This window comes from Chelonoidis abingdonii, chromosome 3 (assembly GCF_003597395.2).
Source record: "Chelonoidis abingdonii isolate Lonesome George chromosome 3, CheloAbing_2.0, whole genome shotgun sequence".
In the NCBI taxonomy this organism is placed as follows: Eukaryota; Metazoa; Chordata; order Testudines; family Testudinidae; genus Chelonoidis; species Chelonoidis abingdonii.
Window position 1 is genome coordinate 108736553 of NC_133771.1, and position 144179 is coordinate 108880731.

A 144179-nucleotide genomic window follows, 5' to 3' on the forward strand; every position below is an offset into this window, starting at 1 on the left:
TCTTTGCTTCTCCACAGAAAACGATGGGGAAGCAGAGGGAAGCCTCAAGAGCAGTTGTTTCGGGCACCCAGAGCAGCTCGCAGAGATGTAAATCACTGTGGGGGAGGGGGCCTGGCTGGTGGCTCCTACCCGGCACTGGGCTCACATGATGGTCCCAGCTAAGCTAGGGCTGGGGGAGGATAGAACTTCCTCTTCTCCTGCAAGAAACAGCCAGGGCAGGGTCAAACCCACCCCCAGATACCTCTCCTGGCTGCAGGAAGCTCCACCCCCCCCCACCCCGCCCCACACATACACAAACACACTTCCTGATCTCATTGCTCCTCAGCCGCAGGGGCAGCAGTCACTATGCGGAGAGCTGCTCCCCCTTCCGTCCAACACTCATGCATCCGGGCACCCCTATACCCAGACCCCCACCCCAAGCCTCACCCCCCACCAAGTCCCCTGGAGAGCCTCCCACCCAGATCTGGAGCCCCCCGGAACCCAGACACCCCCCCACACTCAGCCCCAACCACCTTCACCTGGACCCCTCTGCACAATCCCATTCCTCCTGCACCCAGAACCCACCCAACAAGCCCCTGTGAATCCAGATCCTTCCACACCTGGACACCTCCCCCAGCTGCCCATACCCAGCCTGCCCCACACAGAACTGTCTCACCCCACACCTGGATCGCCCCACACTCAACCCCTCTACACTTGGATCCTGCTGGGCTGAACCTGCTTGCCCCACACCTGGATTGGGGCCAAGGCTGGGCATATGTGTGAGACTCTGTCCCCCTCACTTGGTGTACCTGGCATGGAGGAGCAGAGCCCAGGGATGTTTCTGGGGCAGGCCTACCCCTTGCTCTGTGTAAGGGACTGGTGCAGCCTCACCACCGAGTCCATGTCCCGGGGGAGGGCTGCAGGGTGATCTCCCACCTCCGTGCAGCAAGGGGCCTGTGTTTCCCCATGCCATGCTGGAGCCTCCACATTTATTTATCGACAAATAAAATATGCAGAACTTTAAAATATTGTACGCACAGAATTTTTTACTTGTTGGCACAGAATTCCCTCCGGAGCAATATTTTATAGTGTATATACATCCATTTTCCCTTGTTGTCATCTCCCCTCTGATTTGTGATCAGAAATTCTTAAACTGTAATGCTCCCTTTTTCAAAGTCAAAACAAGTTCAGACAGCAATGATGAAATGGAAGCAACCAACCACTCACCTTTCAGGCTACCTGGTCTTAAAAAAACAACACCAACACAGCTTTCTGTTCCTGCATTCATGAATGTACTCTTGTGACAGGCTACTGTTGAAGTGAAAGCCTTTTACAATCACGTCAACCCCTTACAGAGATGTGTCCTCCCATTGCAAGACATTAATGCAGCCTTGCAATATTCTATCATCACACAAGTACATATTTTTTGAACAGGTATGTTTTTTCTTTAGTTCTTTCTTCATCATCATCATAAGGCTAGAAAAGCAGGTTTTGTTCTGAGGGTAGTAATTTTCATTATGCAAAGTAATTTTCATTTTTGCAAAGCTACTGTAAAGGCTTTAAATAAAATGGATGTTACAAGATTAGCTCTCCAAATACCAGATTAAATATTAGTAGTAGTGAAGCACCAAAGTGTTTGTTTTCATGAGATCCACTGTATTTTTTGCTTTGTTCAGAACCAGATATGTAAACTTTAAAGAAGTTATCAGTGTAAATAATCCAGATAAACATAACAGCCATTTATTTTTACCCAGTGTGATCAATAAAGCCTCATTAATTCTTTTGTGACTGCACTTCACACAAGGATTCAAATGCAAAGTCTTCCTTATGACGCTTGAACCTGACCAAAGGCTATTCCTAGGGAGGCCTGGAGAGTTTCCCAGCCCTTTGTTCCCAGTATCTGGCAAACACTTATTAGTTCCAACTGTGGATTGGCTAAGAGTCAATGCAGCAAGCAGCTTCTGGTCTTCTCCCTGGATGCCAAGCATGCCACCTCCGCAAACTGCATGAGCTCCAAGGAGCAAGAGACCAAAGGCTGCTGTTGGTAATGGAGATCCAGGTTGCAATACATAAAATGCCAAGTCATTGGGCCCACTCCTGCATGCCATTTACTATCAGTCTACATGTGTCTAGGTTAAAACTAATCCAGATACATTTGCACAGTTCCCATGTATGTTGCTAGGACTTTTGGGGGCTTAGCCCTTACCTCTGTGTGCTGAAGTGAGCTGAGCTGCTCCATGATTCCACTCCATTGAATTGTAGGGGATTTGTCTGTCCTTCTGGGCACAAAGGAGGAATTATCAATGCTCAAATAATTTACCCTGAGCCTTCACTGCAAAATGGGCAGATTACCAGCCCAAGTGAATGTCTCACTCAGGCTTTAGCCTAAGCCTGAGACGAGCCAGAAAGCCAATGATGAAAGCACCACTAAACTTGTGTGAATGGGCTTTGTGTGTGTGGACAGGACCCAGGATATGGGGGCAATGCCCAATAAGCATCCTGGTTAACTCTGCAGTGAAGAAATACCCAACTGCTCACGCAACCAGAACACATCATCTTCAAGAGCCATCAGCTAGTTCAGTCCTAATAAGATTCCAGAGTGACTCCCAGAATGGGTTTGGGACCAGATTTTTTTAAAAGGTATTTAGGCACCAAAAGATACTGATCAAATGGCACTAAGTACCTAGCCGTATATTTTGGTGCCTAAATATCTTTTAAAAAATTGTCCATTGCTTTTTAAAGGGATGGTTTGAAGGGTCGGAAGGGTGCAATTCTGGCATATAGCTCTGCATCTGCTAATAATAAGCAGCTCTTATTGACTTAAATAAGAGCTACACTTGCCTGTATCAAGGGATGAACTTGTTTTTAGAAGTACTTGTTCTTTGTGCCCTTAATGTCTACAGAAGAACAAATGAAGATACTGTGATGTAAATGACCAATGTGTATCTCTAGTCGAGCTTTGTCTGCAGTTCAACACAAATTATTATGGACTTGTGACAGGTAGGTGCTTACTGATCTGTTGGCTCATGGAAACATTCCCAGCCATGGAACTGAACTCTTCTTGTCATCTTTATTGTCATCCTCTGATTCTTTACACTAAGACGACACTTCACACTGTTGTTTCAATGGTGCAGACAGAAAGAACAAGTACTTCTAAAAACAAAGGAATTGTTCCGAGTGGTTGAAGGAACTACCACCAAGAGAAATTAAATGAAACTAAGCAAATAAAATGAGCTCACACTGTAGGATAATATTCCATGAATGTATGCCATAGCTTTACTCTCTGAAACAGAACAGTGCACTGGAGAACTCCTTGCAGAGAACACTCATGCACTGGCCGGGATAAGGATGCTAAAAGATCTAGTAGGTCTTTTCACTCTCTTATTTGCTCCTTTTAGATCTACATAGGAATACACCACCCTCCTCTTCTAATAGAATTTTTGTATTCTGTTTTACTTTCATTCGTTACAGTTATTCAGGCTCCTTTTGTATTGTGCTTTTATATTTCATAAACATATTTAAACTTATTAAAAAATGACATAAACATCTCAGTATGACGGTAGTAAGGTCAGGAATCATTTCCATCTGCCACACACCCTTGTCAGTCACAGCTAGAGAAGTGGCAACAGCAGAATGTCAAAATCATTGGGGGGCAGGGTGGGAGAAAGGAGTATGTTTATTTTATGTTACTCCTGAAAGTAAAAATTACTGTTGCAACTAGCTTTGCCCAGTTTTCTGGGAAGTACATTTTAGGGACTCATGCTGATAATTTGATGGCTATACTATACTTTAAGAGGCAGCAATAGTTCCATGGACCAGCACTTCTCTTGGCATTTTAGTATGTAACAATGTATTAATAAAAGGGAGGGAAATATTTCATACACCATGCTCAAATGCCAACTCTATTATGCTATTGCACTTTATGTGCTCACTGAGATTTGGCCTTTTCTATCTCCAACTTCTATGATCCAATTAGAGTCTGACTCTATACATTTTACTCAATAATCTCAGTTGTATCCACAGGAGATTTGATTGACTAAGGACTGCATGAACAGGCTTTTACTGACTCATCTTTATGATTATTAGAATAGTGCCTGGAGACCCCAACCAAGATCAAGGTCCTTTTGTGCTAGCTGGTACAGTGCACACACACAGTAAGAAACAGTCTCTGCACTGGAAAGTTTACAGTCTAAACAAAGGGATGAGGTGAGGGAAACAGAAGCATGAAGAGGCAAGTGACTTGCCCAAGGTCACACAACAGGCTAGTGGCAAAGCAGGAACATTCTTCATCTGATTGTTAACAATTAGAGCTGGTCAAACAATGGCAGATTTATTTGTAAATAACTAGTTAATTTCTGAAAATCCCAAATTTTGTAATATTTTTCACACGTTACCTGACAAACTCTCACAGTGAGCAGGCAAATTAAACTGTGGACCTACAGTATTTTTAGATCCATCTTTGTAACAGACTGAGCTAAACCCAAACAAGTACCCCTTTTCCAGAAGTATGTGGCATTCTGTTCTGAAGCACTTGGACAATATCTATATTTTATGATATAGGATGTATCCTAAACTGTCCACAGATTGGTTTTAAGATTTAGACTGGAATTTGCAAAGGGGCCTTATGGAGTCTGGAGTTGGCCACACAACTGCCTTAACCCTCTCTGCAAGGTCAGCTCCAGGCACCAGCGAAGGAAGTAGGTGCCTGGGGCAGCCAATAGAAAGGGGCGGCAGACTGTCCGTTGTTAGGGCGGCACGTTCGGGTTGGCGGCGGCAGTTCGGTGGTAGCTGAATCGGTCCCCTTCAGTCTTCGATGGCAGGTCCTTCACTCCGTGTCTTCGGTGGCACTTCGGAGACAGCTCAATCAGATTTTTCTTTGCTTTTTTTTCGCCGCTTGGGGCAGCAAAAAATCTGGAGTCAGCCCTGCCTCTCTGGAAATCCCAGTCTAAAATGTTATCCATCTTCATCTCTCAGACTCACAGTTCAACGCACAGTGGTTCAGTGGCTTTTACAACTGAGAGCTGATTTCTCCCAGAATTGATTCTTCAGATCTCCATTCCACCTTAACCAGACCACTTAGTTAGGCAAGTAATCGGCCTGTACCCATGACACCTAGCAGCAGCAATAGTAATGTTTTGTGGGGATATGACCTGAGTTATCAGATCTACTCTCCACAGCAACGGTGTTATTAGTTATTTCAGTCACTCAGCATCTCTTGGTCCTAACCCCCTGCAGCAGCACAGTGTGTTTTAGTGTGACCTGTCTCAACATTAGTCCCACTGTTACTGGGGAGTGGGAAAGGGTTGATGGTAGGTTGCCAACCCTCCAGGATTGGCCTGGAGTCTCCAGGAATTAAAGCTTAATCTTTAATTAAAGATTATGTCATGTGATTCAACCTCCAGGAATAAGTCCAACCAAAACTGGCCACCCTAGATGGGGGATGGTTTATGGCAGCCCTTCTCAGTCCTGAAAATTAACAAAAATAATAATAATTCAGGATAGCTCTTTCTGCCACAGACCCTGCAATCGGAGCTGTTATTTTAGCATGGCCTGTCTCAGCATGACTCCACAGAGCACTGGCAGTGGTTCAGCCCCCTCCCCCTTTTTCCATCTGCTGCAGAAAAGACCATACTAAAATACAGCAATGTAAACAAATGCTTCATAATCACAGGTGGAGAGTCAGCATTTCAAAGGTCTGAAACTTTGCATCAGTAAAATAAAATCAGGAAGTAGAGAGAATTAAACGGTGAGAGGAGTAACTGCTCACTTCCATTCCATGCTGCCTCACTTTGAGAGCTGGTAGTAATTACAACTCCCATGCTTTTTTACTGCTACTATAAATAGCCAATACTGTGGGAAGCATGTATTTTTATGCTGAGAAAAACAGTAAGTCAACTGCTAGGAATTAAGAACATTAGTTCTTTGGATTCCAAGGACAGAAAGTGAGAACTGGTCTGTCATTAAGTGACAGAATTCCAGGAAAGCTTAAAGTCAGATACAAATCATTTATTGGCCAACTTTCTGGATAAGCTCTAGTGTCAGTAGTATGCCAAAGAAGGAACCACTGGAATTTAGTGTCTCCTAAGGTAAACAAAATATTATCAGAAAATCAGCCCAGGAATTTAGATCAGCACTGATTTTCTTCACTCTGGAGTCCTTGTAAAGACTTGCACTGTGTAATCATAGCAAGCTATGCAAGGTATAGAGGAAATGTTGCACAGATGTTGTTATACATCTTCCAAGCAAATTCTGCTTTACCACATGACTGTACTGAGTCTCTGAAGATTTGCTCCTTTATGCCAAATTTCCCCAAGTATATTCCAGTACTGCTTTTAAGCCATGGAGTTGATACCAAGTTTCCAGCCAAAATCTGTTGTGACAAAGTTCCTCCTCTACCTTGGTGGGTCCTGCGCTTCTTGGCAGATTTGCTCACCTCAGTGATCTTCCCCACAGTCTGGGTCAACTCCTCCTGTGTCTGATCAGGAGTTGGGAGGTTTCGGGGGAACCCAAGGCGTCCTCTACTCCAGTTCCAGCCCAGGCCCTGTGGATTGCAGCTGTCTATATACCTCCTGTAACAGCTGCATGACAGCTACAACTCCCTGGGCTACTCCCCATGCCTCCTCCAAACACCTCTTTTATCCTACCACGATCTTCCTCCTGATGTTGATAATGCTTGTCTCCTAATCCTCCAGCAGTACACACTCTCACTCTCAGCTCCTTGCTTCTTGCTCCCAGCTCCTCACTCACATCCTTCTCCTCTAGCTCCTCCGCTGACTGGGGTGAGCCTTTTAAACGCAGGTGCCTGATTAGCCTGCCCTGATGGTGTGTTCTAATTAAAGTAGCTTATCCACTGCCTTTAGAAAGGTCTTAATTGGTCCGGTGCCTTGATTAACCTGGAGCAACTGCCATTTGGTTACCATGGTCCTAGGGATTTGTTTAGCCTGGGGCTAACATACCTGTTTCTCAGTACTTTACTGTAGCCATCTGGCCTTGCCCCATCACACTGTAAAAGCTACAAGACCACTGCTACTAGACTAACTCAATTTTACTTTTCTAGCTGTTAGTGAAGTCAACTTGCTTTATTCATTAGTTGCCATTATGGGGAATTCCTTCCCTGACCCTCGCTCAATACTGGTATGCAGGGCAGTCTCTACCTATGGTGGTGCCCTACACAGCCTGAGCACCTGCACCCCCCCCTGTGGGGGAAGCAGGCGCTCCACAGGGTGGGGGCTAAGCGCAAGGGCTGCAGGGCCACAAGGGCAGGAGCTATGGGGGGCAGCAGCAAGGCAGGGAGGCCCAGGGCAGCGTGGGTGATTAGTGGTGGAAGGAGTGGAATAGGGATGGAGCAGGGGCAGGAAGAGGTGGGGCAGAGCAGAGCAGGGGCACAGGTCGAATGGGGCCAGGGTGGGGGCAGAGCAGGGGGGCTTGGTGGGGGATGGGGCTGGCCACTGGAGCCAGCGCTGCATACGCAGCATGCAGCTGCCTAGGGCATCACAAAATTTGGTGCCTCAAATTATGTGATGTCCTATGCAGCTGCGTATTCTGCGTATGCCTAAGGACAGCTCTGCTGGTATGTCTCATTAGATTAGCTTGCACTGGAAATATACATATTTAATTAACTCGTGGAACTCACTACTGCAGAATATTATTGAGCCACACAATTTACTAGGATTAAAAGGAGGACTATAGATCCAAAAACAAGAACTAGTATTTGCAATTACATTAAAAGTTTAAAAAATAAGGAGCTGAAGCCAGAAAAAAATTCCAGAGCAATACACTCACAAGGTCACAATGAGATACTTGCATGGTACAAAATACACATCAGTCACGTTGTTTAGTCTGCGGACTTTTTTAAAGTAAATGACTCTGTATAGATTGAATCCCCCTGAGTTAGTCATTATATAATTTATCTCCATATTTTCCACCCATTTTTCTGCAACATTGAGTGTAAAGAAGAAATCTAGATATTAAATTTCCTATGTAAAAACATTAAACTTTTTTTAGTGAATGGTAAGGTAGTCAGAAAACATTGCATGGTGAAAAGAAATAGGAACACGGGATTTGCCTTACTGTATTAGGCCAGTGATCCAGCTAGCCTGATTCTGTAAGAAACCAGTACTAATTCTTTCAGAGGAAAATACAAGAAACCTCATCTCTCAGAGTAAGCGCAGTGTGCCCAGCCATTTGATAGCATCGTCATAAGCCAGGTGAAGAGCTGGAAGCCTGCTGTCGAAGTAAGTCAGCGGGCATTTGTGAAAGACAGGCAACATAGTCTGAAGTGGACCGCATCCACACTGCAGTTCATTAGAGAAACCCCATTTGAAGAAACCCCATCAGGACCATAATGGAAAAACCTGTCCCTCAGGGAAGTTTCTTCCTAACCCTCTTCAGTTTGTTTTTGGCTTGTGCCCTGAAGCATAAGGCCCTCTAAGACTTCTCACCATCCCAATCCAAGGACAGTACATAGGACTTATTTTTAGAGTATAAAGTATTTTTATAAAAGCATTTTTGAAAGACCTTTCCCACCCCCACTCCCCCAATAATAACAAAACCAAATTGCTTTCAGCACATCTACCCAACTTATTTTGCTAATCAAGTGAATATTTAGCCCTACTCTGCAGTGATTTTAAAATACAAATATAGGAAATTGTCCCATCAATGTAAAGGAAACTGCATTAGGCAAAGCACATTTCCTCACCTGGGTTTCTAATAATGGGCCTGATAGTGCAAGCACTCTGCACTGACCTCACCTCAACTTTGAGGACTTTCATTCATGGAGAGCATGCAGGAGCAAGTCTGATACCTTAGATTACTGAATTTTATCTGTTTTCCTTTGTATGCTCTTTGTTTACATTTTGCTCTTCATTCAGCTAGACTGTGAGGCGTTTGTTCTTATGCAGCATGTGTAATAATAAGTGACTGTGTAAAGAGCTCCACAGCCAACAATCAATCCTAATTTTCAGTCTTCTAAAATAAATATGTAAGCAAGACTAAATGAGTCATTCACATGAGCAACCGTGGCTGGTCTACTCACTTAGGGTACGTCCACACTACGGGATTATTCCGATTTTACATAAACCGGTTTTGTAAAACAGATTGTATAAAGTCGAGTGCACGCAGCCACACTAAGCACATTAATTCGGCAGTGTGCGTCCATGTACTGAGGCTAGCGTCGATTTCCAGAGCGCTGCACTGTGGGTAGCTATCCGTAGCTATCCCATAGTTCCTGCAGTCTCCCCCGCCCATTGGAATTCTGGGTTGAGATCCCAATGCATGATGGTGCAAAAACAGTGTCGCGGGTGATTCTGGGTAAATGTCGTCACTCATTCCTTCCTCCACGACCCGCCACGGAGACCATATCAATTACTCACAGCCCTTTGTCGTGGATTGCCCGCTGGCAGATGCCCCTCGCGCGGCACATGGAGCCCGTGTTGCCTATATTCTACCATGGTTGGACGTCCTCGCTGTACCTTGAGCCTCGCCGCATGACAGAGGCGAAAGCGGTGCTCCTGCTCACAGCAAGCATTCATTTGCCATTGCAATCGGTGCGCCAATGATGATGCGCATAGACGCGATGTCTTCTTTTTTACTGTTCTGACATAGCTCTGGTTCATGGGTGCTCCTGTGCGCCTTAGCTGAGGTCGGCTGGGGGCGCAGAAAACACCAAATGAATGCACTCCCGCGGCCGCTAATCCCTCCTTATAGTTTTATCTAAAATATGACGCTCAGTCTCAGCGCCTAGAATAGTGGCGACAAGCCAGGTTCTAGACGGGAACCAGTGTTCAGAAGAAGCCAGAGCGCACAGCCGCCTCTGTGATCACGATCGCCAGCCAGCAATGCCTCGACGCTGCTGGTCCTCACTTCACCGGGGGGTGCCCCTCGCCACAACACCCCGACCGTTGTTCCCGGCTCCGCCCACCCCTTATCTGGAGTCTCCATGGCAGCTGTCTCCATTTGTGTGATGAAGTAATAAGAATGCAGGAATAAGACACATACTAGGACTTTTTTGTGAGATAAATGAGCGCAGGAGAGACTCCAGCTGCTATGTAGTCCAGGCCAGGATCCAGCTTTTCTTTAGATGAAAGTGGGGGGGGCGGCTGATGGAACTCAGCCCCCCGTTGCTACGATGAGGATGGTACCAGCTGTTCTGTACCATTTACCGGGAATGACCGGGAGTCATTCTCTTTATTACCCAGCGCCCCCAGGCGACCTCACCTGAGGCCAGCCAGGAGCACTCACGAGGCATGACTGACGCGACGGATTCAGTCATATTTGTACGTCTGCCCCGGGAGGGCAAGGGAGAGTGCTGCTATTCATTTGCGCAGCACCGCGTTCTACCACAGCATGCAGTAGACATACGGTGACATCTGAAAAAAAGTCAAAAACGATTTTTTCCCTTTCTTTCACGGGGGGGAGGGAGGGTAATATGATGACATATACCCTGACACACCCCAGACAATGTGTTTGACTACAGGCACTGGGAGCTCAGCCAGAATGCAAATGCTTTTCGGGACTGGGGACTTTGGGATAGCTGGAGTCTCAGTACCCCTCCCCTCCTCCGATGCGTCCATTTGCATTTTGGCTTCCCGTTACGCTTGTCACACAGCCCTGTGCTGTGGCCGTTAATCTCAGAGATTTTTCAATGCTTTCTCATTTCCGTCTTGCTGTAACGGAGCTGTGATAAACACATTCGTCTCCCCTACAGCGATCAGATTCTAGTGGATCTCCCGTACAGTCCATGCTGGAGCTCTTTTTGGATTTGGGACTGCATCGCCACCCATGTTGATCAGAGCTCCACGCTGGGCAAACAGGAAATGAAATTCAAAAGTTCGCGGGGCTTTTCCTGTTTACCTGGCCAGTGCATCCAAGTTCGGATTTCTGTCCAGAGCAGTCACAATGGTGCACTGTGGGATACCACCCGGAGGCCAATACTGTCGATTTGCAGCCACACTAACCCTAATTCGATATGGTAATACCGATTTCAGCGCTACTCCTCTCGTCGGGGAGGAGTACAGAAACCTGTTTAAAGAGCCCTTTATATCGATATAAAGGGCCTCATTGTGTGGACGGGTGCAGCGTTAAATCAGTTTAACACTGCTAAAATCGGTTTAAACGCGTAGTGTAGACCAGGCCTTACTGACCGATTTTCAGAAATGCACTGAGCACTCATATACCCCATTGTAGTCAACGGGACCTCTAGGTGCTGAGATCTGGCCGTTATAATGCATAATTATTTCATTTTCTCCAAATTTCCTTTTCAGTTTAAAAAGGATCATTTGGAACACCTATGCTGGTATACTGCATTTTTGGTTTATATATTGATATTTCTCCATCTTATTGTTTGCTAATTTTACCCATATTTGTATATGCCTTCATCTTTTAATTCGTGAAGTACTTCTGAACTGCTTTGCAATTAAGCTGAATGAAGAGAACTTGGTGTAACTCAACTACAGTAATGCAACACTGCTTTAATCTAGTTTGAATGTGGTCTTTCTAGGCAACCTGAATCCACAATTCAGCTACTCACTCCCAGGTATTAGTCCAAATACACACCGTAATATGTCTGTGTTTTGTCAGAGATCAGACTAGATTATAATAATGTCCCTTCTGATTTCAAAATCTGATTTTTTTGGGTGGTGGTGGCGGTGAGGAAAATGGTAACCTCAATACTACGTACTGTTCCCAAATACTCATTTTACAGCTATTAAGGCTGATTTGGCACTCATTACTCAAGCAAAGCTTCTGCTAAAATAAAAAGGAACTTAGCCTGAGTAAGGAGGAATGCTGAAGCTGCTTGAATGCTTCAGGTATATGCAATTAAAACTCACTTGTTGGGTGTAGACAGTGCTAGCGTCCCAGCACTTACCACCTTCAGTGGAATGCTAGACAAGGATGGCAGAACAAGACTGAGTAAAAGGGCTATTGTACATGTAGTGCTGATGATTGGTGTTTACTTCTGACACTGGATGCCACTTAATATTCCTCCAGGTTCTCAGTGGGGGTGATAAGTGACAGTGCAGAAGTGAAACTACATCAGAGATCATCTAAAATTCAAGCTATTCTAAGAGGCCGAGATAAGCCATTAAGAAAAAGAAACAGTGTTACCCTAAATAAAATCTCCTGCTTAAAATTACAGTTGATTTGGATGTAGCACATTATTTGTGAGGAATATTACCCCCAAAATGATCAGAGGCCTGACCTTCCAAATCTCTGCTCAGAGAATTAGCCAAAAATCCTCAAAGGTATTCAGGTATTAACTCTCATTGGGTGTTAGGAACTTAAATACCTTTGCAGATCAGGATCTTAGTCCTTACTGACACAGGTGACTTCTTCTTTATTCACATAACTGGCCCGTTGACTCCAATAGGTTGTTTTCTGTGCAGTCCTTTCTGTCAGATTGCACCATTTTCTTACATTATATATTTTAAAAGGAATCTCTCAAAATTAAAAATCATGATGTAACCAAGTAAGTTTCTTTACCTACATTATATAACCAAACTAAGGAAACACAACCTAGATGGAGCTACTATAAGGTGGGTGCATAAATGGTTGGAAAACAGTTCCCTGAGAGCACTTATCAGTGGTTTACAGTCAATCTGGACAGGTATATCGAATGGGGTTCCACAGGGATCAGTTATGAGTCTGGTTCTGTTTAATATCTTCATCAGTGATTTAGATAATGGCATAAAGAGTACACATATTAGTTTGCAGATGATATGAAGATGGGAGGGGTTGCAAGTGCTTTGGAGGATAGCATTAAATTTCAAAAGTAGCTACACAAACTGGAGAAATGGTCTGAAGTAAATACGGTGAAATTCAACATGGACAAATACATTTACTCCACTTAGGAAGGATCAATCACTAGCACACAAACAAAATGGGAAATGACTGCCTAGGAAGGAGTACTACAGAAAGGGACCTGAGGGTCATAGTGGATCCCAAGCTAAATATGAGTCAGCAGTGTAACGCTGTTTTGTTTTGTTTTTTTAAAACAGAGGAGAGCGCGAACGCAGTCCCCCACTACCACAAATTATGCAGTCGAGTTTCCTGCATTTGGGGAAATCGCAGGGGTCAGCACACGCGCAGTGCAATGGATGAGCCTCACCCTGGGAAAACCACCTTCTTGATCACGGTATCTCCCCTGCCGGGTAAGCTGCGAGAAAAGCAAACATAATTCTGGGATGTATCAGCAGAAGCATTTAAGCGAGACACAAGAAGTAATTCTTCTCTCTACTCCAAGCTGATTAGGCTTCAACTGGAGTATTGTATCCTGTTCTGGGCACCACATTTCAGGAAAGATGTGGATAAATTGGAGGCAGTCCAGAGAAGAGCAACAAAAATAATTAAAGGTCTAGAAAACATGACCTATGAGGGAAGATTGAAAAAACTGGGTTTGTTTAGTCTAGAGATGAGAAAAAACTGAGAGGGGACATAACACAGGGGTAGGCAACCTGTGGCATGTGTGCTGAAGGCGGCACGTGAGCTGATTTTCAGTGGCACTCACACTGCCCAGGTCCTGGCCTGCATTTTAATTTAATTTTAAATGAAACTTCTTAAACACTTTAAAAACCTTATTTACTTTACATACAATAGTTTAGTTACATAGTATAGCATAGACTTATAGAAAGAGACCTTCTAAAAACGTTAAAATGTATTATTAGCATGCAAAACCTTAAATTAGAGTGAATAAATGAAGACTCGGCACACCACTTCTGAAAGACTGCTGACCCCTGTGATAACAGTTTTCAAATAAATAAAAAATTGTTATGAGGAGGAGGGCAAAAAATTGTTCGCCTTAACCTCTAAGGATAGGACAAAAAGCTTAAATTACAGCAAGGGCTGTTTAGGTTGGACATTAGGAAAAAGTTCCTAACTGTCAAGGGAGTTAAGCTCTGGAATAAATTGCCTAGGGAGGTTGTGGAAACTCCAGCACTGGAGATTTTTAAGAGCAGGTTAGACAAACACCTGTCAGGTACTACTTAGTCCTGCCATGAGTGCAGGAGATTGGACTAGATGACTTCCCAAGGTCTCTTCCAGTCCTACAAGTCTATGATTACAATAGCACCTTATATTATGAAAAAGTGGAGGGGGGGAGGTAAATTGAAAACATCTTACTTGTCACAATGTACGTATGCTCTTTGCCCCTTTCTCAGTTTGAGCAATGAAAAAAAATCAGTTAAAATAGTTTCATTTTCAAATTCTTAGTGGTGCAAGGTGTAGGTTTCAAGCACTACTATATTTTAGGCCAAATTTAAGTTGATAGTATCCCTTTAAATACAAAGAACACAGTCGCTTATGAAAATCATATCATTTTAAGTCTAATTCATTTTTGTCCTGAGTCCTCCTGCCTTTCATTCCCCCTATTTACATTGCTTCCTGCCATTTTTATTTCTTTCTTTCAGACAATGAAGATAGTCTGATTATGTTCTCATGCACATCAGCTCAGTGCTGCTGTCACTGGGTTTAACACAGTGAATGGGAATGTTTAATTCTCCATAACATATCATTTAAATTGGAAGCAGGAGAAGAATGAAAAAAAATTGTATTTGTATCAGGCCAAATCCTAGCCCCACTGAAGTCAATAACAAAACTCCTGTTCACTTCAGTGAAATCAGGATTTGACCAACTATAATTAATAAAAAATCTTTTACACTAAACCTAAATTTCATGCCTGAATTGTTCAACCAGCTTCTTTTCGTTACTTCTTCATTTTAATTCTGACAGAATTTTAGGCCCATTCAGTAATTGCAATAAATTAAGCTTCATTAATTGTTGACTAGTTAGATAACACCAACAATGTACAAGGCAATCACATTGCTACCCTTTATTGTTGCAAAGATAATGTTTCAAGTCAAAGTGTTGACATCTTCTCTTCCTGTCCCCAGACAGAATGCTTCTGTGCCTTTGCTGGTTTTGCCAAAAGGTAGCAGAGTGAAATTAACAAATCTAGTCAATTTCATGGCTGCTATTCTAACCCATGTAGAGGTCATTGAAATTGTCAATAATCCTGTCAATTTCATGCTAATTGGAAAAACTGTAAGAGCAGCAAGCTGCAGCTGGAATTCTTCGGGAAGAAAGGAAGTCTCATAGTAGTAGGGCTAGATAAGGACAAGAAAAATAAAGCCACCTCCCTTGGCAGTAACCCAGAGGCTCTGAAGGAGGCATACAATGGCAGAAACATTTCCTTCCCTTGGCAGCAGCTAGGAGATTTTCAGTGAGAAAAGTAAAAACCCCAAGAGCCTTCTCAAAAATTACTGATTGTTGCGGCTTCAAATTATTAGACATCTTGCATCCAGAGGCTCATACATAAGACGGTGTACTCCAGTAAAGTTCAGAGACCGCATTCCATAAAGATGGAGGGATGGGCATCTGAGCGGAGCATTAAGCAGGGCCTCATTTGTGGGGTCTCCCATTCCTATCTTTCATAAGTGCGTCTAGATAGCAGACACCTACTAACTGAATTAGTTAGTAAACTTAAGATTTTTTGAGCTATTTTTTAAAAATAAATTAAGTTAGAGAGGGCCATATCTGGGTGGAGAAATTGTATGCAGGGCTGGGGCAAGGGGTTGGGGTGTGAGAGGGAGCACGGGGTGCAGGAGGGAGTGCGGTGTGCAGGAAGGGCTCAGGGCAAGGGACTGGGGCAGAGAAGGGTTGCAGGGTGTATAAAGGGGCTCAGGGAAGGGGGTGGGGGTGCAGGAGGGGTGTGGAATGCAGGAGGGAGCTCAGGACAGGGGTACAGGAGGAGTGTGAACTGCAGGTGGGGGCTCAGGGCAGGGGATTGGGGTGCAAGAGGGGTGTGGCAGGGGGCTCAGGGCAGGGCGTTGGGGGTCAGGCGGGGTGTGGGATGTATGAGGGGGCTCAGGGCAGAGAGTTAGATGCAGGAGAGGTGCAAGGTGCAGGCAGAGGGCTTAGGGCAGGGAGTTGGGGGGCAGGGTGTAGGCAGGGTTTGGGCTCAGGCCTGGCGTTGCTTACCTGAAGCAGCTCCGGGATGGCAGCGGCATGCAGCGGGGCTAGGGCAGGCTCCATGCATGCACTGCCCTTGCCATGCCTCCAGGTACCTCCTCCAAACATCCCACTGGCTGTGGTTCCCCATTCCCGGCCAATGGGAGCTGTGGGGGGCAGTGCCTGGAGGCAAGGACAACATACAGAGCCCTCTGCCCCCCCAGCCCAGAGGCCGGAGTTGTGCTGGCTGCTTCTGAGAGTGGTGCAGGGCCCACGGTGCCACGAGGGGCAATCCCACAGGCTGGATCCAAAGCCCTGAGGGGCCAGATTCAGCCCGCGGGCCATAGTTTGCCCACCCCGATACAGAGGCAGAATGACATGGTATATTTCACGGTACTTTGATTAAATTCATATAAATTATGGCAATGAAAGAAAAGCAAGGTTTTTACATTTACATATCTTTTGTTCAAAAGCCATTGAAATAAGCAAGCAAAAGATGCATTACCTAAGTGTGCAATTATGCTATTATATGCCAGAGTTCCAACTGCCAGAACTAAAGGCGCTCACTTTCAAGTCTGATCTCTCATCACAAGAGTTTCTATCCTGAAATTCTGATGCCAAACCTAACATAATCTGAATTTGAAAACCTGATGCAGGCACATGAGGCTGAAGGGAAAGTGAAATTATCATTCTATAATCATAAATAATGGAATCTCTTCATAGTCCTACAAGGGAATAAGCTGAGCAATTGAGTGGCAACTCCAAGGTTTCACCCACTCCAGTGCAGCAGGTTGTTTTGATACCCAAACCCTATAGTGCCTCTTTATGAGCACATGGAGACAAAAGGGGTCTACGTGGAACCTTTTTGCCTCCCTACTGCCATTTGATACCACAACTCCTCTGGCAGCCAACTACCACTGTCTCTGAGCTCCCTTCAAGTTCAGGTTCCATAGGATGGAGTGGAGGCCACACAAGTTACTGCAGGCCCTGCCACCACCCACCAAAGTCTGTGTGGCGGGGCTTGCAAAGAAATGATGTGTGTGCATGTGCACATACATGTATGTATAAGACACTATGCAGTGGAAGTGGCACACCATCCAGCCAGAATATGCAGGTATCATCTTATCTCTACTTGCAGAAGCAGAGGTGATTACTGATACCTGCTGTTACTGCATTGGTTAAAAAGAAAGAAAGAAGAAGAAGAAGAAGAAGAAGGAAGTTATTGCAAACGTTTTAGCTAACATGTTCCAAACATACACAGACGTGGTCAAAACTCAGCTCCAAATTCTCTCACAGTCAGACTGCTCCCTCCTTTTGTAAAATAAGAGGAAAAGAGCATTTAACATGATCATTCTGGTTCTATAAAGTCTTTATGACTCTGATAGGCTGCTGCTATTCCCCCCCATTTACCTTACCCATTTGATAACAAGAAGCTCCGGATGCCCTTGAACATGCAAACCAGACTGATTGTAGCAGATAGATAGTTTACTGTACACACTGCCAGCAGTCAAATAGTTTCAAATTTGCTACTGCAACTGTAGGTAAATCATGGTAGAGCACACAGTTCAGGGACTTTCTTGGCAACTGTTTTACTCTATATACATAGTTCTGTTTAATCCCATCTGTCATGAATGTTTTATGCAATTAATATATAATGTATACACTTCCAAGCATACAAATATAAAAACTATCCCAAATTTTGGTTCAGCACAAAGGAATTGTTGAAATATTCACACTGGACCTGATTTTCAAAAGTTCTGAGTTCCAGTTGAAGTAAATGGGAACTGCAGGAGCTCAGCACCTTTGAAAGTCAGGCCCAGTGTGCCCTGGTACAGTAGCAGAGGCAATAGGCAAAACACACTATATGGATATTTTAAATTGTGCTCTGTAAACAACCAGTGCTCCAAAGAGCACTGCCTGGTGGTTCTCAAGAGCTGGCTTAATATTATTAGTTCCTCCTTCTTTTCCCCCAAATCACATTAAAGGAAACTTTTAATGTATTTTAGCTATTATTTTTTTCCAAATAAACAATGTGTTGGCCTGAGAGATATTATTTCAGCACCAGCGAAAGAGATGGTGGTCCAAGAAATAAGCTCTCTATCAAGACATGGAACAAACCACAAGCATGTCCAAGAATCTGTTTTAAACTATACTGCCAAGTGATAGCTCAATAAAAGAATAAAAACACCAAGAAAGAAAAGCTTTGTAAAAATTAAACTACTACATAAGGCCCTGATCATATAGTTACATCGGGTGGACCCTGATTCCCATCCAGACCCCTATTGACTCCACCCCAGCGGAATATGCAAAACTCAGGCAGGCGCTCACCTAATTCAGAATCAATGACTAGAGGAGAAAATTGGGGGGTACTGACTAAAAGGAGAGGAGCCACTAACCAGCTAATGTGTCAGGGTGAGACAGTGACACACTTTCTACTCCAATGTCCTAACTACCAGGAAGTGTGAGAAAGGTATTTCCTCAAACTGTCAAGAATCAAAGAAAACATCTGATAGGAAAAACTGGGCCTGACCCTATAAGAAAAGGGAAGAGATGGCATTGCACTGCATAGCAACCTGCCACCAGTTCAGGAATGGTCAGGGATGACGGATGGTCCAGGGAATGGAACCTCAAACACAGTGTGTAACCCCTGTCTGAGTGGGATGCACCTACCCCTATAAATCACTTGTGGGGAGTCTGTCTTTTGCCCACACTGTGGTAAGGTTTGTATAGCATGCCATCCCAATGAAGTGCCATTGAACCGAGTTGACGCCACTGAAGAAAACGTGAAATGAGTGCTAGAGGTAGTAACTGACATACGACACCATTTGGGTCAGACTTATGTCCGATATGGACCGCATGTGGTATGTTAGTTAAAAACTCCGGTCAGCCCCAGCACAGGGGTGGCACAGCCCCTCACCGGTTTGGATTGCACCCCAGAATGTCACACTCAGGAAAACAGGTAATCGAGTAGGTGATAGAAACATCCCACCACTCTTTGAAAGCGCGAAGCAGAGCCCTGGCAGTGGCTCCCACGGGCAGCAGAGAACTAGGGCCCACGCGACACTGGGGCGCCCACTGGGGCTGAGGGGCGAGAGCCGCGGCTCCCCGAGCGGGCTGCTGCCCAGGGGAAGGCGAGCGAGAGAAGGGGGATCTAGGCAGGGGCAGGAAGCAGCGCGAGAGGCGATGGGCAGGGTCCGGGTTCGCCGCCGCTCACCTGCGTTGTAGAAGCGGTCCAGCACCGTGGTCTCCCCGAAGTCCAGCTTGGCAAAGTGCAAGGTCTCCAGGGAGGCCCCGACCGCCTCGCACGCCTCCCGCAGGCTCTGCAGGGCCCCGCTCTCCGCCGCCACCAGAAGCCCCTGGCTCTCCTCGTTGATCACGTAGGACACCGTGGTCCTCCTGGTGCAGCCGCCCTTGGCCCGGGCTCCGGTCCCCGCCACTGGGCAGGCAGCGCTACTGTCCTCGTTCCAGTAGGTGCCTGCTGGCGGCGCGGCCTGGGCGGGGAGGAGGCTGCGGGCGCCCCCGTCAGCCCCCGGCGCTCTCCGGCTGACCCCCTCCTCCTGCAGGCAGCCGCCGCCCGGCGGGCTGGGCACAGAGAAGCTGATCCCCTCGCTGCTGTCGCTCATCCCTGCGGAGCCCCGCGCCGCGTCCCCGGCTTTGCTGCTGGCGCTCGCCTGGGCTAAGCAGCTGCCATGCTGCGCCGCCCGACGGGCTCGCCCGGCCGCTCTGTCCCTCGCCGCCGGAGGCTCCGAGTCCTGCAGCCCGCAGCTGGGCAGGGAAAGCGGAGATGGTCCCGGTTTAGCAGCTGCCGAGGTCTCGCAGAGCCGGGAGGGCAGCGCAGTCCCGCCGGGTGCCTGCCAAGGGCACCATTGCGCGCCGGGCTGGGCTGGCTTCACCTGCAGGGAAGTGAGCACCTGGCGAGCGACTCCGCTGGCAGCCGGGCACAGCTTCTCCCCGAAGTCACTGCACTTCTTGGCCCGCTCCTCCTTCGCCTCTCGCCGCCAGCGCAGCTCCCTCCGGCGGACTGGTTGCCCCGCCGCTGGGCCGGGCGCTCCGATCGGCTCCTTCTGCAGCGGCAGCGCACAAACCACTTGTGGGATTGCTGCTCCTGCTGCTGCTACTACTGAGGATCGCCGCTTGAGCCAGCTATGACTGCGACCGCAGAGCGAGCACCAACCGCACCAGCCCAGAGCTGCCCGGTTCCTCCCTTATTCCCGCCCCTTGCTCAGGACTATAAAAAGCCGCATTCCTACGTTAAGCGCCCAGAGCCGCGCCAAACTTCAGGCAGGGTTGCAGGCTCGTTCTTGGGCTCGTACCAGCGGTTGCTTCGCTTCTTCTTTGCACAGCGCTCTCTGCTGCTCCAGTCTGTGCTTGCGCCTTCGGATTTGTCGGGGGGGGGGGCGGTGCTCCTCAACAGACTTTCGTTAGGCTGCATTTGATTTATTTTTAATAATTATTTCAGTGGATCCAATTATTTTATATGTATCAATGTAAGTTTTCAACTGTAGGAAATTTATGGGAGGGAGTCAGCCAATAATTATTTAACAATAATATAGGGTGAGATTCAAAAAGTGAAAGCTGATAACTACGGCCATACCCAGGGCCAGCTCTACTGTTTTTGCGGCCCCAAGCAGCGTGCCGAATTGCCGCCAGGGACGGCAGGGGCAGTTGTGTGCTGTCAGGGCGGCTTGTGCGTTTCCCCCGCGGCGGCAATTCGGCAGCAGCTTCTATGTTCAGCTGTGGCCGCGGTGCAGCTTCTGTCTTCCATCTAAAGACAGAAGCTGCCGCCGAATTGCCCCTGTGGAAACCCGCATGCCACCCTAACGGCATATGGATTGCCCTCAGTGTCCGCGGCAGCAAGAGCGCTGCTTGGGAGGCAAAAACACACAGACTGCTGCCCCTTGCAGATTGCCACCCCAAGCACCTGCTTGGAATGCTGGTGCCTGGAGGGCCCTGGCCATACTAAATTCACAGCCACCAGAAACACATCACAGACTGTGAAATCTGGTCTCCCCCTGTGAAATTTGATCTTTTATGTGCTTTTACCCTGTTCTATACAGATTTCATGGGGGAGACCAGCATTCATGAAATTGGAGGTCCTGACCCAAAAGGGAGTTGCAGTGGGATCACATGGTTGTTTTAGAGGGGGTTGTGGTATTGCCACCCTTACTTCTGCACTGTCTTCAGAACTGGGTGGCTGGAGCATGGCAACTACTGACCAAATGCCAAGCTCTGAAGGCAGCACCCTGCCACCACCAGCACAAAAGTAACGGTGGTAATACCATACCATGCCACCCTCACTACTGCCTTCAGAGCTGGGCAGCCAGAGAATGGCAGCTGCTGACTGATGATCCAGCTGTACAGGCAGCCGTACAGAAGTAGAGGAGGCAATGCCATACCATGCCATCCTTACTTCTGTGCTGCTGCTGGCAACGGTGCTGCCTTCAGAGCTGGGATCCTGGCCAGCAGCCACTGCTCTCCAGCTACCCAGCTCTGAAGGCAGTGCTGCCGCCAGCAGCAGCACAGAAGTAAGGGTAGCAGTACTGCACCCCACCCCACCCACAGCTCCTTTTTGGGTCAAGATCCCTACAATTACAATACCATGAAATTTCAGATTTAAATAGCTGAAATCATGCAACTTACAATTTTTTAAATCCTGTGACCATGAAATTGACCAAAGTGGACCATGAATTTGGTAGGGCCCTATTTATAACCATGAAAACACAGATTGCATGTTTTAAGGTGACATTGACAAAGTAAATCATGTTCTCAAGCAATATTTTTCTTATATTGCCATTCTGTAAATTTTGGTCACTATGGATGAAAATATTTGCTTCAGGATGTGTATTTGTGTACAGTGAAATCAACATTTACTGATAAATATCTAACCCTTCCAGGCCTACATATGTCCAAATATCCCCTGTCACACAACACATGTATCACCTGGTAACACCGCTCATTTCAGCTTTGGAAAACAGGAAAAGCTAATGAACATCAGCCTTTTCTAGCTGACATCTTTGAGTTGGCTCACTCTGTCTCCTAAGACAGACATTTACCTCCCTTTCACAAATATCTTTGTATTTATCTTAATCCTTTTCTTGTAAACTATCAGAAATGCTGAATTATGAAAACAAGCTTTAATATATATGAATCTTTTAAAAGACTTGCTTAAAGAGTCAGATATATCTAGGCCTCACAAGTCTCGTAGTTAAAAAACATTCTGCAAGAAGCTAATAGAAATACAGCTTCAATAAAAGAAAAATTCTTTGAGAAATACATATTTATTTGGAGATATGCATTTCCCTGCCTTGTCTGCAACTCTAAACATTGAAGCATAGAGAGTCTAGTGCAAGAGAACCAGGCACTGGACCTGACTGTAACAGAAAGTGAAACTAACTAGCCTGCTTTCATTGCTCCCACTGAATGCACAACAAAAAGTGAACATGAAAAGTGCCAATAATGATACTTTTCACTCAGAGCAGTTTTTCATTGTTGATACAAAACAAGTATAAACAAGTACAAATAGCTTTTCAGTTAGATACTCTTGGGTTATTAGCCATACATGCAAAAGCCTTACACTCAGTCTGATAGCATTTCTCTGTGCGTAATGCAATAATTTCCAAACACTGCATCTGATCAATTCCAAATTCCAGGGAACATTCTCAGCATTAAAGGGACGAACCCTGTTGATTCTGGGGGAGCCTTTGCCAGCTGTTAAGCACAGCCATATAGCCTCCAGCACCACCTCTGAAATTGTCTATAGATCAAAGCAGAGCTAGATAAAGAAATGCCACACAGTTGAGAGTAAGGCCGTCACAAGCTCAGCCAATTATAGCACCAGTCCTGCAAATACTTAAGCATGAGCTTACCTGTACCCATTTGAGGCCTAATCCTGTACACTGAAGTCAATAGGTGCCTTGTTATTGACTTCTGTGGGCACAGGATCAGGCCTCTGACTACTTACGTGAGTAAAGTTAAACATTTGCAGCATGGGGTCTATCTGTGTTAGTTGTACACATAATGACTAGATAATTTATACTGGTTTATAGTGGGTTTAAAAATAATGATATTTATTAGAAACCTCTTTTTACATCTTGACATTATTTTTGAGCACTTGGGGTTGGCAAGCTAGTCTTGAAATGACTGCTAGCTGCAGATTCTTAGTACAATAGGTACGGTTTTGTGGGTTTGGAAATAGAATTAATTTTCAGATTTCAATGTGTGCAGAAAAATAATGGTTAACTTCTAAAACATAACAGACATAGAAACAGCCCAGAATATTGAGATACTTTGGTAACCCTGTTTGCTCTTTGCAGGTCAACCCCTTTTTGGCAAAGATTTGCATGGCAGATACTTTGATCGATAGCACAGGGGTAAAAGAAATGGGAAGAAAACAAAGTGGAGAGCAAATAAAGGAAAAAAGTTAATATCAGTTAATCTACAGTATAAAAAATTTTAATGACTTGGGTGATAGTCAAAAATAACAAGTTATTTGTAAAAAGAACAAAGCAATATTTCTTCAAAATGCTGAGCTGTCATGCAGAATCACAAGTGAAAACACGTTTGTCAAATATAAAGGGAAATCTTTTACTAAAAGGAGGAAAATACATGTTTATTTCACTGGTCTATTTTATAGATCTGAGTCCACTATTTTAGTATTAATACCAAAATCCCAGTCCAAATCCCACTGAATCATGGGAACATGTCTATTGAATTTGGTTGGAGTGGGATCAGACCCTAAATTGACTGAAACAATAATTAAAACACTTAGATTAATATCATGCAATAGGGACAAATCAGCTATATTTTCATGCCTTTCAACCTGTTAGAATTTCTTGAGGTGACTTCACTGGTACTAATCATGTGTTTAAACAGCAGAGAATCCTGTGGCACCTTATAGACTAACAGAGGTTTTGGAGCGTGAGCTTTCGCATCTGACGAAGTGGGTATTCACCCACGAAAGCTCACGCTCCAAAACCTCTGTTAGTCTATAAGGTGCCACAGGATTCTCTGCTGCTTTCACAGATCCAGACTAACACGGCTACCCCTCTGATACTTGACACCATGTGTTTAAAGTTAATCATAGGTTTAGGTGCTTTTCTGATAAGGGCCTAGATTAGGGAATGGTATTTGTCAGAATTATTCTTCTTTACTTCAAAAAAAAGGTACTCTATTTATTTTTTTCTAGTTTTTCAGCTGTTTGATTTTTCAAAAATAATCATCAGCAATAAGGTTGTTAGTTAGATTCCTAAATACCTTAACAATAATATAATCTGGACCAGACAATCTGCATAGGTTCACACTGGCCAAGTATAGGAATCCTCTGGCTCATTGAAGTCAATAGCAAAACTCATTGACTCTAATGGGACCAGGATTGAGTGGTTAGATGTAAGATGTTCAGGGCAGGGACTCCATCTCTTTGTTCTGTTGTTTGTACAATGCCTGGCACAATGGGTCCCTGAACCTTGACTGTGGCCCTTGGGAGCTACTGTAATGCAAATAAATAACATTTCCAATTTATTCTCTGTATTGTTCTTGCGAATGACAGATTTTAAAAATAAGCACAGTGTCTCGACCAGCCCTTAAACAGCCCACATCAATGTAATTTTCTTCACTTATACAACCCAACACTACAATATAAAATAGCAAGTTTAAAAAAAATCACCCTGAAAAGACTAGAATCTAAAATATTGGCATAATAGACAGAATTCTTAAAGTTTTTTCAGCAAAAATTCTATAATGGAGTCATAAACTTCCTGCATTTCCACTGAGAACTGATCCAATGAAGAATGATTCATAAGTCTAAACCTCTATAACGTTAAAATCCAAAAAGTCATATGTCAGGGCAGATTTTAAAAGTTTAGTAAAGAAGTGTAACTTGAAATATAACAAACAAAGCTTATGACAGAAACCACAGAGATGACTTATCTGTCAAAGCCAGTGGTAATCTGCTAGGAGTCAAATAAACAGTATTTCACACCCCTAACCAACATAGCTATGCCAGCAAAAACACTAGTATAGATACATTTATATCAGCAAAAAAAGTCATTTTGCCAGTCAGCATAGTTTATTTTGTTGAGGGAACTGCTATAAAACATACCAGCAAAAACACTCTGGTCAGTATGAACTGCATCTCCACTCAAAGGGTTTGCTGGTATATCAATACTAGCAAAACCTTTCTAGTGTAAATAAGGTCTTAGAACATCAGTGACATAAGATTTTGTACAAATTTGGGATTAGAGTTTTTATTACAAAGTCTTCTCTCATAAAGCATCAAAAAGGAGCATGCAAAAGTGGACTCCAGTCTGGTCCAGCTAAAAAAAATCAGGAATTTACAGGTATAGAAATCAGGAAGACTGGGTGGTTTTGAAAGATGTACCCAAGGGACTTATCCAGTCTTACCTCAAGGAATTTTGGATCACATCTCAAACAAGCAAAGGCAATTAATTAAATAAGAATAGTCAATTAGGTCATAAAAATGAAATATATTCATATTGTTCTAGACTAAAATCTACAATCAGTAGGTCCCAATGAAAAACTTGGAGTACGCTTTATAATTGGGCTTGGCAGAATTTGATTTTTATTGATTTATAATTTTGACAGGTAATAATCAGATCAATATTTTTAACTTTTTTATTTTTATCAATTTAAATACTCAGTTTCAGGAAACTATCAGGGATCAGACAACAATAATTGTTTAATGATAATAGATATTGAGATTCAAAGAGATAAAGCTTTGTAACTGAAAAAACAAACAAGTTGTCAACATCACATGTCAAAATATACAAACTATCTTTACATCAAATAAATTCTCAAGCAGCATTTTTCTTACTTTGGCTATCTGTAAATATCTGTTATGATTGATGGCAATATATTTTTCATGGATTTATGTGAATATGGTGAAATTCATGTTTACCATCATTCATTGATAATCTAATCATAGAATCACAGAATATCATCTAGTCCAACTCCCTACTCAAAGTAGGACCAATCCTCAACTAAATCATCCCAGCCAGGGCTTCGTCAAACCTCATCTTAAAAACCTCTAAGGAAGGAGATTCCACCACCTCACTAGGTAACGCATTCCAGTGCTTCACTGCCCTCCTAGTGAAAACGTTCTTCCTAATATCCAACCTAAACCTCCCCCACTGCAACTTGAGACTGTTACTCCTTGTTCTGTCATTTAGTACCACTGAGAACAGTCTAGATCCATCCTCTTTGGAACCCCCTTTCAGGTAGTTGAAAGCAGCTATCAAATCCCCCCTCATTCTTCACTTCTGCAGACTGAACAATCCTAGTTCTATCAGCCTCTCCTTTTAAGTCATGTGCTCCAGCCCCCCTAATCATCTTGTTGCCCTCGCTGACTCTTTCCAATTTCTCCCCACATCTTGTAGTGTGGAAGCCCAAACTGGACACAGTACTCGATGAGGCCTTACTAAGCGAATAGAAATGATAATCACGTCCATCCACTCTGGCATGCCCTAATATGACAGCCCAAAATGCCTGTAGCCTTCTTGTACAACAAGGGCACAGTGTTGACGTCATTCCAGCTTCTTATCCACTATACCTTAGGTCTTTTCTGCAGAACTTCCTAGCTAGCCACTCGGCCCTAGTCTGTAGCAGTGCATGGGATTCTTCTGTCCTGAGAGCAGGATTCTGCACTTGTCCTCCTTGAACCTCATCAGATTTCTTTTGGCCCAATCCTCTAATTTGTCTAGGTCCCTCTGTATCCTATCCCTACCCTCCAGCATATCTACCACTCCTCCCAGTTTAGTGTCAACTGCAAACTTGCTGAGGGAGCAGTCCATGCCATCCTCCAGATCATTAATGAAGATATTGAACAAAATCATCAGTGAAGATATTGAACAAAATTGGCCCCAGAACCAACCCTTGGGACACTTTGCTTGATACTAGCTGCCAACTAGACATGGAGCCATTGATCACTACCCGTTGAGCCCGACAATCTAGCCAGCTTTCTATCCACCTTATAGTCCATTCATCCAGCCCATACTTCTTTAACTGGCTCGCAAGAATACTGTGGGAGACCATATCAAAAGCTTTGCTAAGGTCAAGGAATAACACGTTCACTGCTTTCCCCTCATCCACAGAGCCAGTTATCTCATCATAGAAGGCAGTTAGGTTAGTCAGGCATGACTTGCCCTTCGTGAATCCATGCTGACTGTTCCTGATCACTTTCTTCTACTTTAAGTGCTTCAGAATTGATTCCTTGAGGACCTGCTCCATAATTTTTCCAGGGACCGAGGTGAGGCTGACTGGCCTGTAGTTCCCTGGATCCTCCTTCTTCCCTTTTTTAAAGATGGGCACTACATTAGCCTTTTTCCAGTCATCCGAGACCTCCCCTGATCACTATGATTTTTCAAAGATAATGGCCAATGGCTCTGCAATCACATCCACTAACTCCTTTAGCGCCCTCGGATGGAGCACTTCCGGCCCCATAGACCTGTGCTCGTCCAGCTTTTCTAAATAGTCCTGAACCACTTCTTTCTCCACAGAGGGCTGGTCACCTTCTCCCCATGCTGTGCTGTCCAGTGCAGTAGTCTTCCAATCGTACTTACAATCAATAAAGAAGAAGGAGTTATTTATGAGAATATGCCAATAGTCACAGGGGGGCCAGCATGTCAAGTGGGACTACCCTCACTGGCCCAATGCAGGGTTGGTACACCCCACCACACAATCATCAGGACTCCTTGCTGGATCAGGCAATTTCAATGAGGGGGACTCAGGATCCCTGTCAGGGCCCAGCAAATACTCAGTTTATGCCTCCCAAGCCTTCTGGCTGGGGCAAACAATAGTGGTTTGGGGCCCTAACCTTCTGCACAAGGCAAAGCAAACAACCTATCTGTGGCTGTAGCCCCCTGTAGCCACACAGAGGTGGGGGCAGGGAGAAATAGGGGAACCCAGGCCCACTCTTCTCCACTGGGTTCCAACCCCCAGCCCTGTGAAGCCAGGAAATTCCCAGTTAAAAATCAGGCACTGGCTTCCAATACATTCTCTGGATCACTTCCTAGCACAAGGCTCATCTCAGGCATCTCCCCAGCTAGCAGCAGCACAGCATGTCAGTCAGTCTCCACAGTTGGCTAGTGCTCTGCAGCATAGTCCAGGTCCACAGCTCAGAAATTCACAAGCACCTCTGCAAGAGCTTGCAGCACACATTCTTCCTTCTCCTCAACCAGCCCAGACTGAACTGGGCTTGGGCTGCTTCTTTTTTATCTGTCCCTTCACCTGCAGCATGCACAGTATGGGTGAGGGGGCATGGTTTCCAGGACCCACAGTGATCTGTCAGGCCCTGTTAGCCGAGAGCGGGGTTGGTACACCCCATCAGATCAACTCCCAAGCCTTGACACCAAACAAAGGATTAGACCAAATATTCAAAACAGTATTTAAGTATAGAACAAAGGTCAAAGAAAGACTGCCGGTCAGTTTATGTTCTATACGGATGCAGCTAAACCATTTAAGATTATATAGCCAATCAGCAACATGACAACTATGGGTACTGTGATATTATGGCATTTGGAAAACTAGCTCCTCAGACCTCAGTAGGGAGTTTAAATCTCTTCAGAGGAATACAAGATCACTTTTCTACCCAAATAACTCTTATAAGCATATGATGGAGCCTTTGAAATTTTTAAATAATAACATCTATATGAAAACATCAGCAATTCGTGCAACAGATGAAGAAATAATACCATTTTAGTTAAATATATATGACCAAATAAATAAAGTGATCTAAAATTCCTTGTAATTTATCAATAACTGGCCTGGCACAAATGGCTCTACTGTTAATGTTGTATTAATCAATAACCAGCACACTATATTAGACTGAGGAAATTGAATTAAAGAGTCTGCACTAAACTGTATATACTTGCCATCTGCTATTCATCTGTTCCTCTTTATACAGTAAGTCTCACACCCCTTCCCAGATTCCTCCCTTTTTTTCCTACTCACAAGGAACCATGCCATCTTCTCACATCTTTATGCACCTTTAATCCCCCCAGAAAAGTCTCTATCCTAATCCCTCACACTTTCCATCTGGTAGTTATCTTGCTTTCCCCCAGGACTTTTTGCTGCTGCCTACCTAGTTCCAGCTAGCTGCTATCCATTCCCACTCTCTACTGGTTACTTCCAGACTCAGTGTTGCGAATTCTTGTGATTTTATCATAAGCTGTAAAATATGTGGTGTTTTGTTTAGAGTCTTATGATTACATGAGAACTTCAGCTTTAATTTACAAAAAGGAAGTTTCTAAGTTTCTACTAGTAAAGGAAACAAAGAAAAGCTGGACAATGTGAATCCTAAAGGTTTAAAAACTAGAAGACAAATAAAAGATCATCCCAGTAGCTGAGCCCCTCACAATCTTTAACATACTTAGCCTCACAATGTGACTGTGAGGTAGGGAAGCACTATTATCCCCATTTCACAGATGGAGAACCTAAGACCAGAGAAGTGTCTTGTCCAGGCTCAGAAAAGAAGTCTGTGGTGGAGCAGGGAGCTAGGCTGCTGGGTTCAGTTCCACCTTCCTCTCTGACCCCACTTGACATATTCTGCCAGACAACCCATATCAGTTCTGAGCCAACTGTTCGGTCAAAAAACACTAGCAGGTCACACTGGGGGCTCTAGTTCAAAGAAGAGGAAAGAAAAATGTCCCCACTTTAGGGACTGGTCCTGCTTTGAGCAGCGGGTTGGACTAGATGACCTCCTGAGGTCCCTTCCAACCCTGATATTCTATGATTCTCTTCCTCTACTGGTGGAAGTTCTCTCCTTGGCCTAGAGATCCCTACTTGCTATTCTTGCAATCAACCAGGCAGCTAGCCAGTTTTCTAAGGATTAAATGCTACATAGTTGGGCAATAAACCTATAGAAGTGCGGTTGTGTTAAGTGGCATGGGGCATCATCAAGCTATTTACAGATTTTAATTTGTGAGCAGGAGGAAATCTTTCAATGTTGCTTAAGAGTTTTTCCTGGAAAAGTGGAATCTCAATTTTTAGATAGAACTTGTCTGCCACCTACTGATCATTTCGGAGAACATTTTTTTTTGGTTGGCTGGTTGGTTTGCTTGTCTTTACTGTTGAAACACTGCTGAATCTGTTTTAGATATTTCTACATAAAATGCAGTTGTCAATGGTTATACTTTATGTTGAAAATGATCAATTAAGCAAACGTTTTTGTTGAATTTTAGATAGCTAAAGAACCAGTTCTTGATTTACATATTTTTTCAGAAATTGGGGAGGTAAAAGCAGTAGTGTTTCTTTACTATCTCCTTTTTCTGTTTAAAAGTACCTTTTGCTTTAGTTGTTGATGTTGAGTAATATGTATCTCTTCAAAACTTTCTCCATCCGCTGCTTTGGCTTGCCAGATTATTTTGCTTGTTGCTGTACACGGGCCAGATCATGCTGCCTAGGTCTGCACACAGATCTTTTCAATTTCACAGGAATATGGGGTTCAGGTACTCCTGTGATACCAAGTAGATTTTGTGGAAACCATTTTGCATGATCTGGGTCTTAAGACCGTGGTCAGGATGGAGACAGGGAGAGACACGGGCAGGCTAGGGAAGTTTGAACAGTGGCCTGATCCAAAACCTATTGAAGTCAATGAATCTTTCCATAGACTTCAATTAGCTTTAAGTCAAGCCTATTGTTTTCCCTCCAGACCCAGAAAAATTAAGAACAAATGATAATATAGTCCCAGACTTCGTTATCTTTTCCACAGAGCCTTTTTCCTCTGTGTTCAGTGGTTACTGTGACCAAAGGAACATCCTGCTAGCCATACTGCCAGGGAACCAAGGTCATTGAGAGTCAGAGCCAATATGAAGGCACAGCGGTTTTACACAAGATGGCTTTGGCCTCCTACATGATCCTGGGATATGTCAGGTTTGGAGGCAGGTCTCTTAACCTTTTGTGTATGCGTGGGAGGAACCCAGGGGATGATGTGTGTGATCTCAGCAAGGACCTTCAGAACCTCCTCTCACAGGTTTTTCTATGGGAGAAAAACATTTGAGCCTATGTTACAGTGAGTGAGGTTCTTTTTCAGGATTATCTTGTACCCCTCTAACTACCTCTTAATCTCGTGCCTATTAAATGTTCTCTTTGCAAGATTTTCCTGGAAATTTTGGCCATTCTCTAGGTGTGATATTTTTGGGATCGCTCACACTCATAAACAGTTCTGTCACTGCCTGCCTGTAACCTGGGGTGCCTTAATGCTGAGCTGCTATGGCTCAGAGCCCTGACACCAGTAGCCTGTGTGACAATGTGGTTCTGGCGGGACCCAACTCAAAGTGCCAATTCAGGACAAATCGCTTAAAACAGGGCAGTTACAGCCCAAAGCTGGGGTTTTCCACCCCTAAGGCAAACCAAACCAGCCAGACAAAAAGGACTTTGGTCTCACCCCACTGGCTAACCACAAGTCACACAAGCAATTCCCTTAGACACTCCAGTTTCCCAGTATCACCACTAGTGCCACTCGTCCTGGGTATGAATGATTATGAAAACCAACACCCCAATAAAGGAAAAAGTTTCTCTCGATCCCAAAGAATCAAGCCCCAGACCCAGGTCAATATACAAATCAGATCTTACCCACAAATCACGCTGTTGCCAATCCTTTAGAATCTAAAATCTAAAGGTTTATTCATAAAAGGAAAAAGATATAGATGAGAGCTAGAATTGGTTAAATGGAATCAATTACATACAGTAATGGCAAATGTCTTAGTTCAGGCATGTAGCAGTGACGGAGTAAACTGCAAGTTCAAATCAAGTCTCTGGAGTACATCCACAGCTGGGATGGGTCATTCAGTCCTTTGTTCAGAGCTTCAGTCTGTAGCAAAGTTCCTCCAGAGGTAAGAAGCAGGATTGAAGACAAGATGGAGATGAGGCATCAGCCTTTTATAGTCTTTTCCAGGTGTAAGAACACCTCTTTGTTCTTCCTGTGGAAAACTACAGCAAAATGGAGTCTGGAGTCACATGGGCAAGTTCCTGCATACTTTGCTGAGTTACAAGGCGCATCTGCTTTCTCTCAATGAGTCAGTTGTATAGCTGATGGTCCTTAATGGGCCATCAAGCAGGCTAGGCAGAGCTAACACCAACTTGCCTGGGATGTCACCCAGAAGCACAGCACAAATTTGTAATACAGACAGTATAGAGCCAATACTCATGACTTCAACTACAAAATGATACATACATATAAACAGCATAATAATAATCAGCAACCAGCAACCCATAACCTGGTCTTAGACACCTTATATGACCCCCTTTACATAAGATTTGGTGCCACTACAGGACCTTGTTTGCAACCATGTTCTATATCAATAACGTCACAGCCTGTTCACAAGCACTAGGTCTCATCCAAGCTTTCATAAGTTACACTTTGTAGGGTGACACCAACAGCTCTTCTGGTCTCAAGTCTCCCCAAATCCATCCACCCCAAGTTCTTAACTACTAGATACTTGGATGTCACCTCAAGGGCATGAAACTAGTCCCGCAAACATCAATCTGCTTTGCAACACATGCTCCACACAGTGTGCACTCCAGAGACCTACTTGGGGTAAAAATAAACTAAAAGTTTATTTAATAGAAAAAACACAGATTCAAAGATGAAATAGTAAGGCAACGCGAACACACACAAATTACACAGAAAGTAAGTATAAAGACACTCAGGCCTTAAACTTTCATATTAGATAAAAATCCCAGGCCTTAAACTTTCAAATTAGATAAAAATCCCTTTTCTAACACAAGTTACCTATTGCCTTAGAACAGTTTCTCAGAGTACCCCCTAATTGTAGCAGGGAATCCAGCATTTCATAGAGAGCTTCCCGCCTAGATATTGTCCCTCAGTTTCTGAATAGATTTCACTTCAAACCCATCTCTTTTAAAAAGATCTGTCTTTTTTTTTTTCTTTCTCTCGGGCTATGATGTTTCATGGTTATTCAGAGTAGGGGAAATTCCCTCTTGACTTGATAGCCAATATATCTCAATGTCTTGTCTTCTCATTCAGTAATGGTCCATCATTTGTCTTTTCCTGGGTTGCACAATGCTAGGTTCTTGGAGCTAATCTTGTCTGGTTGAGGAAGCAGCCGCTCCCTGCCTGACTGTCCACCACCCTGCTGAGAGATGGAGCAAAATCAGAGGTTCTCAAAGTTTTGTACTGGTGACCCCTTTCACATAGCAAGCTTCTGAGTGTGACCCCCCCGCTTATAAATTAAAAACACTTGTTTATATATTTAACACCATTATAAACGCTGGAGGCAAAGTGGGGTTTGGAGTGTAGACTGATAGCTTGTGACCCTCCATGCAATAAGCTCGCAACCCCCTGAGGGGTCCTGACCCCTAGTTTGAGACCCCCTGAGCTAAATGATAGAATCATATAAATGTAGGACTAGAAGGGACCTTGATAGGTCATCTAGTCCAATCCCCTGCACTGAGGCAGGACTAAGTATTATCCAGACCATCCCCTTAAAAACTTCCAGTGTTGGAGATTCCACAGCCTCCCCAGGTAATTTGTTCCAGTGCTTAACTACTCTGATAGTTAGGAAGTTTTTTCTAAGGTCTAACTTAAATCTCCCTTATTGCAATTTAAGCCCCATTACTTCTTGTCCTGTCATCAGTGGATAAGAACAACAATTTATCACTTTCCTCTTATTCTCTAGTTTGTCTATATCTATCTCGAAGTGTGGTGCCCAGAACTGAACACAATACTCCAGATGAGACCTTATCAGTTCTGAGCAGGGAGGAAGAATTACTTCTCATGTCTTACTACACTCCTTTTAATACATCCCAGAATGATGTTTGCTTTTCTTGCAATAGCATTATATTGGTGACTCATATTTAGTTTGTGATCCCCCCCAGATCTTTTTCTGCAGTACTCCTTCCTAGACAATTGTTTCCCATTTTGTATCTGTGCTGCTCCTTCCCAAGTGAAGTGTTTTGCATTTGGGCTTATTGAATTTCATCCTATGTATTTCAGACCATTTTTTCCATTAGTTAAGATGATTTTGAATTCCAATCCTGTCCTCCAAAGTGCTTGCAACCCTCCCAGCTTGGTAACATCAAAAAACTTTTTAAGTATATTCTCTATGCCATTATCCAAATCATTTATGAAAATATTGAATGGAAGCGGTCCCAGGACAGACCCTAATTCTTAACTCTCACTATTTTAGCCTCAGATCCTACCCCATTTACACTGATGTTTGCTATGTTAGTCATTCAATGACTGCTAATCTTTTTGGTAAAAACAAAGAAAAAAGGCATTTAACACTTTGGCCATTGCTGCGTTTTCTGTTATTGCTTTTCCTCCATATTAAGAAAATATTGCAGCATAAATTATTACCAGTTTTTTATATATACATATACATAAATTCATAACCACAGTATGTATACATTTCTCATGATCATCAACTTCAGAACACTAAAAGCTTTCATAAAAGACTTTACTTCACATACATTTATACTACAATAATATTGTATATCGGGAGTAAGCAACCTATGGCATACGTGCCAAAGGCAGCATGCAAACTGATTTTTAGTGGTACTCACACTGCCCAGGTCCTGGCCACCATTCCGGGGGGGCTCTGCATTTTAATTTAATTTTAAATGAAGCTTCTTAAACACTTTAAAAACCTTATTTACTTTATATACAACAATAGTTCAGTTATATATTATAGAGTTATAGAAACAGACTTTCTAAAAACGTTAAAATGTAATACTGGCATGCAAAACCTTAAATTAGAGTGAATAAATGAAGACTCAGCACACCACTTCTGAAAGGTTGCCGACCCCTGTTGTATATAATCAGTTGATTCAACGGGCTTATTCTTTACAGTTCAAACCCCCTGATCTCCCTTTGGGGTGTCTGAATCCTGATTGTCGCACCAGGTAGAGGACATGTCTAGTGCAGCAAAGATATGCCTTTTATGATTGTTTCCTGGTTGTGCAACTTTATTATATTTAGCTTTCTACCATATATGCAAAATCAGTTGATGAAACTTCTCCAACTCTTTGATGTACTAGCGGTAACCTGTCCATAGAGTGATGTGAAAATTGCTATAGCATAATAAATGAATGTTGACTTGGGCCTTTGTATGGTATGTTCTGGTTCCAAGCTCAGTGTTGCAAGCTACACATGCTTTTTTAATTTCAGTAAGGATTTCACAGTCATTGAAGGTGCTACCTGAAAAAACACCCACCAAGTTCTGTTTTGATTTACATCTTAGATAAACCCATTGACTTACTAGGATTAAGTAGCACTTCCCCTTTTAATAGGGTTTCAGGATAGGAGCAACTACAATAAAGAGATCCTAAAGTCCTCACCTCAGGAGCCTGGTTCAGAGCTCCCAAACTTCAGAGGTCACAAAACAGTCTCTCACAGTATATCTGCTCTGCAGCTGAGAGATGTGATTCCCCGCGTGGGCAGACAGGTTCACACAATACTCCATTCAAGCTAGTATGCTAAATATAGCAGCATGGATGTTGTGGCACTGGCAGTGGCTTGGACTGAAAATGTTACAGTGTAAAGCCACAGGGGACATAAAGAGCCTGATTCTCAAAACATTTACTACTACCCTGCATACTCTCAATGATGTCTATCAGGCCCAGAGCCTGTATAAAAGAAAGCTCCTCAACTGGTATATGCTGGCACAGTCCTAGTGAAGTTAACAAAGCAAGGCTGATTTCACCAGCTGACATAAACTTTAAGGATAAGTAGATTCATATTAGATTCCAAGGCCAAATCATCTAGTCTGACCTCCTGAATAACACTGGCCTTAGAATAGGGGTCGGCAACCTTTCAGAAGCGGTGTGGCGAGTCTTCATTTATTCACTCTAATTTAAGGTTTCGCGTGCCAGTAATACATTTTAATGTTTTTAGAAGGTCTCTCTCTATAAGTCTATATATTATATAACTAAACTAGTGTTGTATTGTAAAATAAACAAGGTTTTCAAAATGTTTAAGAACTTTCATTTAAAATTAAATTAAAATGTTGATCTTACGCTGCCAGCCCACTCAGCCCGCTGCTGGTTTGGGGTTCTGTTCACCTAGGCTGGCAGCAGGCTGAGTGGGAACGGCGGCCGGGACCCCGGCTGGCAAGGGGCCGGCAGCCAGAACCCCAGACCGGCAGTGTCAGGGGTTCCTTCTGCCGGCTCCTGCCAGCCGGGATCTTGGCTGCTGGACCCACTCAGCCCACTGCCAGTCTGGGGTCCTGGCCCTGCCCACATACAGTGGGTACCTACCTTCTCCCTGGTTCTGGCCCATTCTCTTCCTCTGTCTGCACTGAGCTGAGGGTGGGAGTGGACCGAGCACAGGGCTGGGGGTAAAGGATCTGACCAGGAGCTAGAATGAGGGAGGAGGCTCAGGGTTGGGGCAGGAGGTTTGGGTGTGGGGCACTTACCTGGGCAGCTCCCATTTGGTGTGAGGGGTGCAGATGGAAATGTGTGGGCGGAGGTGCAGGAGCTCCCGTTTGGTGCTCAGGGTGGGGATGTGGGGTGGTGCATGGGGTGGGGGGGGCTGGAGATGTGAGAGGGTGCCAGAGTCAGGGCTGGAGTTGTGGGGGGTGTTGAATGAGTCAAGCAGAGGGCTGGGTGTGTATAAGGGGGGTACAGGTCTCAGGGCAGGGACCTGGGGTGTGTGTGGAGCACAGAGCTCAGGGCACAGGCCTTGGGGGTGTGCGGGGCTGCAGGGCTGAGAGCAGAGGGCTGGGTGTGTGTGTAGGGGGTCAGGGCTCAGGGCAGAGGGCTGGGTGTGTGTGTGGAGGGGTCAGGGCAGGGAGCTGGAGGAGATATGCCCCTATTCCACTCCCTCCTTCCCCAAGGCCCTGCCCCTACTTCTTCTCTGCCTCCACTGGGAGCAGCTCTGCTCCTTCCCCCCTACCTTGACCCCCTCCCTTGCAAGGGCCATCAGCTGATCGGCTGGCAGGGAGGGAGGGAGGGACGGAGAGGCAGAGGAGGGGCAGGAACCCAGCACACTGAGGGAAGAGGCAGGGGAGCCGGCAGGACCAAGCTTTTCCCCTCGCCCCTTGCCCCCACGGGGGAGGGAAGGCTGGGGGCATGGAAGGGGGAAAAGAGCAGGCCGGGCTGGGCTGGGCAGGACTCCGGCAGGCAGCAGCGTGCCATTAAAAATCGGCTCACGTGCCGTCTTTGGCACACGTGCCATAGGTTGCTGACCCCTGCCACAGAACTTCCCCTAAATAGGTTGGGGAGCTCACTGAAGTCAATGGGACAGTTCACATGAATAAGTTAAGCATAGCAGTGCTTAAGTATTTGCAGGACTGGCCCTAAAACCAGAGCAACCCCAGAGGAGGTGAGCGCCCCGTACATTGGGTGCTTCACACTCCTCAAACCCACTGTGATCATAGAATCATAGAATATCAGGGTTGGAAGGGACCTCAGGAGGTCATCTAGTCCAACCCCCTGCTCAAAGCAGGACCAAACCCCAACTAAATCACCCCAGCTAGGGCTTTGTCAAGACTGACCTTAAAAACGTCTAAGGAAGGAGATTCCACCACCTCTCTAGGTAACCTATTCCAGTGCTTCACTACTCTCCTAGTGAAAAAGTTTTTCCTAATATCCAACCTAAACCTCCCCCACTGCAACTTGAGACCATTACTCTTTGTTCTGTCATCAGTCCACTAGAGAAACCAATAGAAACAGTCTTGATCCATCCTCTTTGGAACCCCCTTTTAGGCAGTTGAAAGCAGCTATCAAATCCCCCCTCACTCTTCCTCTTCTGCAGACTAAACAATCCAGTTCCCTCAGCTTCTCTTTATTATAGTCATGTGCTCCAGCCCCCTAATAATTTTGTTGCCTCTGCTGGACTCTTTCCAATTTTTCCACATCCTTCTCGTAGTGTGGGTCCAAAACTGGGCACAGTACTCCAGATGAGGCCTCACCAATGCCGAATAGGGCTGAATAAAACATGTCCATCGATCTGCCAGCAATGCCCCTACTTATACGCCCAAAATACCATTAGCCTTCTTGTGGCAACAAGGGCACACTGTCGACTCATATCCAGTTTCTCGTCCCACTGTAACCTGTAGGTCCTTTTCTGCAGAACTATTGCCTAGCTATTCGCGTCCCTAGTCTGTAGCAGTGCATAGGATCTTCATTCGAGTGCAGCGACTCACACTTGTCCTCGTTGAACCTCATCAATTTCTTTTGGCCCAATCCTCTAATTGTCTAGGTCCCTCTGTATCCTATCCCTACCCTCCAGCATATCTACCACCAGGGCTGCCCAGAGGGATGGCAAGGGGCAATTTGCCCCAGGCCCTGGGCCCCACAGGGACCCGCAAGCCCTGGCTGAGATCCCTTCCCTGGTTAGAGGCACCTTTTTAATTTTTACTCACCTGGCGGCAGTCCAGGTCTTCGACGGCACTTTGGCGGCGGGTCTTTCAGTGCTGCAGAAGACACGCGAGTGAGTGAAGGACCCGCCGCCACCGACGCATGAAGACATGCCTGCCTAGTGAACACAAGCATTGGCAGCAGGTAGCGCCTTTTATACGTCTGCGCCCCCGCTTTGCCTCAGGCACCCTGAATCCTCTGGACAGTCCTGTCTACCCTCCTCCCAGTTTAGTGTCATCGCAAACTATGCTGAGGGTACAGTCCACGCCATCCTCCCAGATCATTAATGAAAATATTGAACAAAACTAGCCACAGGACGACCCTTGGGGCAGCTCCGCTTGATATCAGCTGCCAACTAGACATGGAGCCATTGATCACTACCTGTTGAGCCCGATGATCTAACCAGCTTTCTATCCACTTCATAGTCCATTCATCCAGCCCATACTTCTTTAGCTTGCTGGCAAGAATACTGTGGGAGACCGTATCAAAAGCTTTGCTAAGGTCAAGGAATAATGTCCACTGCTTTCCCCTTATCCACAGAGCCAGTTATCTCATCATAGAAGGAAGTTAGGTTAGTCAGGCATGACTTGCCCTTCGTGAATCCATGCTGTTTCTGATCACTTTCCTCTCCTCTAAGTGCTTCAGAATTGATTCCTTGAAGACCTGCTCCATGATTTTTCCAGGGACTGAGGTGAGGCTGACTGGCCTGTAGTTCCCCAGATCCTCCTTCTTCTCTTTTTTAAATATGGGCACTACATTAGCCTTTTTCCAGCCATCCGGGACCTCCCCTGATCCCCATGAGTTTTGAAAGCTAATGGCCAGTGGCCCTGCAGTCACATCCGCCAACTACTTTAGCACCCTCGGATGCAGCACATCCGGCTCCATGGACTTGTGTGTGCCAGTTTTTCTAAATAGTCCTAAACCACTTCTCTCTTCATAGAGGGCTGGTCACCTCCTGCCCATGCTGTGCTGCCTAGTGCAGTTGTCTGGGAGCTGACCTTGTTCGTGAAGACAGATGCAAAAAAAGCATTGCGTACATTAGCTTTTTCCATATCCTCTGTCACTAGGTTGCCTCTCTCATTCAGTAAGGGGACTACACTTTCCTTGACCTTCTCGCAGGTGGGGAGCAAGCCTGTTGTACATGAGGAAGGCGGCCAGGGTGGGTGAAGGTGGAGGATGATGGTAAGGTTGCCAAGTTTGGTTGGACATATTCCTGCAGGTTTCATCAATTACATAATCTTTAATTAAAGATTAATCATAGAATATTAGGGTTGGAAGGCACCTCAGGAGGTCATCTAGTCCAACCCCCTGCTCAAAGCAGGACCAATCCCCAACTAAACCATCCCAGCCTTTAATTCCTGGAGAGTCCAGGACAATCCTGAAGATTTGGCAACCCTAGACCTAGACAAGGCGCAAGAGCAAAACATGGGACAGGTGATAAAGCCGGGGACGTGATGTCAAGCCCTCGCCAGAGGCCCAGAGAGGACTGGGGGAGGGGCTCAGCCCTGCCTGTTGCCCCTGACAACAGCCCCTCTGCGGCCCCTCCTGGAGCAAGGCAGCGTCTTGCCCAAACCAAAGATGGCGGCGCCGCGCCCTCAGTCCCGCCCCTTCGCTGGGCCGGGCGCTTCCAGAGCGGCCCCACGTGTCTGTGTGTGCGCGCGCGCGCGCGGCGGGGCTAGCGTGAGGGGGACTTGCTTCTCCCAGCCGGGCCACCCGGCTCCGCGGCCATGAGCGGGGCCGACGGGGGCGCTCGGCGCTCCCAGGCCTTCCGGCTGCCGGGGCGACACGGCTACGCGGTGGAGTTCTCGCCCTACCTGCCCGGGCGCCTGGCCTGCGCCGCCGCCCAGTACTACGGCATCGCCGGTGAGGGCGGGGCCGCGCTTCCCCCCGTGTTACCCTCCCTGGGGACTTGTCCGCAACCTCCTCCTCGCGGGCTCTCCGCCCTCGCTTATTGCGGGCGGGGCTGCAGCCCCGGCTCTCTCCCCCCCGCGGCCAGGAGCCCTTGCGCCCCATCCCCCTGAGCCTGCAGGGACACCCGCTGTAGCCCCGCGGGACCCTGATGTCTGAGCTGGGTCGGGGGCAATGTCAGTCCCCGCCGAGCTCTGGGGCGTTAGACTGTCTCTTCCTCCCCGCTCCCAGCCCCTTCCTTCTGTAACGCTCCCTGCTCTGCGTCCCCTACAGTTTGCGATCCGCGTTATACCTTGCATGGGCTGGGTTGAGCTTTGCAAACATACCTACATCTGGATCACTTCCATGCGCATAAGTATGATTGGGGCCTGTGGTACTGTGCAGTGATGTTTATCTCCGCCCCTTGCTTTGAGTCCTTTGGCAACTTTGACTCCCGAGGAATCTTAAACGTTTCTTTCCCCCTCCTCGGTGCTGCTTCCAAAGACTGCATTGTTGCTGCAGCTGCCTCTGGAGTGCAGCTACTGATTAGACCAGTCAATTCTTAGTGCGCTTTGTTTTTTTTTCTCTCTTGCCCCAGTGGGGAGAGAAAGGGGGGAAGATGAGAGACTGCTCATGCTAGCTAGCATATGAAATATGCACTAGGATCTTTTGACCTGTAAGGTGCTGAGCTGAAGAGTCACCACATTCTCACTTCAGTTTTGCTGTGTTTGGAGGATGCAGAAGTCTATGGTTACATAGACTACAAATATTTTATAAATACATATAAAATGTAGGCTGCTACTGATTTGGAAGTTTTCTAATTCTAGTTAAAGGGATACTGTCATCTTTAAACTTGTGTATTGCAAGCAAACACATTCTGCTAATATGACATTAGGTTATTGAAAGTCATTAACTTTGAAAGTCTGTCAGGGATGGTACTTGGTCTTGCTGTGACAGGACTTGTACAAGTATCTGCTGGCATTACCTTTTTTGGCTTTTCAAACTTTGTTTATTGGTTAAATTATATTCTGAACTGTTTGCTTAAGAATTTCATGGTGTTTATGGGCAGAAGATCATACAAATAAATGATAACTTGCAATGTCTAATAAAAATGAGTACTTCATAAATAGTGTAATAAAACATGTAGTGTTTTCCTGTACAGAAAATACAGTACAGAAAAATAAACATCACTGTTAAAATATAATAAAAATAAAATGCTGTTTTCATTAACCTAGCCCATAACATCAATTAGATACAGAAGGAATGTGCTGTATCTACAATAAGCCAGCCTAAGCCACAATCCTGCAAATGCTTAAGGAAACACGTACGTTTAGTCACATAACTGGGCCTACTTATGCATGGGGTAGTTATGCAGGTATTCCTTCTCAGGTTTGGGACTGATGGGCCCAGTCTTAATATCTTGAAGTCATTTGATGTTTTGCCGTTTTACTTAAATGGAAGTAGCATAACTGGGACTACTTTGCTTGCAGAAAAAAAATAAGACTATTAGCTGAAGCCACTGAGATATAACTACGGCATAGCAGTGAAGGGAAGACCATCTCTATAATAGTTTAGTCTCACATGGTCTGTAATAGGTTGGTCTAATTTCAGTTGCTGGGTGACTTGGTGATCTGGTCTTTAATTCTTTCATTCTAAATTTCCTTGCTGGACTTAAATTTCTCTTCTAGGAGAGAAATGGTCTGCTTAAGAGAAAAGCAAAGCAAATCTTTTCCGTTTAACCAGGCATAACAACATGAACCACTGGAAATAAGTATAAACACTGCATTGATGGATGGAGATAGGTGGCCCATTACTGCTTGCTATAACATGCACAAAACTCAGAAAAAAATATTTATTATAAAGTATGTTGTGGCAACTAGTGTTTAGCAAACCGAAGGAACTGCTTTTGAATAGAAAATAACTCATTAAAGTAGTAAAGGGGAGGCATTGATGTCAGCCTTGTGTAAGATTTTTTTTTTTAGTTGATGTCAAAAAAGGTGACAGAAGCCTTCTTGCACATTCACATGTCTGCATTTGTACATGCAAACTGGGCATTATGTTGATAACTAGGCATTTAGATGTTTAAGTACTTATTTGTACAGTGTGTATCTACTTTGAAAACTGGGCCTTAGCTGGCTGATTGAAGAACAGATCTTAGGCAATCATTTTGCGTGTATGGCTCCATGGTGGGCCTTAGGTATTGTAACACTTAGCATTATGGCACCTAACTTTTAGGCACCTAGAAAATCATAGGAACACCACTGTGATCTGCAAAGCAGAATTAGATACCTAGGCTTCCTATAGAGTGAACGGTGAGAGAGACACTCCTAAGAATGTGATCCACAAAATCGGCATGCTAGGCAGGGAAGTGCCTAAGATAGCTAATGGAAGATGCCAAGGAGAGGTGTGTGTGCTACGTCCCACTCCGCTTATGGTGATAGGTGCCTAATTCTGCTTGTAATCTATCAACAGGAGCCTGCCACATGGAGTCAGGCAACTTAGGCACTCTTTGTAAAATGAGTTTGTCGTCTGCGTTGCTCCGTTCATAACAGTGCTTTGATTGCTGAGCTGTGGGCTCCCTCAATGTCTCTTGTTGAAGCTGTTCCACTGTGGGTAGGGTGACCAGATGTCCTGATTTTATAGTGACAGTCTTGATATTTGGGGCTTTCTCCTATATAAGCTCCTATAACCCCTTACCCAGGTCCCAGTTTTTCACACTTGCTGTCTGGTCACCCTAACTGTGGGTAAATCATTAAATAGTCTTTGGGCTCTGTTGGTGACGGGCGTGAGTGAGTGAGTGAGTCTTTGGGCTACAGGGGGAGAGAGTGTGAATGACTTCTTAGCCTGGTGATTAGGGCACCCACCTGGGAGGTGAGACGCCCGGGGTCCAGTCCCATTGCTTTCAATAATTCTTCCTTTATTTATCCATAGTGGAACAGCTTCAACAGGAAATATTGAGGTTATGGTCCAGATTAATGAAAAAACAATCAGCTTTTTATTTCTAATTATTTTAAGTGGCACTTGTTTTTCTTTATTTACTGTACAGAAAAACGATGTATAGAAACTATCTACAAGGTAACTGTAGTTATATATATTAGACACTGCAAGTTATCATTTTTAGGATCTACCTGTAAACAGTAACAATAGAATTCTCAAGGCAGATGAACAATTTGGAATGTAATTTAATCACTAACCAAAGTAAAGCTTGGAAAACCCAAAATGTAATGCCAGCAGCTATTTTTGCATGTGAGTGACCTGACTCATACAAATAGCTCAACTGAGTTCAATAGGTGTACTTATGTACATAAAACTACTCATATGTCATATCAGAATATCCCATAGCTCAGTGGTTAAAACGCCCTTCTGAGTGGTCAGAGACCACTATTCAGATCTTTAACTTGGGTGTCTCACAACCCAGGTGAGGGCTTTAACCACTGAGTTAAGAATTATAGCTAGGGCCCTACCAAATTCACGGCCATTAAAAATGCATCAGGGACTGAAATCTGCTCTTTTGTGTGCTTTTACCCTATACTATATCCATTTCATGGGGGAGACCAGCATTTCTCAAATGGGGGAGTCCTGACCCAAAAGGGAATTGCGGGAGCGGGGGTGTCACTGTATAGCTATTCTTACTTTTGTGGTGCTTTCAGAGCTGGGTGACCAGAGAGCGGCGACTGTTGGCCAGGCGCTCAGCTCTGAAGGCAGCACCCTGCCAGCAGCAGTACAGAAATAAGAGTGTCAGTACCATCTCATCCCACCCTTACTTCTGCTCTGTTGCCTTCAGAGCTGGTGGCTGGAGCATGGTGGCTGCTGACTGAGGGCCCAGCTCTGCAGGCAACAGCGCAGAAGTGAAGATGGCCATACCATACCATACCAGGCCATGGTTACTTCTGTGCGGTTTCTGGCAGTGGCTCTGCCTTCAGAGCTGGGCTCACAGACAGTAGCCACCGCTCTCCAGCTGCCCAGCTCTGAAGGCAGCGCCGCCAACAGCAGCAGCACAGAAGTAAGGGTAGCAGTACCACCCCCCCACACACAATAACCTTATGACTCCCCCACCTGCACAACTCCTTATTGGGTCAGGAACCCTACCATTACAATGCCCTGAAATTTCAGATTTAAATGGCTGAAATCATGAAATTAAAATTTTTTTAAATCCTATGACTGAAATTGACAAAAATGGACCTTGAATTTGATAGGGCCCTAGTTATAAGGTGAGCACCAGCAATATCACCACCTCCTTCCAGCCAGATTTTGAATGGGCTGCAATCTTTTAGGTGTGCTCAGAGGCCATCTGTTGGATCAGGCCCCATACATGATACAGATGGCAGAAAGCATGTCTTCCCTCAGTTTGTGGTTCACTGTGAAGCTTAGGCAGATGATAAGTGTCCAGATGCCTAGAGAGAGGCAGTAATGCATGTGTTCAGAGGCAGAAACTTAGGCACATGGGAACTTTTTTACCTTGAAAACATAGGAGTCAAGTTAGTTTAGGAACCTACAGGGCACACTGGGAGTTTTGTGCACTGCCATGGAACCAAAACTGGGACTTAGGCACCTTAAACTTGAGGCTTGGTTTACACGGAGGGATTGCTCTAAGTTACTCAACTTCAGCTACGTGAATAATGTAGCTGAAGTCGACGTATTTAGATCGACTTCCCGTGGTGTCTTCACCGCGGTGAGTCAACTGCTGCCACTCCCCCATTGACTCTGCCTGCGTCTCTCGCCGAGCTGGTGTATAGGAGTTGACAGGAGAGAGCTTGGGGATTGATTTACTGCATCTAGACTAGACACAATAAATCAACCCCCGCTGGATCGATTGCTGTCCACCAGTCAGGCAGGTAGTGAAGACATACCTTGAGACTTAAGTACCTTTGTGGATCCCACCCATAATGGTTAATCTTCACAGTATGCAATTCATGGTATTCAAAATACGTTTTTGGCCTGTAAGTGCAATACCTCTCTATTCTCCAGACTTTTTATTCCTTTTTTTTTTTTCCTAATGTAAGCCTCCAATTTATGAATACAGCACAGTTGTTTACTTATCTTTGTTTTATTGTTTATAACACATACAATAAAGGGAAAAATTATATGCAGAGTGAGTGTTAGGTGGTCTTATTGTAAACCATAATAGCTCATATATTTTTATATCTTCAAAGTCTGTCCTGTTAAGAAGTTTTTGTTCTATCCAAACATATTATTGAATTCATAAGTTGCTTACATACTGTCAACGTAGCCCAAAACATTTACTGATTTCTTCCATTTTTTGCTTCTGTTTCATACAAAGGCCATTTATATTGCTACTTTTTAATGAGACAGTGAGTTGCAGATTCTACATCTGCCCCAGACTCCCTGACAATTTTTCCCTGAGTCTCCTTCCCAACCAGACTGTCCTATATTTACAAAATATTTTCTCCCTCTCTTCGGAAAGACCCTCTCAAACAGAAGAAAACTGACTATACAGAGGCAAGAGTGAGTGTGACTCGAATTAAATAGTAAAATATACAAAATAAATTGGATGAAAAAATTATAAGTACTCTTAGCAACTGCCTTCACGGGCACATTCTAGCACCCATGGGGAGCTCTGTTGGATCCCTGTGCTGTGCTTATTACAAGATTGTAGCCTTACAGCTTTCTGTAAGAGCAGCATGTTTAAAAATATTCAGATAGAAATGTGATACTTTTTTTTCCACTTCGATAGTATCCCTGTCATATAGAAGTGTTTTATCTGAATTCCATTTCCTTAGAATCAAATACCCTACTTTTCTTAGTTCACCCATAATAAGCTTAATTCTTATCACATTTTTCTGTAGTATTATCCCTAGTATATTATAAAAGGATCTATATAATCCCATACTGATGTGTGTTTGCAACATAAGGTTATTCAAAAGAAAGTAGAAAAATGCTTGCAGTGAGTTGTCCCTTTTCCCCGTTTTGCTGTTAGAAGTATTGAAAACTCACACACATGAAGGAGCAGAAGGCCATAAATAGAGCCAAAGAAGCTATTTATAAGGACAGCCAATTGCCTGGGTCCCTCTTATAGATTCAGGTGCCTTCCATTTTTGCACTGTAGTATAAACCATCACAGTGCATCATAGTTTCCAGTGGATTAAAAAAATTGGCTCTGTTGCACTGTGCTGTTCTTGATTTTTCAGGTTGTGGAACTTTGGCAGTGCTGGAACAAAATGAAGCTGGGATTTGTCTTTTCAGGAGGTAACAACTTTATACGTTTTTAATGGGAAGTATTTGTTATAGAACCTTTAGTGGATATTTTGGTATTTCTATTAGTAATAAATAATGGCTGTATGATATATTCAGTGTTCACCTCCATTACTTAGGTACAAAGATCTGGTAATATTATCTGGCTTAAAATATTAAATGATATTTTTTAAGTTGACACCATCCTTAAAGTAAGCCATTTAGGAGCAGCAGAGTGGTGCAAGTTAAAAGCAGTGTCTCTGGCCTAGCTTATTGTTGCATGTTGAATCTTGCTGCCCTTGCATTGCTGCTTGGACCCAAAACTTTTCACTGAATGGGTTTGAATGACGCGGGAAACTGTGGAAACTAAACTTTGTAGGTATTTCCCTATTGATCTTTTCTGGGGAATGGTAATACCTCTGGTAGTTTTATTTGGGCTGTCTTCTCTCACAGCTCAAGAATGCCCCACCTAAAAACTTGTGGTGCTCTGATTGTAAGAGAAGTGTTGAGACAACTTGAAACATAAAGCTGACCGTTTGGACTTATCTGAGATGAGAGTTTAAATAGAAATATAATAAATTACCTTACTCTTAGATACGGACAGATATTGTTTCAGTTGGTAATTAGATAGCAGGCTACTTATAGCAGTTAAATATTGTACTGCTACTGCTGGGTATAGTATTATAGTAATAAGTGAATATTACTGATTCAGTAATGAAAGTACTTTCTATCCCCTTATTTCTTATAGTGGGAGGCCCTATGTTTCTTTTTTAAACCTTGGAGGATTGCTCCATGTTTACTACTCCCACCCTGGGGAGACTGAATTATGATCAGCATCGTTATGGATAAAAAGGACTGGATGGGACTCTTCTAATCCCTTAATGATGATTTGTTGTCAATCAGAGTGGTCACTATAGATCAATGAGTGGCATGCCCTTCCTTTAGTGCAATAGAAGTAGAGATTGACCTGGATATTTTGTTATCTCTGTTAGTGATAAATAATAGCTCTATGATATATCCAAGTTGGCAATACATCTGTAGCACTCCCATTTGCTCAGGAAGGTTAGGATGGAAATCAAACCTCACTCTCTATATACAAGGTGATGGTCTTTGGCTCTCTTGTGCTGACCTGTTGTAACATAAATTTTTAAAAACTTTCAAGGTATCAGAATTTCTTCTAAAAAGATTCTTTGGAAAGTCAAACATACAAATAATATTTTCAGAATATGGTAAATTAAAGAACGTGTTGATTAATCTTTGAATATACCCCAACCAGCTATACAGTCATTTCTCATAGATGAATATCTTGATTGCCTTGGTTTAGTTTTGACTGGAATGATGGCCTGTTCGATGTGACGTGGAGTGAGAACAATGAACACGTGCTGGTGACTTCTAGTGGGGATGGATCTCTGCAGATCTGGGACACTGCTGACCCCACAGGTCCACTGCAAGTCTATAAAGAGCACACTCAGGAGGTAAAAGAGGCAAACTTCAAAATGTTAATGGCCTACTTTTTTTTTACTACTTGGATTATTAAAGGGCTCACTTGCAGAATCACTACTAGAAAGTGTTTTTTCTTTGCTTGGGGCTATAGCATGAATTTACACCTTCAGTTCAAGACTGTTGAACATGAGGCAAATTACATATTGTGTTTATAATAGATGGCATTTGGTCACATAAAATTAATATTTGTTAGAAATATTTCAAAGACTTTATTCTTGATTCCTCCAAGATTAGGTTGGGGTACTCATTCAGTAGAATGCGGCATTGAACAGGCCAAGTCTCTACTAGAAGGATGATGTCTGCAGCAGTGATACCATGAAAGGTGTAAAGTGAGACTTTATGCAGATCCTCAGGACTCTCTTTATAGTCGGAGTGGGAAGAGGCAAGATCCTTCAAATATCTATGAGGCCCTAGTCTCAGAATAGTTATTTGTGTCCTTTAAGCATAAAAAGGAATCCTAAATCTGTTAATATAACATGCCTAACCTGAATTTGTTTGTGTGTATACACATCTCAAGGTTGTAAAGGAGGAGGAAGTAGCATCTATTTAAAGTTGGAAGCTTTCTCCCTCTCTCCTTATTCACTCTCAGTGATATAAATTATTCCTGTTTTTACAAACCATTAAAACTGAAATATCTCCTTCAACAGTATTTTACCTCATTGTGTTTGTAGGCTGTCTGTTACTCTTTTAATTATTTGGTTCTCAAAATGGGGAATAGGTGGAATAACTGTAACCTCTGTATTTTTGGCATGTCACAACCCTGAAGTAGAGGCACATGGGAAGGAAAAATTACGTAACACTGTGAACTCAGCCTGCAGAAAGGAGTGCTAGGCTGCTAAGGGGAACCTGTTCAAAGTGATATAATGTACTTTGGGTGGGAGAGGCAGATAACTGAAAGTCTTTCTAAGGGACCTTTTTCAAAAGAGGTGACCCAGAATGGGTCCTGTTGTGTTAACTGGGCCTATAAATGTACCCTAATTGCAAGCTCATCTTCATAAGTGACTGAAAATTCATGAGACCTATAAAAAATGTTGATGGGGGGGAAAAGTGCAAAAGCAGGACATAGTGCACTAATTCAGTCTAACAAAAGGCCTGCTGATATAACTCAAGGATTGTGTTAAGATCATGCTTGGTAAACAGGGGAAGTGTGGAACTGGAAATCAGTGAACCAAAATTGCTGTATTGGAAATTAGGCCTCATTGATAGACAAAATAATGAAGGGATGGGCTATTCCACCATCATTCCCTTTTGGATTCCTGAAAAAGGGACTTTGGGGGCAGGGGCTGCTAATGGACTGCAGTGCTGCCTGACTGAAAGATGAGAGATGAGGAGTGGGCAAGCTTCACCATCATGGCAGCCACTCCACTGTTTCCTGGGACCCCAAACCTTTATTCTCATCCCGAAAGGTGGCCTGACAATACTGGGCCAAGAGAGGCACCCAGATGACAGTGCTACCTCTACTGGCTCCAGCTGAATCCCAAACACCACTTGAGATGTGAGAGTTTGTGTCCTTTTTCCTTCCTTACCTTATTTCTTCTCTTTCCTATCTCTCTGCTTTTTTATTTCTCTCTAATAACACTCTTGCTTAGCCAGCCAGGACAGCATATTTTGCAACACTGCTGTAAGCCTGTGACCAGAAAGAGGCAACTTAAAGCAATTACCTAAGCAGCCCAACGCTTGTTCAGGTTTGCCAGGTCTTAAAGTGGCTGAGAAGACCATGTGCTGTACCTGTGTTTTTTCCAGTAATGAGGTTGCAAGTGAAAATATCAGAGGCAAAAGCTGCATTTTTCCTGTCTTTACTATTCTTTTCTCTCCCCTTTGTGTATGTGTGTTTTGTCATCTTGTGAAACGGGATCAGACTTTAACAGCTCCAGCCATCTCAAGTAACTTCTTCTCTTTTCCCCAAAAATAGTTATTACCATCTTTGATACCATCTAAAATCCTGCCAATCAAGGGTTGTATTCCTTTGCAAAACCTCTCTCCAGATAAAGTAAAGGGAACAAGGGATGTTGTTAAAATGAAAGCCTTATTTAATACGTTTCATTTCAAATGCTTTAGCTTTTTCTTTCTTTTCTGTGTCTCTGATAAAAGGTTAAAAGGATTTTTAATGATGTTTGCCATGGGATTAAGCAGGCTGAGGTCTTTGCATGTGAAACTCCAAACCTTGTTTAAAACAGTTCAGTGTTGGACAGTGACTGGGTTATGTTACACCTTTAATTCTTTGGGTCCACATAGTCCATCTGAATTAATACAACAGGCCCAAATGCACAAGAGTTCATGGCCACTGTTTAAATGGAAAAATTGTGACTAGCCTGGATCTTCATATTGGTCTGACTAACCTTACATTACATCTACTGACAAAATTAAGACTGAATTGAATGTTCTTAAAGACTAACAGATTTATTTGGGCATAGACTTTGGTGGGTAAAAAACCTACTTCTTCAGATGCATGCATGCTCCTCCCCCCAATGCCTCCTATATGGCTCCATGCATCTGAAGAAGTGCGTTTTTTACCCACGAAAGCTTATACCCAAATAAATCTGTTAGTCTTTAAGGTACCACTGAACTCCTCGGTATTTTTGTGGATACAGATTAACACAGCTATGCTTCTGATAGTTGAATTTTCTTAAAAATAAAATACTACAGTATCAGAATTTGTTTCATATTTAGTAACATAAATTGGTATATATTTATAAAAATTTATACCCGATGTAGCTGTACTGGGGGGAATTTTTCTGAGGTGCAGAAATCATTAGCTTGTGTGGTTCACCTCTGTTTGCAAGGCTGAAACTCCTATGAATGATTGCCTGTTAGTTCTCATAAAGATGAGGAATTATTTTCTTGCAGATCTGAAGCAATATGGTGTTCAAATCATCATTGACTTTAAGTGGGTTTTGCTGACCAGTGATTTCTTAAAAACTATCTGTCAGGGGTTACAGCCCATTTCATTGCAGCTGTCTTCACCAAGAATAGTATTGATCATTGTAATTTTCCTATATAGTGTGTGTAAAGAGCATAAACTAGTCATCAGTGGCCAGGATTAGGAAGAAATTTTCCACTATGGGCAGATTTTTTTATAATTGTACTGTATGCCACTTTAGAAACATCTGGAACCGACTGCTGTTGATCAGCTTGCAGATCAAGTTTAAGATGTGACTGACATGAATGATGGACAGTATTCAGCAGCCAGTAGCAGTGTTGCATTTCACTTCACAGCAAGGAGAGCTGACATGTTTTTACATCCAGGAAATACCAGTGTCCATTTGCTGTTGATGTATGTTTTAAGTGTGATAGAGTATGTCCAACATAAACTGAAGTAGAGAAGAGAGGGTCAGAGCAGGAGACAAGGCGATATTTCAAACTATCAGCTTGGAATGACTCCCTGGGTAACGGCAATATTTGTTGCAGTGGCAGGGTCAGGCTGAAAAAGCTGCAAGAGGGAGCAATGTGTCAAGTCTCTTAAGTAATACAGGTTTAAATAATGATTTGAATGGCATTACCATGGATTAAAGCATGGAACTCCTTTGTCTTGCCTCTGGGAAATCCAGACTGTTGATGTATGTCCATCTCTATATAAAAAGTAATTGACTAAGTGTGTTACCTTTCAGCACAATTTCTAAAAATTGAGGAAATCTCCAGTTAAGCAACATTATCATCCACACCAACTGCTGTGCATGGGCTTTACCATTCAAATACACTCAGATTCCTAGCTTGACACTGAGCTCCCTTTCACTTTGAGCATACAGCCACCTACAATACTCATATCCAGTTATGCATTAATAAATGAACAACTTTAACACCAACAAAGAATCCTGTGGCACCTTGTAGACTAACAGACGTTTTGGAGCATGAGTGAATACCCACTTCATCGGATGCAGCACTTTTAACACCAAGATTAAATATATACTACTCATATATTTTCTACTTTAAGTAATCTGAGGATGGAGTTATGATTGTGCGTGTGAGCAGAGGTCCCGACTTTCTAATGTCCATCACTGGAGATTTTTAAGAGCAGGTTAGACAAACACCTGTCAGGAATGGTCTAGATAATTAGTCCTGCCACGAGTGCAGGGAACTGGACTAGATGACCTCTCGAAGTTCCTTCCAGTTCTATGATTCTATGTGCCGGGGGGTGTGTGTTTCACACCCGGCCCAGGCCCTGCCCCCACCCCACTTCTTCCTGCCCCATTCCGGCCTCCTCCCCCCAATGCCTCCTGCGCACTGTGGAACAGCTGATTGCGGCAGGCGGGAGGCGCTGGGAGGGAGGGGAAGGCGCTGATCAGCAGGGCCTGCTGGCGGGTGGGAAGCACTGAGGGGAGGGGGAGGAGGAGGAGCTGATCGGGGAGGCTGTGGGTGGGTATTGGAGCACCCACAGAATCGGCACCTATGCATGCAAGTGTGATTGAGGAACTGGATATGTATATTGTGGGTGGGTGTATAATGAAAGTGAAAGGGAATTAGTTGTGGTACTAAACGCAAAGAAATTTCAACTTTTTGCTGACTAGGGATGTAGTTTTACATAAGAACAGACATTCTGGGTCAGACTAATGATCCATCTAGCCCAATATCTTGTCTTCTAATGGTGCTGGATGCTTCAGAGGGAATGAACAAAACTGGACAATTATCAAATGATCCATCCCTTGTTGTCCAGTCCCAGCTTCTGGCAGTTTGAGGTTTAGGGACACCCAGAGTGTGGGGTTGCATCCCTGACCATCCTAGCTAATAGCCATTGATGGACCTATCCTCCAGAAACCTGGATATAAACTTTAGATATGTTTGTCTCTTTCTGGTATGAAACTTAGCTAATATCACATACCAGCGCCTCACTATAGGTTAAAGTGGAATATTATGAGATTCAGCTATCAGATGTGGAAAGGGGTATCCTTATTTAGCTAAGGAAGAGGTGACTTGGGCTTTGAATGGTATCCTTGTAGTGGGCTATCTGCAGATCTCATCACTTGAGAAATATTCTGTATAAAATATGATGACGAGAAATGTGGAGATAGGAACCTATCTATATATGACTCTAGTGTATGGTATTTATTCACAAAATGGAGAATTAAAGTATCAGTGCTGTCCCAATAGGTCTGTTTTATTTGCCCCTCCCTGCTGCCTCCTCTTTTCCATCAGTATTCTTATAACATCCTTCTTGGGTTTTGTTTTAATTTTTTGAAAGCTGACAAATGGGGGTGAGTTGTGGTTGAAGCACATAGGGATCTGTAGTATAATCACAGTCTATAACCTTAACAGCCTCAGCAACATTAGTAAGTGCTCCTGGTTGGTGAGAACATTTAAGTGTTTGTGAGTTCTTAACTAAGGTTTTGTGTAGTAATGTGAGGGGAGTGGATGTGTTGTGTGTACTGTATTCCTATATCTGTTGGAGGCAGAAAGAAATTCCTTGCGATGAGGAGTCAATTGTCAGTGGAAACATGCTGTGGGGGCATTAGAGTACAGTTGAGAAGTGGGTTATAATTTGGGATTTTCCTGCTTTTTAGTGTTTTTGAGTGAATATTGCATGTAACCTATCCTACAAGTTCTTGTTTGTGATGTGTGTTTAATATTAAAAGGATGATTTAATTTTTGGGAAAAAATACCTCTCTATAGCATAGTATTGTGTATGTTCTCACTTTTCAAAATCTAAGCAATCATACATAGAATCAAAATTAAGACAAAAATGTGGGCTCTCTGATTGTGTCCATTTGCTTAGCAGATAGAGCCAGAATTTATTACATCAGTTCAGTTGAACAGATATTGTGGCTTACAGCAGTGCTTCTCAAGCTATCTGATGTGGGGGACTGGCAATTTTTTTTTCCAGTGTGCCAGAGACTGGTGGCATATTATCCTATTTGACGCTCTTATGAGGAAACTCACGGCGGACTGGCAGCCAATGGCTCGCGGATCAGCACCAGTCTGTGGACCACCACTTTGAGAAGCACTGGCATAGAGCAGTGGTTTTCAAACTGCGGGTCACAACCCAGTACTGGGTCGCGGAATGTAAGGCACTGGTCATGGCGGCTCTGGTCAGCACTGCCAACTAGGCCGTTTAAAAGTCCCACCGGCAGTGCTTCCCGGCTAAGGCAGACTAGTCCCTACCTGTTCTGACACCCTCTGTGTCCCGGAAGCGGCCAGCAACAGGTCTGGCTCCTAGGTTTGTGGGGGGCTCTGCCCCTGCCCTGAGCAGTGTTTCTGCACTCCTATTGGCTGGGAGTCAGAGGCAGTCAACCATGGGTTAGAAAGACAGTGCAGGACACATGGGCTGTGTCTGACTCTGAGATACGGAAAAATTGGATCAGTTCTTATAAGTGGTGCACTAAGAGAGACCAGATCTTATTAGGAGTATAATTAATATTTTCTGGTAAACACGGATAGACAATGCTTTTAAATATGACTGATTGCCTTCTTAAACCATTTCTGATACTTTTAATAAATGCTGCCATTGAGTTTTATAATGTCTTAATGGTAAGATTGGCAGGGATCAACTTCATCTTCCAAATAAGATTGTCTTCCCACTTCAAGAAGTGTAAACAATTTTAATGTAAATTCAGATCTTTATTATCAGTGTTGTTGCCCTTTCAGCCAACTACTGCACCTCATAAATGACCAGAACTAAATTAATTCACTGATTTACTCCAATGGGGTTGAAATCTCATTGGAATGCCTATTTGGTTAAGGTTTTACTCTCCTCTTCTCCTTAGCTGATATGTATCATCTATTAATGGACATACACAAATGAGCATTAAGACTGAAAACTGTTATCTGGAAATTCTGAAAGTTAGGGTTTCTGCTGCATTCTTAGTCCTGCCTCCATTGCTCTATCCAGTAACTGCTGAGGCAGCAGTAACTGTATGTGTGCAGGGGGAGAGTGGGGAGTTTGGATATAGAACTGATCCAGGCTTGGTGGTCGCTTCCCCCATCTCTGCTTTATCCACTACTTAGATGCCCCACATGGCCACAATGGCCTCTTGGAGGGTACCCAGAGCCAGCTCCAGGCACCAGCGTAGGAAGCAAGTACTTGGGGCGGCCAATTCAAAGAGGCGGCATTCCATCTGGTTTCTGGGAGGCGCGTCCAGGTCTTCAGTGGCAATTCGGCGGTGGGTGCCTCATTCCTTCTCTTCCTGTTTGAGCTGCCGCCGAAGAGGAAGAGAGGGAGGAGCTGCCGCTGAAGAAGCGGCGCGATTTAGCTGTTGCTGAAGTGCTGCCGCTCGTCACCCCCCTCCCCCCGCTTGGGGCGGCAGAAAAGCTGGAGCCGGCCCTGGGGGCACCACATAGAACAGGAGCTCCCCAATCTATCCAGTGCAAAGTCACAACTACCAGGAGGCAGGCAGACAGATAGGCAGCTGCCATGGCTGGAAGTAGCACATCTCCCTTTTGCAGAGGCTTAGGGCTTGTCTGTGTGGAAGTAGAGCAAGAACTGAGAGAGATTTAAAGGGGATTTCAGTGCAAACAGTCACCGCTGTGAGCAAGAGTCAGGCTTAGCACAGGAACAAGGGGCTGAGCAGGATTTTCTTGAACAGAGGGACGGGAAAGACTGGGACTGCCTGGGCAAGGAAACTGTTATAAGGCATGTGCACAAGGCAGGCAAATTAAGATTGTGTGTTCAACCTTAATTGCAGCATTTCCTAATTTTTTGGGTGCTTGGCTTTGCAACTTGAACTTTCTTCTAATGTAGTTTTTTATATATAACATGAGAGAGAAGAGTTTCAGAGGTATCAAATTCTACGTAATGAGTTCAGCTTTTAAATTTCTCTGTTAAACATACCAGTAAGTTTCCAAACAGGCCAACTATAAGGTTCTGTTTCACTTTGTGTATATAAAAAATGAGAGATTTTTGATTTCTTGAAGGACACGTCTACACTGCAATTAAAAATGTATTGCTGGCCTGTGCCAATTGACTGGGGCTTGTGGCTAAAGGGCTTTTAATTGTGGGGTACATGTTCTTCTTTGGGCTCCAGCTTGGGCACTGGGACCCTGTGAGGTTGGAGGGTCCCAGAGACCAGACTGGAGTCCAGGTTGGAACGTCTCTCCCACAATTAAAAAGCCCCTTAGCCCGAGCCCCATAAGCCTGAGTCAGCTGGCCTGGGCCAGGTGTGGATTTTTAATTGCAGTATAGAGATACGCTAAGAAGTGACTAATGAATCTTTTCACAACAAATAACGCAACTCAAACTTGTTTCCTCATTAGTCCTAGTTTTAAGAGGAGTTGTTGCTGGGTATCTATATGTGACAAAAAGCAGAACTCATAAAGAAAAACTGTTTGAAATGTTACATTTAATTTTCTGCACAGTTAAGTGGCTTCATGACTGCTCTTTAGTGCCAGATGTGCACATTTCCAGCTGATTGTGATACAAACTAAAAATCCAGTATGCTTTATGAAACTCTGGCTAGGCAGAGTATCAAAATTGGATGTTTATGCCGTTCTAAACTAAGCTGTTGTAATATTTATAGGTTTACAGTGTTGACTGGAGCCAAACTAGAGGAGAACAGGTAGTGGTGTCTGGTTCATGGGATCAAACTGCCAAACTGGTATGTCTGTTTTTGACAGAAGGTCAGCACTGTTGTTTGTTTTGGAACTTGCAGTTCTTAATTTGTGTTGAGAAACGGTGTCCTCTCTTATGCAGTTTTCTGCCCCTTCTGCTTTCCTCTTTACTTAAACTGATGCTGTCTTTTTTTTTTTAATTTGACTTGCTGCATTGCCCTTCCTATCTGTTGGATTCTTTCAATGTGTGTTAAAGGGAAGATCCTGCAGTCCACCATGACATAGAATTCCCAAAGAAATCCCTGGGAGATTTTGGGCTAAACTAATTGTAAGATGGGGCCTTTAGACATATACGTTTTTAACTTTCGTTTCTAATTGATATAGAAGCATGCATGCCCGTTAGCCCCAAAATATCTAAATAGCGGAAAGACTAGACGCATTTCAAAGGATAATTTAAATATTTTCAGTTTTGTTGGGTGCCCAGATACTGTTTGATGGACACAGTAAAATATTATATTTATATCTATCTATAATATAAAAATATTGAGAGATTCTGGTCTCTTTGCATAATTTTTTTAGTTTCTCTGTGAATGCATATGTGAAAAACCTCTTCTTTTTATTGTACAGAAACCCCAGTAGAATAAAAGTATACATTTTAATAGCCTTCTTGGAAAATTGTGTTTAGCCCAAAATAAATAATTGATTGAAATATTGCTATGCTCCATCTGCAGACTTTTGTTTTTCATTTTATTTAGTGGGACCCAACTGTGGGGCGGTCATTATGCACTTTTAAAGGCCACGAAGGCATCATTTACAGCACTATATGGTCTCCACATATCCCAGGCTGTTTTGCATCTGCCTCAGGTAAATATTATAGTAAAATAACATTCACATCAAAAGAGCCTGCATTGCATTGAATTATTTCTCACTTTGTCCAGCAGATGGTGATGTGTATCATATTTTAAAAAATGGAGAAAGAAAAGAGAAACTTATAGCCATGGAACGGATTTGTAGGTTCTGTTGTGATTCTTAAATCATTTCTCTTGGTTTCTCAACTGGGATCAGCAGTTATCTAGCACTTGCTTCACTTCAGTGATCCTGAAGCAGCTTTTCACACTATTGCATTTATGTAACTCCCCTTCCCACTCATAATTTTTTGGTTTTGGCTGCTAAAATGTGCTTTTGCTTTCTTGTATATTCTGACATATCTTTAAAAGACAGTCTCCAAAACCATGGTAGCAGTAGACCTTTCGCCCTAAAGTATGAAACCTCCATTTAAGATACACGGTATAATATACTAATATGTATTGTTGTGCCCTGTCCTCAGGGAAGAAAATCAGCAATTTTACTTTTTCTGCCTCCTGCCAGTTTTGTAGATCCTGCTGACTAATACAAAAAAAATGCGTTGAATCTTTTTGGGGTCAAATGAAGGACTTCAAAGTGATAAAATTAAAAACCTGCAGCTGGCCCAGGCCCGTGGGAGGGTCCCAGAGCTTGGGCCCAAGCTGGAACATCTACTGTGCAATTAAATAGCCCCTTAGCCTGAGCCTGCTGGCACAGGCCAACTGTGGGTTTTTAGTTGCAGTGTAGACATACCCAGAGTCATCATATGAAAGAAACTGATGCACTCAGAATACTGTTAAATCTCCCTCTTTATATCCAAATAAAATATATGATGTTCTACTGAATAAATTAACTCCATCAATGAACTTGAATTAAAAGCAGAGGGTTTTATACAGAGAAGTATCCTTCATTTTTTTTTTTATTATTTTAAATCTTTACAAAATGGCTTTACAATGGTAGACATAATGGAGCTTCTCATGCCGTTAGTAATAACACATCCATTGCTATTCTGTCCAGTAAATGAACAACTCTGATGGTTTCTTGCTCTTAAGTCCAAATGGCATTTCCTAAAGCATCTCAGACAGTGCATTTTCAAGGTGATCACTTCACTTTGGGTGGTTAAAGGTATTTTGCCCTTACATTCAGGATAGAGGATGGTGTTGGAACTAGCTGATGTCTACGGTGGCACTAGGTCTTCTCCAGTTGTGGTGGTGAAGGAGACTAGGAGACGGGGATCCTCATTTTAGATTTTCAGGATCCTCAAACTTAATAACAGAAATAAAAGGTCAATAAACTTTGTTTCACTGGGAACTAATGCTGGCCTGAAAACTTGTCCCACAGAAATTTTGACCAGAATAGGGATGGAAAAGAATATTTGAACTTTCTCCTCTGCCTGTTTTCTGACCCCTTCTCTCTCCCCTTCCCACCCCTTCTTCAGCTTCATCCAGGAGAGTGCTGAAATGCTTTAGATGATTCATTCGTGTGATGCATACTCACACACACCATGAAGTTTCAGAATTTTAAGCCAGAAATTAGTTTTATTTCCCCAGTGTCTGTTGCTTTTTACCTGTTAGGAAAATGGTGATCTCTATGATTAACAATTTACTTATTCCACAATTTAAACAAGTTTAGTCCTGATACAAACTTAATTAACTTTGAAGTGTTTTGTTAAGCATTTGGCACTGCTATGGAAATAGATGGAGGACAACTATTGTGCATTTCTTTTCCTCTGTGTTTCAGTCCTCTTGGGGGGCAAAGTGAAAATAAGTTTGTTCTTATCTATCTTATCTCCTTTTGTGAATGCTGGGGTGCGGAGGGGAAGGAAGATTCACTACTCAAACAAGGCCCTGGGCTGGACCGGTGAGTTTGTTCCAGATCTATATTGAGACTATCTGAGTCCTAGATGAGCTGCCTGAGAAAGCTGGAACTATTCTATATTTGGCTCAAGCTGATATTGTGAGTTCCTTGGTTCTAGGGATGATGAATTCATTTTCAATGTATTATTTTTCTTTTAAGAAAATGGGGGAGGAGAAGGAAAGAAGGGAATCCTTTGCCATGCTGAAATGTAAGCCAAATGAAAAAAGGAATGAATGCTAACTGAGAAATATTTAGTTTGATTAAAAGTCCTCAGATTAAGTAAGTCATATCAGTGTGCAGCAAGAGTCAACTGGTGTGGAGCGGACAGGAAAATGGAATATGTCTGGCTGGTATTACAGTTACATTAACTTTTATTTAGTAGCTAATACACTTGCACTTCACATTTTGAAAGATGTTAGGCACTTCAGAATGTTGCTATTGTTGTGTGCAATGGTTTGTACTCAAGCTGGTTATTTGATTGTCTCTTACCTGTTGTTGTTTGAAAATATTAACAAACAGAAGCTGTTAATTCAGTGTGTGTAAATAAATTCTATTCTGATGTCAATAGCAGTTTCTGAGCTGATAAAGTAAGCTGGGAGACCAGGTGGACATGCTGCATCAGCTCAGGGGCCCAATAAATGTCTGGCTGACATCGAAAGACCAGTCATGTGGAAAATGTGATTAAAGACATGACATAAATAACAACGGCCTGATGGCTAAAAGGGTTTAATGACTCATTGTGTCGTTTGTCCAGAAGCTCTCTCTTTCTACCTGGAGAACAAAGTGATGACTAGCATATAAAGAAGGTGCCGAATGCAGACAATCATTAGCTTGTAGCCAAATGTAAATCAGTTCAGCGCAATGACCCTCAACCACTGCAGCGCTATAGATTGTGCCAGGTTCGTTTAGTTCACTGTAGAATCATCCTTTATAGAGTCAACAAATTCTTATTATCCTTTAAATTTGCCAGCAAGAGGAACTAACAAGTATCTTTTTTTCTAATTACATAAGAGTGATGCTGTCCAGTACTGCACAGCATTGGTAACTTGGAAGTGAAGAGTCTGTTCTGTACTGGACAGAGCTCAGCAAGTCTTAGCATAATAGCTAACCTTTATCTTCTATGACTTCAGTTTTAATGCTGTCATTACATTTATTGGGTAGGGTAAGCACTGACTGTTTTTATTACAGTTTTAACAGGTCATGAGTGCAAGGGAAAGAAAAGATTGTCTCAAGTAGTATGTGCTCTGCGAGATTCTCCCTCATTCAACATGGGTTTAGCTCCATTTATTGTAGTCTTTCCTCAAGGAGTCATTTTGCAAATGCAGGATTGAAAGTGCTCTAGTGCTGTGAGAAGGGTTTGGTCTTTACTGTGGAATTTGCATACACTGAGAGAGAAGGTTTGGAACTGCAGCTTTTCTGGTTTGAGTGAACAAACAAATTCAGTCTGCATACTTTGTAAACACCTGTGTTCAGCACACTTTATGTATGAGAGAGTGACGAAGTGGGTATTCGTGACCCTGCGTCTGACGAAGTGGGTATTCACCCACAAAAGCTTATGCTCCAATACGTCTGTTAGTCTCTAAGGTGCCACAGGACTCTTTGTCGCTTTTTACAGATCCAGACTAACACGGCTACCCCATTATTACCCTTGTATGCCATCTGTGACTACATTGTTCTTGTCACCAAAGAGTATGGATGGGGTGTCTGGGTTTGAGATTTACCTTTCTGAAAATGTTAACATCTCTTACTAGAATCTTTGAAAACATTTTTTACTAACCAGAGTATGTAACCCAGAGGATCCCAAACTCTGGTTTCAAAGAGCAGACTGGTTACATGGTGTTGGCTTTGCTTCTTTTCAGCATCTAAGCCAGGGCTGGGCAAACTTTTTGGCCCGAGGGCCACATCAGGATATAGAAATTGTATGGCAGGCCATGAATGTTCATGAAATTGGGGTTGGGGTGCAGCAGGGAGTGAGGGCTCTGGCTGGGGATTCAGCTCGAGGGTGGGACTAGAATTGAGAAGTTCAGGGTGCGTGAGGGGGCTCTGGGTTGGGACAATGGAGTGGGGTGCGGGGTGAGGGATCAGGGCTCTAGGGTGGGGCTGGGGATGTGGGGTTTGGGTTGTAGGATGGTGCTCTGGGCTGGGACCGATGGGTCAGGAGCGTGGGTGGAGGGCTCAGGGGGTGCAGGCTTGGGGCAACGCTTACCTCAAGTGGCTTCCGGAAGCAGCGGCATGTCCCCCCTCTGGCTCCTACGCGGAGGCACAGCCAGGCGGCTCCACTGCGCTCTGCCCTATCCGCAGGCACCGCCCCTGCAGCTCCCATTGGCTGTGGTTCCCAGCCAATGGGAGCTGCATGAACGGTGCTTGGAGTGGGGGCAGCATGTGGAGTGGAGCCCCCTGGCTGGCCCTACACGTAGGACCCGGAAAGGGGACATGCTGTTGCCTCTGGGAGCTGCATGGAGCGACCCCAGACCTTGCTCCCTAGTGAGAGCTCAAGGACCGGATTTTAAATGGCTGGCGGGCTGGATGCGGCCTGTGGGCCGTAGTTTGTCCTCCCCACTCTAAGCTAGCAATAAAAGTTAAAATATGTAAGTACACTTCCATGCAAATAATTGTAGTGTGTTATGATTGCAAAAAGTGGATGATAAAGTTCTGAGTGATCATGAATGAAAGGGGAGTGGTCTGCAAGATAATTTCTCTGTTAACATGTGGTTTACACTGTGAGTATTTCTGGACCCAATTTTGTCTTGCTAAGCCATCACATTCTTCAGTCTTCAGGTGTTTCTATCAAGAAAGGAGATGTAATAACAATCAGATTTTGCTTTATTTCTGTCCCAGAAGTGGCTCCCCAAGGCAAAAGAAGCCTCGGACAACCACATTTAAATATATTTGAGTTTACCTAGTTTCCAATAAAACCAAAGTGTGACTCAAATACTTGTGGTAATGGGAAATGAGGCAGACATAAGTTCCTGAATAGATATATATTGATGCTCTTATATTATATTGAAAATGCGGCCTTCTGCTCATAAAATTAGTGCTCTTTTTCTTTACTTCCTAGAAGTGCCTTGTGCTCATTTATAGGCATTTAATGTGCTAAATATAAACACAAATATTGCCACAAAGTACCTTGAATATTTGTATGGTATTTGGAGATTGAAAACTTTTAAGAGGGGGAGAAATAATATGCATTAATTAGTATGTGTATTTTCTGTACATAGTATGCTTTTAAAAAGCAAAATATGTAATTTGGCAAATGCTAAGTGCAATATTGATTGCCACTTGTACTACAAGCTATTAAAAATACATAATTTGCTTGCTTCCTTGTGTCAAATCAAATGCATGTTAAAGTGAGGTGGGCATATTCATCTGAAATATTATCTAACTACATGTCAATTCATGTGTCTTGTGCTAAGTACGCTTGATTAAATTAATTTCTAATTTTGCAAGCTGAAGGGAAATACCATACCAAAAATGCGTGGCCCTTTATTTACAGTGTGTGCCAACCAGGATAAAGAATTATCTACAGCATTTAGTGGCTATAAAGTATTCTCAAGTAAAGTATTCTGTGGTAGAGATTGTCAACAGGTAAAAGAGTGTTTAAAAGTATAGCAGGAAAATACATTAACTTTTTTCAGAGAGGAACAGTGTACAGTAAGATATTTGAGAGAGATTAAAACTACTTCGATTTATTTAGATTCTTGGCATACCTGAAAAGCATTTTATCTCAGACTGAAAAATTTAAATTGGAGACTAAGGATTTCTTGCAGTCAGTTGTCTTTAATTACTTTCTAGTCTTTGCTATATGAAAATGGGCCTCATGCATATATTATAGCCCTATTGAGTGACCTTAATGAAAGCTCTATAATCCTAACATTTTTCATTAATACTTTGCTGGATCATCTGTTCAAATTTATTTTTTATGACTGAATAAAACCGATTGAATGATCATTTTAAAAGTCCCTAGAAGGATTGTTTTGAGAGTCAGAACACTTGGAATTCTGCTCTTCGCTCTACCTTAGGGTTTTTGTTTGAGTTTGAGCAAGTATCATAACTGCTCTGTGCCTCAGTTTCCTCATTTGTAAAAACAAGAATAATACTTACTGCCCTTAAGCAGTGTTGTGAGACTAAATTAATGTTAAGTAGTGATCTTTGGATGGACAACGCCATAGTAAATGCTAAATTCTATTTGGGTTTTGCTGAGATATTGTACATGGATATTTGTGTTTAAGTTACCTCTTACTGGTAACTTCTTATTTCAGTGGATTAAAACCACTTTTATCCAGTTTGTTCCTATGTAGCGACCAGTTATAGTAGGGTCAGATTCCTGACAGTAGTATTTACCAAACCAGTTTCATTATTTAAGTAAAAACCTTTCAGCTAAAAGTATATGGTTCTATGAAAACTAATTTGAAGCTGCATTAACTGGACCCATCTTTGCCTTCAGGACAGTAATTTTTTGTTAGTCTCTTAAGTATCTAGCCTTGCTGAATTGTGATTGTTCTGTCTCAGCACAGTCTGGCATTGATTGCGCTAACTGGTTCTTGTCTTGTTGGACTTTATGTACTGTGGTTTATAGGTTTGGGTGAAAAACAGCCTTATAAAAAAAATCCAGCATAAAGCCTGTGTACCTTTTAAGTCTAATGTAAACTGTAGTCCCTTAGTGGGACTTATGTGATATATATGCATTGGCCAGCTCTATGCAAGGGGTGAAATTTACACTTTTGTTTGTGATCTCTTTTTAGGAATCTTTGGGTGAGTGTGTGGATGTTTAATTATCTTCATTTTTTATTTTATCAGGTTTATAAAATTTAAGGTGAATGAAGTAGAATACATAGACAACTCTGTGTTCAGTAACCAGCCAACAGACCAGCAAAAATCTGTTGCCTAATAGCGGTGACTTATTACTAGAAGTAGAATGAATGAATAAATAAATACATAAATGCATTTTTATTGGAAACTTTTGGGAATCTTTGTGTTTGCTTAATATCGAATGCTGATTAGTGATGATCCATAATGAATATGATTGTACTTGGTATTCTTCAAACGGTCTTTAACCTTGTTCTGTCTTGTCCATCTTACAAATTTTTATCAGCCCAAGGGTTTTTTTTTGTTTGTTTGTTTTTAAAAGGGTAGCGTTTTATTTGTGAGTCCGTCTACCTGCAACTGAGCTGGGAAAGCGGGGAGCCAGTTTTGGCTTTGGTGTTGACTCTTCCATTGGGCAAAGGGCTCAGTAGGAAGGTCGCTTTATAATGTATGGTATTATTTTTTCCTCTCTGAAGTAGTGTCATCCATCCCAACATTAGGGATCTATTATCGACCACCTGACCAGGACAGTAATAGTGATGAGAAATACTAAGGGAAATCAGAGAGGCTATCAAAATTAAGAACCCAATAATAGTGGGGGATTTCAATTATCCCAATATTGACTGGGAACATTTCACTTCAGGACAAAATGCAGAGATAAAATTTCTCGATACTTTAAATGACTGCTTCATGGAGCAGCTGGTACAGGAACCCACAAGGGGAGAGGCAACTCTAGATTTAATCCTGAGTAGCGCAGGAGCTAGTCCAAAGAGGTAATATAGCAGGACCACTTGGAAATAGTGACCATAATACAATAGCATTCAACATCCCTGTGGTGGGAAGAACACCTCAACAGCCCAACACGCTGTGGCATTTAATTTCAAAAGGAGGAACATATACAAAAATGAGGGGGTTAGTTAAACAGAAGTTAAAAGGTTACAGTGACTAAATTGTGAAATCCCTGCAAGCTGCATGGGCGCTTTTTAAAGACACCATAATAGAGGCCCAACTTCAATGTATACCCCAAATTAAGAACACAGTAAAAAGAACTAAAAAAAGCCACCATGGCTTAACAACCATGTAAAAGAAGCAGTGAGAGATTAAAAAGACTTCCTTTAAAAAGTGGAAGTCAAATCCTAGTGAGGCAAATAGAAAGGAGCATAAACACTGCCAAATTAAGTGCAAGAGTGTAATAAGAAAAGCCAAAGAGGAGTTTGAAGAACAGCTAGCCAAAAACTCCAAAGGTAATAACAAAATGTTTTTTAAGTACATCAGAAGCAGGAAGCCTGCTAAACAACCAGTGGGGCCCCTTGATGATCGAATACAAAAGGAGCACTTAAAGACGATAAAGTCATTGCGGAGAAACTAAATGGATTCTTTGCTTCAGTCTTCACGGCTGAGGATGTTAGGGAGATTCCCAAACCTGAGCCAGCTTTTGTAGGTGACAAATCTGAGGAACTGTCACAGATTGAAGTGTCACTAGAGGAGGTTTTGGAATTAATTGATAAACTCAACATTAACAAGTCACCGGACCAGATGGCATTCACCAAGAGTTCTGAAAGAACTCAAATGTGAAGTTGGCGGAACTATTAACTAAGGTTTGTAACCTGTCTTTAAATCGGCTTTGGTACCCAATGACTGGAAGTTAGCTAATGTAACGCCAATATTTAAAAAGGGCTCTAGAGGTGATCCTGGCAATTACAGACCGGTAAGTCTAACATCAGTACCAGGCAAATTAGTCAAAACAATAGTTAAGAATAAAATTGTCAGACACATAGAAAAACATAAAACTGTTGAGCAATAGTCAACATGGTTTCTGTAAAGGGAAATCGTGTCTTACTAATCTATTAGAGTTCTTTGAAGGGGTCAACAACATGTGGACAAGGGGATCCAGTGGACATAGTGTACTTAGATTTCCAGAAAGCCTTTGACAAGGTCCCTCACCAAAGGCTCTTACGTAAATTAAGCTGTCATGGATAAAAGGGAAGGTCCTTTCATGGACTGAGAACTGGTTAAAAGACAGGGAACAAAGGGTAGGAATAATGGTAATTCTCAGAATGGAGAGGGTAACTAGTGGTGTTCCCCAGGGTCAGTCCTAGGACCAATCCTATTCAATTTATTCATAAATGATCTGGAGAAAGGGGTAAACAGTGAGGTGGCAAAGTTTGCAGATGATACTAAACTACTCAGATAGTTAAGACCAAAGCAGAGATTGTGAAGAACTTCAAAAAGATCTCACAAAACTAAGTGATTGGGCAACAAAATGGCAAATGAAATTTAATGTGGATAAATGTAAAGTAATGCACATTGGAAAAAATAACCCCAACTATACATACAATATGATGGGGCTAATTTAGCTACAACAAGTCAGGAAAAAGATCTTGGCGTCATCGTGGATAGTCTCTGAAGATGTCCACGCAGTGTGCAGAGGCAGGTCAAAAAAGCAAACAGGATGTTAGGAATCATTAAAAAGGGATAGAGAATAAGACTGAGAATATATTATTGCCCTTATATAAATCCATGGTATGCCCACATCTCGAATACTGTGTACAGATTGTGGTCTCCTCACCTCAAAAAAGATATTCTAGCACTAGAAAAGGTTCAGAAAAGGGCAACTAAAATGATTAGGGGTTTGGAGAGGGTCCATATGAGGAAGATTAAAGAGGCTAGGCCTCTTCAGCTTGGAAAAGAGGAGACTAAGGGGGATATGATAGAGGTATATAAAATCATGAGTGATGTTGAGAAAGTGGATAAGGAAAAGTTATTTACTTATTCCCATAATACAAGAACTAGGGGTCACCAAATGAAATTAATAGGTAGCAGGTTTAAAACAAATAAAAGGAAGTTCTTCTTCACACAGCGCACAGTCAACTTGTGGAACTCCTTACCTGAGGAGGTTGTGAAGCTGGGACTATAACAATGTTTAAAAGGGAACTGGATAAATTCATGGTGGCTAAGTCCATAAATGGCTATTAGCCAGGAAGGGTAAGAATGGTGTCCCTAGCCTCTGTTCATCAGAGGATGGAGATGGATGGCAGGAGAGAGATCACTTGATCATTGCCTTGTTAGCTTCACTCCCTCTGGGGCACCTGGCATTGGCCACTGTCGGTAGACAGATACTGGGCTAGATGGACCTTTGGTCTGACCCAGTACGGCCGTTCTTATGTTCTTACGATAATACTGTTTCTGACAGGCACCAAATCTGTGTATGCTCCGCTGTGTTGCCTCCAGATTACTAGGTCAAAAATAATGGCTATTTCATATGGTCAGGTATAATTTTTTGTTACCATTAAGAAGATTGCTTATATTGTGTCAAAATTGTTGTTGGCTCAATGGGCTAGTTTTCCAAATATCTTTGGCCCTAAAAATGCTTCTTTGATTAACCACAAAGATAATTGGCCAAACAACACATGTATTCGTGTATTGATTCTGTTACAAAAATGTAAAGTGTCTTGTCAAGTAGTGTGGGTTGCAAAATGTAAGATACCTCTTAAAATCTGTATTATCTGATGGAATACATCTTTCAAAGATAAAATAGCTTTTTCCTATTAAAAAAAATCCCGTTATATCACTGAGAAATTTAAAACCCAAAATGAAATGTATCCCACTACAGCAAGTAAAATTAGTAGGGCGGGAGCTATTTGATCACATAATCTTCAGTGAATCCTGCCTTATCTAGTGAGAACCCTGTGTGTCACTTGTTCTCTGTAGACATACTCTTAAGCCCTTTTGAAAATTTTACCCCATATCCTTTTTACAAAACCTACTCAAATTGAGAAAGCAACAGAGGGTGCTAGTGATAAAACAAAGCTAGGTGTTAGGTTTGATTATCTTGTTAATTAAATGATAAAACCTTAATAATTTTTTGTGTGTGTCTCAATGAATCTTGTGTATAATTAGACATTCTTGTTTGGACTGTAAGTAATTCATGCCAGGACCTTTGTTTTGTAGAAGGCTAAGCAAATTATTGTCACTTTTTGTACTGGTCGATTTGAACTATTTCAGAGTTATAATGGGAAAACTCCCTGTGATTACCCTTGGCTCACCAATGATTCCTTTGTTTTAGGTGATCAGACTTTAAGAATTTGGGATGTGAAGACACCAGGAGTAAAAGTAGTGATTCCAGGCCACCAGGCTGAGATCTTGAGCTGTGACTGGTGCAAATATGACGAGGTATAATGTGTTGTGCCAAACTACAGTAAACATTCCTAAATGAACCACTTTTCATAAAGATTAAAGGTCTTTTACTGCCACATCAATGTCTTTTCAGCTCTACTGATGTGCAAGTAACAATTATGTCTAATGGCTGATTAGATTATTTTCAATCACTGACAAGGGCTCACATCCCAGAAGAGTCATTCCCAGGGATAAATGGCATAGGAAGGACTCAGTCTTTGGTTACACTGTTAGACAAACACTTGCATAGTTTACAAAATTGTTTCTTGTGTATAAACATATTTGTAACGTACATTTCCATTTTCTTTTTAGACCTTGTAGGCTATATTTTAATCATTGCCGTTTAGTCGTAATCCTGTTCTAATGTGTCTGTGTGGTTTTTTTTTGTTTTTTTTTTTAATAATCAGAATTTGCTAGTAACTGGCGCAGTTGACTGTAGTTTGAAAGGTTGGGATCTGAGGAATGTCCGGCAGCCAGTATTCAACCTCGTTGGCCATACCTATGCTGTAAGGAGAGTAAAAGTAAGTTTAATTCTTTGTCTTACCCTGTCAACGGACTCCAGTTTCTATTAAAGTGTCAGTGATGCAAACAGTGTATATGTAACTAAGAACTAGAAATAAAGAAGCAAGTAAGCAGGTACCCAAGATTTTTGCTTGTTTAATAGTTCACAGACTAGTTATTCTCAGAGTCCTTCCTAATGGTCCACACATACAACATTTTGACATTCAAAATAAGTTTTTGGGGTGCTGTGAGAGAGAGTAGCTTCAAGAGATGATCTTTTCATTGTAAAGGGCTCCACAGAATGAAAAACTTAAAGCCTGGTCAACTTAAATTCTCCATGTAGTTTCATCTGAAACTACTATATTCCCTCATTCCTTTCTTAAATTGTGTTGTTTTATTGCTGTGTGCTGTTTAACAGCAGCTTCTTTCCACTCTAGAGATAGCAGCATGTGTGTAGAATAAGGCTTAGAGCTTGCTGAGTGTGCATTTGTGTGTGTATAGAAGGGCTTGAGGAGCCTTAGAGATGAAAGGCACTAATAAGGAGCAACAAAGCCATCACAAAATTAAGCTTGCAAATGAGTTTCCATTATAAGCCCAGTTTTTCCTCCCTTTCTTGCCATTGGCCTCAAAATTGGTGGGTTAGTACTGTAGCAGAGGTAGAACCTTCCCGTATCTCCCAGTTTGAAGTGAATTAGCTCTGAACTGTGGCACCCTAAAAGTAGAGGGGTTCAGAAAGTTCAAGTCTATTTTCCTTGCCACTTTGTGGCTGGAAAAAACTGCCCAAGCTTACTAGACTCTCCTAGTTGATATCTGGAGCACAGCTCTCAAGATTTTTGACAGGTTCTTAAGATATTAAATATTAATAGCACTATCAGCTCTGATGAGTTATTTTTGATTAATCGAGCTCCATGGAATAGTATGTGAGATCATGGGGACAATGAGGTCCCTCTTTTGTTGCCTTCAAGTCTCCTGCTCTTACTGTTCATGCTTCCGAGGCCCATGGGAAAGGAGCTTTCCGGCAGACTATAGGAAATCTGTGGGGTGGAGGAGGATGGAGTGACGCAAGTGTCCTTGCCTCTTCTGTGACCCGACTGAGGTCTACAAGAGGGGAGCCTCCCCAATGAGCCTTAAGAGTTTGTTGACCCACCTCACAGATCATAGGAGGTTCATTGGGAGCTACCTCTAGGTCTCTGTGAACTTCAGTATGTGTTTGTCTTTGATGAGCCCTGTTTGGGCTTGTCAGGAGGTGGGCTAGCTTATTTTATCTTGTAGGAATTGGGGTTTGCATTGTCCCTCTTTCCCTCCCCCTGATTTGATTCTTATGTCTCACTGTGGAGGAGATGGGGGGAAGAGAAGCTCATGGGGAGGGAGTCTTCATTAGCTGGACACCCCTCTCTGAGGCTGCAGTACAGCAGAAAGCAAAGAGAAACCATCCTCTTTGCTGACCTTAAGCCTCCTTCCAGCTGCACATTCCAGCCCTTCTTGTAGATGGTAAGAGGAGAGCTCAAGTCCTGTGGACATGAGGAGGTTGATGTGGAGCCCCACCCCATTCACCTCCTTGCCACTGCAGGAAGGGAGCCATGAGCTTGGATTCCCTCTCTAGGTTTTCCTTTGAGAATCATAGGAGATCTGCTGCATCAGGATTACCCCTCCATGGTGGATGTGAAGGAAATGTGGTTAGCAGATCAAGGGAATGCTTTTGTCTCCTCTTCCGACACCATGACTACACCTCCTTTTCCGACACCATGACTATACCTCCACTCATTTTCCTCTCTTCCATCTCCACACCCCTCAATATACATCTGAGGTCTGCAGGAGCAGGTCTCCTCTTTGGCAGATCTTTGGACCATTTAGAAAAGGAATTTCCACACATACAAATCTTTAAAGGTAAAGTAAATTACCAGGCACATCAGTGATTAGTATGTGTACTGCCTTTCAAGGATTTGAGATTTTTGTTAGAAACCTAGGAAATTCCCTGTTAAGATGCCAGATATGGGCAATTTTTATCCTGTTTCTCGTCCCTCTTTGTTGCAGTTTTTTGGACATGCTCATCTCCACAGTCCATACTAGAATTTAATCTATAATATGCCCTGCATTGTGGGGAAATGTATTAGACTATTTTGTGTAACTACCAGTTTTCAAACTTCACTCCAATCTTCTTAATTAATAAAGGAATTTCAGGACAAAGTATGGCTTTGGTGCTAGCGAAATCTATCTTGAATGTTTTCTGAAGTGTGATACAAATTTGGGTATGTTTTGCTGTAACTGAGCTGGAAAAACCAAAATGGTCACACAGCTTTACTGAAACATTCTTTATAGCCTGAGAGGGCATTCAAAGTGTCAGCCCAAAGTAAAGTTTAATAGCCTGCTATATGACTATCTCAAAGGAAATACCTAATGGAAACCCTGTCAGGTCCTTAATTTATAGTAGTGCTGCTGGCAACCGCTACAATGAAATGGATTCCTACCAGTATAGTGTAGCTGATTACATATTGTTTAAAGCATAATTGCTAAATCTCAGTGGTTAAGGTAAGCAACCTGTTTTGTTACAATGTGTTGTGGTATTTTCTTAAGCAGTCTTAATGAAGATAACTTTATTATTTATTTCTGGAAAGTTGATAAATATGTACCTAAGGTTTTTGCGTTGTCCTTTTTTTTCTTTCTTGCAGTTTTCACCATTTCATGCAACTTTATTGGCCTCCTGCTCCTATGATTTTACTGTGAGGTAGAGTGTCTTTTATTACACGCGAGTAGGAAGAGAATCTGTTTTTGATTGTGTCTCATATATAAGAGATGGGGTATGTTTGTTATGCCAGTAAAAAAAATGTTCTAAACTGGGCACACTTAAGTGTTTGCTGTCAGGATTGTTATTCATGCTTTCCATTTTCATGAGCTGACTACAAATGCATGGATTCTTCTCTGTTTAAAGGTTATCTCAGTAGCCCTTTATGAACTATATCTGCCCTAACAGATGCTGCTTGTGAACATTTTCCTACCATTATGCTGAACAGGATTTTGTCCAGTTGTGATGTTTTGTTTTGTTTTTTATTAAGAAGGTAGCAGCAACTGCTTCATTGAATATATTTGGGTAACTTATCTTATCTTTTTGTGACTTATTTATATTTAAACCTGTTGTGAAGGAAAACTTCACACCCACCTTTTTTTGATAAAGCTCTGTCTTGCATGCTGTTTTTCAGTACCTGCCTGAAGAACTTTGATACATCACAGGCCCTTGGACTTCCATGATATTTTTAGGTTTAAACCTCTTGAATTGTACAATACAGTAGAACTTCAGTAACGATAACTTGGCTACATCAATAAAACTGATGGTGCTAGTAAGAATTTTATAAGAGCACTGTAGAGAGGTGTCCTATTATTAAGACATCACTCTCTACAAGCTATATTAATTTATGATACTATACTATGAAGTAACCCACTAAATACTTACATTTACCACTCAAGGGTGTGTTTTGAGGTGTAATTAATTTTTATGCTGTAAAGCAGATTGAAGATGTTATATTTAATTACTAGGGCTAAATTTCTTCCCCTCCTCCCTCACCCCACCCCCCAAATGATGTGGTAAAAAACTCTTCTAATTTTCAAAATTCCCCATTTTCCAAAATCATTCAAAATGTAAATGATGCTTTAATTTAGATTGCAGGCTCTTTGGGTGTCTGTTTTCATTATAGTCTAGCACGAGGGCTCCCAGTCACTGACAGGAGACCTCCCAAAACCAACCACAATACAAATAATAAAAAATTACATGTTCTATACATCTGATGTTGTTTTTCTAAATAATAGCATTAGCCAAAGTCAGCTCACTCAACTCCATTTCTGAACAACCATTCTTAGCTATAATGGTATTGATGCAGCATTGAGACACAATATTGTGAAAAGTTGCATCATGAGGCTGCAGTGTTCCAGGTACCATGAAAATTCAGTATATATTGAAACAACTTTACGGCAAGACCATTCCACTGTACTGGAAATGCTGCAGTTTTATGTAGAGTTCTTATATTTTTAATGCTGTTTAGGTCTTTAAGCTATTACCTTATTTCTTCATAATATTTTTATTAAACATATGTGGTTTGTGAAATCAAAATATATAATCATTTACTAACTCATTCTGTCAGGACAGAAGAAGTTAAGGAGGATGGGAGCAGGGAGGAAAATTATATACAATCCAGAATAGCAGGGCAGTGTAATACAGTAAGCCTCTTAGCTGTTGTATACACCTCTGTCAGAACAGTCACAAGGTAGGGAGAGGAGAGAGAAGAGAGGATAAAGAAAAGTGTAGGGTGAAGTCATCTTAAAATACTCAAAATAAAAACCATTGTCACTTAATATATAGATACATTTAATCATCCCTCACAGAAGAAGAGAGAACCAAGATTCAGTACAGGAAAAGTGGGATATATGAGCTTGAAAAAGAAACAGACTTGAAGATATGATTCCAAAGTGGATGAAAACTCCATGCTTTGACCTAGAAAACTAAGAAGCTGTTTTATGAGTTAAGTTATTTTTAACTAGGCTAACAGCAGGCTTCACTGGAGAGAACAGGCTTTCAGACCAAACAAATAACACTTCTTCTTGTCTGGCAAGCATTTCTGAAACAGAAGGAGAAAAGACTGAGGTACAGAGTTCTTTTACCTCTTAGGTGGCTGTTTTGAATTCAGATCATGTTAACATTCATGCAAGGTATTTACTGTCTGGTGGCTGAAACAATTGACAGTCTCTATCCAGTTCTTAATGGACAGGTGTTCATTGGAACTAATTGGCTTGCTTGTTGGAAATATCAGCAGAAGGGAAAGGTGGTCCCTTAAAAAGTTGAGGGATACTAGCAGTTAGTGTAAGGAAGCTTAAACTTAAACCTCTGGTGCCAGTACTGTATCTGTTCTCTGGTTAGGATTCCACACACTTGTATTGTCAACAAGCTTCAGTGTTTTATTCTGTATTTGTTTTGAACTAACAGCTATCTAAATGCACATGGGACAGGAGGCTGAACATTTGATAAACCTTAAAATTATGTACTAATTGGGGAGGGGAGGATTTTTCTAACTACACTCTAGCACTCACAGTAGCAAATGCTATATTTTTGAAATAAAAAAAAAATGTAAAAATGTGCTTACCTTCAGGAGACCAATTTAGACTGAACTTACTCATATAGTCAAAAAGTAATGTAACTATAAACACCAAAACCACAACGTTGTTCAGAAACTAAAAACATTTCTATAGAAAAAATATGCTGTTGCAAAACTCTGATATATTGGTTCACATTGAAAAGAACCAATGTTACAAAGAACAGTAAGAAATACAGTGTAGCCAAGCGTACAGACCTTTTGTTAAAGAGGTGCTAGTTATCTCCATAGTTAAAGTTGAAATGAGTTTTGTACTTAAAGCAGGGATTTGACTTCTTTGTTACATAAGAAAAATACAGTACATCCTTTCCAAAATTACAGCATTTACTCTGAGTATAGAATTAGAATTAGGTGAAGTTCGTTTTGATGAATGGCTAATTCACCAAAATATGTAGTTTTGGTTGACCAGTTTGCAGAACAGTTTTGGCAGAACTGAAAAATTGAAATGTTTTGGTAATGTCAATATGAAATGGTTGGTTTTAACATTACTGAAACAATTAAATGTTTTAGGGTGAGGTCACAAAATGGGAGGAGTGGAAGGTGGTGGTGCTTTCCTTATAACTTCTAGCTCGATTATTAGGACACACATTGCTACGTAGGTATCCTGTGTTTATTGCTCCCCTATGCCTGATGTGAAGAAAGGATTTGAACTTGGGGTCTACCCACATTGCAGGAGCGTGCCCTAACCACTAAGCTATGGATTAGTCTAGAAAGTCATTCACATACTTTCGTTGGCCCAATGACTACCCACTGTCATTATGAATTACTATGGATAGTCTTTGGCCCAGAGAAAGAGAGTGAAAATGATTCTCTGGACTGGTGTTTAGGGCAATCATGTAGGATGTGGGAGACCCAAATCGGAGTCCCTGCTCCAATGACTATAAAAAGCAGAACAGTTTCAACTGGAGAGAGTGAGAAAGAGACTTGCCTTAGAATATCACATAGCCCAGTGCAAGCTCCTGCAATGTGGGAGACAAAGTTCAAATCCCTTCTCAATGTCAGAGGGAAGAACTGAACCTGTGTCTCCCACATCCCAGGTAAGAATCCTAACCACCGGGTTAAAACTTAAAAGCAGCGCCACCACCTTCTGCTCTAGAAATTTTATGAATCTAGTCCTCCTTTGTTTTTGTTTAAAAACCCAGGTGCAAAATGTAGAGTAAAACGAATAATTGCATTTAACCTGATTTGCTGTGCTTTCTAATTCGTTCATTTTTCTGAAAAATTTGAAAAAAAATCATTTTCGGTTTGCCCCAAAACAAAAAATTTTCATTTTTTTGTAGTTGCCAGCAAATCGAAAACCTCATTGTTTGTCCAGTTCAATATAGAATAAACTTTGAGATACTACAAGTAAATCTGATTGAGTTAAGACCATTTTAAAATTAAGGAATCCAGATCTCTTTTGCCTCTAAATGATTTTTGAGAAAATCGTGTAGACTCCCACAACTTCCCATTTAACTAAAATCACAAATCTTATGAAGAGGTTATGGTTGAAGAAATTATTTTTGGGATTAACGGTAACTTTTTCATGGTACCCTCATAATTCAGCTTCTGTGGATGAAGAAACTGTTATCTTCGAGAATTACATGAATTACCCACTTTCAAAAAGTCTGCTATATCCTATTGCTCTAGATGGGTCTGAGGCCATGGGCTTCCTTTCGCAATATTGGCCATTGCCTCTATTCACTTGCTTCTCCCAGTGTGCTCTCGGCCTGCTGGCAGCACAGAGGGCTATCATTTTCCCTCAGGGCATCTGGCTGCACTCCCATTGGGCACTGATAGGAGGCAGTGGTCATTATGAAAGAGGGCATCTTAGCTGTGAGGACAGCCTGTGGCATCAGGCCTGTTGAGAACAATGGGAGATGGTGGCCCTTGTCAAAGGGAATTGTTCTTTGAGGTTTTTTTGAAGGAAGAGATCTATGCACTGGCCTCTGCTGACAGATAAACCTTCAGTTATAAAAAAATAACCAAAAATGGAAATTAAACCTAAATATTTATTTAAAATAAACCCCAAGAGCTTCTGGGTGGGGAGGGAGGGGGAAATGGGGTTTACGTTCCTTAGCATTTCTGTGGCATGCAAAGCAACTGGAAACACAGCTTCCATGTCTTATGTTCTGGCTGCCCTCCACTACTTCATTGGTGGCATAAAATAATCAAAGTATACTTGTGAAGCTGTTCCTAAAAATTAAAAGAAATGATTATTGCCAATGCCACATATTTAAATCATTAGAAATATCACGTGATAACAATCCCTTTTTTGTTTAGTGTTTATGTATGACATTTTTAATTAAAAGAAGGAAATTCCAAGGCAAAACAATTGAGAGAGTACATATCAGAAATTTAGAATATTACAGGAATATTATAATTATCCCCAAAGTAAGCATTACAAACCAGAAAATTCAGAATGAAGGTTAATTTTGAGACGTCTAACACTTTTAGGGCACCCAAACAACTTTGACTTACCCTGAAGTGACACTATGAGGGGGTAAAAGGTGTCTTAAAAATCAGTTTAATCTGATTTGATGTAATCAAAACTTTGAGGGAATTTATTGATTTAGTCAAAATCTTCACAGGAAATTATCAAAATGTTTTGTTTGGATAAGATCAAAGTGTTTCATTTTGACTTTATCATTTTGACTATATTGTATTTCAAACACTTTAACTTTTATATTATATAATAGTCTAAATGAGATATTTTGATAGAATTGAAACAAATTATGTTCAGAATATTTCCTTTGGTGGAAAAATTCTGAGACTAAATTTTCATCATAATTCAGAACATAACCAGATTTTAAAAACATAGAATTTCCAAAGGGACAGAAGCAATTCTGTCTTTTGACCAGCGCTAATAATTAAGGGTGAAATATTACCAATGTTTTCGTTTTACATATGTGAATTTTATTGTTTACATGATTGCAGTTTAGAGATTATACTTGATGCCTGAATTAACTGTTGTAGCTTCTAAAGACTCAGTTTTACCAAACTAATTATTTTTTTATTTCTTCAACGACGTGGGACCCACCTCTCACAGCCGCCCCTTTTGATTGGGTGTGTCTGCAGTCTTTAAATAGTCCTGGCCCTGGTATCGGTCTGTATCCCCCAGGGCTTCCTCCCTGTGCACAGGGGTTCCACCTAGGGCCATCCTTAGGATTTATGGGGCCCTAGGCAGTATTATTAAACTGGTGCCCTTATTCCCAGTGGCACCCTGGACTCTTGTGTATTTTAGATAAGGGTGGTCTTTTGAAGGATTTATTTAAAAACTAAAGATGAATACTCAGATTGTGCATCTAAAAATGTGTGCAAGGATTTTTTTAGAGATGTGAGTTTTATAATCTTCAGCAACACACTAATGAAATATTTTTAAAGCAAATTTTAAACTAAGGACCTGTAGACTAATATGGAGGTCATCTAGTCCAACCCCCTTCTCCAAGCAGGACCAACCCCAACTAAATCATCCTAGCTAGGGCTTTGTCAAGCTGGACCTTGAAAACCTCGAAGGATGGAGATTCCACCACCTCCCTAGGTAACCCATTCCAGTGCTTCACCACCCTCCTAGTGAAATAATTTTTCCTAATACTCAACCTAGATTCCCGTCCCCCCTTCCCCCAAATCTGAGACCATTGCTCCTTGTTCTGCCCTCACTGAGAATAGCCTAGCTCCATTCTCTTTGGAACCCCCCTTAAGGTAGTTGAAGGCTGCTATCAAATTTCCCCCTTGCTCTTCTCTTCTGCAGACTAAATAAGCCCCGTTCCCTTATCCTCTCCTTGTAAATCATGTGCCCCAGCCCCCCATTCATTTTCATTGCCCTCTGTGGGACTCTCACCAATTTATTCACATCACTTCTGTAGTGAGGGGCCCAAACCTGGATGCAGTACTCCACATGTGGCCTCTCCAGTGCCGAATAGAGGAGAATAATTACTTCCCTTGATCTGCTGGCAGTGCTCCTACTAATGCAGCGCAATATGCTGTTAGCCTTCTTGGCAACAAGGGCACACTGTTGACTCATATCCAGCTTCTCGTCCACTGTAATCCCCAGGTCATTTTCTGCAAAACTGCCACTTAGCCAGTCAGTCCCCCAGCCTGTAGCAGTGCATGGGATTCTTCCATCCTAAGTGCAGAACTCTGCACTTGTCGTTGTTGAACCTCATCAGATTTCTTTTGCCCCAATCCTCCAATTTTTCGAGGTCACTCTGGATCCTATCCCTACCCTCCAGCGTATCTACCTTCCCCCCAAGCTTAGTGTCATCCACAAACTTGCTGAGGGTGAATCCATCCCATCATCCAGATCATTAATGAAGATGTGGAACAAAACCAGCCCCAAGACTGACCCCTGGGGCACCCCGCTTGATACCAGCTGCCAACCAGACATTGAGCCATTGATCATTATCAGTGGAGCACAACAATCTAGCCAGCTTTCTATCCACCTTATAGTCCATTCATCCAATCCATACTTTTTCACCTTTCTGGCAAGAGTACTGTGGGAGACTCTATCAAAAGCTTTGCTAAAGTCAAGATATATCACATCCACTGCTTTCCCTATGTCCACAGAGCCAGTCATCTCATCATAGAAGGAAATAAGGTTGGTCAGGCATGACTTGCCCTTGGTGAATCCATGTTGACTGTTCCTGATCACATTTCTCTCCTCCAAGTGCTTCAAAATGGATTCCTTGAGGACCTGCTCCGTGATATTTCCAGGGTCTGAGGTGAGGCTGGCCAGTCTGTATTCTCCCTGGATTCTCCTTCTCCCTTTTTTAAAGATGGGCACTATATTTGCCTTTTTCAAATCATCCAGGACCTCCCCTGATCGCCATAAGTTTTCAAAGATAATGGCCAATGGCTCTGAAATCATATCAGCCAACTCTCTCAGCACCCTCAGATACTCTGCATTTGGCACCCTGGATTTGTACGTGTCCCGCTTTTCTAAATAGTCCTTTACCCATTCTTTCACCACTGAAGGCTGCTCGTCTCCTCCCCATACTGTGCTGCCTAGTGCAACAGTCTGGGAGCTGACCTTGTTTGTGAAGATCGAGGTAAAAAAAGCATTGAGTACTTCAGCTTTTTCCACATCATCTGTCACTAGGTTGCCTCCCCCATTCAGTAAGGGGCCCACACTTTCCCTGACCACCTTCTTGTTGCTAACATAACTATAGAAACCCTTCTTGTTACCATTCACACCTCCAGTTGTGCTTTGGCCTTCCTGATTACACCCCTGTATGCTTGAGCAATATTTTTATACTCCTGCCTAGTCCTGTGTCCAAGTCTGCACATCAGGATGGTTTGTTCCTGTGCCGTCAATAAGGCTTCTTTGAAATACAGTCAGCTCTCCTGGACTCCTTTCCCCCTCATATTAGCCTCCAGGGGATTCTGCCCATCAGTTCCCCGTAGGAGTCAAAGTCTGCTTTTCTGAAGTCCAGAGTCTGTATTCTCCTGCTCCCTTTTCTTTCTTTTGTCAGGATCCTGAACTCTACTACCATCTCATGGTCACTGCTGCCCAGGTTGCCACCCACTCTACTTCCCCTACCAATTCTTCCCTGTTTGTGAGCAGCAGGTCAAGAGGAACATGGCCCCTGGTTGGTTCCTCCAGCACTTGCACCAGGAAGTTGTCCCGAACACTCTCCAAAAACTTCCTGGATTGTCTTAGTGTGTTTGGATGGGTTACTGGATCTATGAAGGTAGGTGTGGGGATCCTTGGATTTCTTGTACTTAGTTGTATGTAGGGTTCAATTGTTGAAGTTGATTGTGGTGTTCAGGAAGCTGATGCTAATGTGTATGTGTTCCAGAGAGAAAGTTTAAGGGGATGGGGGTGGTTGTTGAAGTTATGGTGAAAGTCTACGAGGGAGTTAAGCCATCTATCCAGAGGATGAAAATGTTATTGAGGTATATCATTGGTTTCATGGTGCATTTGTCCAGAAATTTTTCTTTAAGAAGAGGTTGGTATATTGGAGAGCCATGTTAGTGCCCCTGGCTGTTCCCATGTTTTAGACCAAGTGTTTGTTACAGAACTAGTTTTGTCAAATCTCTTTAGGACCTGCCTCAAGTACTCAGCAGCCACTCCATTGAATATGTGGAATTTGCCTCCAGTCATCATGTGTATGACAGCCATTATGTCTCTGATGTACAGTGTCATTTCTTTGTTGTATGCTTTTTGTTCATGGATTCTTTCACTTTGAGCTTCCAACTGATGCCCTAATTCAGCGTTGTCTGTTCTTCTCATTGTACCATCAGCATGAAAGAGGGACATAGGCACAGGTCCTACTGGGTGACTTAGAACAATTGCCGTTGAAACATCTTTACATCTTGATAAGGAGAGGGCTCTGCAGAAAACAATTTCTGGATTGATAGCTGCTGTGATTGTGGATCTCTTGCCAAAATTAGTTTTGATCTTCTTGGCCATGTCAGCATGTGTTCTGGTGCCAGATTTCTTAACTAGGCTGAAGAAACTGTGTCCTATCAGAATCAAGTGCATCTCTCACAAATCCCTCCATTTGATATTCACCAATATCTGCTGTTTTCAGTAGGGACTCTTGTACAATTGATGTTACACACAGTCCGGTAGATATGTTGATAAAACCTCTGTATGTGATTCAGGGTCAAATCAGTTTGTCATATAGTTGATTGGTTGGTAAGAGTTGCAACGTGTCCTTCATCCATCTTCAGTGCAAAGGCAAGAACTAGTTTGTGGACTTTTATCTTCACTACATCTTGTTAAGTCACTTCTTTCTCTCGTGGCTTTTGCATATTGACAGTATGAAGCTGTGTATCGTCATCTCTAAAACTAATACTGACCTATGCATAAGTGTTTCTGAATTAAAAAGCTAGTTTCTAGAATATTTCAATGGCTAGTCCTACCTACACAGGCAATTACAAATTAAAACCTTCTGTCAGGCAGACTAGATGCTACATTGTATGTACAAAAGCTTACAAATGGAGAAGAATTACATTACGAATTCACATATATTTATATCTCCCACTATGCAGTACAAACAATAGACATGCAATCTACTGTTATGGGTTCACAACCTTAAGTGTAAGACTGAACTGGTCAGCAAATTTCAGTTGAAAATATATAAAACTATTATCACTTGTCAGATACTTTGAGAATTAAAATATGCAATGTGAAAACATTTCATGTTAGTATATTGCGCAATATTGATATTCACCATTTTGCCACATACTAAACAACTTCATTTCTGGGGAGGGGGAAACTTGCCCATGCAAAACCAATAAAAATATTTAATTCGTTGTTTAGTAGCTTTGATCAATAAACACTGCATTAAGGTGTTTAAATTAACTTAAACTAGTCATAGTCACTAGTCATAGTCATGTTGCAGTGTTTCTGGAACTGTGCAAAAAGTGACACGTTCTTATTTTGAGTGCCATTGTTTCATGTCGCCTATAGGCTTATGGCACCACGTGACAATTCCACATCATACCTCATCTAAAAATACATAAATAAGCTTTCAAATGGTATAGGATGTGGGTGTATGTAGGTTGGGTACATTAAACTCCAAAAATACACCCCTTTTTGGAGAATTGCTGCATGTCTGTTATGTATTAATAAATACATTGCATGCATTTTTTAAAATATAAAAACTGGAGGACATATTGACACCTGATATGGGGTGGTTCAAGTCCATTTAAATGGAACACAATTCCATTCCTGTACATCAGATACAAATTTGTCCTTGAGAGTTGCCAAGGCTTTGGATGTGGAGATATTGCCCTTAGCAAAATTATTTGTTTGAGTTTGTCTGAATATTATATCAGAAATATGGATACAAATGTTTATCTCCAAACAGAGTTTTAATATAGTGATGAATTCCAGTGCTCATGAAGTAGCGGTGATACAGGTACCTAACTTGTTGTTCTGGTGTGAGGTTTTTATTTTGTATTTTTTGAAGAAAGGAGAACGTATCTATCTACCTACCTGGTATTTCTGAATTTATAATAATGTATCAGTCAAGAGTTGTTCATAGTTAAATGTTTCTGTCTCAGCACAATTCTCAATCTTTTTCTGTGAAGAATTGTCAACTTCAGTGACACTAACATTTTGTATTGAGAAGTTAACCATTTTAAAGAGTGTAGTAAAACTAAATCTGCCATGACTGGTAGTTTTCATATGTCTTTCAAAATATCTTCTGTAGAAGGGGGAGAGATTACAAATTAAGGATGAATAACCCTCTAACGAGTTGGGGTAAAGCTGTCTTGTGCTGTTCTAATTTAAGGTTAATGATTCAGGTATCATTAAGTACTAATTTTCATAATTTTGTGCATACCTTAAAATATATTCAGTATTTTGATATAATATATAAATGGACAAGAGAGGTTATGATTTCAGAGCAGTGATTTTTCCTAATTACATTCTTGAGTTTTGCTGAGTCCAGTCACCACTCAAAATTTGAGCCTCCTCATTTAACGGACAATATCTCTTATAACAATTGGGAAAAATGCTCATTTTGAAAAAAGGTATTCCTGGTGAACTCTGTTTTACTAATAATAGGGTGATCATATTTCCGTAAATCTCCTGTGAAAAGGAGACACTTTCCTAAGCAGCCATTGAGCTTGACTCTGTGATGCTGGAGGTGGGGGTAGAGCTGCACCACACTCAGTGCCTGTTCCCATGAGTGCCCAAGAAGAGGCAGAGCCAGGCCTTACCTGCCCAGCTGCCTCATTGCACATCTGGTCTGCTGCTGCTGCTGGCGGCTCCTCCTGAGTGGCTCCCCTGGCCCGGAGCGTGGCAGGGCACTGCAGCAGCTGTGGCAGGACTCCTTGCTCCCTGCCCGCACCTCACCACATCCCTGCCCAGGGCCGGCTCTAGCAATTTTGCCGCCCCAAGCACAGGGGCACGCCGCGGGGGGCGCTCTGCCGCTCGCCAGTCCCGCAGCTCCGGTGGACCTGCCGCAGGCGTGTCTGAGGACGGTCAGCTGGTCCCGCGGCTCTGGTGGAGCTGCCGGAGGCGTGTCTGCGGGAGATCCACCGGAGCCGCGGGACCAGCCGACCGTCCGCAGACACGGCTGCGGCAGCTCCACCGGAGCCGCCTGCCGCCCTCCCAGCAACTGGCAGAGCGCCCCCCGTGGCGTGCCGCCCCAAGCATGTGCTTGGCGCGCTGTGGCCTGGAGCCGGCCCTGGCCCCACCAACTCAACTCCCAGTCGCGCCAGACCTGCATTCCAGATCATGAGCTGCGGAGGGAGCTAATCCCAACACAGCTGCCAGGCCCTTTGGAGCTGGGGGATTCGCTCACTCCATGGGAATGGGGCTGGAATCCACCTGCACGGGGCAGAGTGAGGAGGCTCCATGCAACCTCCCCTCTAGCCTCTTACTGGCACTGCCCTATAACCTCCTGCAACCCCTCCACCCCACTGATTTACCCACTGGCATTGCACAAATGTCTAATTTTGCCAAAAAAGTCAGGCTATCCAGGACAGAGCTTAAAAAGGGGACTGCCCCAGCCAAAACAGGATGTATGCTCACCCTAACAAATAGGTGCCTAGTTATGGTGTTGCATTTTTATTCATTTGTAAGCACTATCACACAGAGCACAGAATTGTCTTCAGGTGTTAGTGTGCCAGATATAAAGTGATACAGCACAGTTCATTGTTTGTTTTAAAAGTGACCTATAGAATATCATAACTTGAGTATTCTATTCTGACTGCCCAAAAGAACTGAGTGAGAGTGGATCACCATAATTAATAACTTTAAACTATTTTCTGTGAGAGACCTCCGATATTGTACTCCCATCACATTATGAGAGCCCATCAGACAGTCTGCTAATCATGTCACCCTCATCATTAAAGGGAGCATACACAGGAAAACAGGTCTGTATTTTCTCTAATATTCCACATCTTTCTACATTCAAAGTCTTTTACATCCTAAGGGATATTAAATAAATTTGATAAAACTTTAGGGAGCTAGGCCCCATAGGAGAACCGAGGGATTTACCGTCACCCATACAAGCTGTCTGCTGTTTCCTTAAGGCACCCTGCACCTATTAACATGGTTTTCCTCAAATATACTTCATAGAGGACAATTCTTACCAAACAAAAATTCTGATCTGCTCAGAGCCAAAAATTCGTGAGAAGTGGGGAGCACAAATGGAAATCTGAGCTGGACGATTGCAGTAGACTGGGAATAACTGCTTATAATTAGGACTTAGTTCCTTGTGTGCCTGTCACTGTGCGGTGCAAGTTCTAAAATATAGTTTAAACATTAATCAGTTTATTTTTACATTTGAACATATCTTTCTTCTTAGCTCTTTGAACCATTTTTAAATCTTTTCAAACTCTTTCAAACCTTCAGATCAAAATTAATCTGAATATTTCAAATCAGGAAGATTCACACATTATTTTTATGTTTTACTGTATATGAGCAGACCACTAAAATCTACTACATACACTGTTGCTAATGTTTCTTTCACCTGAATTTGTGCTCTATTGATGACCCAAAGTTTGGGTGACGTAGAGAAGGCTTTCTAATGCACATTGGTTTCCTTTATATTTCTGGGTGCAAGTGAAAGTGTTGATTGTAATTTGTAGATCCTCTAGTTATCCTAAAATAGCCAGGTCCTAATTATGTCTACACTGCAATTAGATACCTGTGGCAAGCCTGTGCAAGCTGATTCAGGCTCGTGGGGCTTGGGCTAAGGAGTTGTATAATTGCCGCATAGATGTTTGGGCTTGGGTACCCGAGCCTGAAAGTCTACACTGCAATTATACAGCCTATTAGCCTGAGCCCCACAATCCCAAGTCAGCTTTGGGTTTTTAACTGCAGCGTATAGACATATGCTTGGCGATTGATTCTCCCTTGTGATACTGCAGTAGTTGTGGTCAACCAAGAGGTCCAGACTGACAAGACTGCATTCTTCAGAGGCTTCCTTTTCACTTGGGCCTCAGATGGGGATGATACTTGGGTCAATGGAGAAACTTTTTAGTGGATGAGGAGTTTCTCTTGTTAAAAAAAAAAAAAGGCAGGGGAATAAATTTTGAACTCATATATCCATAGACTTTAAGGCCAGAAGGGACCATCATGATCATCTAGTCCAGGGGTTGGCAACCTTTCAGAGGTGGTGTGCCGAGTCTTCATTTATTCACTCTAATTTAAGGTTTCGTGTGCCAGTAACACATTTTAATGTTTTTAGAAGGTCTCTTTCTTTAAGTCTATAATATATAACTAAACTATTGTGGTATGTAAAGCAAATACGGCTTTTAAAATTTTTAAGAAGCTTCATTTAAAATTAAATTAAAATGCAGAGCCCCCCGGACCGGTGGCCAGAACCCTGGCAGTGTGAGTGCCACTGAAAATCAGCTTGTGTGCCTCAGGTTGCCTACCCCTGATGTAGTTTGACCTCTTGCACATTCCAGGCCACAGAACCTTGCCTATCCACTCCTGTAATCAGGGCATCCCTAGCTATTTTGGTGCCTTATGCAGCCCTCCCATGGGGGGGCTGTGTGGGGGCCCCAGGCCTCCGCAGGGGGGGCTGACCCCAGGCCTCAGGGGGAGGGCTGTGTGGGGTCCCGCACCAGCCCTCCGCAGGGGTCGGAGGGAGGGGAGGCTAGCCACTTCCTTCCCCTGGCCCCCGTCTGCTCTGCTCCCCTAGCTCTCAGGCTTCAGGGGAGGGAGGAACTGCCCTCCAGCACTTGCTAGCAGCGCGGCTGGGGCTGGGTCACTCTACTTACCGGTGAGTGCAGGCCCGACCGCTTCTGGAGTCCTCAGGGAAGAGGCGGGGCTGGAGCGGAGCGGAGCAGAGCAGGGGCCCTGGGGAAGAGCCAGAGCAGGGGCTGAAGCAGCACGCAGCTGCGCAGGACACCAGGAAATTTGGTGCCCCACGCAGCTACATACTTTGTATATGGGTAAGGATGGCCCTGCCTGTAATAGATCCCTAGATCAACTCTGGCTGAGTTACTGAGGTCCTCAAATCAAGATTGAAAGACTTCAAGTTACAGATAATCTACCATTTACACTAGTTTAAACCCACAAATGACCTGTACCCTGTGCTGCAGAGGAAGGCAAAAAAAAAAACACTACTCAGGGTCTCTGCTAATCTCACCTGGGGGAAAATTCCTTCCCAACCACAAATATGGGAGTCAGTTGGACCCTGAGCATTTCAGCAAGACCCAGTAGCCAGACACCAGTAAAGAATTCTCTGTTGTAATTCAGAGCCCTCCCTATCTAGTGTCTCGTTAGCGGACTTCGGGGATATTTGCTACTAGCAATCGCAGATCAGCTATATACCATTATAGGCAGTCTCATCAGACCATCCCTTCCATAAATTTATCAAGCTCAGTCTTGAAGCCGGTTAGGTTTTTTTGCCCTCACTGCTCCCCTTGGAAGACTGTTCCAGAATGGAAAGCACTTTAAGATAGTCATGCAATACATTTAAATAAATGAAATGAAACCTGTTAATGATCTCCTCTTTAAGTCAATCAATGCAGAAGTTCTCAATACTTCTTGAGGTAAAATTTCCAATGTACTCAAAGCCACTAAACTTGTAGTAATATTGGCTTACCTTGAAACACTGTGCAGAGATGAGGTTCACAATAAAAGGGCTTTCAGTGGGATATATTTAATCCTTTGCAGCAGAAACATACATCCATAAATACATTCTTAAAGCTGGCTCAATACCAGCTTAATACCTTTTTTAAATTTATCAAGCCTCCAGTTAGGTGCATGTGTGCAGTGTCTGTGCCAATGTGTTGGGAAGCTGGAGCAGTTATTGTGAAATGATGCCAAAAAAACTTAAAATACTGATTCTAGTTAAAGCTACAACTGACATTTTAAAGATGAATTTTGGTGAAATGACAGTTTATAAATGGGTTCATCTCAATGAGTCCTGGAAAATTTCATATAGGGCAGTGTGTGGTTTCTGGTATTTTAAAGACTCAGAATGTGATGAAACTCCTCTCTAATTAATGCTGAATTTTTCTGACATCTCTCCGAAAGAAGGTATGGGACCAGAAGAAAGTTGAATTTTGATGTAACCAAATACTCAGAACACTGATGAAGTTCAGATCTCAGTCTCAACTTTGTAGCTGGCCTTTGTTTATCTAACAGCCTAATCTGAAGTCTTGATCCAAAGCTGAATTTTGTGGCTTAAATTTAGTGTTGTATATGATTTACACACAAAAATAGGAGGTGGTAAGTACAGTAATAGTAGTAGTTACAGTTTATATTTTGATTTCTCATGTCACCTACATGTATTTAGCAGAATATTGTGTGCACACATAAATAATACGGACACACTGTTCTGCCCACTACATGTAGGTGCCAGGAGAAATCTTAAATTACGCTGGTCTACAATTTTTGAGAAGTCGTCTGCTTCAGAGATAAAATGTCATATTTGAATTCAGCACATCAAAATACATGATAAATACCACAATTAAAACAACTGATTGGCTACTGTTTCTAAGATATTTAAGTTTTTACATTTTATATCTCTGTATATTGTGTAGATAGTAGAGTTTTAATCATAAATTGTAAACCTAGGTCTTTTCATGTGTTTATGGTTGCTTTACATGATAATATTTCACCTGTCCTGTTTATGTAACACTTTAAAAATCAGCAAAAGGGTTATATAAATAAAATTTATTATGAAACAAAAGGCAAAAAACTATTATGTACATAGTTTAGTCCTATTCAGTGTCTACTCGGCGCTTCTTGGCTTGTCTCTTGTATTCATTAAATGGAGCATCTCTTGTCACTGTCCAGCAATAGTCTGCAAGCATTGATGGGCTCCATTTGCCCTGATAGCGTTTCTCCATTGTTGCAATGTCCTGGTGAAATCGCTCGCCGTGCTCGTCGCTCACTGCTCCGCAGTTCGGTGGAAAAAAATCTAGATGAGAGTGCAAAAAATGTATCTTTAGTGACATGTTGCAACCAAGGCTTTTGTATGCCTTGAGGAGGTTTTCCACCAACAACCTGTAGTTGTCTGCCTTGTTGTTTCCGAGAAAATTTATTGCCACTAACTGGAAGGCTTTCCATGCCGTCTTTTCCTTGCCACGCAGTGCATGGTCAAATGCATCATCTCGAAGAAGTTCACGAATCTGAGGACCAACAAAGACACCTTCCTTTATCTTAGCTTCACTTAACCTTGGAAATTTTCCATGGAGGTACTTGAAAGCTGCTTGTGTTTTGTCAATGGCCTTGACAAAGTTCTTCATCAGACCCAGCTTGATGTGTAAGGGTGGTAACAAAATCTTCCTTGATTCAACAAGTGGTGGATGCTGAACACTTTTCCTCCCAGGCTCCAACCACTGTCGGAGTGGCCAATCTTTCTTGATGTAGTGGGAATCTCTTGCACGACTATCCCATTCGCAGAGAAAACAGCAGTACTTTGTGTATCCAGTCTGCAGACCAAGCAAGAGAGCAACAACCTTCAAATCGCCACAAAGCTGCCACTGATGTTGGTCATAGTTTATGCACCTCAAAAGTTGTTTCATGTTGTCATAGGTTTCCTTCATATGGACTGCATGACCAACTGGAATTGACGGCAAAACATTGCCATTATGCAGCAAAACAGCTTTAAGACTCGTCTTCGATGAATCAATGAACAGTCTCCACTCATCTGGATCGTGAACGATGTTGAGGGCTGCCATCACACCATCGATGTTGTTGCAGGCTACAAGATCACCTTCCATGAAGAAGAATGGGACAAGATCCTTTTGACGGTCACGGAACATGGAAACCCTAACATCACCTGCCAGGAGATTCCACTGCTGTAGTCTGGAGCCCAACAGCCAGACTAGAGCCAATCAACAATTTTAAGCATCATTTTCGTTCTCAGTGACCCAGAATTAGTAAAGTTTGACTACATTTATTTCAGAAGCATTTTGGCTGTAGAGCAGTGTTACTAGTACACTTACCACCACCTATTTTTGTCTGTCTAGATGGGCAATGGGGATGGTGGATGGCTGTCTATCTGTTGATTCATAATACACATATTCACTGTTCCTTTCTAATTGTTTATCTATGTTATGAGCACGCACAGTCATTTTGGTGATATTAGCAAGTGATGATGCGGCAAACTCTACCGTCTTACTAAAAAGCACACATCTGTTTGTACACAATATTTTAGTTCTTTCATTTGTGTCTACATTGACTTGAAACAAATATTTTAGTATGGAAATAAACATTTTGGCACACACACTCACATGTGATATTTGCTTAATTGATGTAAATTCCATGAACATCTTCCTCCCTATACATGATGCTATTCTTTGAGGTAAAGTTTGTTACAGTCGCTGAGGTGGAATCTCTTTAAAACTTGGAAAATGTTGGCTGTAGACAGTCCTCATAATATAGTTCAGTAATTCAACCTCATAAGTAGATAGGGGATCGTCAGCCATCTGTGAAAATGAAATTTCAGTGAATGGCCACTCTAATATTATAGAAAAATGCAATCCAGAATGCTTGTATTTTCTATGTTCTTCTGTTTCCTTAAATATTTTTAATTATTAATAGCCAGCATGTAGTGATGGATCTATTGGGGATCGATTTATCGCGTGTAGTGTAGACTGCTTAACTCCATCTCGGTGAGAGGCGGAAGCAAAATTGACAGGGGAGCCGCAGCGCGCTGCAAGGACGTGAAGTAAGTAATTTTAATTCGATCTAAGATACGTCGACTTCAGCTATGCTGTTCTCGTAGCGGAAGTTGCGTATCTTAGATCGACACCCCCCACACAGTGTAGACCAGGCCTTGGATCCTGCTGGGCTGAGCCTGTTCACCCACACCTGGTACGCCAGATGCAGAGGGACAGGCCCAGCCCTTGTGCTGTGTCTGAGGTACGGGCAGGGGCAGCCTCACCGCCAAGTCCCTGTCCTGGGGAGGGGGAGAGTGGGCTGCAGGTTGATCTCCCATCTCCGTGCAACCAGTGGCATGTGCTCCCCACTGCCATGCTGGAGGCTCCACATATATATAATGACAAAATTTGCAGAACTTTAAAATACTGTGCACAGAATTTTTATTTTTTTGGAACAGAATTCCCTCAGTAATAATAGCTGGAAGCCCTATATAGGAAGGTGATGTTCTGCTAAATGGAAGCATTTCTCACTGTGTTGCCAGAAGCATTGTTTGCTTCTGCAGGAGGCTGGGATTTTTTGTATTACAGACTGTCCATCAGTTGGCAGAGTACATTTAGCAACAATTAATGTCTTCCCTCGTCTGGTGAAGAACTGCTTGGTTTTCACCAGTACTACAATAGGCATGGTTTTAAAAGGCATCATCAGAATGTTTCTGCCAATATCAAAATCTATGCCAGTTTGGGAGTGAAACCTGGTGCTGTTCATGCTCAGGAACCCACTATTTGAGCCCTTGACCACCTACTCCCTCTGCAGTTATCGATGAAGGTAGCCTTCCTCATGGCTATATTCTCTTCCAGGAGAGTAGGTGAGCTTGGGGTTCTTATGGTGGACTTACCTTATTCAATCTTTTACAGGACAAAGTATCCCAGAGATTGAACCCCAAGTTTATCCCCAAAGTTCCCTGTGATTTTAACTTGAACCAGACAGTTCACCTACCTGTCTTTTTACCGGAAACCTCACAAGAGTAGGGAAATCAAGAAACCCCACTTAGTGGCTGTATGCAGAGCTTTAGGTTTTTCCCTAGGCAGGGCAGAATGTCTCCAAGGTTATTTGTCTCCACAGCAGAGAGGATGAAAGGAAAGCTTTGTCTTCCCAAGGACTCTCAAAATGGCTTTCCAGTTGCATCCTCCTCTGCTATGTGATGGCAGAAGCCCCTCCTCCTTAGTCCATCAGGGTTCACTGTACTGGAGCTCAGGCTGCCTCGGTGCCTTGCCAGGAATCAGATTTCTGTAGATTTGTAGAACTGCACCTTAGGGCTCCATTCACATGTTTACCAGGCAATATTCCCTCATTCACGTCTCAGAGAAGGATACCTCCTTTGGCTCAGAGATCCTTCAAACTGTGGTACAGAGATCTTCCTCACACCCACCTCCTTGATGAATATTTCTTGGGACCAGTCCTCCAAGAAGAAAGGAAGGCTACTTGTTTTAGAGTAACTGTAATTCTTTGGCATGTGTGGTCCCTGTAAGTATTCATGACTAGCCATCCTTTCCCACTGCTTTGGATATTTATTTGATTCATGATAGAGTAGAAACTGGAGATGCAGGTGGTCAGCTCTGCCCCTTATGCCCTCAGTTTGGAGCATGAGGTGTAGGGTGTAGGCATGGACCAGTAGACACTACTATTGAAGAATTTCCGGTTCCATGCACACAGAACACATGCACACCCATGGTGAATACCCATGGTGACCATGCATCTCAAAGAACTCCTGTCACTATATGTACAGTAAATGACTTTTCTTTTCCTGGGACAGTGGAGGATGCACTGTGACCCTTCCCTCACCTCTGCCTCAGCTTTGGTGTCTTCATGCTGGTCCAGCAGCTGCATGTTTGTGCTGATGATGGTGCTTGAAAAACGAGTGTGTGTGTGTGTGTGTGGAATGTTGCATGTGTTGAGATTTCTGCAGCACCCCTGAAATTGCAGTGTTAAGAGACAGGTTTTACAAACTGTAAGAGCAGGAGAAAAGTTTTCATTACAACTTGTGTGTGAATACTCATAAAAACCCTTTAAAGATAGTCTGCTTGCAGTGTTTGCAACTTATATACTGAAGCATTGTGCTAATGCATGAGACAGATGTAACTGATGAACTGTTAGAAAAAGTGACACTGAGTGGGGTATATCTATTGTCTAAGAATAGGGAGATGCAGAAAGTAATCAAACTGCACAAATACTGAAAAGTAAATAGGATCTTAAAATTCTTTCAATTTTAATAATTGAAGATGCTGTGTAACAAAATGTAACAATTTTAACTCATGTTCCTCTAATTTTATTTAGCTTTTAAATATTGTTGAGGCTTCATCTTTTCTCAGATATTCAAGGTCAGAATGTGACTTGGTTAAATGTTATCTCAATGAAAATCGCACAACATGCTTTAAACCTTCAAAGCATGAATTAATTCTGTGAGGTAGATGTTATTAGTATTGTGATTATTATCATTGCCATTTTTACAATTGGGGAAAGCTGAGCTGCAGAGTTCATCATCATGTTCCTATTACGCCTCTGGCCTTTAGGGCAGTAATGAAGCTCCTCCACTCCTGTCTGTTTCTGGCAGGTCTTTCAATGGTTCCCCAGCTGTGCCCCAGGTTTTTCAGCTCGGCTTCCACAGCTCTTCGCCATGTTGTATTCAGGTGGCCTCATTTTTGCTAGACCTCAGGTGTCCATCTTATTGCTATTCTGGTGATGGAATCATCCGAAGCACATAACCAATCTATCTCCAGCACCTCTTGGCAATGATAGTGCTCATATCCTCTTGGCTGTACTGATCTTGGTTTGAGATTGAGATACGGAGGAATTTTTTGAGGCACTTTGTATGAAATGAAGACAGTCTGGACATGTCATACTTTCTCATTCCCCAGCATTATGCACTGTAAAGTAGTGTTGAAAGTACATGATGATTTCCAGACTGTATTTATGCTCCTGAAGGTGTTCCTGGCTTTATTGATTTTGTTCCGGATGTCCTGGCTTGTTCCACCATCCTGGTTGATGGTGCTGCCCAAGAATGTGAATGTTTCTACATTGGTGAGAACATAATTCTTTATCCGGACTGGTGATGGTGAGGCAATATTAAAGGTCATGATATCTGTCTTACTGCGATTGATTTTCAGTCCAATTTGCTGGCTGAATACATTGAGTCGAGTTGTTTTTTCTTGTATATGGTGTTGGATATGTGATAGGAGAGCAACATCATTTGCGAAGTCCAGGTCTTCAAGGGATGAGATGAGTGTCCATTTAATGCCTCTTGGCATGTCTTCTGTTGTACACCGCATTACCCAGTCAATGGCAATGTTAAAGAGGATTGCAGACATGACACACCCCGACGAACTCCTGTTTTGACTTGAAAACTGAGCTCACTGTGATCAACGCTGCGTGTAATGTTGAAATAAAAGCTTTTGATGATGTTGATTATACGGAAAGGAATTCTATATGCCTGCAGAATGCACCATAGGCTGGTCCTGTGAATGCTATCAAAATCCTTCCCAAACGTCTATGAAATTTATGTAGAGTTGCCGTTGCCATTCTAAGCACTGTTCTATTAAGTTCTATAGAGTGAAGATCTGGTCTGCATCCACGCCCTTTCTGAAAACCAGCTTGTTCTTTTCTGAGAATGTTTTCAACTGCTTTTGATATATACTGGACTGTGATCTTACACAATACTTTGCTTAGCACAGATAAAAGTGTGAAACCACGCCAGTTATTACTATCATGGAGAGTTCCTTTCTTTGGTTTCTTCACTATAATCCCATTGGTCGACTAATCTGGCATTTTTTCCCTTTCCCAGACTGATGCAGAGAGGATAGTTACTACTAATTTAGGATTTACCATGAACAATTCTGCATTCAAGTTATCCTTGTCAGGAGCTTTCTCATTTTTTAAGGATTTGATGGCTTGAATGATCTCTTCCTTAATTGGGGTGTCTGTGTTGATATCAAGTTCTTCTTTTGCCTTGTGGATGTTTGCTTCCTCTTCAACAATTCTTTGAAATGCTCTGTCCAGGGCATTTCTTGTTTTTTTCCGGTTGTTGGTAGGTGTCCTTCTTTGTTTCTGATGAGTGTGTGTGTTGGTGTCTGCCGTTTACCACTGATAAGCCACGTCAATTTGTAGATGGTTTCTTGTTCACCACAAGCAGCTGCATCCTCTGTTTGTGTTGTCAGATTATCAATATAATGCCATTTGTTCGCTCTCACAAGGCATTTGACCTCCTAGTGTGCCTTGCTATACTGTTTGTGGTATTCATTCTTCAGTTTCTGGGATTTTGTGTCTAAAACTTTTTTCTTCAGGACTCATCTGGTTTCTGTGGCATTCCATGTGCTGGGTGTAACCTCCTCCTTCCTTCTCTTCTGCCTGTAGCCTAGACAGGCTTCACTGCTCTGTCTATAAATTGCTGTTACTTTGTCCCACTTCTTGTTGATCTCCTCATCTGCATTCCCCTCCTCTTCATCAAGGTCTGCAAGTGCTTGAAACCTTTTCTTTAACTGCAGAAGGGAAGGCTTTCTGTATTTCAAGGGACTTTAGCTGGTCAATATCATAATGTCTATGTTCCTTGTTTGGTGGACCCACACTTCTCAGTTTTTGTTTGATGGAGGCTGTTGCAATGTGGTGGTCGCTGCCAACTTTTGCACCTCTTCTCACTTTCACATCTGTCAGTGAGTATTGCCATTTGCCATTGATCAAGATAGGGTCAATCTGGTTTATCTCTGCCATTTGGAGAATGCCATGTCAGGTTGTGAATTTCACAATGTTCAAATAAGGTTCCACCTATGACTGGGTCATTCATATTGCAGAAGTCAACAAGACTTTCTCAGTTTTCATTCATTGTGCCACACTGATGTCTTCCCATTGCTCTGTTGTTGTTTGCATTGTCCTTACCGACCTTAGCATTCAGGTCTCTCGTGACAATAGTTAGGTCATGACGTGGTACTCTCTCTAACTCCACCTGTAGTGTAAGGTAGAATTTGTCCTTTATTACTTCATCACTGTCATTTGTCGGAGCATAGCACTGAATCAGGGTGATATTATGATGTTTCTCTTTCAGTTTGGGTCTCATAAGTCTGCTGCTGATGAATTTCCATTCAAGCAGGGAATGCTCCACTCCCTTCTTCAAAAGGATGGCAACACCCTCATGATGTTGTCCATCATCCCATCCAGAAAACAGCAAAGTTTCTCTTGAGGCTGTTGTTAATCTTCCTCATCCCGTCCATCTGCTCTTGCTGACACCCAGGATGTGTAAGCTGTAGCTTCTCATCTCCGCTGTGACCTGAGCTAAATTCCCTGTTTCATACGTTGTCCATACATTCCAAAAAACAAGTTTGTTTTTTGTCCTAGTGTTGAGCACCTCAGTTTTCATGCCAGTGTCTTCCTTTCGGCTTTCACTACTGGCAGTCATACAGGCCATTGACTCCTGAAGGCCATCACACACAGTAATGGTTGATTTCTCCATCACGGTTTCTGTAACATATTTTGTTTTTACAGGACAGGTTGTTAGCCCTGGGCCTAACCCCTAACCTGGAGGACCTGGGTATCTGTTTATCTGGCCCGTCCCCCACAGACCAATCCAGCATGGTTGAACCTTCCAGGAGCAAAAAGTCCCCCCACCCCCAGACTCTGGGGATTTCTAGAGCACGCAAGCTGTCGTGCCATGACAAAACACGGACACCAGCGGACAGGAGCTGCGGAGTTATTTGCCATTTATCATCCAGTAAATTGCTACCAGCCACAGTTAACTCAAGAGTTCATGTAGCAGAGAATCCTGTGGCACCTTATAGACTAACAGACGTTTTGGAGCATGAGCTTTTGTGGGTGAATACCCACTTCGTCAGATGCATCTCCAAAATGTCTGTTAGTCTATAAGGTGCCACAGGATTCTCTGCTACTTTTACAGATCCAGACTAACACGGCTACCCCTCTGATACTTGTCAGGAGTTCATGGCTCTAAGTCCTATGCTCAGGCACCTAAAGTTCATATCCTCTCTGTAGTCCTGTGTTTAGACTACATTTATATTCAAGTTGGTCTGTTCAGAATATCTTCCTTAAAAAATTCTATGAAACTTGCACTGGATTGTAAGGCTCTGAAATCGTATATTATATGTGCTCTTTTGCTGACATAATTTTGTTATGTCAGCAAAAGATTAATACTAACTAGACTGTCCTATTATACTTTAAAAAGCTTTCAACTCAGGTCTTGTTTTAATTTCTTTCCACATAAAATCTACAGCTCCCTCTGAATCTTAAATTTGAACTAAATTTAAAGAAAATGCAAAATGAACACATTAAGGAAGGCCACCACTAATTCTTAGAAGGTGCAAGACTTGCTTCCTTATCTGTTTGCACAGACAAATTTAACAGTGAAATTGTTCATTCTGTGCTTAGACTTCCTTTTGCTTCTATTTCCCTGTAAAATGAGCTGTTTATATTGCTGCCCTGGTACTAGGAAGATGTAAAGAGGGTTGTTGCTATGGTTTAGCCATTGTGTCGATACCACTCTGCTCATTTATTAAGAAATAACACAGACAGGTTAAACAAACTAATTCTGTTAGCTCCACTGTTTGCTGTTTACCTGAACCGATCTGCTGAACCTACAGTCCTTTCTGTGTAACTAGCCCTGATGATTATTTCTCTCATTCATTATTATCAGGTCCACTAGGAAAAAAGAACAGGGGTGTGGCATACCTATTATAGAAAAACATAAGAATATCTGTAACTGCTGTGGGAAACTGTTATGTGTATAGAGACTGGCACTAGCTGCCAAACCACAATAGCCCAGTAAACCCTGTAGCCCCTGGGTTTTTTGCTGCATATTTTTCCCTTGTAGACAATACCGCAGAATCAAAGAAGTTTGACACTTTATTATTTCTCTCTCCTCGTTATAATTTAGAGTTCCTCTTAATTTAATCATCTGAAAATTTTATTAACATACTGAATGCATTTTTCCAGATCACAGGTAGCTATCTTTATTGTAACCCATTAGACACTACTTCCTTGCTGCTTCCTATATTTTGCCTATTATTACTAATTTTTACAGCTTATATTATACCCAGTATGGTTCATACCGTGTTTTGGGGAGCGACTGGGGTTAAAACCGTAGAAACAGGAGAGTTTAGAATTACATTTTTTTCCAAAAGTTTTAGATGAGTGAATTATCAGTGAAATTAAAATTAAGTCAAATCATTTCTTTTAGTGTATAAATCAGTAAGAAAAATGCAATAGCATATTGTGTTTTATAGAAGTCTGCTCCCAAATAAATCTGAATTCAGGAGCAATCAATATTTATAATCCATTTGTAATTTTCAGTAAACAGACAGCCCCACATGAGACAGTGCAGAAAAAAAAAATTGAGTTGCCCTGAAGTGTGTTTCATAGATATAACTTGGCAGATATTAAGAGGAATTGGAGCTTGATAAAGAAGGCCAGCCTACCATTTTTTACAGATTATCTGTAGGGCAGATCATTGGTGCCAGCTCTGTTATCTCAGTTTCCATAATGGGATAAAGAACATGGTTTTCCTTAATGAAGTCCTTATTTATGTAGATGAGCAGAGGGTTTTGCAGAAATGGGCTTAATTATATTCCTTAAGTGGGTGGGTTTGGTTTTTAAAAGGTTCTGGCAGCATCAGGCATATCAGTATCCTGCATTATGTTTTTTAAATGCCCTTTCAGTTACTATCATTGTTTGTTTTTGTGTTTCTTTTTGTAGATTCTGGGATTTTTCCAAGCCTAATCCCTTGCTGGAGACTGTGGAGCATCATACAGAGTTTACGTGTGGACTAGATTTAAGCCTTCACAACCATGGTCAGGTAACAGATTAGATGATTTTATGTTTCACTTGTCTATTACAGCCAATACAATTCAATAGCTGAATTGAAGACTCCATCATGAGCAGCAGCCATCGGTTTGTAGAGTGCCTCAGGCAGAGGATCTGGCTGAATGCAGGTTAAAATAAAACACATGTAGTTCTATTTTTATTTGAGAAACGATTACTTGTCTGTAAATGGGGGCCTGGGAAGAGGTTGCAAAAGCAGACAGAGTTGAAATCCATATTGATTGCAGGTGGAAGCAAAAATTACTTTGAGTTGGGAACGAGAGTTCTAGAGAAGGTGCCAAATTCAGATCTAGGGTTCAGACCTAGTTAGAGATGGGCCAGTCATTAAATATGGATCCAGTACTAGAAGTGAATGTCTCCAAAGTTCAAGAATGCTCGGATGTTGCCTGTTGCTTTAAGCCCAGCACTAGAGGGGACCAAATACATGATTTTAATTATAGAAATCCCAAACATTAATGTCTTGGGGGATGAGATTTGCTAAATCAAGGCTAATAATTTGAGTATTGATTGTCTTGGGATTACTTGAGAGTCTACATCTGTGTAATAGTTTAGCAGTAGTTTAGAGTAAAGCCAAGCAAACTCACCCTTTGGCAGTGGATAATATATACATACAGATGGTATTACATTTAACTGCTCCTGAGTTTGTGCAACAGAAAAAGGGAAGTGATGGCTTATAGGTGACTCATACGCTTTGTATGTATTTGGTTTTAATCTGTCGTGTGACATCCAGCTATCATAGCAGTGAGTGCTGTAAAAATGCTGAAATAAAGAAATATGTATAATGAAGTCAAAATATGACTAAGAAGTAATTGAAAAAAATCTTTGAAATGGACATGTAGAGAATCTCAGCAGCTTCCAGTTTGAATATCTGTTGCCTCTCTGTAGTTTCCACTTTGAGCTTTTTCTTAATAATCTAAAGATTTGGAATGTGTATCTAAGAGCAGTACTGTTAGTGCAGTTGTAGTTGTTTAAGCCAAGAGAGTGAGTGAGCTGTAGTGCAAATTGTATGAATCGGTTTGCTTTGTCAGAAACATTAAGGATACAGGGTTTATTTAACCAGACATGATTGGATTTTTTTACCCTCAGGTTGTATTTAGATATCTCTCAATACTGAAATAATTGAAACCTGATTCTGTTTACTGTACAGCTTAGGCAGGTACAGCATGTTGCCTACCGTGCACAAATCAAATCAAACTGGTATTATGATATCTAATAAGCATTATTTCTCCCAATATCCAAAATATGCTAGACCAACAGTGGACTGTTATTACCCTGTACAGATGTCTAAGTCATCTAACGTCAAATAACCTTTTTAGATCATAGTAGGGGAAGGCTCATGGTAATTAAGAGAAATGTGCAAGATGAACAAACAGAATTCACCTTGAGGCTCAGACTACACTAGGTTTTTACTTTTTGTTTACAAACTGTTTTTAAACATCCCTCCAACTAAAACAGCTTCTGACATGGTGTGAGCAGCTAGTGTTAGGGCAGGTCTACGCTTAAGATACTGCGCCGCTGCAGCATTTTCCGGCGGCATAGTTAATCCACCTCTGTGAGTGACGGTAGCTATATTGATGGGAGAAGCCCTTCCATGGACAATGATGTAGTTATATCTAGGTATGTTTGTAGCATAGACCTGGCCTCAGTGAGGCCAAATGGTTTCAAATGTTTAAAAACCCATGAAAAGATTGGCTAGGGACTTTTATCATAGGGCCTCTTTCCCATATAATACTGTTCTTCCCTAGTTTTTCCTGCTCATAGTCCCAGAGCTCTACTGAGGCTCACCTGGGTATATATTAGACACCACTTAAAGGAAAGTGTCCTTTAGACCTGAATTCAGACTACATCGTGGAATTACCTACGGCTGTTCTATAGCTCAACAAAAACATGGTTGCAAATTGAGTGACTGTGTCATTTGCCTATACAGAGTTCAATGGGTCTGGCTTCAGAGGAGACCTTCTGGCATATTCTCTTCTAGAGTGGGACTGCATTGTTCAATACCCATGCGCGGGGTGAATTTCGCCTATAATGAATAGTAGTACTATACGTAGTAGAAATAAGGCACATCCTACAACCATATCATGTTCCATCTCATATGGTCCCTCTCTTCTTCTTTGGTTGGTTTTTGTATTGTGATAGCTTTTAGGAGCTCTTGTGATAAACCAGGATCCCATTGTGCAAGGTGCTATACAAAAACAGAACAAAAAGACAGTGGTGAGCCCATCTGAACTAGCTAAGGGATGTGCCAAATGTCATTTTGTTGGGGTAGATTGTGCCAAGGCAGTTGAACAGTTGAGCTTGGGGCAGGTTATATCAACTAACAGGAGGTTCACACTTCGTAAGCCTTTCAAAGAAATTGCTGTTGCCACTAGGGAAGTAATCTTAAAACTTGTTAGGGGGCAGCTTGATTGAAAATCAACAAAATTCTGTGTTTTGCAATTTGAGCGGGGTGCTGCAATCATGAATTAGTGTTTAATCAGCTCTTATTTGTGTGACACAGAAAATAGCCACAAAGAACAAAATTTAAAAGTACAGCTACATTGAACATCCAATTCATCTTTTCATGACACTGAAATTATTTCAACAGGAGTATGAAGAAGTACGAGGAATATTACTTTGCATATCATAAATTGCATGAAATTGTGGACTTTTGTTGTTCTAAAGCTGCCTAATGCTCAAGGCAAACATGAGAAAAATGAAAGCCCTGGATTTGTTTGAAAGCCTTTCTTCATTTCTGTGCCTACTTATCAGGTCCGCTCCGCACACCACAGAGAGCACCCAGTGCTGTGTGTAAATGAATGCTTTCTATTGAGCAGGTTCTTTCTTTGGCGGCTGTCTGAGAACAGGACGAGGATTTTAAAAGGGTTGGGGGGAATCCCTTCAGCTTCTCTTTACTGGATCTGTGAATTATGAGCTGCAATTCATTTCCAAAATTGCAGTCCTGTGTGATTTTTAAAAGAACAATGGTGATAACCATTTTCAAGCACTGATTACAGGAAGAATATATTAAACATAAGTGACAGCAACATATCAAATCAGAATAGGGCGTTTACAATGTACAGTGCTGAAAAGTACAACCTGCGGATTAAAAATGAATATGAAGAGGAATACAAACACAATACTACAGTTTGATTTGTCATCTAAATGCAGAATCAGGCCTGGAATTTAAAATAGCTTGTATGCAACAGGGCACACAGTGTATGTGCTTGATTTGCATACTTGTTTATTATGGCTGCATGAATAATCATTGTAATTCTGTATACAAAAGGGTAGATGTCAAGTAGCCACTTGTACTGACAATTATGCATTTGTGCAATTCTAAGAGGTGTGGGAGCCAGATTCTCTTGTTTACTCCAAACCTTTTGTGCTGCTGCTGCTGCATTTCCACAGTTGTGGATTTTCCCGACAGGTCAGGTGACGTAGATCTAGTTCCTCTTCCACCCACTCAGTACCTGGCACAGGGAGTGTATCAAGATTGAGAGATACATGGTCGGAGTGCTGCTGTGCTCCAGCTAGAATGTGGCTGCTTAAAAGCCACAGCTAGCCTATATAGATTATGCCCAGAGGTCTGGCGAAGAATCTGGGCTTGGGTGTGAAAACCTTTCCGCTGAATGGAGACATTGTTGATCATGTGACGCAGAGTAGCAGTTTTTCCAGGTGTTCATTTTCTTTCCTTCATCCCTCAGGCTGTTGAGCACTATACTGCACACCAGCTGGCTGCATAGTTGGAGCTCTCCTCTCCATTTCAGTAGGATTGTTGCTTATAATTTGTGAAGTGCTCTGGGCTCCTGCATAAAGGGTCCTATACAAATAATATTTTGCATTGTTCTGTAAACATTTTCTAATTTGTGAGACTTGAGATACAATATTTAATTTTTTTTAAAAAATCAGAACAAATTAGAACATTTGTGGAAGTGACATTGTCAGGTTAAAACAAGCAGGCCCAAGTCATGAAGGGAAAAAGACACGTGACAGCAGGGTGCAAAGGGTGCAAGGTCAGAGGAATGGACATATGAAATGGGAAGCAGGTAGATATGAGAACTGGAGATACAGAATAGTATTTTTTTAAGCATTTATGAAAATGTTACCCATATTCACGTGGTGAATTGTGGTTGCTTCTAGGAGTTCGAATTTCATGGAAAGAGAGTCAATGAAGGAGTCAGAAAGGAACTGGCATAGTCAGAGTGGCACAGAGAAGTTCTGATCCATTTTAAAAAAAGTCTTTGAAGAAAAAGAGAACCCTCCCTACCCCCTGTGCAAATACTCCCTTTGTCATCTCTATCAGACAGTGGAAGGCTCAGCCACCACCAAGTTTCTCCCCTTTGCCCATGAGTGAACAGATGGAAAAGCCTCTGCCAAATATAGCTCTCTATAATACACAATCCAGGGTATCTTTGGCTCTGTGTATATTGTTATATGTGTCTTACTCTAATCTCTTTTCTCCAAAGGAGGGATTGGTTTTTGAGGCAGTCTACAAAATTACTCCCTTTTCGCTGCCTTGTATGTAAAGTGGGCTCCATTATAGCTAGGGAATGCGTATCCAGCCTGAGCTTTGTAATAGTTTCTGTAGAAGGTGGGGTCCATGTAGCTTGTTAGCATTGCCACTCTATTTTTGTTTTTAAACTCCTGCAACTTTCTGTGGATGCACATGCAGCTTGATAATCAACTCTTCACGATGAAAAGAGACCTGCTTATTTTGTTCTGTCTTTCACTGGCAATGATATATGAATGATGTGTATTCGGAGGCATAATACAGTTTAATTTATGTGATGGTGATACAGTTCTTTGCTCTCTTGGATGGCACTGACCCTCTGCAATAAGAGCATATTAGTTTCCCTCCAACATTGCCCCATATCTGTATAGTTATAAGGATTTCAAGGGCCCTGTAAATTCCACCATAAATACAGTTTTATTGATAACTTCACTGAGGAACAACCAGAAAATGTAGTTCAATACCCCGCACTGGCAATGAATAAAGGCCATTGGAGGCTGTAAGTCTAAACTTTTTGCTCAGTGTGTCATGGATGACATAGAGTAGAGGTTTCCCCTGGCGTCCATTTCCTTTCCTCCAGCCCCCAGACTGTTGTGTAGCTACAAGTTGTCTGAATGGGTTACTCCCTCCACTCCAAAGGGTATTTCAGTGGGATTGTTTGCAAGTGGCCTCCCTACCAGCCACTCAGAATGATTGCTAACAGCCACATTCAAGTGTTTCAGTACTTGTGGAGTGGATGAATAACGGCTCTTTTGCAGAAAGAAGGTCATTTTTTTAGGACCAAATATGAATGCAAACGGTGTCTTCAGTGGAGATGCTGTATTATGTGTTCTGTTTGTATTTACACAAATCCTGCTCTGGTCAGAGGCATTAACTAACTGTTGTAAAGCTGGAGTTGTATTTTGTGGACATTTTACTGGAAAATGCATAAACTTCCTTTGCTCCTTTTTTTTTTGTTTTTTTTGGGGGGGTATTTTTTTGTCTTGTTTGTTCTTTCTTTGTACATAAGTTGTGGACTTTAGATGTTCCACATGACCATTGAAGCTGTCATGCCTCTAGAACACGGGTGGGCAAACTTTGTGGCCTGAGGGCCACAGCTGGGTATGGAAATTATATGGTGGGCCATGAATGCTCATGAAATTGGGGATTGGGGTGTGGGTGAGGGGGTGAGGGCCGCAGCTGGCAGGGTGGGCTCTGGCGTGCAGGAGGGTGGGACTGAGGGGTTCAGAGGGCGGGAGGGGTATCAGGGCTGGAGCAGGGGGTTGGAGCGCTGAAGGAGGTCGAGGGGGAAGGCTCTGGACAGTGCTTACCTCAAGCAGCTCCTGGAAGCAGTGGCATGTCCCCCGTCCGGCTCCTATGCGGAGGCACGGACAGGCAGCTCTGTGCACTGCCCTGTCTGCAGGCGCTGCCCCTGCAGCTCTCATCGGCCTTGGTTCCCGTCCAGTGGAAGCTGCAGGGATGGCGCTTGGTGTGGGGGCAGCGTGCAGAGCCCCCTGGCTGCCCCTATGCATAGGAGCCGGAGGTGGAACATGCTGCTGCTGCTTCCGGATACTGTGCAGAGCGGGGCAAGTCCTAGACCCTGCTCTCTAGCAGGAACTCGAGGGCCGAATGAAAACATCTGAAGGGCCAGATGCGGCCCCAGTTTGCCCACCTCTGGCCTAGAAACATTTCACTGACTATATCTTTCCTCTCTCTTATGGCCGTTCTCACCCACTTCTTTAAACCTCTCAAGGTGTTCCAGGTAAAGTTTTACAGTTTGAAATGCCTTGAGAGAAAAAGATCCCATTTTTTGTTTTAATTTGTGCATGGATTTCTTGACTGGCTTTATTAGTCACTATGAATGTTATTGGTGAATCCCTTTGCAAGCCTTTGCAAACATCCCCTTTGATTGGGTAAAATTCATCCTTGTGCATAAGGAACCAGTGCAAGACAAGACCTTATGTGAAACTTCCCTCCTCCCCCACACATACACCAGGCTTCTGAAATGAGACTTAAGTGGTACATAGGCCTTGAGCTGGCCCTCTGAAAGGGTAAATTCACCCTTTGTCATTTCCTATTTTTAAAAATTCTTGGTATTTTTAAACTGTCCCAGTATAGGTAGTAGCAGCAAAGAATCCTGTGGCACCTTATAGACTAACAGATGTTTTGGAGCATGAGCTTTCGTGGGTGAATACCCACTTCGCATGCGACGAAGTGGGTATTCACCCACGGAAGCTCATGCTCCAAAATGTCTGTTAATCTATAACGTGCCACAGGATTCTTTGCTGCTTTTACAGATCCAGACTAACATGGCTATCCCTCTGATACTTGAGTATAGGTAGTGTTTCCCCTGTGAAGTGGAAGGGTTAATATCAGCGCTCTAGACCTGAGTTTTGTGAAAACTATAGTTGCTACAGCCATAATGAAGTTCTGTGAAAGCTATATTATCACTATATTGGAAGGAATTATCATATCAGCAGTCAAATATTTCCATCTCTTTGATTTTAAAGTGTTATAAAAAGTGACTGCATGGATCACCTTCTTATTCAGCGGATTTTTCACCTTGTATGTGTGTTCAGAGTCATCTGATTTAGTGACTTAAAAGCTCTGACTGCTTTTTCCTTTGGTTAATCGTGCTGAGCCAACACAGCAGAGAGTAAGCTGGCTTCTGATTCTTTAGCAAAACTGTTTGCTTAGTGCCAGTGAGTTATATCTGTGCACCTCGATGGATGACAAACAGGGTTTCGTGAAGACAGTATGTGGCCTGTACAACTGTTAATTACTGGTGATTATTTAAAAAAAATTGAAACCTTACTTGACTCTTAGATTCAAAGATGGAGATTGCAGGGCTGGTGGTTAGGAAGCATGTTGTTTTGCTTGTAAACTGAATATATTTGATATGGAGTCACTGAGAAACAATAAACGTGGACTCCCCACATAGAGTGTCATATGTCAGCATAGAATGGAAAATTAGAGTTTGGATTAAACCTTTGCACAACACTGCATTGATTTTATCAGTAACTGAAGGATGGACCTGGTGTTCTTTAAAATAGCTCTTTAAAGATTCCTTTCTTTAAGCTGTCTAACATTGCTAGAGTGCATCCATTGCTGCAAATAGTTTTGAAAGTCCTCTGCACTTCACTGCCAGATATGTCTTTCAGACCTGCAACTCAGGTGAATTTAGACAGCATATCCTTCACCAGTAAGATGTAATAACTGTTGTGCTTAGAGGATTGTATCAAGTCTACAAAATCAGCTCCCTATTACATATTCCATATCAGGTCAACAAAACAACTGCCTTCTGTCTTTTGAAATAGATCCTAGCCAGTTTGTATAACGTTCCAGAGACCTGATCAGTTCCTGTTTTCAGCTCAGTGCCTTGTTACACTTTTTAATGGTCTGAAAAACAGGAGCAATGCCCCCTCCATATCTCCTCCCTTCTTGGGAGAGTAATACATTTCTTTAGCAATGTCTGGGACATTGCTATTACTGGTCAGCATATATCATTTGAATCCAGATCTATATAAGAACTTCTGGCCAGTTTTTTATTCTGTATTCATCACAATAGAAACAATGTGTAGTTTGAAAAATACCACACACAAACTAGAATGCTTGCAAATGTTTTTGTTTTTATTTTACAAAATTACAATATGCACCTCTCAATTTATGCATGAGGGGAGGGCTCAGTTACAGTTCATCTCTGATGCCTCTTGACCAAACATAGGGTCACAGTAATGGTTGGGGCTTTCTAATCAAAGATGGAACCCCTTGTTATTTTAAACCAACAGATCCATACCTCAAACCCAACATGTTAAGAGCATGGGGGAGAGGGTTAGTGTCACATAGCAAGGAACTCCCTGGTACGTAGCAGCGAGTTTCAGCTTGTCTTATCAGTCCGGTGTACTCCAACTCAGTGTTGTCATAACCTGCATCTCAAATGAGTCATGTAAAGTATCGTATGCAAACCGGTGACACACAGGTGATTAATATCATTGTGAAATGTTTGTTTTAATGCTAATGTGAGGAATTATGGGTACTCACTAATATTGTGCTTTAAAGTCTGTGACTAAAGAAAGGGAGAAAAACCAGTTTTCTCTCAAACAGGAGGGAAGACAGCTATCTACCTGTCTCCAGTGCAAATTAAGTTTGGTGGAATCAAAACAATGGAAGTCATACAAATCAGCAAGGGGGTAGGAAGTCAAGGGGATGAGAAGAACAGCATGAGGTCTTCCTATGTCCGGGGACAAAACAGCAAGTTTAGGAAGATATAAGAAGAGAGAAGAAGCTCTCTCTGCATCCATCATTGGAAAGACACTAAGGGCCAAAGCTCTTGCAAGCTGAGAAAGACGGACCCTTCATTCAAGGGGGTTGAAGTCTCTCAGAAGTGAATATAAGTAAAAACTCAGCTTAGACAAAGATCTTTCACCTAGGAAGACCAGGGAAACCACTATTTTGTACTTCTGTGGAAGGGCCTAACTGGGAGAATGTTAGCCATAGCTGAGAAAAAAAATTGGTAAGAAATCTACCTTGGTCCAAGGCTGTGGCTTGCTGAGTTATGTCTTAGCCATTACGAAGGATATTTTACTTTTACTTGCTTGTAACCTTTTGCCTTTATCCCTTGTTCTTAAACTCACTTAAACCCTCTTTTTGTTAATAACTTGTTTTACTTTTAATCTAAACCTGCTTAGTACTATTGAAGTGACTGCTAGCTCCGGTTAAATTAATAAGCTGTGCTTTTGTCTTTTTAAAGGAGCAATAAACCTTATTACTTCTCTGAGTGTTCGAGGAAAGGGCTGGACACTTCAGGGCAGACAGTTGGGGGAAAATTTGGGACTTAAGAGTATGTTGGGTGTCACCCTGTGTAACGATGTGGTTCTGGTGGGACCCAATTGAGAGTGCCAATTCAGGACAAATTGCTTAAAGCAGGGCAGTTACAGCCCAAGGTTGGGGTTTTTCCACCTCTAAGGCAAACCAGACCAGCCAGACAGAGAGGACTTTGATTTTACCCCACTGGCTAACCACAAGTCACACAAGCAATTCCCTTAGACACTCCAGTTTCCCAGTATCACGACCAGTGCCACTCGTTATGGGGACTAATGGTTATGAAAACCAATGTTCCATTAAAAGAAAAAAGGTTCTCTCGATCCCAAAGAACCCACCTCCAGACCAAATCAGATCTTACCCACAAATCATGCTGTTGCCCAGTCCTTTAGAATCTAAAATCTAAAAGTTTATTCATAAAAGGAAAAAGATATAGACGAGAGCTAGAATTGGTTAAATGGAATCAATTACATACAGTAATGGCCAAGTTCTTGGTTCAGGCTTGTAGCAGTGATAGAATAAACTGCAGGTTCAAATCAAGTCTCTGGAGTACATCCAAAGCTGGGATGGGTCATTCAGTTCTTGGTTCAAAGCTTCAGTGTAGCAAAGTCCCTCCAGAGGTATGAAGCAGTATTGAAGACAAGATGGAGGAGCTGCAGCAGCCATTTATAATCTCTTGTCATGTGGCCTCTCTTTCTTTGTTCCAAAGATAAGCAATCTGGGCACATGGCAAGAAAAAATCTTAGAGTTCTGTCCATAGGCATGTCCCTCTGCATACCTTGCCGAGTCGCAAGGTGTATCTGCCTTCTTTCAGTGGGTCAGTTGATGGTCCTTAATGGGCCATCAAGTAGGCTAGGTAGTGCTGATGCCAAATTGTCTGGGGTGTCACCCAGAAGTATAGCATAAGTTTGAAATACAGACAGTATAGAGCTAATATTCATAACTTTAAATACAAAAATGATACATGCACCCAGATAGCATGATCATAATCAGCACATCACAACCTTGTCTTAGACACCTTACCTGACCCCCTTTATACAAGATCTGGTGCCACTACAGGACCTTGGTGGCAACAATGATCCATATGGTCCCAGTTCATGTCAGTAATGTCACACCCTGCAAGTAGTATCCAAGGCTGGTGGAGACCAGGGTGGGGCTGTTGTGTTGTAGGCAGGCTGCTAGGGTCCGAGTGTTGAACCAGGACTGCACTGCACACAGATTCAGGAAATTGCATTCCTGTCTGCTGGCGTCCAGGCTCTGAGCCACGGCACCAGAGCTTTTAAGGCACCCATGGTTACAGGGCAGGTGGTGAGATGACCTTTCACGGGTCTGGGCTGCACCCCAAAATGTTAGTGGGTCTTCTGCCTACTGTGACTTACCAAAGGTCAAGGGGAGTGAGAGTGAAGGCAGAAGTGTCACCTACTTCTTGATTCTCGTTGTTGAAGAGATGGAATGGGAGTGGGGAGAATTGAGGACAAAACTTCCTTTCCATTCTTGTCCAATTATGGGCTAGAAGAAATGGTCACCTGTCAAAATAAGTAGCAGGACTAATAACCATCTTTATTAGCTTCACCAAACTTCCATCCCCTGTGTACGCAAGTGTGCTCAGGACCCTTTACAGATGTTTCATCATAATAAAAATAGCCCATAGAATTAAGCACCAAAAGACAGAAGAAATGGTACCTAGAGAAGAGGAGGAAGGAAAAGTATTGCAAATAGTGAAAATGTAGCTACAGTACCTTTTTTAAAAACCTGTTGTAAAAGAAGTGATATATTTCTTATTGAAACTCATCAGGGCAGAGACAAATGTTTAGAGCTATTTCCACCCTTGAGTGGTCACCATGTAAGAGACAATTGCCTGTCAGCCTAAGATTTGACTGGAAACCCTGGAAGGGTATCTAGTGATAATCACTTCTGCCCTCCTGACTGTTGTTCAAAAATTTATTCAACTGTGGCATCGACATTTCTTTGCCAGGGTAAAGAAAGTAATTGTATCTGGAGCTTAGTGAAAATAGAGTATCATTATCTAGATACATGCATATCTTGCGGAGTTTCAGTAAGAGCTTTATGTTTTTGCAGTTTTTAGTTATTTTCTGAAAAATAGTACTTGGTTATTGAGGTTGAGGGTTTAGTGCCACCTTAGAGTACAGCAAAAATCAACCACTATCTTTAAGGATTTTTCTTCTTTTCTTGATCCTAAACAATAAAGAGACAATATGTTGTCTAGGTAATTACACTAAGCTGAATGGATTGCCCTGAGGTTCTGGAAAAGGTCTTCATCTATTGCAAAGCAAGACTGTAGTGATGAATAGAAGACAGAGGACCTGAAATAGATCAGCTGGTGGGACAACTGAAATGGCTGTGATAAAGAAAAGAATATTGGTATTAAATGAGTTGGTGGAAAACAGCATTACTATCAGACATTAGGATAGACACTTTAAAGTGAAACAGTCATCCCGTGTTTTAGTAGTCAAACTATGGATTTCCAGTGAAGAATTAGTTTTCTGTATCTGCACAATTCATATTTTTGGCTTTATACGAAGGAGAATAAAGCAATGTCCGTTTCGATTTATCTGCTTGACATATGTTTGCCTATATTTATACTGCAGCAATAATAAAAATACAGTACACTCACTTATGCACTGGTGTTGCAACTTCACTGCTGAAACGAGAGGGCTAGAGGCCACTTTGACAGGGTCCCCGGGGTGCAACCTGGACTGTGGGACAGCTGAGTCCTCCAAACTCAGCAGCCTGAGCTGTCTCATGCTATGAGCTAAGATCAAGCTACAAGCCTCTGACAGGCACTACATTTACACAGCCATCCACAGGCAGGGACACACCCAGCTGAGTTACATGAACGATCTCCCAGCCACTCATGCGCTTCAGCCAATTCCTCCCAGCTCCAGTCTTACACCCCAGAACTGCACCCTCTAGCACTGGTCAGAAGCCTGACCAGTGCAAACTCATTACTTAGTTGGCCACTTCTTCATAGGAAAGTGGGACATGCACTTCAACCAAAAACACTTTTTTAGGTGAAATATAAAACATTTATTAAACACAGACAGATAGATTATAAGTGATTATAAATAGCAGGCATAGAGATCAAAGTTGGTTACTTAAGAAATAGAATTTAGACTGCATTTCTATTTTTAACTTTAACATACTAAGCAAGATTTGAATCAAGAAGTTTCTCATCGTAAGATCAGATGTTACAGGCAGCTTAGAGTTCCTCAATACTCAGACTGGTCCCAGGCTGAAAGGAAGTCCAATCTCCCTAACTCCAAGTCTTTGTCTTCCAGGTGGTGAGATGGGGGTGGGAGAGAGGACAAGTGATGATGTTACTGTCTCTTTTTATACCTTCTTCCAGCTGCTAGCATCAGGCAGTTCCCATTGGTCAAGCAGTCTCCATTGTGTTACATCCCTTCTCTAAAGAGCCTCTCAGATAGTGGATTCTTTTTGATCAACACCATCAATGCCTGTCTGACCCTCCTTTATTGCAACTGAAAGGCTGGCTGTGGGCATCTCTCCAACCTCACAGCATATATTTCAGTAGCACATATAGCAATACTTTATAACGTCACATACACCGATAGCATATACAGTCCAACAGGCTATTCATGTTCAGCAGATCAAGACTTTTAAAATGACACTTCACAAGTTATATTTTGTACAAAACATATCATAATATGACAGTGGTGAATATGGGGGTTCCAGGGTTCTGCTTTGAGGTACAGACTGCCACAGACATTAACAAATGCATCCATTTTGTTAGATTGAGTTTACATCGTGTAGTTGTAACAGTAGTGGCTAACAGATGGGAACACTGCCACTTTGCGGGGGGGGGGGGGTGTCTTTTTCAGTTGCATCCTTCCCTGAGCAATCAGTATTCAGTGGAATATTGTTATTTTACAATTAACCTTTAATTATTCCATTTCTCTGTACAATTTGTGATGGCAAAAAAATTGATACAAGAGAACTGTATATTCCAACACATAAGCAACAGTGCTGTATTTGTCCTGTGTTCTGCAGCATATCTGTACAATGTTAATGGAAGTGTAGTGAAAATAGCTGCCCAAAGCTAATTATTTGTTGTTTTTTTAAACAGTTGGAAGTATAAAAAAAAACCCTGCCATTTATACAGTAGCTTTCACCCAAAGATCAAAGCCTTCTGCAGACTCTACCTACTGATATGCAAACTTGATCCAGGTCTGTTGGATTGAAGGCAAAGCTATTTCAGCAACATTGTACAGTAGCTTCGGGCTGAAAATGAATAATACTTGATATTTAAGCTTCTTGTGAAGGGTTTGCAGTTTTGAACAGTGGCTCAAATAATCTGTTCATATACAATAAGATTACGTTCTGTGGAATATCCTATTGAATACTGTTCTAAGTAAGAATTAGATAAACCTGTATAAAAAATATCAGTAAGTTGGCAGTGGTGGTTTTAAAAAAAAAAAAAAAATACTGAAAGAAAAATTTAGAGCACTTCCAAAATTATTGGGATATCTTCAACTGTGTACTAGGTACATACACAGTCACCAAATCTGATAGAGTTTATATTCCGAGTTATTCCTGTTCGTTTAACACAGACACATAAGTTGTGGTTAAAGTTGCATTAAAAGCTTGATCGAAATTATTGTTAAATCAATTGTGACAAAATATTTTACATCGTGTTGGCTTTCCCTCCCACTTAGGTTATAAAGCCATTGGCTTTACACAACCAAATTCAGTAACCAAGAGTTGTATATTCACATCCTCACCAGATAATATAGTACTATTAATAAAAAAAAACACTTCACACAGTTACTCACTAGGGCCTTCATTGGGACTGTTCATGTGCTTAAGTATTCAGATGTCAAGCACCTTGCTGAATTGGGGCTACAACAACCATCACATCCTCTTTCAAACTGCAGTAGCTTTTATGGCAGCCATTTTAAGGGTGTAGTTTGTGTACCAAAAGCCTAATGAAAGTCACCCAGCTATTTTGGAACATAGGTAATCCTATCAAACACAGGATTCCTTGGATGATTGGGATGTCGTTGTTCATTGTAAACCTACCGAGATATTAAATAAGAATGTCTTAGTTTAACAGTCTCTTGGTTTTTCTGACTGGAATTTACCAAAACAAAGGATAGTTACAACTTTGACTTCATAAGGTTCTTCCTCTCTTGATTCATTAAAAGGTGGAGCCTTGGAAAACTTTACATAAAATGCAGGTTGTTACAAACACAGAAACCCATTTAGTTGGCATCTTTGTATTGAATAATCCAGTCAAACCACTCCACTCTTGAAATTAATCTCCATAGTCATGTCCACCAACACAATATAGAAATAATTTATTTCGGTGCAGGGGTCTTACTTTCCATCATCTATTTTCAACTGTAGCACTTTATCATATTTAATTTGAGAGGACAGAATGGCATTTTGCCAAGCATATGTTCTGGGTTGTTAACTCAAAACTTATCATTTTGAATCGTGCTCAAAAGGTTTGCCCGTACATTGCTGATAGCAGATAAACACTCTTGGACTGAATTGAGACTTCTGTTAAACTAGTTATATTTTAGGAGTTAGCAGATTTGAAATTCTACATAAGAACAGTCAGACTGGGTCAGACCAAAGGTCCATCTAGCCCAGTATCCTGTGTTCATGGGTGGCAAGTTTGTAGAAATTTTGGTGGTGCCCAGAACCCGCCCCCACCTGCCTAAGGCTCTGGGTGGGGTTTTGGGGAGGAGGTCTGGAGTGGAGGTCCTGGGCTGGGGATTAGGGTGCAGGAGAGGTGCAGGCTTTGGGATGGAGTTTGGGTGCTGGGTGCAGGCTCCGTGCTGGGGCAGGGGATGGGTGTGCAGGAGGAGGTGAGAGGTGCAGGCTTTAGGACAGAGTTTGGGTGCAGGCTCTGGGCTGGTGGTGGGGTTGTAGGAAGGGGTGAGGGGTGCAGGCTCTGGGAGGGAGTTTGGGTGCTGGGTGCAGGCTCCGGCCTGAGGCAGGGGGTGGGTGTGCAGGAGGGGGTGAGGGGTGCAGGCTCTGGGCTGGGAGTGGGGGTGTAAGAAGGGGGAGGTGGTGCACGCTCTGGGAGGGAGTTTGGGGATAGGAGAGAGTGCGGGGGTGAAGGTTGTGGGGCTGAGGATGAGGGTTTCATGATGTGGGGGGGCTCAGGGAAGAGGGTTGGGCTGTGGGGTGAGGGCTGTGGGGCTGAGGATGAGGAGTTCATGCTGCGGAGGGGGCTTAGAGCTGGGGCAGAGGATCAGGGTGTGAAGGGATGAGGGTTGGGGCTGAGAATGAGGAGTTCATGCTGCGGGGGGGGGGCTCAGGGCTGGGGCAGAGGATTAGGGTGCAGGGGGATGAGGGCTGTGGCTGGGGATGAGGGGTTTGGAGCACTGGAAGGGCTCAGGGCTAGGGTGGAAGGGCAGGGTAAGGGCAGCTTGTCCTGCCATTAGTAGATGGCAGGCACTAGGACCCTGGGGCAGCAGACAGCAGTTCTGCTGGCAGCAGAAGCAGGCAGAGACACAGCGGGGGGGCACGCAGGGAGAGGGGTGGCAGGCGGAGGCTGGAATCCGCTCCAGACAGAGACGCAGCAGCGCGTGGGTGACCCGCAGGGGCCGGGGCCCGATCCAAGCAGGGCCTGGGGAGACACCCAGCTCCAAATATTGCTGGAGCAGGGCACCTGGCCCTGAATATTCCTGGTGCTCGGGCACCGCAAATGTATATAGCCTGCCGCCTATGCCTGTGTTCTGACAGTAGCCACTGCCAGGTGCCCGGGAGGGAATGAACAAAACAGGTGATCATCAAGTGATCCATCCCCTGTCACCCATTCCCAGCTTCTGGCAAACAGAGACTAGGAACACCATACCTGCCCATCCTGACTAATAGCCATTGATGGACCTGTCGTTCATGAACTTATCTAGTTCTTTTTTAAGCCCTAAGTTCTTTTTTGAACCCTAAGATGATGGAAAGTAAGGTTAAAAAATTCTACAGCATGGTGTCCTGTCTTGAATTGGCTTTAGACCTCTAGCTGACCTCTAAGACATGTAACTTCAATAAACCCTTTCTGTGTTGAAAATTTGTTCTTTTTGTGTTTCTATGTACATATTCGTACTGTTCTCATCATAGTATGACACGTGAGTAAAAATTTTAATAATCTAGTAAATAAGAAATGCATCAATCAACATAATAATTAAAATGTAAAAATAGACTCCGAATAAACGGGTGAAGCTAAAATTGCTTAACTGTATAAATTTAGTGTGTCCTCTTAGTTAGCAAAAAGAAGCACCAAAGTTAGCGTAAGGGCTATATTTAATTGCTAATCAGCATTTCAACCATTACCAGTGAGTGAGAATCAACCTTTCTTGAGGAAAATAACTGAAAGGTACAAATGCAAACCAGAATCCAAATAGGGATTTTAATCAAGGGTTTTTGTTTGCTGATTTAAATCAATTATTTTAAGTCACTTTGATTTAAGTCAGTCATCCCTGCTCTTTGCATAGAATGTGTTCATCACCATTTCCAACATGAGTGGACGTCACACTACACAGGAAGATATGACCCAGAATTATTTGCTGTAGGTTTATATTCTTCTCCTCACTAGCTACATTTATGTACTATCAGAGAATATCAGCAAGTTGGACAGAATTAAACCAAGTGGTCCTAGTCAAACTGCCTTTTGTGTAGGCTCTGTTTATTCTTACTATCACTAGATTAAATGGTTCTGTAACTATATTTGTTCAGAGCTTGCTGCAAGGTACTTATTAGGTTGATCATAGGTGGGAATTCCCCAGGGATTTTTCAGGTGCTATTCCATGTCTTGTTTCCTCTTGAAAGAAAGTATTGCCAATGTAGTACCAAGCCCTACCTATGGGAAGGATAAAAATACTTACTGTGTGTTTTATACAATTGCCATTCTCTGCACACCCTTCCTGGGAGAAATCAGATTTTGTGTATTTGTAAAATTGTGGATGAACTGCAATACAGCAAATTGTTATATCACACAAGGCTCTGTTATGTCAAGTGAACAGACATAATGTCATGAGATTTTGTTCCATTCTGTTTTAGAGTGCAGGGCCGGCTCCAGGTACCAGCCAACCAAGTACGTGCTTGGGGCGGCACCTTGGGGTGGGGCAGCGCTCGGGTTTTTTGGGTTTTTTTGGTTCTGCCAGGCAGCGCTGGAGGGGTTTTTTTGGTTTGTTTGTTTTTGTTTCGGCTGAGCGGCGCTCAGGGTGTCGGGCTTGGGCAGCGCGGTGCTCGGGGGGGCGAGAGTTACCGCGGGTCAGTGCTCTTTTTTTTGTTTGAGGCGGCAAAAAAGTTCGAGTCAGCCCTGTTAGGGTGTAAAGTACCAAATAGCTAAGCAGTTGCAACCAATTAAGGAAATGCCATAAATGAGCAGTAACCATGGAATGGGACAACTACAGTGTGTATCATACAAAATGAAGTTTGATTTCCAAATTTCTAATGTGCACCTGTTCATTCTAGTTGTATATTGAAGAATGTGAATTAGATTTATAGGAAAGTGGTTCCTGTTCTATAGGGCCTGGTATGACTCATATTGACATCCCTGAGGGAACACAACACTTTGAAGATACTTTTCAAAAGTTGCTTTCACCCTCATTTAGTGGCTTTTATTCATAGACCTTGTCAACTTTATTCCTCTTCAGATCTCATCTTATTTCTTACCTTTGCCTTCATTTCTTTGTCCCTCCACTGGTCTGTTACAAACTATGCATTATACATTATTCTGTTATATAGTTGTTAATCTAGTATCTGGTATTATTAGAGAATCTTTAATTGCATTAGCAAATCTAAAGTATTTTGTAATCTGGTTTTATGAAAGTTTTTTTTCCCGTCTGTTAATACTGATTTTATCCAGTGCTGTAGATTCATACCAGCCTTCAGATTGTGATACTGCAAATCTGCACCAAAAAGGGATTTTAGGGGGTGGTTGTTTAGAGAAATTCAGACCAGCTTAGATTCTTCTGCTATATTGCTAAAGTGAGGTCAGTTTAGATGATATCATAGTCCCATCAGGTTAATGTGGAGCTCTCCTTGGAAAGCATAGATGATTGAATGGTCAGGGCTCTAGCTCTGGTCCTTGGGAGACCAGAGAACTTCCATTTGCCATTCTGCAACAGACTTGTGTGTGAACTCATGCAAATAACTTTAGTCTTTCTGCCTCTTTTCCCCATCTGTAAAATGGGGGGATAATAGCACTTCCCTATGTTACAGTGGTATGAGGATAAATACATTTAAGATTTTGAGACATTGAGATAGCACAGTAATATCGGCCATACCTGAGAGAGAGAGAGAGAGAGCCACCAGCTCCTTATGGGGAGGGGGAGCGGCCCTGGATCCAAGCCTTCATGGATCTCCTGGTTCCTCTCCTGTCCATCCCCTACCACCCTCAGAGCCAGACTATTTATGTTGAAGTTATTCTGCCCCCTCCATAGACTAAATCATATATAGGAAAAATATGACTTTGCAAGCTCCTGCCCACATCCATGCATTTCATCCAACAGAAATGAAACCAGAATGAGTGTGACACTGTCCAGGGTACCCAGGGTTGTGAAGCACCTCGCTATCACCTGCTCTTAGCATGGGGAAGCCTTGTCTGAGCCTGCCGTATGTCAGCTCTCTGACTCTCCGGGACACAAGCAACACAAATAGATCTCTTAGGCCTATACAGACTCTTCTCTCCCTCTGCAGGTTAGCAATAGGCACCGTCCAGTCCCCAGTTCCTCCAAGCATCTCCCTGGAGTGTCCAGGCCATGGTCCTTTACACACGTGCGTTATTTGCAGAATCACTGCTCCCAAAGGAATTGTGCACCCCGCTTACCAGTTATACCTCAATCACCACTCCTCTTTACGTGCAGCACTTATGTTGGCTTATAATGCAAACAAGCAAAAGTTGATTTGACAGAGTACAAACTGTAGTGTAAGCAAGTAGAAGTATTGGAAACATGTAAAATATTGCGTTATATTACATTACACGTAAAATAGAAACCTAGCGTGCATTCCAGAATCTAGATGTACTTAGCTAGTTTATTGTCATGTCTTTTAGAGCAAAAACTCACCTGCAGTCCTGCCAGCATAGAACAGACAGGCTTGGCTGTTAACTTCCCATTCATGAGCCATGCTGTCCTTTTTCCTCCTTGGTGGAAAGATGTGGGAGGGTACCTCTGCCCACCACCCCACATGTATGCCAATAATCTATTGTCTTTACTTGTAAACGGTACTCCCCTCCTGCTCTTTTTTTATTTCCTGTAAATTTCCTCTCCAAGATTTCCCAGTCTCTTGATTAGCATTTTGGTTCAGTATGCGAATAGATCTGTATTGTCAGCCAGGGAGACAAGTGCCTATTACCCGTTTGCCTGGAAGGAACTGGTCTGAAGCACCTTGCCTCCTGCTTTATCTGCCTTAACTTCAAGGCTTTGAGAATGTAATTTCCTGTAAAGATACATAATGCCTTAAATAATATCCATACACACATTTAGAAATGATTATGATGGCCACTGGGATACTGACCCCACATGCCACCTTTTGGTGAATTATTCTGCATAACCTGACCCAAGGGATCCCTGTGCATCTTTTGGTGTCCTCTGCCAATTGGCATACATCCTGCCTGGGTCACAATTAGTTTTACAATTCCTTAGACAAGGTGGGTGAGGTAATATCTTTTATTGGACCCACTTCTGTTGGTGAAAGGTAAGCTTTCGAGCTACACAGAGCTGTTCTTCAAGTGTGGAAAAGGTACTAAGAGTGTCACAGTTAAATCCAAGATTGAGCAAACCATTTAGCATAAGTAGTTAACACATATTCTAAGGGACCATTCAAGATTAATGTATCCCTTATTCAGCTGTGACACTCTTAGTGCTTTTCCCAGACCTGAAGAAGGGCTCTGTCACCAGTGGAAGTTGGTCCAATAAAAGATATTCCCTCATCCACTATCTCTCTAATATCTGGGACTGACATGGCTACAACAACACTGCATTTTACAATTCATGTCAGAAATTAAGGAATTATTAAAAACAGGCACCAGTCTGAACCTAAACACCAGGCATCATTTTCTGTACCTTGATCCTTCTGATTTGTGTGATCAAAACTACTTTTCCAGTAACTCTAACATGGACTATGTTTTCTTTGTAGGTGGCAGACTGCGCTTGGGATGAATTAGTTAAGATCTATACCCCATCATGTCTGGCAGCTCCTGTGTAGAGAACCTCACTTTGCTCAGTGAAGAAAGAGAGCTGACTTGGCGGGAAGCTTTCTCTGCTCCCAGGAAACTAAACTCATACTAGATGTGTTGATTTTGTGGTTTTAATCCTCATGTCTCTTTTTAAATAGGATTTGTAGTTTTAACTGAAGATGTTATGCATTTGAAGATACATTTTCAGTGCAGCATGTGGGGATCCATATTAAGGATGGTTCAACTGTACACATAGTGCTTAAGGCAGCAAAATAATGCCTGGGTGATCAGAGGCTGGCAGGGGCAGACATTTTGCTGGGGGCAGTGCCAGCCAGGTTTGTCTTTGGGGAGTTACATGGGTAAACGTCTTGACAGTGGGAGATGTGAATCAGTTTTCCTAATCCTGATAAAGAATAAAGACAAATGGCAATTTATTTTGAGATACTGGCGCTATTTAAAAAAAAAAGAGGGGAGGCGTATTTACTGTAAAATAATGCAGCAACAGCTTGAGGCTTGTGTCACTCAATTGATTTGATATTGATACGTTTTGCTCCAAATTCGTCTCGCATTAATTTCCTGTGTAATATGATGAATGCTGTTGATAGACCGTTAATGTCACACTCTAACAAGCTGCTTCCTTTGACCTTTTTGTTCACTAGTTCATGATGGCAGAAAAGATTATTTCCATTTAGTCTTTTTATTCCCCATAAGTTTTCAGATAAAAAGCTTGAGGGAGGGTCATATCAAAAGAAATTCTGTTTTAGATTGTGCTCAGAGATCACAAGATAGAGACACATTGTGATGGGAAATCCTCAAAAGAATTAGGCATTCTTTTTTTAATGCTTATCCAAACTTCTTTGCAGCTCTCACACAGACATTGTAATAATCCTCACCTGCGTCAGACCCTTTTACCTTCAGAGGCTTCTTCACAGGACCCAGCACTTTCGGCAGCCTCTTTGCAGGGCCCTAACTACTACTGAACTCAAATGTTGTATGCTCCCGAGTAGTGTATCCCAGAGTTGGTGAGATTTGCATTAAACCATGGCCAAATGTCTGAGGGTGCCCAGTCTGCTGGACCATTTGAAGACACAAGGTGGGGAGAAAACATTCAGAGATGAGGAACTGAATCTTATATAAGAGTTACAGGTAAAGGAGGAATGTGTCCTATTTTAGAGATACGAACCAGGGGCTACTGGACAGCCATGCACAGAGAGCTCTGCCTAGATTAGGAGGCAGGGTGAAATATTAAATTCTTTCCCACTTCTGAGATGTTTGGATTCTGTATGGCTCTTATTTTTTTTAAATCAGGTGATCTGTTCCTGTGTACCAGGCCCTGTAGCTGAACTAGAAACAAAAGTTTTGATTGTGTGGTGTTATAAAATATGACGCATTTTAAAATCATGATGCTTTTTCATTTAGGTGCTAAGAAATGAGACAACCATAAAGCTATGCTGCTTATAGCTTTTACTAGTACCATGGGCCATAAAACCCACACCTATGCATTAAAATTGATTATTTTTAACCTTAACAGTCCTTTCCTTTCATCTCCCTTTTCTGTTTAATATGCAAGCAACATGTCCGAGTGGGTGGATGTCATGGAATATCTATATATATTGTGTGTAAGTATGGAGGATATTTCTGATCAGATAAGATATACTGTTATAGTACATCCGTTTGAAAGCTAAACATGGAAAAGCCAGTATGAGGCTACAAACAATCTCAGCCTTTCATCTGAGTCATCATTAGCAGGATGAAAACGTGCTTTCAATATGTAACTGGTGCATCCAACAAATTGATTAAACTTTCACCTTAGCTACCTCCTTTCCGCCTTGTGCACTGTCTAACTTTCATTTAAGAGCTGCTGAGTCAAGATTTTACTCTCTTGAAAAAAATGGGTGAACCCAAAAGCACAATGGGGCTTTTAGCCTTACCTTATAATCTCCAACTGGGAAGAATGTGCTGTTACAGTGAAAAATGTTTCTTTGTCCGTAGTTGTAGCTTTCAGGGTATGCTTGCTACACATGTTCATTTTAAGGGAAGAAATTGCTTTTAAGGATGACAGCGCTATCTTCTAATTCTTCACTGGTTATATTCAAAATAGACCTTTAAGTACAAACGTCTTGAACATTTAATCCATTCTTTCCATTTTTAAGGACAGTTTTTAATTGTTAGTGCACAGGCTTTTTCTTGAATCAGGCAATATTGTCAATTTAAAAATAAAAGTATTTATTGTTCTAGGATGCTTAAATTAATGGTACACTGTGGTGAAAGGTACGTTTTTAGTATTCTTAGAAAGACTATTATACTTATTTTACCAATAACATCCTAGCAGTGGTGATCAGAAAGGCACGTAGAGTAAAAGTGCACTTAGGGAGACCTTGTAATACTCATGAGTAGTGTCTTTTGGATGAATGGTAGAGATCATATTTTCCTCACCATTGTTGGAGACCCTCTTATCTTTTATGTACCTTTTTCTAATTGTATGTGTGATGGGTTCCCCCCGGGGTGCCACCTGGAACTGGGGTACCACGGAGTCCCCTGACCTACCAGCCTGGGCTCCCTCTCTCAATGTATTGCTGTGACAAGCTGCAGCACCCTTCAGCCTGCACTTTCACCAGCATTCATACAGGTAGGGACACACCAGCCACAGATACACACAGGCTCTCTTAACCACCAGCTTCCGAGCCTGGGACCATCCTGCCCTGGTCAAATCGGGCCAGTATATGGGTTTAAGACCTGGTCTGCCTCTCCCTCAATGTGAAGAGAACAATGCACACTTCTGGTAACCAAGCAAAGATTTTCCACAAGCACTCCAGTCAAAGCTCACTGGTTTAGATTAAAGTAAAAACAAGTTTAGTAACTACAAAAGAGAGATTTTAAGTGATAGCAAACAGATCAAAGCAGATTACTTAGCAAATAAACAAAAACCACACTGAGCTTAATATACTAAATAGATTGGCTAGGAATTAGCAGATTATCACCTTGAACAATGATACAGGCACGTTGCAGATCCTTAAGGGGATATTGCTTTATGGCTTGGAATCCCCAGTTGTTTCATATACAGGTGGGGGAACCCTTTGTTTCAAAACTTGACCAGACCGGTTTGTGGAAAAATGCTGACATCCCAAAATGGAGTCCAGAATCATGTGGCCTGGTCACATGTCCTTGGAGTGTTCTGGCAGCCATTAGTTACAGGCTGGCCAAAACACTTGGGAGAAGGTTAAGCTATTCCACAGTCCATTGTCTTTGCTAATGGGCCCATTTGAAATACAGCTCCCTGGTCAATATTCATAACTTCAGATACGAAAATGATACATGCATACAAATAGGATAATCAGGTTCAACAAATCATAATTTTTCCAATGATATCCAACATGACTCATGTTGCATAATATGCATCATAATTATGCCATAATTATATAATATCACTATGAAGAATATGAGGGGCAGTGTCACAGTATGTGACTTTGTTTTGATAAAGTAGTGCTATTTAAATCTGTTCTGCTGTGCAATCATGTGCCAAGAGTGCAAGTGTCCTCACTGTTCACTACTATAGACTGGCCTTCAGTTCTGTTGTTCCCCTACATGTTCCCTCCACCGTTAGGGAATATGATAAAATGAGGTTTCCTTCTGTGGTAGCAAGGAGGTTCTTGAATTCTACCGCTCTCAAGGCTAATTTTCAGCTTTACAATTTTTTTAAGGAACAGTTTCTACCATTTTCATTGTGGAAATAACACTCGCATTGCTATGTCCACACACACACTGCACTCATTTATGTGTGGTACCAAAACTTTTGGGGGCATATCCCATGATTCTTAATACTGCCGTAACCTGAGCCACACTGATTTTTTTCCCAGTGAGTTGTGTGGGTTCCCCTGGGCTTATGGGCGCAATTACGGGGAAGCATTGAAGGGCTAGTGGCACTCTAATGACAGTAGCCCGGTGTCCACGTTGCACAGCGGTCATGTTAGCTGACAAGTTGTGCTCTCCTGAGCTGTAACTGGCCAGGCACCTTGTGTTAAAAACAACACTGCACTCGGTATTTTGTGTGTGGATGCAAGTAGAGTTAGGGGCAACACCTGAGTTACAACTTCAAGTTAACTCTGCAGTGAAGACAAGCCCTGAGAGGCAACATGTGCTATTGTGGACTAAACATGGGACTCAGAGTTCCTGTGTTCTGGGCCCTTGAGCAAGCCACTCTACCCCCCTGACTTGCACTTTGTTTGTCTGAGGCACTAAACACACTCATCTGATATTGATGCCCCTGGTTGAGCCATTTGTTACACACACCAGCAATTTAGGTACATTAAATCCTGGGTTACTCTCGTATGCCCTTGAAGTGGCTGTGGCAAAAGTGCTTTTTTTAGCTGCACCTGGTGAGAAGAGTGGGACCAGTGCAGACTTTTGCCACCTCAAGATCAGATTTCTGCATTGTGCTCTGCATGGGTTTACATCATGAGACCATTGGAAACAAGCTGGTGCAATATGCCATGGCCTACGTATTTAGTGGAATGTTCATGCCAAGAGCACATAAACCAGGGCTCTGGGATCTGCAGTGGCTTCTAGTAAGTTTCTGAATGAAATCCAGCATGTTAATCTATATATAGATCCTTACCCATCTTGGCCTGTTTAACTTTGTGAGTTTGTGCCTCTCTTTATACTGGGCTGCTGACATTGAGCAGTGAAGGCATTTGAGCTGGAGCGTCTTTGCTATAACAAGGAAGGAGCTGCTGCCGACAGGACATTTTGTCCGAAAGCTCTTAGATTTTGATTCTTGCTCTTCCGTAGTCCTGGTCCATGAGAGCCTGAACCTTCTAAGTACACTGCAAAACCATCTTTTCCCAGAGGCTTTTGGGAGAGAAGAGAGACAGACATCCACTTGGCAACAAATATTGATATTAAAGGGGTAAGAATGGCAGAGAACCATTTGGGGTACAGGACAAACCAAAGTTGAAAATGTACAGAGCAACAGCATACAGACAAAGGAGGAAAGAGGCCAAGGTGGAAGATAAAAGATGGGAGAGAGCAGTGTGGAAAAGGAGATGAGGTAAAATTGGAAGAGAATTCGAAAAATGGTAGACATGAGAAAATGCTGTTGGAGTGGACAGGAGGGGTGAGACAGGGAAAGAGAAGTATGAGAAGATGGAGGAAGGAAATAATCTAGAAAAGATTCAATGCTGAGTTGATTCGGTGAAAACCTGGTCCCATTGAAGTCAATGGGAGTTTTGTGCTGGATGTAGCCAGGATTTCACCCACTGAACTAGCAGAGTCAAGTAAGGGATAAGGGCAAAGATGAAAATAGAGAAAAATAGGACAGAAGGAGAGGCAAATTAGAAGAGACAAATCAACATGGGTGGGGCAGCCAAGAATATAAAACACTGACATATCAGAAACTGAGCCAATATCAGAAAATTCGCTTGGTTGGTGGAGCTGGTGGAAGCAAAGCTGCCAGGAATGAAGACCACTTGACTTGCATTCAGCTTGCAGCTTCCAGAAATTTATGTTGTAAAAAATAAACCATGTGAAAGCGGTTATAATTTATTTTTTGCTCATTATGTTCACACATACCTGTGTAATATCTTTTCATTTTATTTCAAGGGCAAAAGTTACCTGTTTTCCCCTCCTGCAGTCTCTCCATAGCTGGGTTTTGATGATCCTGCTTGTTTCCTCTTTTCTTTATTCTAACTAGTTACCTATTTTAATTCTGAAATATTAATCTGAAAACTACACCCAGACCTTAGTAGCTTCCTGACTTCATACCCTGTATGAATTTTGCCCTGCACCTGGTCCACTTTATGCAGCTATGATTCATATGTGATACTCTAGTGAATCTCCCTTCAGGGGCTGGTCTAATAGAGGATAAAGAATCTGCTACAGCTACCAGCAGTTATTCTTGGTTCAGTGAGAAAGCCATGTGCTTTGGTGCTGAAGGTCCCCTAGTTCTATCCCTGCTGAGTGCAGGTCACATGTGATGTGAGTTTGGGGGGATACTTGCAGACGAACAAACTGAAGTTTGGCGGTTACTATTTTCTTTCTATATCTTCCATTAAAAACCTTTGGCATCACTGGTTTTACTATCACCTCTATTGACAATCTCTAAATATTGAGCTGGATTTTTAATTATTATTTATGTTGGGACACAAGTATAAACTCATACTGAAATTTAAAAAAAGATGGGTTTGGAAATTTTTCTAGTTAATGGCAAAGTCCTTGAGTCTCTGAATTGAAAATAAGAGATACTGATTTTTCTGCAGAAATTTCACATTCATGTAGAAGTGGTTTGGTTTGGTTTGGTTTTTTTTAATGCTAGTGAAATAAATCTTACTTAATAAATTGTTTTAACACATTGTGGGCTCCAGTGTGTTAGGCACTGTAAAAGCCTATAAGGTTTACCCCTGGCCCCTAAAAGATAAGACTAGTGAGCCTTTCATACGGATTTTGTTTTTAAATCCACATTTGAGTTGATTGCATAGGATGAAACTCGCAACTGCAGGGGATTGAGCCTTCTATGCTGTTGGTCTATAGCAATGGAAACCGCTTCCTCAAGATACTTGAATGACCATGGATCCTACCCCCTTTGGAACAAAATGTAAGAGTTGTACTAGTTTTCCTACAGTGACTTCCCTGAAATCAATAAACAAAACCATACAATGCTTCACAGGAATAGGGGAAGAGAGAGTATACTTGATTTGGTGGGGGGTTTTTTTTTTGTATGATTGCACACACAATGTATGATGACAGTTATATTTAAAATGTCTGGATGGTGGAGTGTATGTTCTTGTTTAGAAAATATTAAATTGTAAAGAGTTCTATCTCTTTAAGTAAAAGTAACGCACTTCTGTTATCACCGACTTCCTTTCAGGCAAGTTTGATTGAAAATAAGTTTTAAATCTCAATTGGAAGAACTATTGAACCCATGACAGCAATTATGTAAAAGTTACCTTTTGAAGTGAGAACCTGTTTTGTTTTTTCCCCAAGCAGGACATCACTGCTGGCATTGGACATTGCAAACCCAATAGCCGTGAAGCATTAACAGGTGTTGACAAATGATCAGTCATCAGTCTCCTCCATGCACATTGAAGTGTTGTTTAAATTGCACAAGTTTAAGGGTGGCTACAATATTTCCCAGCTTCTGTTAAGTGCTATGGTAAGTCTTTAGAACAGGCCTGCACAACTCGTAAAGCGGCGAGGGCCACATTACTCCAAAGAAGACAGCTGAGGGCCGAACCCCCCCGGCCCCACAGAAACACACCCCCCCTCAGCACCTCCGCCCCCCATGGAAACACCCTGCCCCAGCGCCGCCCCACCAAAACAGCTGTGGGCCAAAAAAGAAGGTTGGGGGTGGGGAGATGATACTTTATTTTAAATCAACCAGGGGCTCCCAGCTGAACAGGTGGCTGGGAGCCCTCAGGCGCAAATTAAAGGGCCTGGGGCTCTGGCGGCCACGGGAACCAGAGCTTTGCGGGGCTGGGGCAGGGATTTAAAGTGCCCAGAGCTCCTACCACTGAGGGGAGCCCGAGCCCTTTAAATCCCAGCTCCGGCCCGGCCGCCGGAGCCGGAGTGAGATTCAAAGGGCTCTGGGTTGCCTGCAGCCGCAAGGGAGCCCTGAGCCCTTTAAATCCCAGCCGCGGCCGGGATTCAAAGGGCTCTGGGCTGCCTGCCGAGCACCGTGTGTGCAGGATTTAGAATCCCCCTGCGGGCCGCAGAGTGAGCACATGTTGTGCAGGCCTGCTTTAGAAGGTGTTCCTTGTGCGCACACAACCTCTGTCGAAAGCAATAAGAATTCATGATCAGGCCCACGCTATACAACAAATAAGTGAGCCATTGCAATGAAATTGAAGATGAACTTAGAGCCCTGAGTTCACCATTCCCTATTTGTCCAAATTCTGTCCTTTCTCATACATTTTTTTGTAAAGAAAAAGGAAATATAAACTTGTTAATGTGTTTAAAATACAAAATAAAAGTCTATTTACCATACACCGCTAGCAAGAATATATTGTTACTGTTAGTGAATGACACCTGGGCATCTATAGTTTTCAAAGGCTGAAAATTATAAAGTTCCATCACTTTTCCTGACCCCACTGATTATTGAAAAAGTGGGTGTTGGATAGGGTAAAAGGTAGACCTTTCCACAGATTCAAGGTGATCTATTTCAACCTCAATTAACATTTAAAACCTTATGGAAAATGTTCTTGACTACCTCCGGTCATTCAAGAGAAAGGATGGGCTAATTTACTCCTACCAGACTTTTCTTCAAATTGTAAAGCTTCGCTTTGGATAATTTGTGTAACCATCGATGTTCCCAATAAATATCTCTGAGATTGCCCTCTTTTTGAAGAGAGGCTATTTACCATTCTATAGTGAAAATGATATATTGTATTATATTCCGTATCCATCCAAGAGAACTGATGGTGGCCAAAGGATTAAATCCCTGTCCAATGAATGTCACTTACTAGATTATCTTCATGATTTCAAGGAGATAGGATTCAGCAGCATGTAAATTAGCTATACTAGTGGGGACGCCATGTGGCTACCCTTTATTGACCTTTTTTGAACCATAAATCTTACCAAGAGACATGTAATTAACAAAGCAGGGGAAGCTGGAAATTAGGGGAGGAACTGTAGCTTGAGACAGGTTTCAGAGTAACAGCAGTGTTAGTCTGTATCAGCAAAAAGAACAGGAGTATTTGTGGCACCTTAGAGACAAATTTATTTGAGCATAAGCTTTTGTGGGCTACAGCCCACTTCATCGGATGCATTAGAATGGAACATATAGTAAGGATATGTGTGTGTATAATTCCCACCCTTTCGTGTTCTCTGTATGTGTATATATATCTTCTTACTATATGTTCCATTCTATGCACCTGATGAAGTGGGCTGTAACCCAAAAAAGCTTATGCTCAAATAAATGTGTTAGTCTCTAAGGTGACTAACACAAGTACTCCTGTTCTTTTTGTAGCTTGAGAGGTATGACTATCTGATGTGCTCACTCTTCCTAGAGAATGTAAATTTGAGAGTCAAGAGGAGAGAGGCATCATCAACAGAGAGAGGGTAATGCGTTTGATCCCATGTCCACTAAAGATGATTTCAGTGGGCTCTGAAGCAGAACCATTATGCGTGAACTTTTTCCTTGGGCTCCACTGGACAGTTTAAGGGCAGGTGTTTACTGCCTACTGCTGTAGTCTGTTTTCATTCAGGATCCTAGCTGGTGAACCTGTGTTGATGCCCCGAATTCTAAAAACTCGTGCAAACCAGCTTCCAGCCCATACACTGCAGCATGGCGAGCCAGCTTTTGGTGGGCTTGAATTAATTGTTTGGCTGATGGTGTCATAAAAACCATCTGATTTAGTACTGAAGTATTTGGAGACCATAGGCAGTCATAACTAGATTGTCAGTGCAATAGCGGAATAGATTTGACGTCATCTGAGAAAATTCCTGATCGATTGTAACCAGCTGCTGATTTTTAACCCTCCGCGGATTAAAATACAATGTTGGCAACGCCCTTGTACTAAATCTTTAATATTTTAAAGTTACAGAAACTAAAGTTACTGCCGGATCTGCGTCTTCCTGCTGATATAGTGCGCATATTCTGCGCGTCTTTTATTAACGTTTTGTTTGATTTAAAAGATCCGACTGTTAAGTTAGCCTGTAGCCTGTTCCTTCAGAAAATACTGCTTTACGCAATTTTGAAAAGCACTCAGCGACCTTTACAAGACAAATTAATAAGATCTGCTTGGATCTGGTTAATTTTAGAAGACTTATGTGCTTTTAAAAGGGTGGGGGGGGGGAACAAACAAACGAAAACCCCTGCCTTCCACTTGCTTGGCTTTTACAGAGGGTAGGTAGCCCGTTTCTCCTGCACGTCCATAACTCCTGGTTACAGGTGTTTTGACTATAAAGTCAATGAGGCAACCAAGCTGCAACATGGTGCCAGGGTGGTGTGTTATGTCTGCACAGGGTGTAGCGGTTCCCTAACAGCTCGGGGAAATAACCCCCACCACGTGCAGTTGCTCTTTCCAGCTTCCAGTGTCTGCTCCGGTAGTTTGCTCTGAAGCCTCCGGACAGGACTTTCCCCTCCAGTCTAGCAGAGAAGAAAAGCATCTCTCCGATCGATGTCGAACCGCCGCAATTCAAGGCGGGCTAACAAAAAGCCCGAGGTGGCGTTTCATAATGTTTTATTAGGTACTTAAAACTTTGTGTCAACAGCACTCGCTTCTTCGGAAAACGCTTGGATTGCCGATGGGTTCCCCCCTCCTGGCTGTATGCCGATTACACGGGAATATAAATTGGAGTCGCTTGAGTCGAGGCAGAAGCGCGATTGGCGTTTCCTTCGGAGCCCCCCTCCATCGCCCGCCCCACACTCTTTTCCGTGTCACTTACTGAGTAGGGAGGGGAGACTATTGGTGTAAATTAATTCCACGCGGACCCTCCTGTGGGTCGGGCTTTGGGGGGCAAAGGGTGTTTGTGGGTGAAGAAATTGGGCGATTTCGTTGTTCCCCCAGATCCCACTCCGCCGTTTAAAGGGAGGAGGGTAAGAGCCTCACTCGCTTGCCCTGTGTAGATGGGACAGTGTAGGGAGGAGGGGGCAGGCGCTGGTGCACCCCCCTGGCCGAGCGCTAGCCCCTTCCCTTTCAAGGCATCGCCTTTAAAAACAACCCAGCCCACCCGGCCAGCAGTGACTCACCCCCGGGGCCATGGAAGCGGTCAGGAAGGAAAATCAGCAAATGCAAGAAAAGGATCCCGCTGTAATTAAAGTAACGGGAAGAGCAGCGCGGGCGCCCAGCCTCTCAGGCGTCAGCGGGAACTCGGGCTCCTCTGGACAAGGGGTTTCCAAGGGCTGCGGAGAGATTCTCCATGGGATCCCCCCCGCCCCCAGATCAGCCCCTCCCTCGCCCTCCTGTCCCTTTGCTGCGAGCGAGCGAGCGGCGCTGGGCTCAGTGTCACTTGCCCGGACGGGGACCCACAGAGCGGAGCTGCTGCTGCTGCTGCTGCTCCGGCGGCGGGAAACCCGGCGGCTCCCAGGCACTAGGGGGATCGCAGCCTCCTCCCCCCGGCAGGCGCAGCGGGGCAGAGCGGGCTGCCATGCGGCTGTGCCAGGGCCGCGCGCTGGGCATCGGGGTGGCGGTGGCCCACGGGCTCTTCTCGGGCTCGCTGAACATTCTGCTCAAGTTCCTCCTCAGCCGCTACCACTTCGCCTTCCTGACGCTGCTGCAGTGCCTGAGCAGCGCGGTGGCCGCCCTCAGCCTGGCGCTGCTGCGGCGCCTGGGGCTGGTGGCCCTGCCCCCCTTCGGGCTCAGCCTGGCGCGCCCCTTCGCGGCCGTGGCCGCGCTCTCCACGCTGCAGTCCAGCCTCACCCTGTGGGCGCTGCGCGGGCTCAGCCTGCCCATGTACGTGGTGTTCAAGCGCTGCCTGCCCCTGGCCACGCTGCTGCTGGGCGTCCTGGTGCTCCGGAACGGCGGCCCCTCGGCCGGGGTGCTGGGCGCCGTGCTCATCACCACCTGCGGGGCCGCGCTGGCAGGTGAGCCCGCCCCGCCGCCCTCCTCTGCCCCTCGCCCGCACTGCAGGCCCCATGGCCCCGCCATCATCCCCCATCCCCACCTTCCCTCCTGCCTCCTCAGCCCATCGCCCGCACTGCCGGCCCCATCGCCCCACCATCATCCCCCATCACCTCCCATCCCCACCGCCCCGTGTCCCCACCTTCCCTCCTGCCCCCTCCCAGCCCATTGCCCGCACTGCCAACCCCATCGCCCCACCATCATCCCCCATCACCTCCCATCCCCATCGCCCCGTCACCACATCCCCATTGCCCCCTCCTCTCCCATCTTCACCCCATCATCTTCCCTCCTGTCTCCCGCCTCTCAGCCCATCGCCCCCTCACCCTGTCGCCTATCCACATCCACCTCATCCCCCACCACCTTCCCTCCCGCCCCGTCACCAGCGCTGCTCTCCCCCCACATGCCCTCACACCTCTTCTCCCGTCCCCACCAACCCTTCACCCCGTTCCCCTTACCTCTTCTGCCATTCGGCCAGCCCCTCACCCCCTCCCTTAACCCCCAGCATCTTCCCTCCCATCCCTGTTCCAACCCCTCCATCCTCATCTTCCTCTTGCAGCCCCTGCTCCCCCAGCACACTCCCACCCTGCCACTCCTGTCATCCTCCTGCCTCCCTGCCACTCCTTAGCCCCTCTGTTCCCTTCCACCCCCTCAGCTCGCTCTGTCTGCACAGATCTCTCATCCCTGCTTCCCCCTTTCCTCCCGGTCCCCTTTGAGCTTCCTGCCCTCGGCTTGGAATAGGTCAGCACGCGGGACTGTTATTCTGGGGGGCAAGAGGTTACATTGTTCCCAACTCTCTGTGGCTTGGGAGCAGCGATCCCGTTGTGCAGGGCACGTCTGGTGAACAGGGGGTGGTTTCCAGCTCTGGGGCTACAGGGACCAGCGAGGAGTGGCCCGGTTATACTGGTGGGCTACGTAGAAATAGGAGTTGAGAAAGCGATCACCCTTGTCCCTTCTCCCACCCACGAGTTCTGCGCCCTTGGGAGCTGCCTGGCTTCTCCTTGAGAGGCTGGGGTAGATCGGAGGCTGCAGCAGGGAAGCCGGGGATCTGGAAAGGAGGCAGGAGCTGGAAGCTGCAACCCGGCATCAAGAGGGAAAGCCAAACTCTGCCCTCAGATCCTCACGCTTTACTCCCATTGACAGCAATGGTGACATCCATGTATGGGTTCTGAAGGCAGAATCTGGCTCTGCTCGGGACATGGCAACACACAGATTTATGAACTATCCATGGAACCAGAATGAAAAACATACGGTTCGTTTTGCACTGAAACCAAACCTTGGGCTCCTTCTCCGGACGCCAGAAGCTTCCTGCTTTATTGGGGGGAGGTAGGAAGAGCAAGATCAGGAGACTGAACACTGAAAGCTAAATGGCACATCCCGCTGGTACTGAGCTCTGGGGATAATTTGAGGCAGAGGCAGCAATACAAAACTATTTTCCTGCTATGATTATATATCAACTGAATGTTTCCTTTCTCTTCCTTCCTTCTCTCTTTCCTTCTCTCCTTCCTTACTTCCCCTCCCCCCTCCCCCCAAAAAAGAGTGGATGCAAACTAATTTTGGCTCTGAGATAAAACTATCTGGCTGGGTCTGATCTGGAGAATAATATTTTAAAGTTATGACTTTGAAATAAGGGAGAGAGAGATTTTGTATGGGATGGTGACTTTTCATCTATCTGTTGGTCAGAAGATAATGTAATTTAGGATAGTAATCAGAAATCATCAGTAACATTCATTTAAACAGATGTTGTCTCTCTGTTTGGTCTTAAATAATGTCACAAATAAGAAGGTGGTTCCCACTCCTTCTCATCTCTTTCTCTCTCTCTTGTAAATGCATTTTTCTTTCTGTCTTTTCTGGCAGGAGCTGGTGACCTGACTGGTGACCCCGTAGGGTATGTGACAGGAGCACTGGCTGTGCTGGTACATGCTGCATATTTGGTGCTCATTCAAAAGACAAGTGCAGATAGTGACTATGGACCCCTGACAGCCCAATATGCCATTGCTGTTTCAGCTACTCCTTTTCTCATTATCTGCTCCTTTGCCAGCATGGATTCCATCAACGTCTGGTCTTTCCCAGGCTGGAAGGACCCTGTCATGACATGCATCTTTATTGCTTGCATCTTCTTTGGCTGTGCCATGAACTTTACCACCCTTCACTGCACCTACATTAACTCAGCTGTGACCACCAGCTTTGTTGGGGTGGTGAAGAGCATAGCAACCATCACAGTGGGGATGGTAGCATTCAATGATGTGGCGCCCACAAAGTTGTTTATAGCAGGTATAGTGGTCAATACCTTGGGCTCTGTCATTTACTGTGTGGTCAAATACATTGAGACCAGACGGCAGAGCAACTATGAAGACCTGGAGAAAGAAGCTAGAGAGGAAGAGGAGAAGGGACATGCTGGAGGCCAACCACCATTTGTAATGAAGGAGATGTCCAAGGAGAAAGGGACTGAAGAGACAGCTGTAAAGGAATCAGCGACTGGGGACAGTCAGTGTGTAGAGGACCAGAAGGACAGCACTGAGGAGATTGTCCAAAAAGAAGCTAGCACTGAAGAAGTTAACAAGAGCTCATTAAAAGAGGCCTACCTTGGGATATGGAGGTTGGTTAGGGGGACTAATTATAGAAAGAAAGATTATTTAATAGAAAACGAGGAGTTACCAACGCCCTGAAAAGCAAAATTTTTAAAATATTTTATTGGTTGCAGACACATCTACTTGGTTCCTTGTGTAGGGAGGGAGACACAAGGTACATTTTAACCACCTTTATACGGTTATACTTTATACCAGTGGTCTCCAAACTTTTTTGATCGCGCACCCCTATTAGTAAAAAAATTTTGAGCACGCAGCCCCTGCCACACTGCAGGGCTGACTCTACCATTTTTACCACCTCAACCAAAAAAAAAAAAAAAAAGTCGCTCAGACTCCCACCCGCACTGCCGAAGCGGCACTGCTCCAGCGATGCTCCTCCTGCTGCGCATCCTGAAGGATCCTCTTGCGCACCCCCTGGGTTGTGCGCACCCCAGTTTGGAGACCACTGCTTTATACTGTTGTAACAGTGTAACAGCATCCATGCAAAGAGCTGTACCACACTAATTTTATTAGTATAAAATCACAACCCTAACCGAAACAGTTAATTTAGTACACAATCTATGTGTAGAGCAGGCCTTAAAGCTGGTTTACACTAAATGTAATTCCATTGTCTTCAGTGGAGTTACTCCTGATTTATAAAAGAGTGAGATCAGAATCAGACCTGAACTGTTGAGAAGCTCTGATCAGCAAAATAAGGATCTCATCCTACAAATGTTTACTACTTTGCAATCATTCCTCATTAAAGTTGGGTTTTGTATTAGACCCATGGAACATCCTTCGGTGAAGCCATTGGAACTACTTAAGACCAGTAGTAAATATTTTCAGAATCAGGTTCTAGAGCAGTTCATTCGTTTTAGATTATGTCCATATGTGTGTGTATGTGTGTATAAATACAGATCAGTACGCAATAACATTTTTAATGTAGCATCCAGAAATATAACCTTTAAAATATATTTTTTGAAAAGATGATGTTCAGGGCTAAAGATGTTTATGACAGAGTCTAAAATAGCTGAGCTGTTGAAGAAGTGGCACACAGAGCTGTATGCTGCACTCAATGTACAATTGCACTGAAGTAATGAGAGTCATTTACTGTGATCTGAAATATCATGTTTACCTTCTGTTCAACCTTCTTCATGTATTTTTAAATAAATTCTCTATTTATTGTTTATAAAGTAAATTAATTTAAAAAAATGCATTCTAGAATAATGAAGTCGGCTTTTCTTACTGGTAGCGGGATCATTAAAATAGTCAATTTCTTTTTTATCCATGCAGGCCACTGAACACCACATTAATTGCCAATCTGTTTTCACTGTGTTCAGTATTTTATGTCTATGGGTGAGGGTCAAATACTGACTGCATCACAGCCTTAGATTTCCTGACATAGAACACTGTTACCTGTTCGGCACATTTGAAAACATGCTGTAGAAAGCTAATCACATGCAATCATATAACACCTTTTCCACATGCCTGGTGGAAATGTAATGGTTTGCTGCTTATTGTTCAAGTACGAAAATAGAAACATATGGGAATTCTAACAGTATTTAACTGTTAAAAGCTGCTGTTACAATTTTGTACATTTGCATATTCAATAAAATGTGGTTATATGTAGCTTGTATATAACTAATCTTGGGTGTTTAAGAATTCCCTACGTTAAAAATGGGGATTTGGTAAATAAAACTGAGTTTTCCAATGAAGGAGACTGTTGCGAAATAAAATAAAAATATTGCCTCATGCTGAGGCATGTCAATTGCATTAACGGAAGACTTCAATTAATCTGGAGATTGATACGTGGAAATAAAATGCACTGCTTTACAGAAGCCTCATGGTTTTCTTATTGCAGCTGTTGCAGGGTGCTCGTTTTTAGTTCACTTTCATAATTCCTGCACGTGTATCACTTCTAAATTTCCTTCAACGTGTTACACCACCGCTGTCAGCATTGTCAGACATCACTGGTACAAGAATTAGGCAGAGGAATACAAGAATTCCCAAGTGGCTGCTAAGCTGTGCAGCTTTAAGCATCTGTTGCACTAGCCAGTGATTTCCCTGACCAAATTTCTAGGTTGATTTGGTAGCAAAACTGTCAATCTGCTATCAATTTAGACAAAAATTGACAAAACAAGTTCCTATTTGTCATTAATATAATAGCCCTGAATAACCCTGAATATTATTTTCATTTTAAAATGTTTAATAAATATTATTTCTTTCTCATGACATCCCTGTGAGGTGAATTAACTATTATTTCCACCCTTTAACATTAGGCCAAGATTACAAATGCTTTAGTGTAGTAAAGATGTGAATATCAGACTTGTGCAGTACACTTGGTGTGCTGATTATATTAGGGTGTTGATTGGTCATCTTCAATGTCCACAGACATGTGCATTCAGAAAGCCGGAAAGATAGAAACTCTCCTGGTGCCACAGTTGTGATAATAGTGCATAATGACTTCTTTCAAAATAAACATTAATGTTAGTGTCAATATGCCAGTGAGCAACACCTGCTGTAGAATTACTAAACAGGGAATTAATAGAACTGGGCAGCAAAGCCAGACTGGCATCTTTATTTTATTTGTTAAAAAAAACAATGCCTGATAAATGTGAAGATGACAATATTGTTTTTTTAAGATATATGTTTTTAACGTATTTTTCTATAGTAAACCTGATCTTGGCTTTGCCTTTACTGCCAGAAGGAAAGTACCACTGCCTATAAATAAACAGATGAGGATGAAAGAAGATCTACTTTAAACATGTATTCAGTTATTTATAAACTGCTATAGATGTTCATGGTCTGTTTATTGCTATTGTTTAATAGCCTCCATTAACCAAATATTTAGTTACCTCTGTTTGCTGCAGGCAAAGGTTTAAGGACCTAGAAAGACACAGCTTTTTTCAGCTCTGACTTTTAAATTAACTGTTGGCAATTTAAAGTTTTGGTGATAAAAATCCAAAGCCAAAGATCTGATCCTCCTTACTTTCTCTCCCTCATCAGATATATTTCCCCATATTGCTTTGATGTTTCCCCATATTGCCTGGTTTTTAATCTGAAACCTCTACAACCGCAGAGCAATCAACTTTGCCCATCAATTAGCTGCAACGTTCATGCTTCAATAGTTTGCCTCAGGTCATTGGAAAGCTGTTCACTTACTGCACGCTTGTTTCTGTAATTGATGAGCATGTCATTGTTTTTCTTCTCTTCCCACTCCTTGCCTCTTCTAATTCACTCTCGGGCAAATCCAGTTGCCAGTGCCCAGTCTAAGTATCTCTGCTGAGTGCTAGGGAGATCCTAAGGAGAAATCATCCTCTCTCCAAGTTAGTGGAATGGCAGGGTGAACCTACCCTATTGACACCTTTGTGGCACTACATAGGATGCAGGTCTGAAAAGGACATCACCCCTACTATGGTGGGAGGAAGGACTAAAGGAATCTTTTAACAGCAGATCCTCTGTTCCCACCCTTCTGCATGTGGCAATGCATGGATTCCCCAGGGACAGGGCTGGCAGGTTTGTAGAAATTTTGGTGATGCCCAGAACCTGTCCCCCCAATCTCCACCCCCCACCTACCTAAGGTTCTGGGAGGGAGTTTGGGCGGGGGGAGGAGGACTGGGGTGCAGTCCCTGGGCTGGGGCAAGGGATTGGGGCCAGCACGGGTGTAAGTTCTGGGAAGGAGTTTGGGTGCAGAAGAGGTGAGAGGTTGGGCTCTGGGAGGGAGTTTGGGTGGGGGAGAGAGTCTGGGATGCAGGCTTTTGGATGCAGTTCGGGTGCTGCGTGCAGGCTCTGGGCTGGGGCAGCTGGTGGGGGTGAGGAGTGCAGGCTCTGGGACTGAGTTTGGGTGTAGGCTCTGGGTTGGGGCAAAGGGTGTGTGTGCAGGAGGGTGTGAGGGGTGCAGACTCTGGGAGGGAGTTTGGGAGCAGGAGAGGGTGTGTGAGAAGGGGGTGGAGGTGCAGGCTGTGAGACAGAGTTGGGGTGCAGGCTCTGGGCTGGGGCGGGGTGTGTGTGCAGGAGGGTGTGAGGGGTGCAGGCTCTGGGAGGGAGTTTGGGAGCAGGAGAGGGTGTGTGAGAAGGGGATGGGGGTGGAGGCTCTGAGATGGAGTTTGGGTGCAGGCTCTGGGCTGGGGCATGTGTGTGTGTGTGCGTGCAGGAGGGAGTGAGGGGTGCAGGCTCTGGGATGGAGTTTGGGGATGGGAGGGTGCGGTGGGAGGGGATGCAGAGATGAGGGCTGTGGGGTGTGGCTGGGGATGAGGGGTTCGGGGTATGAGAGGGGCTCAGGGCTAGGGCAGAGGGTAGGGGTGCGAGGGTGATGGTTCTGTCGGGATGAGGGGTTTGGGGTGTTGGAGATGCTCAGCGCTAGGGCAGAGGGTTGGGGGTGTGGGGGGTGAGGGCTTTAGCTGGGGGTATGGGCTTTGGGTGGGGCAGGGCTGAGGATGAGTTTGGGGTGCAGGCAGGCTGCTCCAGGGCTGGGGCCAAATAGGAGGACTCCACTCAGCCCTCTCCCCACTGGCAGCAGTGAGCTCTGGGGAAGGGGCCCCCTCTGTCCCCCGGCAGCACACTCACCTCACACCACTGTCACTGCACATGCTCCTAGGGCTCCTCTCAAGTCCAGGAAGTCCCCTCGCCCCCCCTGTGGTGGGTGCTGGGGGAGGAGTCGGCTGCCATCACGTGTGCACCTCCTCCCCTGCTGCCTCACTGTAGCCTCACTGGGGGGAGGGATGGGGCCACTGTGGGACAGGAGCAGTGACTGCAGGTGGGGGCCCCTGTGCTGGTGGAGGGTTCCTCCAGAAAAAGGAAGTGACCTCTGAGGCCGAAGGTCAGGGGCAGACTGGGGCAGGGATAGTTTAGTGGTTTAAGCATTGGCCAACTAAACCCAGTGTTATTAATTCAATCCTTGAAGGGACCACTTAGGGATCTGGGGCAAAAAAATCAGTATTTGGGCCTGTTAGTGAACACGGGGGGCTGGACACAACAACCTCTCAGGATGCCATCCCTTCCAGCTCTATGAAATAGGTATATCTCCATATATTATATCAATGGGTCCACGGGTGGCAAGTTTGTAGAAATTTTGGTGGTGCACAGAACCCACCGCCCAAACTCCGCCGCCACCCGTCTAAAGCTCTGGGAGGGGGTTTGGATTGGGAGGAAGAGGTCTGGGGTGCAGATCCTCGGCTGGGGATTAGGGTACATGAGGGGTGCAGAGTGCAGGCTTTGGAATGGAGTTTGAGTGCTGGGTGCAGGCTCCGGGCTGGGGCAGAGGGTGGGTGTGCAGGAGGAGGTGAGGGGTGCAGGCTTTGGGATGGAGTTTGGGTGCAGACTCTGGGCTGGGGGTGGGAGTATAGGAGGAAGTGAGGGGTGCAGGCTCTGGGAGGGAGTTTGGAGGTGGGGGGGTGTGGGAAAGGGGAGGGGGTGCACACTCTGGGAGGGAGTTTGGGGATAGAAGAGAGTGCAGGGGTGAGGACTGTGGGGCTGAGGATGAAGTGTTCATGATGCGGGGAGGCTCAGGACTGGGGCAGAGAATTAGGGTGCAGGGGGATGAGGGTTGGGGCTGAGGATGAGGGGCTCATGATGCAGGAGGGGGCTCAGGGCTAGAGCAGATGGTTGGGGTGTGGGGTGAGGGCTGTGCGGTGGAGGATGAGGGGTTCATGATGCAGGAGGGAGCTCAGGGCTGGGCCAGAGGATTAGGGTGCGAGGGGATGAGGGATCTGCCTGGGGCTGAGGGGTTTGCGGCATTGGAGAGGCTCAGGGCTAGAGCGGAAGGGCAGGGTAAGGGCAGCCTGCCCTGCCATTAGTGAATGGGGGGCGCTAGGACCCTGGGGCAGCAGACAGCAGTTCTGCCGGGAGCGGGGCTCCGGGTAGGAATGTGCTACACCGGCAGCACAAGCAGTCATGGGAGAGGCACACGCCACTTTCTTTCAGCAGGGATGCGGCAGGGGGGCCAATCCAGGCAGGGCCAGGGGAGAGACCCAGCTCCAAATATTGGTGGAGCAGGGCCCCTAACCCTGAATATTCCTGGTGCCTGAGCACCACAAAAGTATATAACCTGCCGCCTATGAATGGGTCTCAAACTTTTGTACCGGTGACCCCTTTAAAACAGCAAGCCTCTGTGTGACCTCTTGTAAATTAAAAACACTTTTTTATATATTTAACACCATTATAAATGCTGGAGGCAAAGCAGGGTTTGGAGTAGAGGCTGACAGAGCCCATGTAATAACCTCATGACCCCCCTGAGGGGTCCCAACTCCCCGTTTGAGAACCCTTGTATTATATTAGTAGATGGGGGGCATTAGGACTCTGCAGCAGCGGGTTGATGCCAGGAGCCAGAAGAGCAGAGTCATAGAATATCAGGGTTGGAAGGGACCTCAGGAGGTCATCTAGTCCAACCCCCTGCTCAAAGCAGGATCAATCCCCAGACAGATTTATTGCCCCAGATCCCTGGGTGGCCCCTCAGGGATTGAACTCCCAACCCTGTCAGCCTGGAGCAACAGGAATGAGACTCCAGAGCCCAGGGAGGCACGCAGGAGCAGCAAGTGGGGGCCAGGGTATGCTCAGGGGGGCAGCAGGCAAGGCCCAGGGAAAGACCCAGCCCCAAACAGTGGTGGAGCCAGGCTCCCAGGCCCTGAATATTGCTGGAGCCTGGGCACCATGGACCCATATAACTCACCGCCCCTGCCCTTGGAGTTGGGCTACTGAGGGGAAAAAAAAAAGACATATACAAGAGAGATCCAGCTCTGCTAGGCTCTCAGCAGCAGAACAGTCTTGTTTCCACTGCAGTCATTGCTCTCTGCTTGTGGACGTAAGGGTAGGATTTTGTATTGTATAGATCAGGGGTCAGCAACCTTTGGGAAGTGGTGTGCCAAGTCTTCATTAATTTAAGGTTTCAAGTACCAGGGAAAGGTTTCGTGTGCTAGACCGGCAGCGTGGGCGGCAGATGGAACCCCAGACCAATAGCGGGCTGAGCCACTCAGGGGTTCTGTCTGCCGGCCCCTGCCAGCCGGGGTCCCAGCCGCCGGCCCCACCCAGCCCAGTGCTGGTCTGGATGGATGGAACCTGGGTCGGCAGCAGGTTGAGCGGGGCCAGCGGTCGGGACCCCAGACCAGCAGCTGGAAGAGCCACTCAGCCCACTTCCGATCTGAGTCCTAGCAGCCAGTTCCTTGCCAGCTAGGTTCCTGGCCACTGGCTCCGCTTAGCCTGCTGCTGGCCCGGCTTCTGTCCACCCAGGCTGGCATCAGGCTGAACAAGGCCGGCAGCCGGGACCCCGGCTGGCAGCAGTGTGCCACTAGAAATCAGCTGACGTGCTGCCTTTGGCATGCGTGCTTCAGGTTGCTGAGCCCTGATATAGATATATATCATAGTTATACAATGTGGGGGGAAATTCTTTGTAGTAAAAGTGATGTGCCAGTGAAACTGTAAACGAAAAGGAAGGTGGTTGAAAACCAGCACTATAGTTATTCAAGAATTGGCTAGATAAGACATTCTACTTGTTATTGTGGTAGTGCCTTGGAACCCCAGCCAAGGGAAGAGCCCCATTGTGTTCAGCACTACACAGACAAGTAACAAAGACGGCTTTCTCCGCTCCAGCAAGCTTACACTCTAGATGTCAGAGAGCATGCAACAAGTGGACAAGATAGGAGTGGGTGGGTTGGGAGCATGAGGTCATAATCAAATGAATACATTTTAGCAGAAATTCAGCTTTAGGTTAAAATTTTAGGACTCCCATCAACCTCAAGCTGTGGATCAAGCTCCCATGGCTCTTAGCTAAGTGAACAGCAGAGACTAGGACTGATAAATTAATGCAGATTCCCATACGTCAATGCAGAGAAGTAACTGCTACATCTTCTACCAAGGCCTGATTCAGCAGTCCTTCCCTAGCTGGAAAAGCACTTAAGCATGTGCTTAACTTTAGCATGTGCTTAAGCCTCATTTACATCAGTGGGATTTAAGAGCAAGCTTAAATGCCCTGCTGAATGGGGGGCCTTAGTGAGCGGTTTGCTCATGTGTATTTGTCTCATGGCCCGCAGCTGAATGGAATGTTAGGTGTAATTATGGAAATTGCTTTTTTAGCTCACCAGGCAAAGGTTTGTGTTTTTGCAGCTGAAGGTCACAAGTCTTACTAACAATGATGCATGTATGTAGTTGGCTGATGACTGTGGTATCTCTCGCTCTCTCTTTCTCTGTGATGACAATTATTACAGCTTGTCCGTAACACAGAACTAGGACAGACTCTGGTATATTTCAGCTTGTTTTAAAAGTCTTTCTGCTCAGGGGAATCCAGATACTATGGGAACAAATCAGCATTCGCTTAAACTGGCGCTGATGCATGAGGGAAGCTTGCACAGATTTTACCTCATCAGTGCTATTGTGTTCTTAGGGAAACTATGTCCTCATGGGATAGGAGGGAAGGTCCTCTCAAGGATCAGTGACTGGTTAAAAGATAGGAAACAAAGGGCAGGAATAAATTGTCAGTTTTCACAATGGAGAAAGAGAAAGAGCGAGGGTCCCCCCAAGGATCTGTAATGGGACAGGTGCTGTTCAACATATTCACTAATGACCTGGAAAAGGGGGAAACAGAGAGGTGACAGTGTTTGCAAATGATAAAAAATTATTCAAGATAGTTAAGTGCAAAGCTGATTGCAAAGGATTACGGGGATCTCAGAAAACTAGGTGACTGGGCAACAAACTGGCAAATGAAATTAAACATTGTTAAGTGCAAAGTAATGCACATTAGAAAAAATAATCCCAACTACACATATATAATGATGGGGTCTAAATTAGCTCTTACCATTCAAGAAAGAGATCTTGGAGTCACTATGGATTGTTCTCTAAAAACTTCAGCTCAATGTATAACAGTGGTCAAAAAGGCTAACAGAACATTAGGAAATGGACATATTAGGAAAGGGGTAGAAACTCAAGACAGAAAATATCATAATGCTACTATATAAATCCATGGTATGTTCTTGAGTAGTGAATGCAGTTTTGGTTATCTCAAAAAAGATATAGTGGAACTGGAAAAGGTTCAAAGAAGGGCAACAAAGATGATAAAGGGTATGGAACGGCTTCCATATGAGGAGAGACTGAACAGCTTAGGGCTGTTCATCTTAGAAACAAGATGATTAAGCGTGTATGGGGGAATATGATAGAAGTTTATAAAAGCATGAATGGCATGACAAACGTGACTAGAGAAGTGGTATTTACCCTTTCCCACAATATAAAAAACAGGGGTCACCCAATGAAGTTAATAGGCAGTCCTTTGAAGACAAACAAGAGCAAGTACTTTTTCACACAATGCACAGTCAACCTGTGGAACTCATTGCCCTGGGATGTTGTGATGGCCAGAGGTATAACTGAACTCAGAAAGGAACTAGATAAGTTGATGGAGGACTGGTCCATCAATGGCTATTAGCTAAGTTAGTCATGGATACATACATTCCCATGCTTGTGTAATGCTAAACCTCTGCTGGTCAGAAGCCGAGGGGGGTAGATCACTCCAATTGCCCTGTTCTGTACACTCCCCATGAAGTGCTGGTATTGGCCACTGTTGGAGATAGGACACTGAGCTAAATGGATCATTGGTCTGACTCAGTAAGAGGCATGTTATGAAAAGAGGCTTTTAAAAAAAAATTATCACAGCGCCTTCTCCATTCTTGGAAAAAAATTCGATTCCATTAATATTTTTTTGAATAAGAGATTTCTTTAAGAAATAAAATTAAAATCCAATTCCCACAAATGCTATAGTGTTAGCTGAGCCTGCAAAAGAATTTGATGTATGGTATGGATTAGGTTGGTTGCCTCTTTATTTCCAGTGCTTCTGAAGTGGTTGAGGAGATTGAAATGTAAAGCTAAAGAACAAAGAATGAGCTCTGTGAAGTTGCTTTACTATTGTTAACCTTAAAAGCCCTTTGGAACTCCAGAGTTTTAGCTTCACTTTTGAGCTGACTTGACAAATGAATCTGACATTCTTACAGTGCAGCCCTGGAAAATTATAACATGCCAAAAATTTAATCTCCAGCTAGATAAGGAATAACCAGCTCTGTCCCAGTACATGGAAGACAGCGATGTGCATGCTATACAGGTGCAGTCTGCTATGAGAGAGAATTGCACAGCAGCCATTGCTCTACAACCCAGCATGAGGCAGAACCTGCCACCCCTTGGGGGTTAAGTGATCTCCTCTCATTCTCTTTCTTCATCCTTCCTGACCTCCATGGTGCTTTTTATGCTGTCAGCCATGACATCCTTCCCAATTACATGGGACCATTTGCTGGAATCTCAGAGAACTGGCCTTCTTGGTTTTGCTCCCATCTATCAGACTCTTCTTTTTTTTGCAGCATGCAGCAGAGAGATAGGCTGGTCCAATGGATCAGGAGCTAGCCCTCAGAGACCTAGGTTGGACTTCCCGTATGACCTCAGGCCAGTGCCTTAGGGATGGATTTTCAAAGGTTTTTAGGCACCTAAAGATGCAGCTAGGCAGCTAGTAGGGGTTACAAAGCTCCTAACCTTCTAGACACTTTTGAAAATCCCACTAGCTGCCTAAATACCTTTGAAAATCTGGCCTTCAGCCTCTCTGTGCCTCAGTACCCCATCTGTACAATGGGGATAACATCACTGCTCTATCTCACAAAGGGGCTGTTAGGAGAAATAGGTTAAACATTGTAAGGTGCTCAGATACTACGGTGCTGTGGTGACATGCTAATCCTTCCCTTTTTGGCTCCCTCTTTTCACCTATCCGTTTCAGATCTCCCTCTTTTCTGAATGTAACCTTGGCTATATTTCAGCTGAGTTCCTGCATTCTGTCTTCAAACCATCCCCTCTTCCAGGATTCCTGTTTTACAGGCTCATTTAATAACTGCCAGATCCTTAATTTAATTACCAGCCCTTTCTTATCTTAGTCACCCTGCCCCTGTTTGTAAGCAAAATACTGACTCCTTGCCCCAGGGGCACAAACTGGGAGCAGCACCTTTCCTCTGCAGAACTCCCATTCCACATTCAGGCTGTGCTGCAGCAAAGAGCTCCACCTGGGGCTAGGATGTGTGTGGAAACTGGGGGGGGGGGGAAGCAGTACCTCCCCCCTTTCCCTCTAAATGGAACCCCTGAACATAGAGAAGCAACATTTCCATCTTGCCAGGGCAGAGTAAGGGTACGTCTACACTGTCACGGGAGCGGTGTGACATGGGCAGTGTAGTCACGCTCTATTGCCTGGGGAGAGCTCTCTCGGCAGTAAAAAATAATCACCCTGAACGATGGGTGGTAACTTTATCGTCAGGAGCGTTTCAGCACTAAATCTTTTGTTGCTCAGGGGAGCATTTTTTCGCACCCCTGAGCGGGAGAATTGTAGTGCTGTAAATTGCCGGTGTAGTCCTAAGAAATGCCTGTTTCCCTGAGTGACACCACTGCAGTTATGGCCAGTGGTAACATGAAAGCTGACAGCCCCCTGACTCCAAGTTAGGAAGCTGGTGGCAGGCTGTTTTCTGTGAGGATTCTTTGACTCTGGAACTCAGGTCTCCCCTTGGACTGACAGGCTCTGGAATTGTTAATATTTAGGGCAACAGTTTAGAGGCTAATCTATTTTCCTGGCCTTTTCTGACTAGGCATATTGAGGAACTATGGGTTTGTCTACACTACCGCGCGGGTTTGATCTAAGTAAGATACACAATACGTGAATAGCGTACAGGGGCGGCTCTAGACATTTTGCCACCCCAAGCACAGTGGCATGACGCGGGGGGCGCTCTGCTGGTGGACCTCCCGCAGGCAATAAATTGACCCCTGCTGGATCGATCGCTTCCCACCGATGCGGCGGGTAATGCAGACAAGCCCATAGTATGTTTATGTGATAGAGTTTGTTATTTGTTAGTTTTATTTTGGGAGATAGAGGTTAGTTCTGTTGTATAAATCATTGTACTGTTATGGCAGGTTTCACTCGGTGGCCCTGCTACACGGTCTTTCCAGTTTTCTTCCTGCCCTACCCTCCCTTTAGCTTGCAAGCAAATGTTCAATCTTGGGAATACATGCTGTGTTTTTATTATGGTCCTGGGTACGGGGAGCTGTATGAGCCGCAGGACTGTCTGTTCTCTGCGTTGGGCTCTGATTAGAGTCCATTCTTCAGGAATAGTTGCTTCCTGAGAACTAGGCACTGGTGCTGGGCTGAGATTCCTGAAGAAGGGATTATGTGTATCTCTGTTCCGGGACTGGTGTTTATGTATAAATAAAGAAACTTACACCTAGAATATATCTAGACTCCATGTTGTTGTTTTTCTCCTTCACTAGAACATGACCAGCGAAGCCCTGAATTTCTGCTATAATGCAGCAGAGGGCCGATGCTATATCATAATGGGACACTGGTATCAAAAGGAGGGGCAATAATAGTTTGGATTTGCATCCATTGATTTATACCTTTGAATTAATTGTATAAGAGTCTAAAGTTGTTGAGATCAGGGCTTTCTAATAAATGTGAAAAATAAAAATAAGGTGCCAAATTCTGCCGTCACACCAATGTTAATCCAGTAAGGTCAATGGAGAGGAAGACGTTGACCCAGATTAGCTGGCCCACAAGCTGTCCCATTCTTTACCTATAGTGGAGTTATTCA

At 43.3% G+C, this 144179-nt stretch overlaps 3 protein-coding genes and 1 non-coding gene across 5 annotated transcripts in view; 2 read left to right on the plus strand and 2 right to left on the minus strand.

Moving 5' to 3' along the window:
• The window catches only part of MAP3K5 (mitogen-activated protein kinase kinase kinase 5), a 165180-nt gene extending 145056 nt beyond the window's left edge, over nucleotides 1-20124 (minus strand). The window contains exon 1 of the mRNA XM_032770078.2: nucleotides 19136-20124. Coding sequence (XP_032625969.1) covers nucleotides 19136-19544 — 409 coding nt within the window. The 5' untranslated portion in view covers nucleotides 19545-20124. The remainder of the gene's footprint in view (nucleotides 1-19135) is intronic.
• LOC116819377 (U1 spliceosomal RNA) lies at nucleotides 12972-13135 on the minus strand. The gene has a single exon (XR_004372400.1). It is a non-coding gene; the product is annotated as a U1 spliceosomal RNA (small nuclear RNA).
• A 19787-nt stretch (nucleotides 20125-39911) lies between the features above and the next one.
• Nucleotides 39912-119297, plus strand: PEX7 (peroxisomal biogenesis factor 7). 2 transcript variants are annotated; one of them, XM_032770059.2, is made up of 10 exons: nucleotides 39912-40116; nucleotides 46290-46347; nucleotides 47657-47807; nucleotides 56280-56357; nucleotides 57066-57174; nucleotides 67880-67986; nucleotides 68397-68510; nucleotides 71160-71215; nucleotides 96889-96988; nucleotides 117437-119297. In XM_032770059.2, exons 1-10 carry the CDS (start codon nucleotides 39981-39983, stop codon nucleotides 117503-117505), a joined length of 978 nt encoding a protein of 325 aa, XP_032625950.1. In that variant the 5' UTR covers nucleotides 39912-39980; the 3' UTR covers nucleotides 117506-119297. The 2 variants fall into 2 exon arrangements, with proteins under 2 accessions (XP_032625950.1, XP_032625957.1); XM_032770066.2 differs by lacking the exon at nucleotides 56280-56357.
• Nucleotides 119298-128558: 9261 nt separating this feature from the next.
• SLC35D3 (solute carrier family 35 member D3) lies at nucleotides 128559-131803 on the plus strand. The gene is made up of 2 exons (XM_032770928.2): nucleotides 128559-128994; nucleotides 130886-131803. The coding sequence occupies exons 1-2, from the start codon at nucleotides 128559-128561 to the stop codon at nucleotides 131695-131697; spliced, it is 1248 nt and encodes a 415-aa protein (XP_032626819.1). The 3' UTR covers nucleotides 131698-131803.
• Nucleotides 131804-144179: the final 12376 nt, after the last annotated feature.

Excerpts from the sequence above, each read along its gene's own strand:
- PEX7 (XM_032770059.2), top strand. The coding sequence starts at position 39,981 with ATGAGCGGGGCCGACGGGGGCGCTCGGCGCTCCCAGGCCTTCCGGCTG. Across the intron at positions 47,808-56,279 it reads ATAAAGAGCACACTCAGGAG|GTTTACAGTGTTGACTGGAG; the intron begins GTAAAAGAGGCA and ends TAATATTTATAG. Across the intron at positions 67,987-68,396 it reads ACTGGTGCAAATATGACGAG|AATTTGCTAGTAACTGGCGC; the intron begins GTATAATGTGTT and ends TTTAATAATCAG.
- SLC35D3 (XM_032770928.2), top strand. The coding sequence starts at position 128,559 with ATGCGGCTGTGCCAGGGCCGCGCGCTGGGCATCGGGGTGGCGGTGGCC. Across the intron at positions 128,995-130,885 it reads CTGCGGGGCCGCGCTGGCAG|GAGCTGGTGACCTGACTGGT; the intron begins GTGAGCCCGCCC and ends CTTTTCTGGCAG.